Source organism: Anolis sagrei, chromosome 5 (genome assembly GCF_037176765.1).
Source record: "Anolis sagrei isolate rAnoSag1 chromosome 5, rAnoSag1.mat, whole genome shotgun sequence".
Lineage (NCBI taxonomy): Eukaryota > Metazoa > Chordata > Lepidosauria > Squamata > Dactyloidae > Anolis > Anolis sagrei.
In genome coordinates this window covers 13,343,796-13,445,297 of record NC_090025.1, presented here as the reverse complement: position 1 = coordinate 13,445,297, position 101,502 = coordinate 13,343,796, and the positions used below count along the sequence as shown (strand labels likewise).

Here is a 101,502-nt window from a genome sequence, read left to right as displayed (position 1 = left end):
GACAAAATCATTTTTTTTTAGTGAAGGACATACATTGAGTTGTTAGGTGTCTTGTGTCCAAATTTGGTGTCAATACAACTGGTGGTTTTTGAGTTCTGTTAATCCCATAAACGAACATTACATTTTTATTTATATAGATTTGTTTATTTTGTATCAAAAGCATTGCATAAATTTGTATAAAACTGGAAAAAAAAATAGGAGTGCAGGCGGCTAAATATCTTTTGACCAAAAACAGGCAACAGCAACTGCATTGTCTGTAGCTCCCAACAGACATGAAAAGAGCCTCCTCGAAGACTGAGTAAATACAGTTGGGCAACGTTTCTTGTAAACGGGTAATCTTTCCGAACCCAAATGCATTGCTTTTAAACATTTGAAACTAAGGGAATGCATTCTATTTACGATATTTATCCCCAGCCCTTCTCACCCCGAAGGGGACTCAGAGCAACTTACAATTGGCAATGATTTGATCCCATATAAACAAGCATGTAAAAACAATAAGCATATATATTAAGCCATAAAAAATAAGGAAAAAATCGATACATTAAAACCAATTGTTAAAAACCACACAAATCCAAAGTCATAGTCCAGGTCCACTCCAATAATAATTGCACTTATTTCATTCTATGCATAGCACTGAATTACTCTGCAAAGGCCTGGCCCCACAGCCAAGTTTTTAATTTCTTTCTAAAGGTCAGGAGGGAGGAAGGGAGCTGACCTGATTTTGCTGGAGAGCGAATTCCATAGCCGAGGGGCCACCACTGAGAAGGCCCTGCCTCTCATCCTAGCCAATTGCACCTGAGTAGGAGGTGGGACTGAAAGTAGGGCCTCCTCAGAAGATCTTAACCTCCGAGGTGGTTCATAGGGGGAGATGCGTTCGGACGGGTAAGCTAGACCAGAACAATTTAGGGCTTTATGGGCTAAAGCCAGCACATTGAATTGTACTCAGTAACATATGGGTAGCCAGTAGAGATGATGTAATAGAAGGGTTGTATGCTCCCTAAATGCTGCTCCAGTGAGGAATCTGGCTGTCACCTGTTCGACCACTTGAAGCTTCCAAACAGCCTTCAAAAGCAACTACACAAAGAGCATGTTGCAGTAGTCTATTCGAGATGTGACAAGAGCACGGATTACCATGACCAAGTCTGGCTTCTCAAGGTACGGGCACAAGGGGTGCACAAATTTTAATTGTGCAAAAGCTCCCCTGGCGACCACCTAGACCTGGGGTCCCAGGCTCAGTGATGAATCCAGGATCGCTACCAAGCTATGAACCTGTGTCTTCAGGGGAAGTGTAACCCAGCACAGAGTGTAACCCTATGCCCTGTTCAGCCTTGCGACTAACCAGGAGTACCTCTAGATAACAGTTTCAATTTGTTCACCCTCATCCAGATTGTCACAACTGCCAAGCACAGTTTCAGGACCCGAACAGCCTCCTTAGCAGCAGGTGGAAAGGACTGAGAGAGTTGGACATCATCTGCATACAGAGAGAAGAGCTTGGCGGGTGGGCTAGACTCTTCTGGTCTGCCACAATTTTGGAATATTAGAGGGTCTCTTATGTAGAAATATTTCTTGCTGCTGTTGTTCCCAAGTGTTAAATGAACGATAAATGTTTATCCAGCCTGAAACATCCCGGTTTAATCTCCGTTCCTGGCAGATGCTGACTCTCCTTAATTGGTGCTGGTAAACACAAGGAGCCTCGTGTTGGCTTCCTTCTTAATGTAAGGAACCTTGAAAACATTTCCTTAACTTAAAGAGCCATTGTCTCCAATAATGTAAACACGTTTTTCACCAAAAATTAAACAGATAATCATTTGTCACTGTTCTCATAAGCAACTTTTAATTTCAGTCCATACATTCTTCTCCTCCTTCTTGTAGTTTTCCAGGCTTCATCTTAGGATGACTGGGATGATGCTTTCTGCATGTACCAAAATGTGTATGATGTATGAGTATTTATACTTCATCCATAATCTTAAAGGACTGCCAGAGCACTTTAAAAATAATTAATGTGAGAGTTTCAGGGCCATTATTCTTACAATCTAAATAAGACACAACACATAAAGAAAAAAGAGAGGCAATGGGGTAAAAGATTAAGTTCAGTTGTGAGTTTTAAATGTAATTTCAAATGTATTTCTTATATTTTTATCTAAATCCCTCATTTCTATTTTATTGGGGGGGGGGGTTGCATTTGCATCATTTTAAACTGTAACCAGACACAGACACAGACACAGACACAGACACACACACACACACACACACACACTATAAAGTGATATAAGAATAAATCATAATTTTGTGCACAAAATCATTGCAAGTATAATATAAAATGACCTTCAGGCTATGTATATAATGTAAATAATGAACATCATTTAATTGTGTGTTTAGATTTGGGTCCCATCTCCAAGCTATCCCATGCAAATAAAGGTACATATTCCAAAATTCAGAAAAGATTCAAAATCTGAAACACATCTGGTCCCAAGCATTTTGGATATGGCATACGCAACCGGGAATAAATAATGCCCCACATGCAAAGTTGTTTTTATAGAACCTGTTGTATCCAACGGCACGAATGACCCCTTGTTTCCAACAACTCTATTTTTCCGTGCCAATCACGCAATTGGGAAGCTGTTTAAACGCCCCTGGGTACGTAAACTGGGTCAATGCAAAGCTCACTTAACCTCAGCGAGAACAGTGTGTGTAAGTAAGCAAGCTGTGACACTTCGGGTGAAATCCTGATCTTATTAAAGCCCATAGCAACACATTTCTTGTTGACTCCAAAATACAGTTTCACCTTCAGCAAGTGATGCAGGCAGAATGGACGTGGCAGCAAGAAATAGACTCTGAATTGCAGGATATAACCTTTGCTTATGGTTAGGGACTAGTTTTGTGCCAAAGAGAAAATGGAAACAATTTTCCTCTCTAAATGATGTTATAGGATCAGGAAGCATCAAACAGTACAGGACTAATAGGGCGAGATCAACCCATGGGTATCCTTTAGATAAACCAAGGATGTTACAGGAATTGAACATGTAGGTAATTACTTATTCAAATAATAATAACAATAATAATAACAATAACAATCTCATCTCAGTTGCAAAAGGCCACCTTGCTCGGATCTACACACATTATTCGACAGTACATCACACAGTCTAGATACTTGGGAAGTTTCCAATGTGTGATCCAATACAACACCCAGCAGAGTGATCTTGTTTGCTGTGGACTAATCTTGTTGTGTTTCTAATGATGTTGATGATGATGATGTCACCTGGGATGCTGCAATCCCAGGCGACAGCAGGATTGAAGAGAAACAACTGGAAAAGCTGACACGATATGAGGATCAAACTGCAAAGGCTCTGGCACAAGTCAGTCAAGGTGGTCCCAGTGGTGATCGGCACACTGGGCGCAGTGCCTAAATCATAGAATCATAGAATCAAAGAGTTGGAAGAGACCTCATGGGCCATCCAGTCCAACCCCCTGCCAAGAAGCAGGAATATTGCATTCAAATCACCCCTGACAGATGGCCATCCAGCCTCTGTTTAAAAGCTTCCAAAGAAGGAGCCTCCACCACACTCCGGAGCAGAGAGTTCCACTGCTGAACGGCTCTCACAGTCAGGAAGTTCTCATGTTCAGATGGAATCTGCTCTGTTGTAGTTTGAAGCCATTGTTCTGCATCCTAGTCTCCAAGGAAGCAGAAAACAAGTTCGCTCCCTCCTCCCTGTGACTTCCTATCACATATTTATACATGGCTAATCATGTCTCCTCTCAGTCTTCTCTTCTTCAGGCTAAACATGCCCAGCTCCTTAAGCCGCTCCTCATTGGGCTTGTTCTCCAGACCCTTGATCATTTTAGTCGCCCTCCTCTGGATACATTCCAGCTTGTCAATATCTCTCTTGAATTGTGGTGCCCAGAATTGGACACAATATTCCAGGTATGGTCTAACCAAAGCAGAATAGAGGGGTAGCATGACTTCCCTAAATCTAGACACTATGCTCCTATTGATGCAGGCCAAAATCCCATTGGCTTTTTTTGCCGCCGCATCACATTGTTGGCTCATGTTTAACTTGTTGTCAACGAGGACTCCTAGATCTTTTTCATACCTACTGCTCTCGAGCCAGGCATTGTCCCCCATTCTGTATATTTGCATAAAGACCTTGGCCTCCACTTAAACACAATTGGCGCTGACAAAATTACCATCTGCCAGCTGCAAAAGGCCACCTTACTGGGATCTGCACGCATTATTTGCCAATACATCACACAGTCCTAGACACTTGGGAAGTTTCCGACGTGTGATCCAATACAACAGCCAGCAGAGTGTCTGCTGTGGACTCATCTTGTTGTGTTTCAAATAATAATAATAATCATCATCATCATCATCATCCCCCCATTGGGTGCCGCCTTGTTGTTGATGGGGGCCTTAACTGCTTGTATGATGTTGTGTTTCAAATAATGATAACAACAACAACAACAACAACAACACCCACTTGTTTTTACCATTCGAGGCAGGGTATAACAGGATTTACCTCTCTTGCTTTCCCACTATTTGCTTATTTTTCTTCCCCATAAGAGGACCAAGGGAGGTAGGAGCCCCTTGGGGAGCCTTATGTACCCCAATCTATGTGTGAACCCCCAACCCATGGGGACCAGGCTTCCAATAGAGATACCCCTGTAACCATTGCTCCTCATGTGTGTATATGTATAATTTTGTTTATGCTTTTGTATCACTTCATAAAATTATTGGAGAGGTTGCCAGCCTAGCCTTGCAATGATCTAGGAAGATCTGCCAACATTGTGCCAGGCTTCATTTGCTTTTAATTGGATTCAATCAGCTGCCTCAGTGTAACCCATAGGACCCAGGTGATGCGGAGGTCAACAGGAGCCATGGGGATCAACTGACGTTTGTGTCACTACATGGACAATACGAGTCATTTGTCATTTTGGTATGGAGTTTGCAATTGGGAAAACCATGCTACTGTCTTTGGAAAGGCCATTTTCCTTTTGTATATTTCCAGCCACCAGACATTTATCCTTCCAAGGATGGACAATACTCTCTGCAGGAACTTGCATGGGAGTCCAGTGCTCGGGCGCTGGGCTTGATCAGGACTGAATACCTAAGGGACAATAAAGGTTTCAGAAGATCCATTAGGGTCTTTGTGTTTGCACATCAGGGATATTTAATCCTATCACAAGTCATTCTCTCACCCTTTGTTCTGAGACCTGCCAACCCCTCTCCAACCATTGGACAGAGGAAATTAACATCAGAGATGGCTGGCACCCTTTCCTTGATTGAGGCACACCGAATTCCCGCCTCTACAAGGAGCCCCCGCTGATATCACCCCGGCTCAGCCAATCACAACGAAACTGGGTGCAGCTGGGGGAGCGGGAATTTTGAACTGGAAAATGTATTAAAATGCATGTTTCACTGTATTATGTATCTCAGCTTATTTTTAGAGGGCTACCAGAAGCTGTCATCACTTCAGCTGACTTTATTAAAATTCTCAGTGACTTCTCTTCAACTTGGTGAGCATTATTTAGTTGGATTGGGCTTCCGTCACTCACCAAGTGCACAAATCCACAAGCTGGCTGAGTTCCAGAGCCACTTGCCATTTATATGTATATCTGTGAAATAATGTCCAGGGTGGGAGAAAGAATTCTTGTCTGTTTAAGGCAAGTGTGAATGTTGCAATTGGCTACCTTGATTAGAATTGAATGGCCTTGTAGCTTCAAATCCTGGTTGCTTCCCGCCTGGGGGAATCCTTTGTTGGAAGGTGTTAGCTGGCCCTCGTTGTTACTTGTCTGTAATTCCCCTGTTTTCTGAGTGTTGTTCTTAGTACTGTCCAGATTTTTGAGTTTTTAAACACTGGTAGCCAGATTTTGTTCATTTTCGTGGTTTCCTCCTTTCTGCTTGTGGACAATTTCAATGGCTCTTCTGTGTAGTCTGATATGGTGGTTGTTAGTGGTCCAGCATTTCTGTGTTCTTAAATAATATGCTGGGTCCGGGTTGGTTCATCAAGTGTTCTGCTTTGATGCTGCAGGCCATTCAATGCTAATCAAGCTGGCCAATGGCAACATTCACACTTACCTCAAACAGTCAATAATAATAATAATAATAATAATAATAATAATAATAATAATACTTTATTTACACCCCGCTACCATCTTCCCAAGGGACTCGGTGCGGCTTACATGAGGCCAAGCCCACAGTACATCAATAAATAAAAGCAATAACAAAACAATCAATACAATAGAAGAGTTTTTCTCCCACCTTGGGCATTCCACAGATACATAAACAACAAATCTACAGATTTATTTATTTATTTATTTTATTTACTGTACTTGTATACCGCTGTTTCTCAGCCTAGCTGGCGACTCAACGCGGTTTACAACAAAATACCAAATACAATAGTCAACAGTATACAATTTAAAACCATAAAAACATAATACACAATATTGGTACATCAATAACAATCCAATGCATCTCCTGACTAAAATCGTGATCCAGTTTCGTCGTCCATATTACCAATCCTTTAATCATCACATTCATTGCACCGAATTAACCAAATGCCTGTCCGAACATCCAGGTTTTTAATCTTCTTCGCAACACCATCAGCGAGGGGGCTGATCTTACCTCCATGGGAAGGGCGTTCCATAGTCAAGGGGCCACCACAGAAAAGGCCCTGTCTCTCGTCCCTGCCAGCCGCACCTGTGAAGCAGGCGGGATAGAGAGCAGGGCCTCCCCAGAAGATCTTAGGGTCCTGGTGAGCTGATAGGCCGAGATACGTTCGGATAGGTAGGTTGGGCCAGAACTGTTTAGGGCTTTAAAGGCCAACGCCAACACTTTGAATTGAGCCCGGTAGCAAATCGGCAGCCAGTGGAGCTGGTGCAGCAGAGGAGTTGTATGCTCCCTGCGCTCCCCTCCTGTTAGTAACATGGCTGCCAACCGTTGGACTAATTGGAGCTTCCGAGCCGTCTTCAAAGGCAACCCCACGTAGAGAGCGTTGCAGTAGTCTAAACGGGATGTAACCAGAGCGTGGACTACTGTGGCCATGCTCTGTCTGATGGTTATTATCTCTTTTTTTAGTCTATTCCCTTTAAATGACATTATGGCATATAGTCACATTTCTACTTTTATATAGAGCTGGGCATGGTTTTGTCACAGAGTGAAAATACTGGCCATATCTTCAGACGACAAGAAGAGAAAACAGCAAATCGACAGGTCTTAATAGGTCACGTTATTCATTTATTGAGGTTTCCTATGAAATATCCAGAATAAAATATTTTAATTTCAAGTACAAGGAATAGAAACAGTCAATCATTATCGAAATCCTGCCTGCAGGCTATACATTCAAGCAATGAGACAATTTGTTGTCGAAAGCTTTCATGGCCGGAATCACTGGGGTGCTGTGAGTTTTCTGGTCTGTATAGCTATGTTCCAGAAGCATTCTCTTCTGACATTTCACCCAGATATATTGCAAGTATCCTCCTAGGTTGTGAGGTCTGCTGGAAACTTGGCAAGTGGGGTTTATATATCTCTGGAATAATGTCCAGGGTGGGAGAAAGAACTCTTGTCTGCCTGAGGCAAGTGTGAATGTTGCAAATGGACAACTTATTAGAATTAAATGGCCTTGCAGCTTCAAAGCCTGGCTGCTTACTGCCTGGGGAATCCTTTGTTGGGAGGTGTTTCTGGCCCTGATTGTTTATTGTATGGAATTCCCCTGTTTTTTTTAGCCTTGCTCTTTATTTACTGTTCTGGCAAGAAACAGACAGGCTTTGAAGCTGCAAGGCTTTGAAGCGGCAAGGCCATTCAATGCTAATCAAACTGGCCAACTGCAACATTCACACTTGCCTCAAGCAGACAAGAGTTCTTTTTCCCACTCTGGACATTGTGCCAGAGATATATAAACCCCACTTGCATAATTTCAAACAGACTTCACAGCTTCTGAAACATAGAATCCAAGAGTTGGAAGAGACCTCATGGGCCATCCAGTCCAACCCCCTACCGAGAAGCAGGAATAGTGCATTCAAATCACCCCTGACAGATGACCACCCAGCCTCTGTTCAAAAGCTTCCAAAGAAGGAGCCTCCACTACACTCCGGGGCAGAGAGTTCCACTGCTGAACGGCTCTCACAGTCAGGAAGTTCTTCCTCATGTTCAGATGGAATCTCCTTTCTTGTAGTTTGAAGCCGTTGTTTCACATCCTAGTCTCCAAGGCGGCAGAAAACAAGCTTGCTCCCTCCTCCCTGTGGCTTCCTCTCACATATTTATACATGGCTATCATATCTCCTCTCAGCCTTCTCTTCTTCAGGCTAAACATGCCCAGCTCCTTAAGCCGCTCTTCATAGGGCTTGTTCTTCAGACCCTTGATCATTTTGGTCGCCCTCCTCTGGACACATTCCAGCTTGTCAATATCTCTCTTCAATTGTGGTGTCCAGAATTCTGAGGATGCCTGCCACAGATGTGGGTGAAATGTCAGGAGAGAATGCTCCTGAAAACTCACAACAACCCAATGAAATATTTTTTTTCAAATTATGGTTACCATTCCTTTGGCAGGACCAAAAATAATCCTCTAAGTGAGAAGATTTTTGTCTTACGTTTTAGACAACCAACAGTGCATTATCTAAGTGCTTTGTACAGTTATGGCTTTTAGGGAAAGGCAATCCAATTGCATCCCCAGTTATTCCCCCTTCTTACCCTGAAAGGGAAGGGATGTGAAAAATAAACGCTTTGCATTGATAATGTTTTTTTAATTCCTATGTATTTTAATAACTGTGCTACAAAAGTTTTGCATCTTTTAAAAGAATTGTGCTGTGAGCTGCTATTGATCTCAATTTTGGGACAAAGGCAAGGCATACATCGGATCAATAAACATAGAGCTGGTTCCAACCAGGTTGGAATCAGATCTTTACTTGTTCAGCTTCATCCCGTATCTCCCCAACATTGGTTGCACCCTACACTGTAGAATTAATGCAGTTTGAAACCACTTTAAACTGCCATGGTTCAATGCTATAGAACCTTAGGAATTGTAGTTTGGTGAGGCACCAGCACTCTTGGGCAGAGAAAGCTAAGGACCTTGAAAAACTACAACTCTCATTGTTCCATCGCATTGAGTCATGCCATTAAAACAGAGTCAAGGGAAATCCCTGTAACTTTCGTTCAGTACCACGAAACACTAAATGTTGCCTCATTTGTGAAATTTCATAAGGCACTTTCACATTGTCAGGGAGTCCTGATTTGCTGAAGGAAAAACTAGGTCGTCAATATCATGTGAAATATCCATATATATCCAAGCTTGTAGCTACTCCACGAACTGCCAAGCTGTTCGTCTGAAGAGTTTCCTTCCTTTTCTGGAAATGAGACAAGAAAAAGAGAAGTGTGAAGAAGGAGGGAATGAACATGATGTATTTCTTTTTTGCATAACAGCTATCAGACTAGGGAAGACAAACTACGAGGGGTATTTTTTTAAGTAAGGTCCGTTTTGTTGTAGACACTAGTAGTTTGCGCGCATACGGCAACGAGTGCGTGCGGCGTGTACCGGCATGCCTCGGGAACAACTGTGCTCAGTTTCCGTTCTGTAGCTAACCTGTATGGTTCTGTTCTGTGCTTTAAAAATGTTTAAGACTATCAACTCACCCTCCGCATGTGAGGTTCGCTCAGTGATACGGTTTTTGTCAGCAAGGAACCTGCCTGCTGCAGAAATTCATCGACAGATTTGTGAAGTGTACAGTGATACTGTTATGAGTGAAAGCAAAGTGCGTAAGTGGGTATGACAATTCAAAGATGGCCATGACAACGTCAGGAAATGCATTTGAGAGACCTGTTATTGTGAAGCGCCTGTTCTCACGAATCCTCGCTTCAACTGAAGCCGCCAAATCATCTGTAATCAAAGAAGGTCGACCGGAGCAGTCCTCATCATGGACGTTGTCACGGCCATCTTTGAATTGTCATACCCACTTACGCACTTTGCTTTCACTCATAACAGTATCACCGTACACTTTACAAATCTGTCGATGAATTTCTGCAGCAGGCAGGTTCCTTGCTGACAAAAACCGTCTCACTGAGCGAACCTCACATGCGGCGGGTGAGTTGATAGTCTTAAACATTGTTAAAGCACAGAACAGAACCGTACAGGTTAGCTACAGAGCGGAAACTGAGCACAGTTGTTCCCGAGGCATGCCGGTACATGACGCACGCGCTTGTTGCTGTATGCGTGCAAACTACTAGTGTCCACAACGAAACTGACCTTACTTAAAAAATACCCTTCGTATATTATAGCAAAAGGCTTCTGTAAACTGTATTCCACTTTATCATATGTCTGCAAGAATATAGACCAAGCCTGGGCAAACTTGGCCCTTCCAAGTGTTTTGGACTTCAACTCCCACAATTCCTAACAGTCTCAGACCCCTTCCTTTTACCCCTCAGCTGCTTAAGCCCTGGTCTTAGGCAACCCCTGTGACAGGGCCGTTCGACCCCCAAAGGGGTCGCAACCCACTGGTTGAGAACCGCTGTGCTAAAGGATAGTGTTAGACCTTGGCAGGTTGATTCTGAATGACACACATAAGACATCGTCTTAAAGCAGTAGTAGTAGTATTTGTTGCAGGAACCATTAAAACACACTGGAAAGAAGTAATCAAGTGGCTGAGGGGGGAAAGAAAAAGGCCTGAGGATGTTAGGCATTGTGGGAGTTGAAGTCCAAAACACCTGAAGGGCACAAGTTTTCCCAGGCTTGATATAGACCATGGGGGTGTCAAACATACACCAAAAGGACAGTCACTAACATAGAATATTACCTTATTGATTACTTCTTTCCAGTTTGTTTTGATGGTTCCTGCAACAAATACTACTACTGCTGCTTTAAGACAATGCCTTATTATATGCGTAGGGCATACACAAGGAGGAAGGGATATGGTGCAGAGAAATATAAAATACCACAATAAGCAGCCTGGAAGTAACAGAAATAATGTGTTTATGTTGATAATTTGTGGTTGTGGAAGCTGATTCCTTGTTTTTCTTTCTTTCTTCTCCTCTTCCCCCTTTTTACTTTTCTGCTTATCTTAACCTCCTATCACTCACACAATCCTACTTTTCTACCCAACCAGGTCTCACTTACCTTCACAGTACAAGGAATCAGCACTACCTGTCGTGTAGTAATATGTAATATTTTATTCATTCCTAGTTGTTTTCGTGGTAATTTTTGTATATGAGTTCAATGTTGTTTATATGTATTGTTATTGTGCATTAATAAAAATCATATATATATGAATAAGCCTGCTAAGGTCTAACACTATCCTTTAGCACAGTGGTTCTCAACCAGTGGGTCGCAACCCCTTTGGGGGTCGAACGGCCCTGTCACAGGGTTGCCTAAAACCATCGAAAAACACATCTTTCTGAAGGTCTTAGGAACCAAGACACCGGTAACTTTTTCCCACCCCCTTCACTTGAAGGCCCTTTCTTCTCTGGAGGGAGGTGGTGACGTCACTCAGCCCTACCCCCATTCAACCCCTCCACCATTTTAGGAGGAAGTGATGGGAGCAATGGAGGTGAGGTTTGCTTTGGAGCCAAGAGAGAAGAGAAAAGAGGAGGAGAAGGGCAGGGAGAAGAGAGAAGGTGAGGGAGAACTGGCCTAGGGAGGGAGGAGATGGGGGTGAGGGCAGGGCTTAGAGAGGGCTAGAGTGGCCCCTCCATGGCTGAATCCCAGGAAGGAAGAGAAGTAACAATGAAAATACATCCTGCATATCAGATATTTACATTAAAATTAATAACAGTAGCAAAATTACAGTTATGAAGTAGCAATGAAAATAATTTTATGTTGGGGGTCACCGCAACATGAGGAATGGTATTAAATGGCCATGACATTAGGAAGGTTGAGAACCACTGCTTTAGCATAAATAGCATTAAGTTTCATGAGCCATACTTGGATCAGGAAGCATACAGTGGTTCTCAGCCTGTGGGTCCCCAGGTGTTTTGGCCTACAACTCCCAGAAATCCCAGCCAGTTTACCAGCTGTTAGGATTTCTGGGAGTTGAAGGCCAAAACATCTGGGGACCCACAGGTTGAGAACCACTTTTCATTGACGATGTTTTCCAAAAATGCAAAATAGTTAGAAAGCATGTGCTACATCCTAAGTTAACCAGATATTTGCATAGGTTTCTCTTGCCAATTGGAATGCAATTTTGTCTTCATACCAGCACTTACATATCTTCACTTCAGGGTCCTGATCCGTGTTGTATATTTGTCTGGGTATGCAGCACTCATTACTGTGGTATAAATTGTGTCCCTGAAGGAAAACCATAAACAAATGTAGCAATTGCACATTCAAGTTCCAAAGACAAGTCAGATACCACTCAATTGAGGCATAAAATGAATTCAGTATGACTTCAGTCTGTGGGGAATACCTTCTTGGTCTTCATGCAGATAGTGAAACCATGGTTAATAGTGAACACTTTAGAGAGGATTGTGAGCTTTCCTGTGGCACAAACTCATGGGTTCTTAAGTCTGTGAAATTAAAATTTGGGAAATGATCGTTCTCTCTGTGAGAAAACCGGCTTGGAAAGTGCAGGACCTCAAGGGCATTCAGGGGAGTCAGAAATAGCAACATCAGATAAAGAATTGAGTGAAGAACTGAGTGATAGGGAGGGTTCCCATGGGAGCCCACCTATAGCTCCGGAGTCTTTGTTTACAAATTAGAGCCTAAAATAGATTGCATTGTTCAGAGAGATTACAAGGGAAAATTATGAAGGAAATTCGTGGGAAATGGAATGATTTCATGGGTGTCTATTAAACAGCAAGTTGTTTACCATAAGGTCAGTTCAGACAACGCTGGGTTAGAGTGAGAAGCTAAGCCTGAGTTCTTTTGTTCCTGGTTCACGACAAGCTTTGATTTTGGATTTAATATATCCTGGAAGTTTTCTATATTCCTGTTCATGTAAACTTGTTCAAGTTTTTCTAGTTATACCTTCTTGATTGTGGGCTTATGCTGTAGCTGTGATTTCTGGATGTTCCTTTGTCATCTCATGAAACATTTAGATTATTGTTTGGTTATCACCTGTTGCTAAACCTTTTTGGATTATATATCTTTCTTTCTTACTCATGATTTTTATATGCTTTTTATGTGTTTTTACAATAATCTGTTTGTTTATATTCCTGGACTCTTGTGTGGTTCAGTGGTCATAGGTGTTTCCAGGCCTGGAGTACAACAGCCACACAGTATGCTAAAATGTTTGAGGCTCTTATGAGATATTCACTGAAAAACTACTGCAAAATGTGCTGCAGGATGTCCCACAAAAAAACCAAGTTTGTTTTGCAGTTTAACAAACTTTTTCCATGTTTTCATGATAGAACCACTTTGGAAATGACATGTATAACCCAGGAACAAAAATTGTGTTAGATAGTGTAATAGATGACCAATGTTTGACAGCAATGAGATACATAGTGAATGTAATTAACATACCATAAATTGAAAAGTAACTTCTGCTGGGACTCAGCCTGTGTTTCACCCTGAATCTGTTATAGTGTTTCCCCCTTCTAATGTTTCTGAGCCTGTCTTGGATGTCAATGAAGTTGAGGTGCAAATTGGAGACACTTTGGACAATAAGGTTACTACAGACTCTGATCGAGAAGGGTCAGGGAAATCATAGAATCATAAAGTTGGAAGAGACCTCATGGGCCACCCAGTCCAACCCCATTCTGCCAAGAAGCAGGAATATTGCATTCAAATCACCCCTGACAAATGGCCATCCACCCTCTGTTTAAAAGCTTCCAAAGAAGGAGCCTCCACCATACTCCGGGGCAGAGAGTCCCACTGCTGAACGGCTCTCACAGTCAGGAAGTTCATCCTCATGTTCAGATGGAATCTCCTCTCTTGTAGTTTGAAGCCATTGTTTCATGTCCTAGTCTCCAGGGAAGCAGAAAACAAGCTTGCTCCCTCCTCCCTATGGCTTCCTTTCACATATTTATACATGGCTATCATATCTCCTCTCAGCCTTCTCTTCTTCAGGCTAAACATTCCCATCTCCTTAAGCCGCTCCTCATAGGGCTTGTTCTCCAGACCCTTGATCATTTTAGTCGCCCTCCTCTGGACACATTCCAGCTTGTCAATATCTCTCTTGAATTGTGGTGCCCAGAATTGGATATTATATTCCAGGTGTGGTCTAACCAAAGCGAAACAGAGGGCTATCATTACTTCCCTAGATCTAGGCACTATGCTCCTATTCATTCAGGCCAAAATCCCATTGGCTTTTTTTTGCCAAGTTCTCATGAGAAAATTCCAGGCTTGAGTTTGAAGGAAAGTTCACTTCCTTCTCCAGTCTGTAAGATAGTTTCACACCTGCAGTTAATGAAGAGATAGATATGACCAGTCGCCGGCTGGAAATTAGCCACAACCGTAGAGAGGCCCAATGTTTACGCAGGTCAGAAAGAATTTGTCAATCAAGGTCAAAGACTGGGGGGAGTAGAAATCAGTTTCTGGGACTTAAATTGAACTCTTAGAGAATTTCGTTCAAACCAGACATTGTTTGGTTTCAAGTCAAGTCTTTTGGATATTCTTGTGGCCTCATCTCCTAGGTTTCCTGGCTTTTTAAGTGGATTAGCAGTGGTTATGTTAATGGTTTTTATAGAAGGCATTTGATATTTCTTTGCATCTGGATTTAAACAGCAAGCTTTTGGATCTTTGATATTATTCCTATGTTTGGACACTGTTTATGTTACTGCTTATTTGGCTTTTTTGCTTTTGGACTTTATATTCATCTCTTTTATTGGCTCCAATTATTCTTCAAATAAAGATGACTCTTTTTTCATCCAAGGTGTGGTGTAATGAATGATTAGAAGGTCCTGTTCCTACTCTGGGGTGCAACAGCTTCCATAATATCAACTGGAACAAATTGTCCTTTGAGATTTTCCAACAAGTCATATAACAAGTTGCCTTATTATTTTTTAAAAGGCTTTCCAAGTTCTGCAGGGAACCTATTTTAAAATGTGCATCTTTTCTTTTACGTATGCCAAAACTAGAATATTACAAAATGCATAAAAAAGCAAAAATACTTACTTGTTTAAGACTGGCTGTTCTGACAATATCTAAAGCAACAAAAGGGGAGAAAGTGACCTTCTTAGGAGGACTTCAAAAGAAAACAACTTTAAAACTTACTTGTCAGGTACTGGGAATTATATTATCTCATTTTCCAACAGAGAATACAATGATGTATCTGTCACACTACTTTCCTGATCTGGCATTCATTTTCTCTATGTCTGTCATACAAGAAAGTAACTACAGTAGAAAGCTCTCACAAGGAACTGACCACTTATATTTTTGATGTTTTTACGGAGCATGATATAAAATAGATGACTTACTTTATAGAGTGACTCAAGGTTAATATTTTCTTGTCCTGTGGCATTCAGTGCTTTGATGGCTGGAGTTCTGTAGTATAAACATAAAAAATGCTTATAGGTGCATATACTGTAACTATTGCATACAAATCAAGATGCCGAAACTTGGGTACATTTACATTTGCTACTTAGGTTGCATCCAGACTGCTATGCACAGGGGCAGCTCAACCCATTATGCAAAGTAAGCAATTGCAGTATAGTTCATTTTGCCGAGGGGTGCTCTTGAGGCGCTCTTGGGGAAAACAGACCTTGACATATGCGAGTTGTAGTTACTGGGATGTATAGTTCACCTAAAATCAAAGAGCATTCTGAACTCCACCAATGATGGAATTGAACCAAAAATGGCACACACAACTCCCATGATGAACAGAAAACATATATCAATTATTGGGGTATAAATAAATTATTGTTATTATTATTATTATTAACAGTAAAAAGACAAGTACACTCCAAACTCTGTCTCTCTCTGTGCTTCTCTCTGCTTCTCTGTGCACATGCATAGCTGAAGCCTGAACAAAAATGTAACAGTATCCAAAAGTCCCAGGCTCAGCCTGCTCCTCGGGCATTGCCCGACCAATCAGCTTCATGCGTCTTATTTTACATTTGACACACACACATTCACTGATTCCTTGCATGCTATGAGATTTGTCTCTATCATAGCACTAAGCCATTACAGTTAAAGTGGTGTCAAACTGCATTAATTTTATAATGTAGATCCACCCTTAGTGTGGTGTTGGGACTTATCCCATGATATTTCTGCCTCTGGTACCAGATTTTTCTGTTGTACAAGTTATAGCCAGGTACTCCTGCATTGTTTTTCTGCCATACTATTGAGACTTTTGTGCACTTGTAAGCATATAGACAGAGAACACCCGGATCTCCAGATATGCTAGAATAGGGTTGTTGAAGGTTTTTTGTGGCTATATGGCCATGTTCTAGAGGCATTCTCTCCTGATGTTTCGCCTGCATCTATGGCAAACATCCTCAGAGGTAGTGAGGATGCTTGCCATAGATGCAGGCGAAATGTCAGGAGAGAATGCCTCTAGAACATGGCCATATAGCCTGAAAAAACCTACAACAACCCAGTGATTCCAGCCATGAAAGCTTTCAGCAATACATTATGCTAGCATATATTCCCATCATATTCATCCAGACGGCCACTAGCAAGGTATTGTGAAAGCGGGCCAGATTTCTGCCACTTCTGCTGCATGTATGTCTTAATTTAAACACACACAGAAATCTTGGCATGATAACCTCCTAGCAAAATATACCTTCGGTCATCAGAAGGAGGAGGGGTTGTCCAGTGGTCATAATTTGTCTCCACCCGGTACCAGCTGCAGACAGAAAATACAAGTTAACACCAATGTCACAACTTCATTTTGGCACAGCATATGTTCAGACTGATTATATGATGTAACAAAATTTGAAAAAATATGTTCCTGGTTTAAAATATTATTTCCTCTTTAATTGTGTGGTATATACTTTGAAAGTATACCTTATTTCTGTGTCTGCCACAAATTATGTTGAAATGGTTGAGTTGGATGAGATATTCTACAAAAATGGTGTACTGCAACTGTGCTGGTACAGCTGTACCAGAAGCTCACACTTTATTTGCCTTGTATTAAGTGTTTGCTTGCAGCCCAAGGCTTGGGATTCTGCAGAAGGGTGGCTTCCTGTTAGAGTTTGCAGTTATAGGGCAGGCCCCCTGTCCATGATCGTTAAGTTTGGTTCCGCCCCCTGTTCAGGACAATTGAGAAGGGAAGGGAGCCATTTTCAGTCAGTCTCAGCAAGGAAAGTCAATGTACAGGATGTGTACAGACTTTCTCCTGTACAAAGGCTTCAACCCTTAAGACCTCCCGGGGGGGGGGGGGGGGGAGTCTTAAGAGCAAAAGGATTCCCAAAGATTCCCAGGGAAACAGCCCTAAAGCCCTGAGGAATTTCAGAGGGAAAAACAGCTTTAAACATCTAAGAACTCCAGCTGAAGTGACTACAGGCCTACTGGTAGGTCCACTTGGTGCTTTGAGACGCAGTTCAACCCGGTAGTGGAGCCCACATCAGTTAGGTTTAGGTTCACAGTCAGCCTGGAAGAAGTTTGGAAAGGGATTTTCCTTTAAAGTAACAGTTAGAAGCCACCAGTTGCACAAAGCCTGGAAGCATTTGTTTAACCTTTTGAAGACAAAAGAAGTTTCTGTTGATTGTTCACCAATAAAAGACTTTGTTATATTTCACAAGCCCTCTAGAGACTGTTTATGGTGAAAATCCTTACGAATTTCTCTTCGGGCCCCCTGGCTTCCCGCTGGGATAAAGTTATACGTCCTGTTTTAAAAGCAATTCATTTCAAACCCAGCGCACGACAGAACAGCAACAACTCTAGGGACCATGTGAGTGTAGATTCATGTTGTAGGATCTCACCCTTGCTGTTGTGTGCCTCCAAGTCCTTTCTGACTTATGGTGACCCTAAAGCAAAGCTATAATTGAAAGGCTGAGCATGTTTGACTCAATCAGGGTCAGTGGGTTTCCATGAACCAACAGGGAATTGAACCTTAGACTCCAGACAAGTAGTCCAATGCTCAAAACATGACTGGGTCTCATAGGCGCTCACCCTACTTACTGCATAAGGTCAGCTTAGCGTATCTTACCCGCCAGACAAAGGGTCCAAGGGCCAAATATCAACTGGACCACTTCTCTTTCTTGTAATCACTGCACCCTCCTTGGGTGTTGTGCCTCCAATGATGTAGTAGACGTTAGCTATAATTGGAGTGTTAGCCAGCATAAGAGCAGCGGCTTCAAAGTCTTCTGCTTCACTCAAAGCCTACAATACAGATGATACAGAGGAGTAAGTTGAATATGATATGCTCAGATCTGAACAGAGGTAAACACCTTGGATCAGCATGCCCACACTATTACCGGATTGTGGCACATCTGGTTGGGGGTCAGCTGCATTAAATCACTACTGGTTGAGAGGTCATGAGTTCGAAGCCAGCCCGGATCGGAGTGAGCTTCCGGCCATTTGTCTAGCTTGCTGTCGACCTTTGCAGTCCGAAAGACAGTTGCATCTGTCAAGTGGAAAATTTAGGCACCGCTTATGTGGAGAGGCTAATTTAACTAATTTAAAGGTAAAGGTTGTCCCCTGACAATAAGTCCAGTCATGTCTGACACTGGGGTGTGGTGCTCATCTCCATTTCTAAGTCGAAGAGCTGACGTTGTCCATAGACACCTCCAAGGTCATGTGGCTGGCATGACTGCATGGAACGCCGTTACATTCCCGCCGGAGCGGTACCTATTGATCTACTCACATTCGCATGTTTTCGAACTGCTAGGTTGGCAGAAGCTAGGGCTGACAGCAGAAGCTCACGCCGCTCCCCGGAATTGAACCTGCGACCTTTCGGTCAACAAGCTCAGCAGCTCAGCACTTTAACCCACTACACCACCAGGGGCTCCTTAATTAATTTACAATGCCATAAAACTCTCCAGCAGTGTCCAAAAGAATGAGGAAGTGCTCCATCGGTGTCACAAGTGGACAGTGAAACAACAGCTCCCCCAGTGGTTGGAATTCATAACAGCAGCAAAATTACAATTATGAAGTAGCAACAAAAATAATATTATGGTTGGAGGATCACACCAGCATGAGGAACTATATTAAGGGGTCATGATATTAGGAGGGTTGAGAAACATTGGTGTAAACTCCTGGCCGAAAAAATAACTTCCCAAATTTCAGAGCTTTCCCTACCAAAATACTATAGTGTAAGAAGAACAGGATGAGATGTGTGGCATCTTAATAGACTGGAAGTTGGCATAAGAATTAGATAGGTGGGACGTAGATAGGTAAGATGGAGGAAAGATGCAGTCCCCAAAGATTTACGCCGAGTAAAACATGTTAGTTTGTCACGAGATTCCCTGGTGCAGCAAAATAAAAAATCTACGTCCTCAAAGCATTGGAAGAAGCCACATGGAATATTGTGTTTAATTTCAAATGTCTCTTAAAGGTAGAGCCATCTACTTAGATGTCCACAGATCCTGTCTATGAATATCTGTGCATTTCAGTCGCTTAAGGAAGGAAAAGGAAGGGACTTGAGGTTGTTAGGAACTGTGGGAGTTGAAGCCCAAAACACCTGGAGGGCCAAAGTTTGCCCATGCCTGCATTAGAAGAAGACACTATAAAAAAGGAGAAAGTTTGCAGCCACTTACAATTCTGATGAGCCAGCTGACGGGAAGGTTTCGATTGAAGAAAGCTGCGATGGCATTCTCCCACCAATTGCCAGCATCTAGGAAAAATAAAAGGTAAAACACAGGAATCAAACAGAGGAGACTATGAATGGTTTCAGTACTTGGCTCTTTCTCACCTGAAAGAGTCAGAGGCTGCATCTACACTGCAGAAATAATGTAGTCTAGGACCACTTTTTGGATCAATGGTAGTTTGACAAAGAGCCGGCATTCTTTGGCAGAGAAGGCCAACGACCTTGTAACGACCTTGCGTTCGGCCATGGCAGTTAAAGTGATGTCAAACTGCATTTATTGTAAGGAGTAGATGCACCCCATGAGGACAGAAGTTTTGAAATGTTAGCAGATAGACTTCTCGATATTCTTTTCTTTGTGTATATCCTTCCTCTAGTCCTCAAGACAAGTGTGTAATATGTACAGCTGTTCTTCGCTGAAAACGTAAGGCTATACACACACACACACACGTATGCAAATTCAGTATGTTTGTGTGTGTGTGTGTATGTGTGTGTGTGTGTATGTATGTATATATATACAAATTCCAAAACTTTTTCAGGAGTTTGTCTTACTGTCTCAACTAGAGGGAGCTCCCCCTTCTCCCCAGATTCGAACCACCAACCTTTTGGTCAGCAAGTTCAGCAGCTCAGTGGTTTAACCCACTGTGCCACCAGGAGCTCAGTGGGTTAAACTGCTGAGCTGCTGAACTTGCTGACCAAAAGGTCAGCGGTTTGAATCTTCTAGTCCTCAAGACATGGAGACAAGTGTGTAATATGTACAGCTGTCCTTTGCTGAAAACGTGAGGCATATATACATATATAATATATATATGCCAATTCTGTGTGTGTGTGTATGCAAATTACAAACTTTTCCAGGAGTTTGTTCTACTGCCTCATGTTTTCAGCAAAGGACAGCTGTACATATTACACACTTGTCTCCATGTCTTGAGGACTAGAGGATTCAAACCGCCGATCTTTTGGTCAGAAAGTTTAGCAGCTCAGCGGTTTAACCCATGGAGCCCCCAGTGGTGAAGTGGGTTAAACTGCTGAGCTGCTGAACTTGCTGACCAAAAGGTTGGTGGTTCGAATCCAGGGAGAGGGGTGAGCTCCTGTTAGTAGCCCCAGCTTCTGCCAACCTAGCAGTTTGAAAACATGCACATGTGAGTAGATCAATAGGCACCACTCCAGCGGGAAGGTAACAGCACTCCATGTAGTCATGCCAGCCCATGACCTTGGATGTGTCTACGGGCAACGCCGGTTCTTCAGCTTAGATATGGAGATGAGCACCAACCCCCAGAGGTGGACACAACTGGAATTGGACTTAATGTCAGGGGAAAACCTTTACCACACACACACAGAGCAAAACTCTCATTGTCTTCTTCCACTAGCTTAAATCATGGTTCACAGCCTCCCTAGTTCCAAATGGTTTCCCAGCCCCCCAAAATGACAAATATTCAGAGTTCATTCTTGTGTTTACAATCCAAATCTCTGCAAAGACAACTAATACATTTCATTCTTGTGTGTTTACAATCCGAATCTCTGCAAAGACAACTAACAGAATTGACGTCAAACTGAACAAATTACTGGAAGCCTTCTATGCTCTGGAATTTCTAAGATCCACATTCGAATGAGGCTCACCTCTCTCATCCCCAGAGATGGTAAACTTGTGTGGACGTTGTCCTGTCCATAAACCAACATAACCCATAAATGTTGTGCCCCTGAACTTGACCTGAAAATTAAAAGGGAGGAATAAGTTATCATAAACCACAATTCTTTTACTATTAAGTATCTCTCAAGATGCCGCCAGGACAGAGATATTTTACATAATGCAAGACACACCCCGATGTGTGTGTGGTTATTCACATCACCTGTCGAATTATGGTGACCTCATGAATTTCATAGGGTTAGCTTTGTATTATATAAATACAAAATCAGTTTGGTGACAACATGGAAGTTATGAATGCCAGAGCAATTCCACCCATCCGATATATGCAATGCATAAAACATAAGGAGACTGTATTGAAAGAAATAACATAGAATATTGGATACTAATAATAACTAAGAAGTAGATGTTTGTAGCATAAACGTTTGTAGACTGGGGGTACATCTACACTGTAGAATTAATGCAGCTTGACTCCATTTTAGCTGGTATGGAATTATGGGATTTGTAGTTGGGTAAGACACCAGCATTCTTTGGGAGAGAAGGCTAAAGATTGTGTAAAACTACAAGTCCTATGTAAAACTGAAAGCCAAAACCAACGTCACAATAACATCAGTTATTGAACTCCAGTATGCTGATGACAACGTCGTCTGTGCGCATTCAGAAGAAGACCTACAAGCCACTCTAAACACCTTTGCAGAAGCATACGAGAAGCTCAGCCTGTCACTGAACATCGAGAAAACTAAAGTACTTTTCAGAAGTCATCAGCCAATCCCTCTGCAATGCCAGAAATACAGCTTAATGGTATAATATTAGAAAATGTTGACCATTTCCTCTACTTTGGCAGCTACCTCTCCACAAAAGTCAACATTGAAATACAACGCCAATTGAGCTCTGTAAGTGCAGCATTTTTCTGAATTAAGCAGAGAGTGTTTGAGGATCAGGACATCCGTAGGGGACCAAGGTGCTTGTTTATAAAGCTATTGTCCTACCAACCCTGCTATATGTCTATGAAACGTGGACTGTCTACAACTCCTGGAACAATTCCATCAGCACTGCCTCTGAAAAATCCTGGAAATCTCTTAGGAAGACAGGAGGACAAAGCCAGTGTGCTGGAAGAAGCAAAGACCACCAGTAGTGAAGCAATGTGTCGACACCATCAGCACCGCTGGAGTGGCCACATTGTCCAAATGCTCGATCACCATCTCCCAAAGCAGTTACTCTACTCCAAACTCAAGAATGGAAAATGGAATATTGGAGGACAGGAAAAGAGATTTAAAGATGTGCTTAAAAACTGTGGCATACACACCAAGAACTGGAAAGCCCTGGCCCTTGAGCACTCTAGTTGGAGGTCAGCTGTGACCAGCAGTGCTGCGGAATTCGAAAAGGCATGAATGGAAGGCAAAAGGGAGAAATGTGCCAAGAGGAAGGTGCGTCAAGCAAACCCTGACCAGGACCGCCTTCCACCCGAAAACCGATGTCCTCACTGTGGAAGAACATGCGGACCAAGAATAGGGCACCACAGCCACCTACGTATCCACTGTCAAGGCACTACACTTGGAAGGCCATCATACTCGGACAACGAGGGATCGTCTAAGTAAGTACAAGACCTATGATTACACATGATTCAGCAATTACCATTAAAGTGGTATCGAACTGCATTAATTTTATGGTGTTTACTTCATCAGATGCATGAATATGCGGACACGATTACTCATACTTGGATGGAAGATTTATAAATGCAACTGCTCAACCTGCAGTTGGTTACTGTCAAATCCTGTTCTTGTACTATCCAAAAATGCAATTGGTGAAATGCACAGCTTTCCTATGCCTCTCAATAGTTTGTAATATTGCCAAACCTTCATTGTACCTGACCATCCTTTAAGAAATTCACATCAATGGTCAAATTGCGTAAAATGTCTACAAAGGCATAATCCATATTCCGACCATGGTATATAGTTCCGTTGCTGTCTTGAGCAATGATGCTGGTGCAAAACCTGCAGGAGAAAAACATGAGACTTGTTGGGGGAAATGCACACACAAAAACATGGCCTTTGCCGTTTTCCTTCTAGAAACAAATGCAAATGCAAAAGCTTTCCCATTTACTTAAGCAGATGTAGCCACTTATTGTAAACATATATGGAGATTCTCTTCCATTGAATGGAATGGGACATCCTGTTTACACAAGAAGCATGTGCAAATCACAGAATGCAAATGGGTTGTTGTAGGTTTTTTTCGGGCTATATGGCCATGTTCTAGAGGCATTCTCTCCTGATGTTTCGCCTGCATCGCAGATTCCTTTTGCACGGTCTGCCAAGGTTTTAATGCTCCAGGCACTTCCAGGCTTTCAAATGCTAATCAATGTGGCCAGTTGAAACATTCACACTTAGCTCCAGCAGACAAGAGTCCTTTGTCCTACCCTGGTTTTTCCACAGATATATGAACCCATTTTCCTAGTTCCAACAGACCTCACTACCTCTGAGGAGGCTTGCCATAGATGCAGGCGAAACGTCAGGAGAGAATGCCTCTAGAACATGGCCATATAGCCCAAAAAAAACTACAACAACCCAGTGATTCCGGCCTTCGACAATAGAATGCAAATGGATCAATAGTTCAGAGAAGTTGAGATGAATGAACAAAACACAAATTATTAAGTTTGGTTGCATCAACTCACCGCAGAGAAGCACATGGGTTATTTGGGGTAGATGACCATTGGGCTTATTTTTTTAATTGTAACTTCCAGAATCTCAGCCAGTGTTGTCAACAGGTTTGATAATTCAGAGAATTCAGGAGTTGTTGTTCCCAAAAATAGCTTTTCCAAGCTCAATTCTGAATCCACATGTCAAGAGTCTACTGTAGAAGAAACTGTTGCCAACGACTATGAGCCAGGACAGCTAATTTGTGTCTCTGTGTTGGAGAAGTATCACTTCATTTACTGGTGAGAACTGGGATGGAGTACATTGCTTAATACAGCACACACAGTAGGCAGACGGGACGTTTTTGTCATTTCTTAACCCCAAGCAGACTGCGCTTGTGGGGTCACAGGTGAGCAGAAGGGACATTTAGTGTAATGCTGGCGACTATATTGAAGGACTGTAAAACTTGGTGGCATGTATCACTTTTGTATTATATGTAAATAAATAGTTGCCACTATTAAAGTTCCAACCATCGTATTTACTCTACATGTTTCCAACAGTGGCTGGACTGTTGTTTATCCTCTCATACCACATTTGCTCAGTGCCCAGCACAGTTCATAGAGCAGTTGTTCTTTGGCAGCTGACATGCCTTTGATGTTGACTGAGATTATTGTCATGGTTGGTCCTGAAAAGATCCGTTGGTTGTTTTGCTTGTTTGCTTGTATGCTAGTCGCTTCTGTGGCAAGAGAATCAGTCGTCTACGAAGACGTTGCCCAGGGGACGCCCGGATGTCTTGCAATCCTGCGAGGAGGCTACTCTCATGTCCCCCCATTACTGCTCATGTCATGCCATTACTGCTCAAGCAGAGAGCTCTGAGATGGTAGAACAGAAGCTCTCCGAAGCTCTAGGTGCCCTTACTGCCTATTACAGGGAAAACCAGCTGATCCCCAACCCATCTAAAACACAGACATGTGCCTTTCACCTTAAGAACAGACAAGCATCCCGAGCTCTGAGGATCACCTGGGAAGGAATCCCACTGGAGCATTGCAATACACCCAAATACCTGGGAGTCACTCTGGACTGTGCTCTTACCTACAAGAAGCACTGCCTGAACAAGCAAAAAGTGGGTGCTAGAAACAATATCAAACGAAAGCTGACTAGCACAACCTGGGGATCACAACCAGACACAGTGAAGACATCTGCCCTTGCGCTATGCTACTCTGTTGCTGAGTACGCATGCCCAGTGTGGAACACATCTCACCACGCTAAAACAGTGGATGTGGCTCTTAATGAGACATGCCGCATTATCCCGGGGGTGTCTGCGCCCTACACCACTGGAGAAATTACACTGCTTGGCCGGTATTGCACCACCTGACATCCGCCGGGAAGTAGCAGCCAATAGTGAAAGGATCAAGGCAGAGACATCTCCAGCTCATCCCCTGTTTGGGTATCAGCCAGCACGTCAACGACTTAAATCTAGAAATAGTTTTCTAAGATCTACAGAGACACTCGCTGGAACACCTCAGCAAGCAAGAGTCCAAAAGCGGCAGGCCCAAACCCAGAACCTCAACCAATGGCTGATACCAAATGAGAGACTCCCCCCTGGGCACACATAAAACTGGCCGACTTGGAAGGCACTGAACAGACTGCGCTTTGGCACCACGAGATGCAGAGCCAACCTCAAGAAATGGGGCTACAAAGTGGAATCCACGACATGCGAGTGTGGAGAGGAGCAAATCACTGACCACCTGCTGCAATGCAGCCTGAGCCCTGCCACATGCACAATGGAGGACCTTCTTGTGGCAACACCAGAGGCACTCCAAGTGGCCAGATACTGGTCAAAGGACATTTAATCAACTACCAAACTCACAAATTTTGTATTTTGTCTGTTTGTTTGCTTTCTTCTGTTAGAAATGTAATATAATTGACTGGTTGCCCTGACACGACAAATAAAATGCTCAGAGCCATTCGGACCATAAAAGAAACGTCATTCAACTTCCTGGTTTTGTTTTGTTTTTGTTTTTTTGCTGACAAATGGAATGAATGACCCTGAGCAAAGGTTGCAACAATAGTCAGGACGGAGTTTCCCTATGACAGAGTTGGTGCAAGTGACTGCTGTGATATAAAAGAGGGAGGACAGTTGTCCTTGTGCAGGCATTTCAAAGGTTTGTCATGCCTTTATCTAATCTGGAATGGATAATATTTTGTATATAGTAGAGCTCTGTGTGTGTGTTGCAGAGTGAAAGAGGAAAGCAAGGTCAAAGTTAAGGAAAGTCCAGAAACTGTATCCCAGAAAAGTGTGTTTCCCACATTTTAGGGATAACATTATATTCACAAGATTTGCAGAAGAGGGACTGGGCCAATGGAAAGTTCAATATCCATCCACGTCCAACCTGCCTTCCCTTTTGTCCTCCAATGTGATAGGTAAATCGAGCCAAGCAAATTGTACCATATAAGCAAACTTTCTAAAGTCAAGGAGGGAGGAGACGTGGGAAGTCTCTTGCAATTCCTTCCATGTAAACTTCAATCCTAGCTGCTACTTGCTAGTGAACTTTGAGCATGGTAATGTTATGCCACATACTTCCTTTTAGGAGATTTTAGCAGGACCCAAAAAGCTTGCCATTCTTAGCAACCAGCAAACATTGGGTTTAGCCTTCTACTGTTTCAGCTTTGCGGCCACTAAATTCCCTGAATTGGACCAAAAACTTACGCGGAGGATTCATAGGCCAGATTGAGCAAAAGGCCATCACCGACGTTCAGGTCCAAAGCTTTGAAAAGCCCCCGAATTTCTCCTGCAAATGGCTGAGGAACACAGGATACGATTTCTTCAGCAATGGGCCGAATGATGGCGTGAACCCACTTGGGGATGCTTTCCCTGGAAAACAAAGGAACAAAACAAGAGACTCGGTTGTATAGTGGACTCGAGCGGAGTGCCATCAGCAGGGTTCTGTCCTGGGCCCAGTCCTGTTCAACATCTTTATTAATGACTTAGATGAAGGGTTAGAAGGCATGATCGTCAAGTTTGCAGACAGGACCAAATTGGGAGGGATAGCCAATACTGTAAAAGACAGGAGCGGAATTCAAAATGATCTTAACAGATTAGAGAGATAATTGGCCAAAACTAACAAAATGAAGTTCAACAGTGACAAATGCAAGATACCCAACTTAGGCAGAAAAAATGAAATGCAAAGACACAGAATGGGGGACGCCTGGCTCAAGAGCAGTCTGTTGAAAAAGATCTTGGAATTCTTGTGGACAACAAGTTAAACATGAGCCAACAATATGATGCTGCAGCCATAAAGGCCAATGAGATTTTGGCCTGCATCAATAGGAACATAGTGTATAGATCTAGGGAAGTAATGCAATAGAGGGGCTATTCCGCCTTGGTTAGACAACACCTGGAATACTGTGTCCAATTCTGAGCACCACAATTGAAGAGAGATGCTGACAAGCTGGAATGTATCCAGAAGATGGTGCCTAAAATGATCAAGGGTCTGGAGAACAAGCTGTATGAGGAGCAGCTTAAAGAGCTGGGCATGTTTAGCCTGCAGAAGAGAAGACTGAGAGGAGACATGGTAACCATCTACAAATATGTGAGGGGAAGTCATAGGGAGGAGGGAGCAAGCTTGTTTACTGCTGCCCTGGAGACTAGGACGTGGAGCAATGGCTTCAAACTATAGAAAAGGAGATTCCGCCTAAACATTAGGAAGAACTTCCTGACTGTGAGAGCTGTTCAGCAGTGGAACTCTCTGCTCCGGAGTGTGATAGAGGCTCCTTCTTTGGAAACTTTTAAACAGAAGCTGGATGGCTATCTCATAGGGCTTGTTCTCCAGACCCTTGAGCATTTGAGTCGCCCTCCTCTGGACACATTCCAGCTGGTCTCCCTTCAATTGAGGTGCCCAGAATAGGACACCGTGTCATTCCAGGTGTGGTCTGACCAAGGCAGAATAGAGTGATGGCATGACTTCCCAGGATCTAGACACTGGAGTTGGAATCCTCCTCCCTAGATAAGGGATAGAGGGAAGATAAATTGACAGGAAACCTTCACAGGTGATGATGGCGATGATGATGATGATGATGATGATGATGATGATGATGATGATGATATTTTTGTATTTCGCCACCATCTCCTCATGAGGCCTCGGGGCGGCTTACATGGGGACCAAGGACATGGTGAGACAAACCTAAGCAAGGAGGCACGTTTGCAGATTAGGGCAGATAGCCAGCTTCATAGATCAACATGGCTTCGTGGGATGCAGAAATTCCCTAGCAGACATAATGACTTCATGTCTGTTTATGAAGAGCTGACGTACACTCTGACTTCAGTTCAGGCAACGTGGTGTCCAAGTTAGAAGCTAGGCCTGAGTTCTGTAGTTCAGGTTTTAAGCCTTGGTTTTAGATTTAAGTATCTTGGGGTTTTTTTTTCCATGTTCCTGTTTCGTATTCCTGTTTCATCTATTCTAAGCATATCTTCTGCTTGTGGGATTTAACTATCTTGGGTTTTTTCTTTCCATGTTCCTGTTTTGTTTATGCTAAGCATATCTTCTGCTTGTAGACTTAAGCTGCCTTTGTGTTTTGGGACTACCTTTGGATTGTGTTACCTTTGGAAACACAAGAGAAAATTGATTTCCTGTTTGGTTATCACCTATTGCTGACCCTTTTGGATTATCTACCTTATTTTCTTATGCTTGATTTTTCCATATACAGTAGAGTCTCGCTTATCCAACATAAATGGGCCGGCAGATCGTTGGATAAGCAAAAATGTTGGATAATAAGGAGGGATTAATAAAAAGCCTATTAAACGTCGAATTACGTTATGATTTTACAAATTAAGCACCAAAACATCATGTTTTACAACAAATCGACAGAAAAAGCAGTTCAATACACAGCAACGTTATGTAGTAATTACTATATTTCTGAATTAAGCACCAAAACATCACAATGTACTGAAACAGCTGTGGATCCGGGTGGGAGGCAGACTGTGTTGGATAATACAGAACGTTGAATGAGCAAAGGTTGGATAAGCGAGACTCTATTGTACCTTTTATGTGTTTTCTGCAGTAACCTGTTTGCTTATATATTGGACTCTTGTGTGGTGCTGTGGTCACTGGTGGCTTTGGGCCTGGGGTGCAACAATTGTTAATATTGTATATTGACATTCCAAGGAGTTTTAACCCAACCTACATTGTTATCCATTTAACAACAGTGTGCTCTGTGGCCATCGTAAAATTGCAAATGTTTAACTTGATGCTATGAAGCAATGAATATGGAAAGGTTTCAGTTGCTTACATTTGCACATGAGTGTCTCTATTTAAAACAGAACAGTGTGAGGTGTGTTTCCTGGACATTTGACTAATGCAGGTTGCGCCATCGGGCAGGAAACCCGCTTCCAAGCAAAACATGTAAACATGTATCTCAACTATCTTTCAGAAATATGTCTCCAAAGATTACTCCAGTAGGCAATACAGTGTTCCCTCACTTATTGCGGGTGTTACGTTCCAGGACCACTCGCGATAAGTAAAAATCTGCAAAGTAGGGATGCTATATTTAATATTTATACATTATTTTAGTAGTTATACACTATTATAAGTCTTCATAAACTTAAAATAAAGTGAAGGAAAGGAAGGAAAGTGTTGGAGCTCAGCCTGTGATTGTGTTTAAGGATCAGGGTGCTTTGGATGTGGGGAGTGATGTCAATGAGTTTCAAGATGTCAATGAGTTTGGCCAATGATATTGATGCAGAGAATGACCAGGAGATCCCTGTTCAAAGTGTAGTTTCCCATGAGAATGTCCTTAAGGTGTGTGCGGATGATGGTGTGCTTTCTGAATTGTTACCAGAGAGTTCCCATGATTGGGAACATGAAAACAACTCGGCACCTGGCCCAGTTGCAGAAATTGAGCAAATAGACGGGAGGAAATCAGTCAAAAGAGGAAAGCTGAACAGTGGCTTTGGCGTTCTGCCAAGCTCTGAGAGAAAAGGATAAGAAATTCTCAGCTAAAGCAAAACCAGTTTCTGAGTGTTAGAGACATAGCTAACGAGGAGATAAAAGTCCCAAGTATAGGATATATAGTCAGATGAAGCATCGTTTGGAATCAAGTCAAGATCTCGTGGTTGTTTCATGGAAGCTCTGCTTGGAAAATTCATGTTTTAAGAGCCTTTTGTTTCATGGTTTTGATTCTTGGATTCTGTCATTTTATATTCACATCTTGGATTCATGTTCCCTGGTTTCTTGGATTTTATTATAGAATCATAAAATTAAAGAGTTGCAAGAGACCTCATGGGCCATCCAGTCCAACCCCCTGCCAAGACGCAGGAATATTGCATTCAAATCACCCCTGACAGATGGCCATCCAGCCTCTGCTTAAAAGCTTCCAAAGAAGGAGCCTCCACCACACTCCGGGGCAGAGAGTTCCACTGCTGAACAGCTCTCACAGTCAGGAAGTTCTTCCTCATGTTCAAATGGAATCTCCTTTCTTATAGTTTGAAGCCATTGTTCCACGTCCTAGTCTCCAAGGAAGCAGAAAACAAGCTTGCTCTCTCCTCCCTGTGGCTTCCTCTCACATATTTATCCATGGCTATCATATCTCCTCTCAGCCTTCTCTTCTTCAGGCTAAACATGCCCAGCTCCTTAAGCCGCTCCTCATAGGGCTTGTTTTCCATTTGATCATTTTAGTCGCAAAGTTTTGTCTTTGCTTTCATGGACTTTGCTGGACTGTTACTCTGGACTATTTTCTTCCTTCTTATCTTCTTACCTAATTGGATTTACCTATTTCTTTAAAGGGCTTTTTTACTTTACTGCTTTTTAATTATGTTCAATAAAAGGACTGTGTTTCCTACTTAACGGTGTTGTGTTTGAGGGCTTTTCCTGTTCTGGAGGGCAACAGAAAGGCCCTTCAAGGCTGGAAGGAGGACTGAGGAGGGAAAGCGAAAGAAAAAACCCGCAAAACAGCGAAAATGCCACGATATATATTTTAAATTAATATTTATCGAAAACCGCGAAACAGCGAATACACAATAAGCAAACTGTGAAGTAGTGAGCAAAACTTATTTTGAGTTATATCACATCAGTGTGCAAGCAAACTAAGTTCAATTAGTTGAGACTCTAGGACTTGCCTGGGCAAACTTGGGCCTTCCCTCCAGGTGTTTTGGACTTCAACTCCCACAATTCCTAACAGCCTACCGGCTGTTAGGAATTGTGGGAGTTGAAGTCCAAAACACCTGGAGGGAAGGCCCAAGTTTGCCCAGGCCTGCTATGGAATGAAAGCAAGGCTATCAAGGCGCATCCACCCTGCAGTGTAGATGCACCCAAGGCAAGCGGGACTCACTGGAGGATGCGCGCAAAGGCGAAGCGGAGGAAAGCCGGGTCGAAGCGCTTCAAAACCGGGTCCCAGCGCTGCTCAGGCGGGCTGTCCAGGCTGACATTGCACGGCCAGGGCTCCGGGTCCAAAGGAGGAGGAGGAGAAGGGTCCCGGGTTTGAGGCTCAGCCTCGCAAGTCAGCAAGAAGGAGAAGATGAAGATGAAGAGCCAGGCGCAGGAGCCCCACCACCGGCTCCCCATCGAAGCAGGCTGCCTTCTTCCCTGGAGCCACACAGGAGCCGGAACCCGAGCAGAGAAGAGAGGGAAGAGGAGGAGGAGGAGGAGGAAGTGATGACCCCGAAGTGGCCGGCACAGCGCTCCAAGTGTTGGCTTCACACGGCCACACAGGAGCCGCCCCCGGGACCGAGATTCAAGCAAGCGCGCATTGGCTAGGACTGCGCCTTGGTGCGCATCTGAAAAGCCCGCCCTCCCTTTTTGCAGGTGTTTCCTCCCCTTGGGGAGTTTGCAAGCTCAATGGCATCTTCATGACTTTCTTTCTCCTTCCTGTCTGCTCTTCTCCCCCCCCCCCCGCTTTCTTCTCCTTCCTCTTTCTTTTCTTCTTTCCTTTCTTTCTGTCCTTCTCTCCTTCGTTCCTTCCTTCCTCTCCTCAAGGAATGGCATCTTCATTCATTTCTTTCTCCTTCCTTTCTGCCTTCTTAAATTTCCTCCTTTCCCCCCTTTCTCTTTCATTTGTTCTTTCCTTCCTTTCTGCCCTTCTCTCCTTCCTTCTTTCCTTCCTCTCCTTAAGTTCAGTGGCATCTTCATTCCTGTCTTTCTCCTTCCATTCTACCCTTTTTACATTTCCTCCTTCCCTCTCTTTCTTATTTTCTTTCCTTCCTTTCCTTTCCTTGAGTCCAATGGCATCTCCCCTTCTTCCTTTCTCCTTCCTTTCTGCTCTCCTCCTTTACCCCTTCCTCTTTCTTTCCTTCTTTCCTTCTTTTCTGTCCTTCTCTCTTTCCTTCCTTCCTTCTTTCCTTTCCTCTCCTCTCCTTTCTTTTCCTTGAGTCCAATGGCATCTCCCCTTCTTCCTTTCTCCTTCCTTTCTGCTCTTCTCTCCTCCTTTACCCCTTCCTCTTTCTTTTCTTCTTTCCTTCTTTTCTGTCCTTCTCTCCTTCCTTCCTCCCTCCCTCCCTTCCTTATTTCTTTCCTCTCTTTTCCTTTCCTCTCCTCTCCTTTCTTTTCCTTGAGTCCAATGGCATCTCCCCTTCTTCCTTTCTCCTTCCTTTCTGCTCTTCTCTCCTCCTTTCCCCCTTCCTCTCTCTTTTCTTCTTTCCTTCTTTTCTGTCCTTCTCTCTTTCCTTCCTTCCTTCCTTCCTTCCTTCCTTCTTTCCTTTCCTCTCCTCTCCTTTCTTTTCCTTGAGTCCAATGGCATCTCCCCTTCTTCCTTTCTCCTTCCTTTCTGCTCTTCTCTCCTCCTTTACCCCTTCCTCTTTCTTTTCTTCTTTCCTTCTTTTCTGTCCTTCCCTCCTTCCTTCCTCCCTTCCTTATTTCTTTCCTCTCCTTTCCTTTCCTCTCCTCTCCTTTCTTTTCCTTAAGTCCAATGGCATCTCCCCTTCTTCCTTTCTCCTTCCTTTCTGTTCTTCTCTCCTCCTTTCCTCCCTTCCTCTTTCTTTTCTCCTTTCCTTCCTTTCTGTCCTTCCTTCCTTCCTTTCTTCTTTCCTTTCCTTTCCTTGAGTCCAATGGCATCTCCCCTTCTTCCTTTCTCCTTCCTTTCTGCTCTTCTCTCCTCCTTTCCCCCTTCCTCTCTCTTTTCTTCTTTCCTTCTTTTCTGTCCTTCTCTCTTTCCTTCCTTCCTTCCTTCCTTCCTTCTTTCCTTTCCTCTCCTCTCCTTTCTTTTCCTTGAGTCCAATGGCATCTCCCCTTCTTCCTTTCTCCTTCCTTTCTGCTCTTCTCTCCTCCTTTACCCCTTCCTCTTTCTTTTCTTCTTTCCTTCTTTTCTGTCCTTCTCTCCTTCCTTCCTCCCTTCCTTATTTCTTTCCTCTCCTTTCCTTTCCTCTCCTCTCCTTTCTTTTCCTTAAGTCCAATGGCATCTCCCCTTCTTCCTTTCTCCTTCCTTTCTGTTCTTCTCTCCTCCTTTCCTCCCTTCCTCTTTCTTTTCTCCTTTCCTTCCTTTCTGTCCTTCCTTCCTTCCTTTCTTCTTTCCTTTCCTTTCCTTGAGTCCAATGGCATCTCCCCTTCTTCCTTTCTCCTTCCTTTCTGCTCTTCTCTCCTCCTTTCCCCCTTCCTCTCTCTTTTCTTCTTTCCTTCTTTTCTGTCCTTCTCTCTTTCCTTCCTTCCTTCCTTCCTTCCTTCTTTCCTTTCCTCTCCTCTCCTTTCTTTTCCTTGAGTCCAATGGCATCTCCCCTTCTTCCTTTCTCCTTCCTTTCTGCTCTTCTCTCCTCCTTTACCCCTTCCTCTTTCTTTTCTTCTTTCCTTCTTTTCTGTCCTTCTCTCCTTCCTTCCTCCCTTCCTTATTTCTTTCCTCTCCTTTCCTTTCCTCTCCTCTCCTTTCTTTTCCTTGAGTCCAATGGCATCTCCCCTTCTTCCTTTCTCCTTCCTTTCTGTTCTTCTCTCCTCCTTTCCTCCCTTCCTCTTTCTTTTCTCCTTTCCTTCCTTTCTGTCCTTCCTTCCTTCCTTCCTTCCTTCTTTCCTTTCCTTTCCTTGAATCCAATGGCATCTCCTTCTTTCTTTCTCCTTCCTTTCTGCTCTTCTCTCCTCCTTTCCTCCTTTCCTCCCTTCCTCTTTCTTTTCTTCTTCTTTCCTTTCCTTGAGTCCAATGGCATCTCCCCTTCTTCCTTTCTCCTTCCTTTCTGCTCTTCCCTCCTCCTTTCCTCCCTTCCTCTTTCTTTTCTCCTTTCCTTCCTTTCCGTCCTTCCTTTCCTTTCCTTTCCTTTCCTTTCCTTTCCTTTCCTTTCCTTTCCTTTCCTTTCCTTGTCCAATGGCATCTCCCCTTCTTCCTTTCTCCTTCCTATCTGCTGTTCTTTCCTCCTTTCCTCTCCTTTTCTTTCTTTTTTTCTTTCCCTCCTTTCTTCCCTTCTCTCCTTCCTTCTTTCCTTCCTCTCCTTAAGTTAAGTGGCATCTTGATTCCTTTCTCCTTCCTTTCTGCTCTTCTCCCCTCCTTTACTCCCTTCCTTTTTCTTTTCTTCTTTCCTTTGTAACTATAAGAAAGAAAGAATATTTTTATAGCTTCATCTATTGACTGTTTGTTTTCAACTGTATGAACTGTGCCAAGTCTTCAAGGACTTTGTGTGAATAAATATTCTTTTTTGATGTTTAAAACCAGTACTAGTCTCAGTTGCTTAGTATCTTCAAGTTTTCAAGATAGACAACTGCAGTTCGCTCAGCTATAGAGAAGCACGTCACAGTCTTATTTTTTATAGCGTCTGGGCGGACGGCACAATTGGTGTGATTTCGTTCATTGGTTCTTTTGTTTTTAAGGTACCCATTATGAACAGAGCATTTATATATATATAGATATAAGAGCAGGCAAGTTGCTTACACAACAAAGTGGGTTGAAACACAAGAAAACAGATCTAAAAATAATATAAAGCCAGCAGTAGAGAGCAACGCAGGACACAAAACAGAGCAGAGCAGCAAGACCAGAGAATGCCAGAGATCCTGAGTATGCAAGTCTGCGCTGGTTCCCAATGGAATATCAATGCAAGCAATAAGGACTTATGTATTATTCAAAGGTCATTCCCACTGAATTCTGATTAAGACACACACATAGAGAGATATTTAGGAGTGTCTGGAGTAGTTTGAATTATGAACTCCAGAAGACCAGGATGCAAATTCTGCCATAGACACTTGCTGGGTGACTTTGGATAAGTCACACTCTCTCGGCCTCAGAGAAAGGCAAGGGCAAAGCTGCTCTGGATAACTCTTGCCATGGAACTCCAGTATAGGGCTAGATAAGCACATATGGTTCTGACTGCCGGTTAGAGTCAACAGAGGCCCATAACAAAAGAGGAATATCGATACTTAATTCAGACCCCACTTTAGTTCTAAATCAATTGCTTAGCCTGGTTCCATCTTGAAAAATGAGGGAAATGATTCAGTATGCTTTACCTGGCAATTCTGAGTATTAAGTGAAGCATATACAGGGGAAAAACCCAAAATGCTGAGCACTATTACTGGGTATAAAAAGAATACTTTTTAAAAAATCATATCAAAAGTGGCTTGAGAAACTGCAAGTCGCTTCTGGTGTGAGAGAATTGGCCGTCTGCAAGGACATTGCCCAGGATACGGCCTGATGTTTTACCATCCTGTGGGAGGTTTCTCTCATGTCCCCATTCAGGAAGCTGGAGCTGACAGATGGGAGCTCACCCTATCTCACAGATTCGAACCGCTGACCTTCAGATCAGCAGTCCTGACAGCACAAGGATTTAACCCAATGGTTTCTCAACCTTCCTAATGCCGCGACTCCTTAATACAGTTCCTCATGTTGTGGCGACCCCCCAGCTATAATGTAAATATTGGATATGCAGGATGTATTTTCATTCACTGGGCCAAATTTGGCACAAATATCCAATACGCCCAAATTTGGGGGGGGGGGGGGAGGAATTGATTTTGTCATTTGGGAGTTGTCATTTGGGAGTTGTCATTTGGGAGTTGTAGTTGCTGGGATTTATAGTTCACCTACAATCAGAGCATTTTGAACTCCACCAAGGATGGAACACAACCAAACTTGGCACACATAACTCCCATGACCAACAGAAAATACTGGGAAGGTTTGGTGGGCATTGACCTTGAGTTTTGGAGTTGTAGTTCACCTACATCCAGAGAGCACTGTGGACTCAAACAATAATGGATCTGGACCAAAATTGGCATGAATACTCAATATGCCCCAATTTGAGCACTGGTGGAGTTTGGGGAAAATAGACCTTAACATTTGGGAGTTGTAGTTGCTGGGATTTCTAGTTCACCTACAATCAAAGAGAGTTCTTAACTCCACCAACAATAGAATTGGGCCAAACTTCCCACACAGAGCTCCCATGAACAACAGAAAATACTGGAAGGGTTTGGTGGATATTGACCTTGAGTTTCGGAGTTGTAGTTCACCTACATTCAGAGAGCACTGAAGACTAAAACAATGATGGATCTGCACCAAACTTGGCACGACTACTCAATATGCCCTAATGGGAACACTGGTGGAGTTTGGGGAAGATAGACATCAACATTTGGGAGTTGTAGTTGCTGGGATTTATAGTTCACCTACAATCAAAGAGCATTCTGAACTCCACCAATGATGGAATAGAACCAAACTTGACACACAGAACTCCCATGACCAAGAGAAAAAAACTGTTTTCTGATGGTCTTTGGAGACCACTCTGGCACCCTCTCACGACCCCCCCATGGGTCCCGACCCCCAGGTTGAGAAATGGTGTTGCAACTCAGGGTTGTTTTCACTTTGCTCCCAAACACCACCACACCAAAGCTGTAGATTTTGTAGTTTATTGAGAAAAAGGCAATATCAAAACATAGTATGAAGAATACAAAAGTTCCATAAGGCTTAGATGCAAAGACACAGTTCCCAAGATCCAAAGGCAAAAACATGAAGCATAATCCTTTAAGCAATGGTCAAACAATAGTCCATGGAAAAACAGTTGAACACAAGACCCAAAAACCCAGACTCAGGAAGCCAGAAGCGTGCTGCCTACGGCCAAGGTTAATCCATGGAAGTTTGCATAGAGAGAGCTACGTTGAACTGACAACCCCCGTTTGTCAGTGAGAAGGCTAAATCCCCTTTGCAGACATGAAGGCATTGCGATGACCCTTGGCACACTTGGCTTCTCGCTTGCTGGCCAAGCGAGAGCTTCTCCGGACCCTTAATTGCAGACGATCTTGCCTGCTCATTAATTCATTACCTTCAAGGCTCTCTAACCCCTTATCTTGGTCCTGCAGCTGGACCGGATCACCGTGGGAAGGTAAAGAAGGCAAAGACATCTCCACCTGGCCGTGTGGGATTTCACTCTTGTTATCAGACTCACTAACATTCCTTTCCCCTGAGAACTGACTTGCTGTTTCCCTTCTGCAGCCCCATCGTCAACCCTGTCTGAAACATGTACAGAAATCTGTAACCCATCCTCCTCCTCATCATCTTGTAGGAACTCTGGCTCAGCTTCAGACTCAGAGTCAAGCTGAGTCACAACAGCTGGTTTAATCCATTGCACCATCGCAGCTCCTAGGAGGATGGCGAGAAACCACCATACATGTCAGAATTAGCTGATGGCGATAGACCTTGAATTCCCATGTTCCTACATAGTCCCCCCAGGGAACCGCTTTGAGTCCCCCCCAGGGGTGAGAAAGGCGGTATATAAGTACTGTAAATAGATAGATAGATAGATAGATAGATAGATAGATAGATATAGACGTCTCCTTACATTTCAGAGACAACCGCTCGATAAATCTCCAGTTAGACTCAGTTAAAATGATCAGTTTAATTTACAATATACTTTATTCAGAATGACATCATTTTTTTTTTGTTACAAGGAATACCGAAAATATATTTTTTACATCAGTACAAAAGTTGCATATACATAAAGGATAGGTAAGTTCATGCAATTCTCAAGTGAGGATTTTATTCATAAGCCAGTCCCCTTCTGTTTTTGTGTATGCAGATTTGGGACATGAATATTCAATAACCCAGACAGTCTTTTAACTGGAGCCACATTTCAATTTTATGAGGTGAAAGACTGTAATTTTCTTATGATCAAAGGTGTAAAAATACTTCCTCCCAACATGTATGTATAAGCAATTTCGCAACGAACAACAGAGTCCAGTTAATATTCATTCATCTTTGTGTGTGTTCAGGAACAAGAGCAAGCTTCCCAGTATCTAGATGAGGCCTGGGCAAAGTTTGGCCCTCCAGGTGTTTTGGACTTCAACTCCCACAATTCCTAACAGCCTACCGGCTGTTAGGAATTGTGGGAGTTGAAGTCCAAAACACCTGGAGGGCCAAAGTTTGCCCAGGCCTCATCTAGATGGTAGAATAAGTTTCTTTTCTCACGCCAGGAGTTATTTCATTAGCCTTTTCTTCTGTTTCAGAAGTGCTTCCTTTAAAGCAACCTGCAATGCCAGAAAAAAAAGGATGTAAACACAGAAAAGAAGAGCTTTCAAAACCAAAACAACTCAATTGCACAATATTGAAAATCCCCTGCAAACTCTACACTTTACATACCAAACACACACAACATTTCCTTTGTTTTATGTGTGTGTTTGGGTATATTTGGAGTATATTCCTTCTTGCAAAGGCAGCCTACCCATCTAAGTGCTAACCAAGGCTGACCCTGCTTAGGTACCATCATCAGACAAACTCTGCTGCCTTGAAGATATTTATGCCCCTGTGTAATCAGTTACATTTGTTGAGCGAGTGGGCTTATTAACAAACGACCCTCCCCAGAAAGTTACAGCAAAGTAACTTATTAGCAGTAGCGTGCCCAGCACCAGTAGCGCAAAGTGATAAAAAGGACAAATGGAGTCTGAATTCGGAAGTCCCGGAATAGTTTGTTATTGTTGTTGTTGTTGTTGTTGTTAGTTTCATCATTTCTTTCACTCATCTCTTTCAACAGGCCTACCCTCAGCATTTTAAATTTACGTCCTATTGCTGTTGTATTTATATGTATGTATGTATGTGTGTGTGTATATATATATATACACACACACACACACACTAGCGGGGACGGGGGGTTGTTGGGCGATACATAACTAAATAACTACATAACTACATAACTAATGTACAGAATGTCATTTAGGGAATATTTACTTTTGGAATAATGTATATTGAAATAAGTCCTGTATGGCAAAATTTTGTTGATTGTTGGGATGTATCAAATAAAAATTAATAAATAATAACAAAAAAAAAAACTAGACATTCCCTGCCACGCGTTGCTGTGGCCCAGTCTGTATATATGTTGTGTGTGTGTATATGTGTATATATTTATATCTATCTATCTATCTATCTATCTATCTATCTATGCAAACACACATATAAACACACATATATACACAAATATATACACAAATATCTATCTATCTATCTATCTATCTATCTATCTATCTATCTATGCAAACACACATATAAACACACATATATACACAAATATCTATCTATCTATCTATCTATCTATCTATCTATCTATCTATGCAAACACACATATAAACACACATATATACTCAAATATATATATAGATGGGTGCATATGTGTGTGTCCATATGTCTGTATATATGTGTGTATATGTGTGTATATTTTTGTGTATTTCTGTGTTTATGTGTGTGTATGTATATTGTGTATATGTGTGTGCTTGTGTATATATGTGTATGTATGTCTATATGTATGTAAATATATGTGTATGTATGCATGTCTATATGTATGTGTATATTTGTGTGTGCTTGTTTACATATGTGTGTGTGTATGTATGTATGTGAATATGTATATGAGTGTATGTGTATATGTATATATAGTTTATTTTGGGGGGTTTTAAGTCCATTCTGCTGGGTTTTTTGTGTGTTTTTAGAGGTGGTGGACACTCACTGGCCTGAGAAGTGTATTGTGTCCAAGTTTGGTGTCAATTCATCCAGTGGTTTTTGAGTTATGTTAATCCCACAAACGGACATTACATATCGTATTAATATATTATTATTATTCCCTGATTTTTCCCTCCAAAAAAGAGTCTTAAAGCGTCTTATTGTAAAACCGATACAATACAATTTTAAACCTGGAAAACATACAAACATCAAAATAGAATTAAATATTAACGGTATTAAAAACAAATAGTTAAAATCCTCAAAACTGAAATTAAATACTTAACGCTGATATAAAATCCTTCCAACTGGTATCAGTCCTTCAAAACCGATATTATATTCATTTTACTGTATGTATTTTATGATGTGTCTTAATTGTGTTGTGTCTTAAGTGAGGAGAGATGGGAAAAGAATACAATGAATTGTTGTTATTGTTATTGTCGTTTTTATGAAAGTTGAGTAAAGGAATCCCTCTGGTCAAATCAATTTCCTCACTGGTTTCCTCACTGGTTGCTGTAATCTTTCCCTTTTTGGCTCTTTCCCCCCACACCTTAAGCGCATGCATTCCTTCATCATCCACTTGCCTGCTTCTCCCGGAAGGAGCGCTTGTTCTTTGTCCGGACGTTGTGGCTGTATCGCATCATCATGAAATTCTTCTGCTTCTTCTTCTCTTTGTTGGTGGTGCTGGCAAAAGGGTTCAGCTTGGCCTTCTTTTTCACAAAGTCTTTCCTATCCGTCCTGCCAGCCTAAAATCAAAAAGAAGAACATATAGCAACTCATCCAAACTGTGTGGTTTCATTTGAAGCACTGCTTTTTAAAATGCATAACTTGGCCAGAGGCTGAGAATATAACACGAAGAGAAACAGGACCAATTTCAATCACCGTAAATGTCTTTACTCTGATCTTTAATTATAGATTTAAGCACTGTCCAACACATATTTTGGTGCCACGAATGTTAGCCCTGTGTCTGGGTATATTTTGTCAGAGTGCGACAGAAGCTTTGCAGCTTCAAAGAATGGACACTTTGAGACTTCAGTAAAAGCAAACATTTAGCTTTACTGAGTAGAGCAAATATACAGCACACATTCGCATTTACATCCAACCAAACAGACAGACAGGAACAAGACAAAAACACACACTGAAGTAAGAAGGACGAACGAAACCTTATCTCTGGATCCTCCCTATGCGTTCCAGGCAAACTCAGGGTCACATCTTCACAGTTCATTAAAGGCTTGACTGTTTAACCCTTCAGTGTCAATATAGGTAAAGGTAAAGGTAGTCCCCTGACATTAAGTCCAGTCATGTCTGACTTTGGGGTGTGGTGCTCATCACCATTTCTAAGCCGAAGAGCCAGCGTTGTCCGTAGACACCTCCAAGGTCATGTGGCCGGCATGACTGCATGGAGCGCCGTTACCTTCCCGCCGGAGCGGTACCTATTGATCTACTCACATTTGCATGTTTTCGAACTCCTAGGTTGGCAGAAGCTAGGGCTGACAGCGGAAGCTCACGCCGCTCCCCGGAATCGAACCTGCGACCTTTCGATCAACAAGCTCAGCAGCTCAGTGCTTTAACCCACTGCGTCACTGGGGGCTCCTGTGTTACATTAAAGTTTGCCTTTATAAAGTTTTGCCTTTATTTGCATGTTTTCGAACTGCTAGGTTAGCAGAAGCTAGGGCTGACAGCGGAAGCTCACGCCGCTCCCCGGACTTGAACCTGCGACCTTTCGATCAATATACTCTCTTGTTAAAGCAATCCGGTTACATTCACAGGCATTGCACAAAATTACATTTAAACATTCACATTACATTAATTTTACATTAACATATTTCACTTGCTGATTACAAAAATGGCACCTGTTTTCCCCTACCAGTTTGAGCTTTTGAGATACACAACATATGTCACTCTTCACCTGCTTCACCATAAAAAAAATCAAGATATTTTAAAGTCGTGTTTACATTAATATTATTTAATGTATTGTTGAAGGCTTTCATGGCCGGAATCACTGGGTTGTTGATGGTCTTTCGGGCTGTATGGCTATGTTCTAGAAGCATTCTCTCCTGATGTTTCACCTGCATCTGTGGCAAGCATCCTCAGAGGTTGTGAGGTTTGCTAGAAACTAATATGCTGTGTCCAGGTTGGTTCATCAGGTGCTCTGCTATGGCTGACTTCTCTGGTTGAAGAGGGATCTTCTCACTTCTGTAGGAATTATCGTGTACTATGCAGCTGTGGACAAGTCTACATAGGGACAACCAAACGCAGCAGCATTGCCCAGACACGAATCAAGGAACATGGAAGGCACTGCAGACTACTTCAACCAGAGAAGTCGGCCATAACAGAGCACCTGATGAACCAACCTGGACACAGCATATTATTTGAGAACACAGAAATGCTGGACCACTCTCACAATCACCATGTCAGACTACACAGAGAAGCCATTGAAATCCATAAGCATGTGGACAATTTCAACAGAAAGGTGAAAACCATGAAAATGAACAAAATCTGGCTACCAGTATTAAAAACTCTAAAATCAGGACAGCAAATAAAGAGCAACACTCAAAAAACAGGGGAATTCCAAACAGGAAACTATCAGGGCCAGCTAACACCTCCAAACAAAGGATCCCCAGGCTGCAACCAGTCAGGTTTTGAAGCTGCAAGGCCATTAAATGCTAATCAAGGTGTCCAATTGCAACAATAGTTCTTTCTCCTACCACAAATATATAAACCTCAATTGTCTGGGTTCCAACAGACCTCAAAACCTCTGAGGATGCCTACCTGACAGAGATGTGGGCAAAAAGTCAGGAGAGAATACTTCTGGAACATGGCCATATAGTTCGGAAAACTCACAGCAACCCAGTGATTCTGACCATGAAAACCTTCAAGGTCAATTAAACCTTTGCCTTTCTCTCATTCATTATACTGCTCTCTACTCATCCTGTTCTACCTTTATTCCCAACACCACAGCAGGGTTGGACTAGATGTCCCATGTGATCTCTTCGAAATCTATTATTATTTGAGAACACAGAAATGCTGGACCACTCTAACAACCACCCTGTCAGGCTACACAGTGAAGCCATTGAAATCCATAAGCATATATACAATTTCAACAGCAAGGAAGAAACCGTGAAAATGAACAAAAGCTGGCTACCAGTACTAAAAAACCTCTAAAATTAGAACAGTAAAAAAAGAACAAAACTCAAACACATGGGAACTCCAGACAAGAAACAATCAGGAACACCTAATCACCTCTCAACAAAGGATTTTCCCAGGCAGTAACAAGCCACACCTAAAAACTGTCAGGCCATCAAATGCTAATCAAGGTGGCCAATTTAAACATTCACACCTACCTCCAACAGACAAAGAGTTCTTTCTCACACCCTGGACCTTCCACAGATATATAAAACCAATTTTCTTAGTTTCCAACAAATCTCACAACCTCCGAGGATGCTTGTCACAGATGCAGGCAAAAGGTCTGGAGATAATGCTTCTAGGCCAGAGGTTTAGCACAGCTGGCAAATCATCAGCAATTATAAGATCTATCAACCAAAAGGTTGCAAGTTCGAAACCCCGGGTTGGCGTGAGCTGCCAACTGTCAGCCTAGCTCAATGTTTACCTAAGCAATTCAAAAACAGCTTTAGCTGTGATTAGAGAAATTAGGTACCGCTAAAACCGGGGGAGGTGTTTTATGGCGCCATAAAGAAAGAAGATCAGAAAATGCTGGGTGACCAAAAGGAAGGAGGAAGTCCTGACGGCTCTTTGTCATAGAGGATAGAGACACAGCACCCCCTGGACTCGAGCCCATGGCACCAAAAACAGCTGAAACGAACCACCTCCTTCTGTTCTGTCTGTCTGTGTATTGTCTATACAAAGCGGCACTGAATGTTTGCCATGTATATGTACTGTGATCCGCCCTGAGTCCCCTTCAGGGTGAGAAGGGTGTAATATAAATAAAGTGTTGTTGTTGTTGTTGTTGTTATACAACCTGAAAAACTTTCAACAACCCAATATCATTTAAGCATGAAGGAAACATGTTAAAAATGATAAGAAAAGAGTATGATATGGAAAATAAACTTATTTCAAACCAAAAGCACAGATTTATGTTGCAAACTTTTATAATTTTTATAAATCAGGCAAAGAGGAAAAGGTTATTTGAACTGGGTTGTTGTAGGTTTTTTTGGGCTCTATGGCTATGGTCTAGAGGCATTCTCTCCTGACGTTTCGCCTGCATCTATGGCAAGCATCCTCAGAGGTAGTGAGGTCTGTTGGAACTAGGAAAAAGGGTTTATATATCTGTGGAATGACCAGGGTGAGACAAAGAACTCTTGTCTGCTGGAGCTAAGTGTGAATGTTTCAACTGACTACCTTGATTAGGTGTGAATGTTTCAACTGTCTCACCCTGGTCATTCCACAGATATATAAACCCTTTTTCCTAGTTCCAACAGACCTCCCTACCTCTGAGGATGCTTGCCATAGATGCAGGCGAAACGTCAGGAGAGAATGCCTCTAGACCATGGCCATATAGCCCGAAAAAACCTACAACAACCCGGTTATTTCAACATGACATATTCATCAGAATTAAAACTTCGCAAAACATCTGGCTACATCTCTCTAGTCTGAAGCAGATTAAAAACAAGAAGGTCTCACCATTGCTGTGGCCAATCTCGTCTCTTTATCTGATTTGGGTTTTTTATGAAGATGTTCAATGTCCCGAAGCGAAAGCAGCTCTCCCCTAGGAGGAAAAAACACAAATCAAAACTCATTATTCTGTGTCATGTCATAATCAAGATGATTGTTCTTTAAGGGCATAGAAGTATTTTATTTTATTATTTTTTATTATTTTATTATTATTTATTATTTTATGTTGCTATTTGGAGAGATAAATTAAGGAAGATAGCAGCAGATCACAGAATCGCTGAGTTGGGAGCGACCTTGTGGGCCATCCAGTCCAACCCCATTCTGCCAAGAAGCAGGAAAATCGCTTAATGGTGTAACATTAGAAAATGTAGACCATTTCTGCTACTTGGCAGCCACCTCTCCACAAAAGTCAACATTGACACTGAAATACAACACCACCTGAGCTCTGCGAGTGCACCATTTTTCCGAATGAAGCAGAGAGTGTTTGAGGACAGGGACATCCATAGGGATACCAAGGTGCTTGTTTATAAAGCCATTGTCCTCCCAACCCTGCTATACGCCTGTGAAACATGGACTGTCTACAGACATCATACGCAACTCTTGGAACGATTCCTTCAGCTCTGCCTCCAAAAACAACCCTGCAAATTTCCTGGGAAGACAGGCAGACAAATGTCCACATGCTGGAAGAAGCAAAGACCACCAGCACTGAAGTGATACTCCTCCGTCATCAACTCCGCTGAACCAGCCACATTGACAAAAGGCCCGACCACCGTCTCCCAAAACAGTTACGCCACTCCGAACTCAAGAACGGAAAACATAAGATTGGTGGGCAGGAAAAGAGGTTTAAAGATGGGCTTAAAACCAACCTCAAAAACTGTGGCATAGACACTGAGAACTGGGAAGCCCTGGCCCTTGAGCACTCTAACTGGAGGTCAGCTGTGACCAGCAGTGGTGCAGAATTCGAAGTGGCACAAATGGAAGGCGAAAGGGAGAAACATGCCCAGAGGAAGGCACGTCAAGCCAACCCTGACCAGGACCGCCTTTCGTCTGGAAACCGATTTCCTCACTGCAGGAGAACATGCGGCTCAAGAAAAGGATTCCACAGCCACCTACAGACCCACTGTCAAGACACTACATCTGGAAGACTATCATCCTCGAACTACGAGGGATCGTCTTAAGTAAAAACAAGCCTGCTCCCTTCTCCCTATGACTTCTCACATCTTGATACATGACCCTCATCATATCTCCTCAGCCTTCTCTTCTGCAGGCTAAACATGCCCAGCTCTTTGAGCCGCTCCTCATAGGGCTTGGTACAGCATGGAACACGTCTACAATTACTACCTTTTCTCCTCATCACTCTCTATGTCGACGTTCTTCCTCTTGGCCCCTTTGCCGGGTGCGGAATTGACCTCTTTGCTCAGCTGGGCAAGGCGTATTTTCTGGAAGTCTTCCTGGGTCAGGAGTCTGCTGGTGCTGACCGCTGCTGCCTTGGCCTTCTGCTCTTCCACAGGCATGCCTTTAAGTTTCTCGGCCTTTAAAGGGGAGGATTCAAGTTAGATCGCCCCTCTCTATATGATGAGAAGTTAACCTTGATTTTCAAGGAACTCAGTAAAAGTGACAGCAATAATCAAAGAAACATCTTACTAGCTCTTTTTGCTCTTCGTCTGAGGAATGATGCACATCAATCCATTCTCCGTCTTCATCGTCTTCCTCTTCGCTTGTGCTGGCCGTCTCCCAACCATCTGCAAATGAGAAAAAAGATGGATAGCAGGAGAATAAAAACCTCTCTCTAGAGGACAACAGAATGTTATGGCTTCATTAAGGAAACAGGCACATCTCTAAAGGCGACAAGCTAGTAGGAATTGGAAATGCAATGCTGATATGTTTGTGCTATTCCTCAGCACAAACTTACTTACGTAGGTGATCCCTCACTGTCCGACTATGATGGCCCTCCAAGTATAGAATCATAGAATCAAAGAGTTGGAAGAGACCTCATAGGCCATCCAGTCCAACCCCCTGCCAAGAAGCAGGAATATTGCATTCAAAGCACACCTGACAGATGGCCATCCAGCCCCTGTTTAAAAGCTTCCAAAGAAGGAGCCTCCACCACACTCCGGGGCAGAGAGTTCCACTGCTGAACGGCTCTCACAGTCAGGAAGTTCTTCCTCATGTTCAGATGGAATCTCCTCTCTTGTAGTTTGAAGCCACTGTTCAGTGTCCTAGTCTCCAGGGAAGCAGAAAACAAGCTTGCTCCCTCCTCCCTGTGGCTTCCTCTCACATATTTATACATGGCTATCATATCTCCTCTCAGCCTTCTCTTCTTCAGGCTAAACATGCCCAGCTCCTTAAGCTGCTCCTCATAGGGCTTGTTCTCCAGACCCTTGATCATTCTAGTCGCCCTCCTCTGAACACATTCCAGCTTGTCAATATCTCTCTTGAATTGTGGTGCCCGGAATTGGACACAATATTCCAGGTGTGATCTTGGCGGTGGATACGTAGGTGACTGTGGAGCCCTATTCCTGATCCGCATGTTTTTCTGCAGTGAGGACATCGGTTTCCAGGTGGAAGGCGGTCCCGGTCAGGATTGACTTGGCACACCTTCCTCTTGACACGTTTCTTCCTTTCACCCTCCATTTGTGCCTTTTTAAATTCCGCAGCACTGCTGGTCATAGCTGACCTCCAGTTAACGTGCTCAAGGGCCAAGGCTTGATGTCTATGCCACAGTTTTTAGAGTTAGCTTTAAGACCATCTTTAAATATATTTTCCTGTCCACCAACCATCCGTTTTCCATTCTTCAGTTGTGTTGCACTCCGGCGCAGAGAACACGACCCCCTTGTAATTAATACACCATGATTTATAGGAGTTGTAGGTACTGGGATGTATAGTTCACCTGCAATCTAAGAGCACTCTAAACTCCACCAATGACTGGTTTAGGAAAAATACAATCCCTTTTGATTGAATGACGAACTTAAAATAGATAGAAGTCCAAAGATAAAGAAGTCAAAATGAAACAGCAAACAGCAATGTCCAGAAAGCTTGCAGAAAATCCAAAGCAGTAAAATCCGGAATACTCTCAATCAAAATCCATGAACAGCCCCTGCTAAATCTCACTTGAAGCTAGAAATTCCCTTGGAGACCAGGCTGCTGGAAACTGGAAAACCCTGGAGCTTTGTACTTGAACTAAACGATGCTTAGTCTGAGGAAATCCCCCTCACGGCCACTCTTAAATCCCAGAAACTGATTCCGGCTAACTCTAAACATTGGTTTCAGCTGTCGAATTCTCTCAGACCTATGTAAACATTGAGTCTCTCTGCGGCTCTGGCTTATCTCTAAACTGCGGCTGTTATCATTGACCCGACTGGGTGTCCAGTTATCTTGCAAGTTTGAGCCAGAAGGAGAAGGGAGTGAATTTTCTTTCTCATGAGAACTTGGCTTTTCCCTTGAAGCCTCTAAATCAAAGCCTGTAGGCTTTTTACTGCCCAAAGTGTCTCCATCTTGAACCTCGTCCTCACTGATCACTTCAGCTTCACTATCCCAACATTTACATCAATATTATGAACATTAGGCAATACAATCAGAGATTCAGGCTCAAGTTCACACACAGGCTGAGTCCCAACAAGTTGGGAGTTTAGTAAATGCTTTGGGAGATGGTGATCAGGCATTCGTAACACAAACATATCAGCACTGACTTCAGTTTTTAACATCCATCACAATCTGTAACTTCTCAAACCAATTTGTGTTCTCTACCACAATCTGTGTCCTAACCAGCTCCACTGGAAGCATCTAAGAGGAAAAAAAGGGCCCAAACTAACCTTCATGCTCTCCATCTTCCTCCTGGATTTCAAGGTCCAGAACTTCTGCTCCTGGAATATAGTCCTTCGCATCCAGTTCCCCGTATTCGTGGATTTTGGCTTCCAAAGTGGCTTCGGTTGGCTTACCCTAAAGAGCAATCCAAACATTTAAATTTTGTTTTTATGCACAACATTGTACTCTACTTATAACTTCATACAATTTGTGCAATTCAACGAAAGGCAAGGGATCTAGTCAGACCTCATCTGAAGTACTGCATTTATTTCAAGAAGAATATGGACAAGTTGGAGTCAGTTCAGAGAAGGACAATGAAGATGGGTTTTGTTTTGTTGGGGTTTTTTTTCATATCAGGAATGACCTGAGAAACTGCAAGTCGCTTCTGGTGTGAAGGAATTGGCCGTATGCAAGGACGTTGCCCAGGGGACACCCGGATATTTGATGTTTTAACATCCTTGTGGGAGGCTTCTCTTATTTCTTTCTTTCTTTCTTTCTTTACAGTATTTATATTCCGCCCTTCTCACCCCGCAGGGGACTCAGGGCGGATTACAATGTACACATATATGGCAAACATTCAATGCCAAAGACACACAACACATATAGACAGACAGTCAGAGGCTATTTAACTTTTCTGGCCGCCAGGGGAGCTGTTGCTTTCATCGTCCATCTGCGACACTGATGAAGTACTTCCGCATTCCTCGCATGCTTTGCTGGAGTCTTTTTTATGGCCTCGTAAATTAGTTAAATTAGCCTCCCCACACATAGGTGGTACCTAATTTTCCTACTTGACAAATGCAACTGTCTTTTGGGGTGCAAAGGTCTACAACAAGCTACACAATTGGTCGGAAGCTCACTCCGACCCGGGCTGGCTTCAAACTCATGACCTTTTGGTCAGAAGTGATCTTAATGCAGCTGACACTCAGCCAGTTGCGCCACAGTCCCAGCCATGTCCCCACATAGGAAACTGGATCTGACAGAGGGAGCTCATCCACGCTCTCCCCAGATTCGAACTTCTAACATATTGGTCAGCAGTCCTGCCAGCACAAGGGTTTAACACACTGCGCTAACAAGGGCTCCAAATAAAGATGGTAAGAACAAGTCTTTGAAAAGGAAACACTGAATATGCTGTTTTTTTAAAAAAATAAAAAAAATAAAGGACAACATTTTGCAACACCAATGTATATAACGGGACTAGAATATTCACAATTTTTGGTATCAGCAGAGATCCTGGAACCAAACCCGAGCAGATACAATACAGTGAGATAGAATACTCACTATATTGGGATTTGAACTCAGGATTTGCTGTGTCTGGGAGAAATTTAACTGAGGCATTTGGCATACAAAGCACAAACTCTGTCACTGAGCTGTGGTCTTTTCTGAACATGACAGGAAAGCATCATTTTACGACATTTTTATGTAGCATTATGTCTATCAATTCAGTAGACGTACAAATACGTGAGAGGAAGCCACAGGGAGGAGGGAGCAAGCTTGTTTTCTGCTGCCCTGGAGACTAGGACACTGAACAATGGCATCAAGCTGCAGGAAAGGAGATTCCATCTGAACATGAGGAAGAACTTCCTGACTGTGAGAGCTGTTAAGCAGTGGAACTCTCTGCCCCGGAGTGTGGTGGAGGCTCCTTCTTTGGAAGCTTTTAAACAGAGGCTGGATGGCCATCTGTTGGGGGTGATTTGAATGCAATTTTCCTGCTTCTTGGCAGGGGGTTGGACTGGATGGCCCATGAGGTCTCTTCCAACTCTACGATTCTATGACTTCCTCAAAAAACTATCACCCAAACTCACAACTTTCCTCTGCATAAACTTCTTCTCACTACATATATCAGCAGATCAAATACCAATTTCCACAGTGACCCCAAACCAACATAATATGGTAGCCCACTCTCTATCTCAGGAAAGATCATATTCCAAAGACTAAAGTTATCAAAAGCTTAGCAAGGCATTTCTTTTGCTAATATAAATATTTAAAGCATATTTTACCCTGAATTTTTTCTGCAACATCTGTGGTTTCAGAGATCGGAACAAGTGTATCAATGTTCTTGCTGACATCATGACATCTGTAACAAAAAACAAACCGAAGATAATGTGTAAAACATAATTATAAAATAGATTTGGTATTTACACCAGTCTTTTCTTCTAGTCATTATTTCCTATTTTCTTAAAAAACAGAAACATGCAAAGCACCCAAATCCTTAAGAATAATAGTATAGAATGGTTAAATAAAGAGATTTTATTGGATTTGGAATGAAATAAATCAACAATTTACAAAGGCCTGTCACGCTGTATACATCAAAACATGAATTTTGCATTTCTTAGTCCTTAGAGCAAGAAAACAGACAGCCTTTAGGTCATTTTTCACATGTGCAAAGTAGTAAACTTACTCTTATTTTTATGAGATCTGTATTGTGCCAGATCTTGAAGCAAGTCTTCTGTCATAGCCAGAGGGCATCGAGCTGATATCTCTTTAATAGCATTAATTCTGCAAAGTTGAAAGAACAGAAACACTGAAATAACAGAATCTGGTAGAATCATAGAATCAGAGTTGGAAGAGACCTCGTGGGACATCCTGTCCAACCCCATTCTGCCAAGAAGCAGGAAAATCGCATTCAAAGCACCCCCGACAGATGGCCATCCAGCCTCTGTTTAAAAGAAGGAGCCTCCACCATACTCCAGGGCAGAGAGTTCCACTGCTGAACAGCTCTCACCCTTAGAAAGTTCTTCCTCATGTTCAGGTGGAATCTCCTTTCCTGTAGTCTGAAGCCATTGCTCCAATTGCGCCCTAGCCTCCAGGGCAGCAGAAAACAAGCCTGCTCCCTCCTCCCTATGACTTCCCCTCACATATTTAAACATGGCCCTCATCATGTCTCCTCTCAGCTTTCTCTTCTGCAGGCTAAACATGCCCAGCTCTTTAAGCTGCTCCTCATTAGGCTTGTTCTCCAGATGCTTGATAATTTTAATCACCCTTGTCTGGACACTTTCCAGCTTGTCAACATCTCCCTTCAATTATGGTGCCCGGAATTGGACACAATGTGATTCCAGGTATGGTCTAACGAAGGCAGAATAGAGGAGTGGCATGGCTTCCCTGGATCTAGACACGAAACTCCTATTTATTATGCAGGCCAAAATCCCATTGGCTTTTTTAGCTGCCACGTGACATTGTTGGCTCATGTTCACCTTCTTCCCCAAGAGGACTCCAAGATTGTTTTCACACATACTGCTCTCAAGCCAGGAATCGTCCCCCATTCTGTATCTTTGCATTTCATTTTTTCTGCCTAAGTGGAGTATCTTGCATTTGTCCCTGTTGAACTTCATTTTGTTAGTTTTGGCCAATCATCTCTCAAATCTGTTAAGACTGTTTTGAATTCTGCTCCTGTCTTCTGGAATATTGGATATCTAAAGGTAAAAGTTGTGTGTTTCCAAGACAGGTGAATGTTTAAGCCATGCTTCCATATCTTCAAGTAAAATCAACCTGAGCTCTCTTATCATGACACTGCATATCTGGGGAGCTTTTGTCCCAAAATCTAGGCATTTGGACTTAACCAGTTGAAAGCAAAGTGCTGTCACTTCTCATTCGTGCCATTTCTCCTCTCTGCATGAACATAGTGAATTTCGACAACAATGGATCATTATGTTTGTGCAGCTCATGAACCCGAGGCTTTATTCCTTTCCTGTAACTCTACAGTGAGAACCATGTCTGTAGCTCATTATTCCCAGAGGGGTCAGACCTTCACCAAGAAGCCTTTGCTTTGTGCTTCTGCCAACTCAATGTCTTGCATGAATGGAGTAACAAAGAAATAGAGGTCCTGTGTCTCACCTACTGTCTTCTGCATCCAAGCCTCTGCTTTGTGCTTCTACCAACTCAAATTCTTGCACAAATGTAGAAACAAAGCAGCAAAAGTTCCTGCCTCTCACTTACTACATCAATATTTATTTATTTTATGACATTTATATGCCGCCCTTCTCACCCCAAAGGGGACTCAGAGCAGCTTACAAGATATATATACATGTTGTTGTTCATTCGTTCAGTCGTTTCCGACTCTTCGTGACCTCATGGACCAGCCCACGCCAGAGCTCCCTGTCGGCCGTCACCTCCCCCAGCTCCTTCAGAGTCAAGCCAGTCACTTCAAGGATGCTATCTGTGGGGCGTAACATTGCACATAACTGAATACGTGATGCCACACCACATATGTAGTTTTCTGTCACCATTTTAATACCTGGGGCGTACTCTGTTTCTGTCCTTTTACAGGTGCTTTCCTTTTGACTCAGTGAGGGGAAAAAGAATTTCCTTTCTCAATCCCTTTACCGCCCTGTACTGCTGCAATTTCCCTTTTAAATTGGCTGGGGCTTTCTTGTGAGCTGATTAACCTTTGTGCTTTATATCACAGGCTTGAGACACTCTGGTAAGCAACGAAGTAACAAAGTTTATTTACAGCTTCTGGTTCCAACACTTTATGGTTACATGTGTGTTTTGTTACTGTCTCGAGTCTTACATTCAGTATCATTCACTTGGTTAACTTTTCCTATGAAACTCTCACTGTTTCACATCAACGAAAATGTTACTTTCTTCATATACTCTTGACTGAACTATATTCTGACTTAGGCCACACTGGCGCCTTTTATTTTTCCTTAAACCTTGAGCTCCGTTTCCCAACTGCTTCTCTCTAACCGAGGTTCCTAACTGCTCCTACCTTCTTTTTTTTTTTTAACTGACAATCTCTAACTGCCTCTTTCAAACTTGACTCCGCCGCCTTAGAATGTTCAGTTCTGTAACTGCCATTCTGGCTCAGCGGCCTTTTCAAATCCTGGCATAATCTCATCTGCATACGACCAATCGGCTTCACATATGCAAATTAATCCTGCCTTCACTGTTGCTACCCTATTTGAGCCAATTCTTCCCTATCAACCATATTGTAACCTAGAGCTACACACCAAAAATAAAACATAGATCATAAAATTCACTACACTATCCATCCATCTTGCTCTTGGTCGACCCCTCTTCCTTTTTCCTTCCATTTTCCCAATCATCATTGTCTTTTCTAAGCTTTCCTGTCTCCTCATGATGTGGCCAAAGTACTTCAACTTTGTCTCTAATATCCTTCCCTGCAATGAGCAGTCAGGCTTTATTTCCTGAAGTTTATATACATACAATATATTATATTATTGGCTTAGTACAAAATCAGTATTATATATTGCTATATTGTACTATATCATTATATTGTAATATTATTAATAATAAAATAGTAATAAAAATACTCAAAACACTTCCCTGATCTCTACTGCCATTACTTACCCAACAGTCATCACTTCCCCTGAGTTTTTGTCAGTGACAAAGTTGTTGGCTATTGTCATCAGTACTGACTGGACAATCTGATGGAAAGGAAACAAAGCTGTAACCAGGCCTAGAATTTGTTAAAACGCTGCTTTAATTACATTCAGTATTTCTTGTGATTGCTTTATATATTAATGTATGAGACTAGAAATTTTATTTGAAAAATGAACAAGGAAACGTGGGTTGATTTATTCATGAGTCAGTGCAAATACTGTAACACAATTTTTATCAAAGCGTATAAAGTGGTAAAAGGCAAGAGATTAGTCCATCCCGGAAGAACCTAAAAGAAGGAACAACTTCCTCTACTCCAGTGTTTCTCAATCTGGGGGTCAGGACTGCAAGGGCGGTGTCAGAGGGGTTGCCAAAGACCATCACAAAACACATATTTCTGATGGTTTAGGAACACAGTGCTCTCTGAAGGTAGGTGAAATACATCTCCCCTAAATGACTGTCAATTCCTCTCAAATCCCTCCAGCATTTTCTGTTGGTCCCAGCAATTACAACTCCCAAATGTCAAGGTCTATTTTCCCCAAACTCCACCAGTGTTCACATTTAGGCATATTGTGTATTTGTGCCAAGTTTGGTTTAATTCCATCATGGGTGGAGTTCTGAATGCTTTTTGATTGTAGGTGAACTATAAATCCCAGCAACTCCCAAATGACAAAATCAATCCTCCCCCCCCCCCCCCACCCCACCAGTACTCAAATTTGGGTGTATCGGTATGAAAATATATCCTGCATATCAGATATTTACGTGATGATTCATAATAGTAAAGTAGTTATGAAGCAGCAACAAAAATAATTTAATGGTTGGGGGGTCACCCCAACATGTGGAACTGTATTAAGCGGTCACGGCATTAGGAATGTTGAGAAACACTGCTCTATTCTCTTGGCTGCAATGCCATTTTTGGCCTTTATGAATGCCTGGATGGAGAAATCGCAATGGTGGCAGCTCTTTAGAACTCCTCCTCAAAGGAGTAATACTGTACCTTATTTTTAATTTACTTATCTAAGGGCCTTTTTAATGCTGGGGAGGGAAAACTGAAGCATTTGTGGCCAGGAGTGGTTGGCCCCCTGAGTCAGAGCTGGCGCTTTCCTCTCTATGTGGATTGACTCACGATTATTTTTTTTCGTGTCAGGAGCGACTTGAGAAACTGCCAAGTCGCTTCTGGCGTGAGAGAATTGGCCATCTGCAAGGACGTTGCCCAGGGGACGCCCGGATGATTTGATGTTTTTATCATCCTTGTGGGACGCTTCTCTCATGTCCCTGCTTGGGGAGCTGGAGCTGACAGAGGGAGCTCATCCGCCTCTCCCCGGATTCGAACTTGCAACCTGTCAGTCTTCAGTCCTGCCGGCACAGGGGTTTAACCCTCTGAGCCATCAGGGGCTCCCAATTAATCCACATATATAAAACTATTTGGTTTTGATCCCAAAAATCTGCCTTTGAATTATACATTACGAGAACTTAAATGTTAAGTTATATACCCAAGGAAACCTAGTGAGGTTATTCTTTAGGAATACGTACAGGTAGCACCAGAGCCACTTTTTTGAAGTCTCAGAGAGCTGGAGGAGTCTTCTTGCACATCCAGTGTACATGTGGACATCATATACTATCCTCATAGCAATTATTCTATTTATGCTTTGCTATTTTCTATTTCCCCAAGACTGGGACTAAATGCAGTTAAATGGGTTATTCAGTATTTACAATATGAAAAGTCTCTCCATCTCAGGACCTAGAGGCCCAGGAGTTATTCCTCACTGTTTACTCTTAGGAAGGTGGACTAGCCAGATTTGGATAAATCCTCACCTCTGGAGGAACAAGCTGATGAGAAGCTTGGGCAGCGAAGAGAAGAATCCTGGTGACCTCTGTTAAAATGAAAAGAAAACAGTAGTCAAAAGACTAAACAGGATGGGACACTGGACACTTTTTTTGTGAAATGAAAAATCACAAAACTATTGCTATTAGGAACAAGGACAGTTGTTTTCTACAGTATTCTTGACCCCTGTGTGAACCTCCATATTTATTTACCAGTATTTATTTATTTGTTTACAGTACTTATATTCCACTCTTCTCACCCTGAAGGGGACTCAGGGTGGATCACAGAATACATATATGGCAAACATTCAACGCCGATGATAGAAGGGCAAAATAGATAACAAATAGAGGAATATTTAGGCCTTTTCTCATCATTTGGCATCTTTTGGAGGTTCTGGCCACAGGGGGTTGTTGTCGCTCAATCTTCATGCCAAAGAGCTTTTTTTGTTCGTAAACCTTCCTCTAAAATGCCTAAAATACCTCCCTGCTTAATGCAATTCCTATTCAGCTACTCACATTGCTGTTTTCAATCTACTAGATGGGCAGGGGAGCTGGGATGAAGGTCAGAAGCTCACCCTGACCCAGCTTCAAACTGTCAATCTTTTTATGATTTATTTATTTTAAACTTTTATATGTTGATCTTCTCTAACCTCCATAGAGGGACTCAGACGGGCTCACAACAGAGTTCAATAATAACAATACAATATAAAAACATCATACAATAACAGCAAATTAAAATACATATAGATTGACGGATTCTCCCCTATGAGCCATCAAGGTTGTTAAGATCTTCTGGAGAGGCCCTGCTCTCAGTCCCACCGCCTTCGCAATCACATTTGGTGGGGACGAGGGACAGGGTCTTTTCGGTGGTGGCCCCTCGGCTTTGGAACTCCCTCCTGATGGAGATTAGATCTGCCTCTTCCCTCCTGACGTTTAGAAAGCTGGTAAAAACATGGCTTTTGGATACTGCATTTGCAGAATGATGACTGAGTCAATAACTGCTGACCTTTCTGGTGGAAGGCGATGAATTTGTGATTCATTCTGACAAACTGATTTTTGCTGTAACTTGTATGAATTGTATTTTAATGTATTTTATATTGATGATTTATAATGCTTTTCTTATTGTATTGAATCTTATGTTGTTAGCCGGCCTGAGTCCCTCCTCAGAGGTCGAGAAGGGTTATAAAAATTTTAAATAAATGAATAAATAAATTAGATTTACAAATATGCCAAATCGCCCAGATAAAATCATGTCCAACTCAGTCCATGTATGTGATTGATAACTTTGTTCTGTAGCCGGTCTCAACCATTACTCTGGGAATGCTTTCTTCCATAGCCAGGATTTCACCAGCCTCCTAAAAGACAGGAGGGGGAGGGGGGGGGCAGATCTGATCTCAATCGGGAGAGAGTTCCATAGCTGAGGGGCCACCACAGAAAAGGCTCCGTCCCTCGTCCCCACCAAACGCGATTGCGAAAGTGGCTGGACGGAGAGCAGGACCCCACCTGAAGATCTTAATTGTCTTGATGGTTCGAACAGGTAAAATGGGGTGGATCTGTATAGGGTTTTGTAGGTTAAGTCCAGCACTTTGAATTGTGCTCGGAAGCTAATTGGCAGCCAGTGGAGCTGGCGCAACATGGGAGTTGTACGCTCTTTGTACTCCGCTCCCGTTAGTAGTCTGGCTGCTGAACTATTGGCAAGATTTACTGCAGCTGCAGGTGGTGATTAACCTGCTGTGCTAAAGCTGGCTGCGCTAAAGGAATCTGGCAGTACATTTGAGACTGAGAAAAAATAAGTTGGTAGTATAAGCTTTCATAGACTTCTGCCTACAACTAGCCCTCTGGATCTGTGGGTTTTGATTATTTGTGGATTTACTTAGTATATCTCACGGAATCTCTAGGTCCTCCAATGCAAACTTATGACCAACTTCTGGCAAAAGATAGGAGGAAGGAAAGATATAAACTGAATGAATGAACTGATATTTTATATCCTGTCCTCCATTTTAAAATGCAAACAGGACAGAGAAAAAGGCCAGGAGAAGGAATTTTACTACCTTCTCCTAAAAGAGAATATTCCTCAGCAGTGAATTAAACTGATTTCAACCATTAACACCAGATCATTCAGAGAAGCAATTTTACTAATAGCCTAAACATAATTATCTCTGAAAAAGAAGTAAGAATATAATGGAAGTGTAAAATGCAATGTCTGGTTACCTCTCTGGTGTGGCTGTAGGTACCGCTGGACAAAAGGGTAAAAGTTGAAGAGGAAGAGCTGGGAAAACACAAGCAATTGCAAAAAGTGACCTACACATCTTCATTTCTCACCAAAAGAGACAGTGACATGTTGGAAAATTCATTAATATTCAACACTGTTCAAACTAATACAATTAGGTAAAGGTAAAGGTAGCCCCCTGACATTAAGTCCAGTCATGTCTGACTCTGGGGTGTGGTGCTCATCTCCATTTCTAAGCCAAAGAGCCAGCGTTGTCCGTAGACACCTCCAAGGTCATGTGGCCAGCATGACTGCATGGAGCGCCGTTACCTTCCCGCCGGAGCGGTACCTATTGATCTACTCACATTTGCATGTTTTCAAACTGCTAGGTTGGCAGAAGCTAGGGCTGACAGCGGAAGCTCACGCCACTCCCCGGAATCGAACCTGCGACCTTTCGATCAACAAGCTCAGCAGCTCAGCAGCTCAGTGCTTTAAACCACTGCGCCACCGGGGGCTCCAGTTATACAATTAGTATGACCTTTTATCAACAAAGCTCATTTTAATAATATCAATGAATTATAATTTTACAGTCTTTGTATATGCTGTATTCAATGAATCATCATTGCAGAGCTTTAAAAATATTTTCTCATTAAGTATACACTCCATCTAACAATTGTCCTGAATGTTTGGGGATTTGAGGTGTTTTGTTTTGCAAGTTAAGACTTTGTTGTCCTCTAAGCCCTTTTAAACCTTCCTTTTAATCCTCATACACATTGGTTGCTGTGACAATTGCTTTATTTTATATCTGCTTTTGATTTTTCATTTTTGTCCCATTTTGGCTATTTGTTTAACACTATATTTTTATTATCTCGCTTGGTCTAGGTACTCATTTAACATCATATCACTGTACTACTGCTGCATTTTAAAATAATTTTTAAAAGAGAATGCAAAGCTATAGTACCCACATCATTTGTGATCGGAAATAATCTTTGGTCTCCAAAGACTATTTCAGGTCACAAAGAGGGATGTACAGGAAATACCCTGGTCGTTCCACAGATATATTAACCCCTTTTCCTAGTTCCAATAGACCTCACTACCTCTGAGGATGCTTGCCATAGATGCAGGCGAAACGTCAAGAGAAAATGCCTCTAGAACACGGCCATATAGCCCGAAAAAACCTACAACAACCCAGGGATTCTGGCCATGAAAGCCTTCGACAGTACAGGAAATAGATTTTACAGCTACCCAAAAACCCTGTTAAATTAATATTTATACCTCATGAATGCCAACAAGCCGAGAAATAAGTTCCATGAGCATCATTTTCACTTCAAATCGTTCCTTTGAGGATTCAAGCTGTTTTAAGAGCTTCTCTGCAAAGTCTGAACCAATATAAAAGAAGGAAAGTATTAGACAAGGGAAAAAGACATATTCTAAAGTCACAGAGGAAATTACTTATCATTCCACAGCTAGAACTACAGCCCCCATGGCAACAGCTCCATCTACTAATCCTTCATTTGACTTTAAAGAATAAAATGCAACTTTTGGCTTAGCAGGAACTCTTCTAACAGGGCTATGAATAGTTCACATTCTTAGCAAAGTAATGTATTTCCCTCTGGGATGCCTGTTCTGCACCTCTTTTTTTCTAATTTCTGTTACTTCTACCGCCATTAATTCTTGGTTAGTGGTCCATTAAAGTGGGCTCCAGGCTTATGGCCATCTTCCAGAAGCATTCTCTCGTGGCGTTTCACCAACATCTATGGCAGGCATCCTCAGAGGTTGAGGTGTCTGGGATTTATATATCTGTGGAATATCCGGGGTGGTAGAAAGAACTCTTGTATGTTTGAGGCAAGTGTGAGTGTTGCAACTGGCCACCTTGATTAGCACTGAATGGCCTTGCAGCTTCAAGGCCTGGCTGGTTGCTGCCTAAGGGATTCTTTGTTGAGTGGTGTTGGATGGTGCTGATGGATTCTTGTCTGGAATTCACTTGTTTTTTCAGTGTTGCTCTTTATTTACTGTCCTGATTTTAGAGTTATAGTAGACTCCTGCAGAAGTAAGAGGATCTCTCTTGTCATTTACTGAATGTAGCATTTGTTGGATTTTCTTAGTGGGTCTGTACATGGTTTGTGGGTTGTGTTTCTTCATCAGCTTCCCTATGCAGTCAGTGGTTCCCTTGATGTATGGTGAGAATACTTTTCCTCTGGGTGGATCTAAATGACTCCGGCCCAGTTTACCTGTCCGAACGGATTCTCCCCTATGAACCATCAATATTGTTAAGATCGTCTGGAGGGGCCTTGCTCTCGGTCCCACCAGCCTTGCAAGCACGCCTGGTGGGGACGAGGGACAGGGGCTTCTCTGTGGTGGCCCCTCGGCTCTGGAACTCCCTCCCACTGGAGATTAGAACTGCCCCTTCTCTCCTGTTTTCTAAAAGACTCCTGACTTTTAGAAAACAGGTAAAAACCTGGCTCTGGAAACTGGCATTTGACGAGTGAGTCAATAACTTGTGGCTATATGGATGGATGGTGATGAACAACAATTTTATTGTGACGACTTGGCCATTGTAATTATATGATTGTATTTTTGGTATTTTAATGTGTTAGTGTATTATGGAATGTGATGTTTTTAAACGATTGCTTGTGATATTATTGTTGGAAACCAGCCTGAGTCCCTCTGCGGAGGTGAGAAGACTGGTATACAAAAGTTCTAAATAAATAAATTATAAATAAATTATAAATGACAGAGCAAAGGTGTTCTTACCATACATCAAATGTTACGTTCAGCAAGGGACAAGAGGGATTCTCTTACCTCTTTAGGACTCAATCATATACCATGCAGCGGGGGACAAGTCTACATAGGGACCACCAAACGCAGCCTTGCCCAGACACGAATCAAGGAACATGAAAGGCACTCCAGACTAATTCAACCAGATAAGTCAGCCATAGCAGACACAGTATATTATTTGAGAACACAGAAATGCTGGACCACTCTAATCACCACTGTGTCAAACTACGCAGAGAAGTCACTGAAATTCATACGCATGTGGACAATTTCAGCAAAATGGAGAAAACCACAAAAATGAACAAAATCCAGCTACCAGTATTAAAAAAACACCTCTAAAATCAGGACAGTAAATAAAGAGCAACACTCAAAAAACAGGGGAATTCGAGACAGGAAACAATCAGGGCCAGCTAACACCTCCAAACAAAGGACCCCTAGGCAGCAACCAGCCAGGCTTTGAAGATGCAAGGCCATTAAATGCTAATCAAGGTGTCCAATTGCAACATTCACACTTGCCTCAAACAGACAATAGTTCTTTCTCCCACCACAGATATTTAAACCATATTTGTCTTCGTTCCAACAGACCTCACAACCTCTGAGGATGCCTACCTGCCATAAATGTGAGCAAAAAGTCAGGAGAGAAAGCTTCTGGAACATGGCCATATAGCTCGGAAAACTCACAGCAACCCAGTGATTCCGACCATGAAAACCTTCGAGGTCAATTAAACCTCTGCCCTTCTCTCATTCATATTATATACTGCTGTCCACCCATCCTGTTCTACCTATACTCCTATACTAGATATCCCATGTGATCTCTTCCAACTCTATTATTCTATGAATCTAAGTCATCTTACTGTATCGTTTAAACCAGGCATGGGTAAACTTCAACTTTAGGTTGTTAGGAATTGTGGAAAACACCTGGAAGGCTGAAGTTTATCCACGCCTGATTTAAACTGAAGCGCAAGTACAGTCTTCAAAGCTTCAGAAAAAAACCTCTGATTCAATAACTTTTCCATTCCTCCACTGACTATATTGGAACTCCACTGTTTGACTCAGTTCTCGGCCTTTTCTGCTTGGCCACCACCACCTTTGAAGAGTATATATGAATGGAGTACTTGCCCTGGGGATCATGGATTAAATGGATCGCTGAGAAGTTGAAAATTTCTGGCTTTTTCTTCTTCTTGTGTTTCTGTGGAAAAGGGGGAGACATGAAATATGTCATTCAAGTTTTGAAATGAGATCAAAACTGAGGTCCCATTCACAATGCTAAATACTGCATTAGTTCAACTGAATTCTATGAACCTACACTGACATATAATGCTATCTAATATAGTCAAAATGCAATATGAAACTACAGTATATGATAGTGTAGATGGGGCCTGAGTTTTACAGATATAGCTTGAAATTAAGCTCTTTTTGGGAAAGATATGCAGTTGAAGATGTGCCACATATTGGCACTATCTGTGATACCCTCAAACCTTCTAGGTGATCATGCCAGTGTCAATAATTGGATAAGAGCTAAAAAGGTGGAATCTTAACAAGCACAAAACTGGGTGGTGCAGCCAGCCTGGAGGTTTCTAGACATATAAATACAGGCCCTTTGCAAACTTTACGAGTAAATATGGAGATCCAGGATGAGTGGAAAAGCCTAGTCAACTGAACAGGGCAACAGCTTGCTATAGGCTTTATGCTGAAAAGTGCTTCAAAAATGTGGCTTTGAGTGAAAACAACAAGTATTCATACAAGCAGGCCCTGAAAATGTTATTTGCTTGAGCCAGAGTTTCCTAGAGAATCCTTCAAAGAGATAGCCATGTTAGGTCTCTTGTAGCATAGAAAGGAGAAGGGAAATAAAAGCACATGGGACATCTAACTGGTTTTATTTTACCATCAGATTTCCAAAGTCAGTTCAAAAGTATCTCTCAGAAGATTCCTTATGTTATATATTTAATAAGGAGGAGTTTTGTATTAATATATGTATTTGTTTTATTATTTACAGTATTTATATTCTGCCCTTCTCACCCCGAAGGGGACTCAGGGCAGATAACAGAACACATACACAGCAAACGTTCAATGCCATTAGACATACAGGACAGACGACAGACAGACAGTGTGTCCGCATTTTTTTTTAATTTCAGTGTCCTGTTGCTCCATCTTCTATACTACAGCCTTTTTGCTAAGAGACTTTCCTTTTGTCCTTTAATCGCCAGCTTTTTATGCTGCCGTAAAATATCTCCCCACTTAAGCAGTGCTTAATTACTCTGCTCACAGCTGTTTTTGTACTACTTAGGTGGACAGTAAGCTAGGCTGAAGGTCAGGTGCCTACCCCAATCTGGGCTCAAACTGCCAGCCTTTTGGTTGGGAAAGATCTATTGCTGCTGGTGATTAACCAGCTGTGCTAAAGCCTGGTCCTGTAGTATCTTAATGGCACACTGAGTGGCCCCAATTTACGCAGTGAGCTTCACAGCTGAGTGGGCAATAGAAGCTGTGGTTGCCATAATGTACGAGAATATCCACCAGAATCTGTCTGTAACACCAATGTTGTTTTCCCTGCTTACCTTTAAGACTTTCATAGCCTTCTCCAGCTTCTTCTTGTTCTTTGTGGTTTTCCTTCCTGTGGAGTATCGCACCTTCAAGTCCCTTGCTGTGGGACCATCGTCCTTGGGGAGGAGAAGAGAACAGTTTTGGAGTAAAATAAAGCTTCACTATAAAAGAAGGCAGGCAATTAAAGTAGAACTTGCTCAGAAAAGAGGGTAATCAACGTGGTAAAAGGTCTAGAAACCAAGTCCTATGAGGAGCTAGGTATGTTCAGCTGCAAGAAGACAACAAAACATTGTGAAGGTCTTTAAGCTGCCAGTCACATCATTTTCAGCTAAAGGAAGGGCTAGGCATGTAAACGCTGATTCCCCCACACTCTGGCAACATGGAAATCACCATATTGAAGGAGTTGAATGGCTTACAAAGTGAGCTGCAAGGTGATGGGCTGGCATTCAAAGATGTAAACTATAAGATATGTCCACATCTCACAATGCAGATCTTGGCCTATGTGTCTGTGATCCCTTTCTGTCAATCTCACTCCACTTGGGTATATAAATACACCCCTTTCCCCCCACAATCCATGCTATACAACAGGAAGCTTCATCACACAGAGTAGGGTATTATTACAAGCCAATGGGATTATATGGAAAGGGATGCAATCTGGAAACAACAAACACATCTTTGTTCCGGTTTATGAGAACTGTAGGCCCCATCTACACTGCCATTTAAAATCCAGATTATCTGATTTAAACTGGATTATATTAGTCTACACTGCCATATAATCCAGTCCAAATCAGATAATCTGGATTTTATATGGCAGTGTAGAAAGTTAGGCTACATCTAGTTGACTCTCCAGAAAAAACAAATTGAAAAGGCCCAGGCAAATAAAAGATCACCTCAAGACGTGCCTCCAAATCATCTTATCAAGATCTTATTCCAGGTTGGGAATGCACTGACCTCTGATTCAGAATCACTGTCCTTTTTTTCATCTTCGTCTTTTCCAAGGAAAAACTTCAAGGCAGCAACTAGTATCTGAATAGATGGGTATACTAATTACTATTAGAAATGCTATAACTTGGCAATATTTTCACTCGCTTGCAAAAAGGCAGGTGTTCCCAGACAGGGAAATTGCTTTCCTTACACCAGTAAAGGAGGCACATCAGAGTTGGATGAAGTCAAATCCAAAACCGACACATTCCTGGTGTGAAACAGCTATTATTTCCAAAGTAAACAGAACTGAAACTGTGTTTGTACTGGAGGGCAAGGCAGGACTGTTCCAAGATCTATTCATTAAGATTTCAAACTCATTTTCTTTCAAATTTTCAAATATCTTAAATTAATCCTTATTCTTGGGGGACATGAGAGAAGCCTCCTCGCAGGATTGCAAGACATCCGGGCGTCCCCTGGGCAACGTCTTCGTAGACGGCCGATTCTCTCAACCCAGAAGCAACCAGAGTATGCATGCCCAGTGGATGTGGCTCTTAATGAGACATGCCGCATTATCACGGGGTGTCTGCGCCCCACACCACTGGAGAAATTACACTGCTTAGCCGGTATTGCACCACCTGACATCCGCCGGGAAGTAGCAGCCAATAGTGAAAGGACAAAGGCATTGACATCTCCAGCTCATCCCCTGTTTGGGTATCAGCCAGCACGTCAAAGACTTAAATCAAGACATAGTTTTCTTAGATCTACAGAGACACTCGCTGGAACACCCCAGCAAGCGAGAGTCCAAAAGTGGCAGGCCCAAACCCAGCACCTCAATTCATGGGTGATACCAGATGAGAGACTCCCCCCTGGGCACTCAGAAGACTGGGCGACTTGGAAGGCGCTGAACAGATTGCGCTCTGGCACCACGAGATGCAGAGCCAATCTTAAGAAATGGGGCTACAGGGTGGAATCCTCGGCATGCGAGTGCGGAGAAGAACAAACCACTGACCACCTGCTGCAATGCACCCTGAGCCCTGCCACATGCACGATGGAGGACCTTCTTGCGGCAACCCCAGAGGCACTCCAAGTGGCCAGATACTGGTCAAAGGACATTTAACCAAATACCAAATTTACAAAACCTGTGTGGTTTTTTTTTCTTTCTTTTTTTTCTTTTTAATCTCTGTGTTTGTTTTGCTCTGTTAGAATTGTAATACAATGGTTGCTGATGACACGATAAATAAATAAATCCTTATTCTTAGAATTCCAACAATAACAAATAAGTAAAGGTAAAGATTTCCCCAACATTAAGTCTAGTCGTGTCCAACTCTGGGGTTTGGTGCTCATCTCCACTTCTAAGCCGAAGAGCCGGTGTTGTCCAGAGACATCTCCAAGGTCATGTGCCCAGCGTGACTGCATGGAGCGTCATTACTTTCCCTATTGATCTAGTCATATTTGCATGTTTTCAAACTGGAACTAATAGCAGGAGTTCATGCCACTCTCCGAATTCGAACTGCCAACCTTCTGGTTAGCAAGTTCAGCAACTCAGTAGTTTAACCCACTGTGCCACCAATAACAAATAGCCAATATAATAATAATAATAATACTTTATTTATACCCCGCCACCATCTCCCCAAAGGACTCGGAGCGGCTTACATGAGGCCAAGCCCAACAACACATCAATAAAAACAACAAGCAATAAGCAAAATAAACAATACAATTAATATAACTCACACATAGACAATAATACAAAATGATTAAAAACCTGGTGATTTTGAAGTCTAAACTGTAGCCAGAAACAAATGTTATGTGTTAACAGAAGATGCCACACAACCTTGTTGTTCCACAATAGACTAACATGATCAGCCACCTCCACTTTGTCAAAAATGCAAATTTGTGTACTATTTTAGTTCCTCACCTTTGTGACTTTGGAAAAGCAAGCTGTAGTGATGACATTCACCGTTTTAGCATCATTCCTGTTTTGAAAAACAAACCAAAATAAAACCCATTAAAACCTTGAAACAGAAGCAAGCTTGAAGGATACTTCATACTTCATTTTCTTTGGCAATTGCTTGTTTTTGCACATTTGGATACTTGGAAATCTGTCTGTGACCTACCAGATATTCCTTCTGTACAGCTCTATCATCACATCTAATGATATTTTGGCTGCAGTTGGGTTACTGTCTTGTAGCATTGTATACATAAAGTTCTGAAGTGTCTGAAAAACAACAAGAAAAGATTACCAAGTGAATAATCATCATCAGTACTGACAAAAAGTCAAACCTGATCCTCCATGCACACAAAAGGAAGACAACTTACTGTGTTCAGTTTATTATTTTTGTGCTTCGCATTGATGTTTTTGATATCGGTCACAATGTGGGTGTACAATGTCTACCAAAAAAGAAAAAAAACAAACATTACTGCATATTAACACTGGGAGAGAAAATGTTGGAAATCCTTAAGTCCCCAAAGTAAATGAACTGCAGTAGGCTTTTTGTAATCTGTAAGATTTGCATCCCAGGATTCAACCAAACACAATTTGAAAATATTAAGGGGAAAAAAAATCCTAAAAGCCAATATTTAAAATGTGGAAGCTTATTGCTATAAATGATAACAGCAGCAAGAATTACCCATGCTAAAAGATGGAACAACTCAATGATTCATTCCCAAGACGATTGCCTTATGGAAAATAAGTGAATTTGTGGAAATGGATAAACTTACTATATTGATTAAAGAGAAATCTCTAACTAACTTTTAAATAGACAGGGGGCAAATGTGTTCCTCCAGCAAAGATAGGGCCAAATCTCCATCACTGTTTTTTTGGACTAGAAGTGCATTATTATGTGGGGAAAGGATGTACCAATGGTTATTTTTCACTAAATGGGTGTACAAAACTGAGAGAATATAACCGTCAGACAAATAATGTAAAGTCCTAAGATTATGTAGATTAGTTTGTTGTTTATTATTTTTATGTTTAGGATGTAGCAGTATTATTCTAGAGAAAGTATTTTTAATCTTTTGTTGTTATGGATATTGTTTTATTTTTTGTATGTTTATATGTAGGTTTTGTTTTAATTTGTCTTAATAAAAAATGATCATAAAAAAGGGAGTGGAAACTTGGCAGAAAATAGAAAACCAATCTATTTTGGAAGGTCTACCCAGTCAATATTTAACTATGAATCACATCACGTCCTCCATCTATTCTATTTTAACATTGGTTCTGTGTATTTTAATATATGAATTCCAATTTTTTTTAATAATATATATATTTTTACTGAATGCTTTATGATGATGTGTTCTTAACTATGCTGTGCCCTGCCTCAAGCTGTGAGGGTTGGTGGGAAAGAAATAAAATTAATAATAATAATAATAACAATAACAATAGTAATAATAACAATAGTAATACCTGATCGTAGTCCATTCTGGAAGAAAATAAATGAAGCACCAATTCTCTCTACTATCTTCACAGTGGCACCGCTTCTGGTTCTTTTTGAATGACTGGTTGGGAAAAAAGTGCTGAGGACCAGGAGCATGTTGCCTCAAGGCAGCGCTGGCACTTTCTCCCCACTGCAGGATGACTCTCGATTTAAACAAGCATATACAGTATCTTCTCTGCTTCCTTTCAAGATATGCCTCTTTCACCAACAAGTGGTCAATTGGCTTCCCTGTCCCTGCACCTCTCTCTTTTGGATGTAGGAGGACATCCACCAACCTCTCAAGCAGCTCTACAATCAAAGAGCATAATAGGCTGCCAAGAAGGTTGTACCCACTACCCTCATCCTCTAGGAATTGGATACTGAGCTGATGGAAATCTTTCAAGAAGGAACTCCATTGCGTTTGTAGAAGACACACACACATCACTTCTTTTCACTGTCTTGTTAAAAACTTCTCCATTACAGCAAAGGAAAGAAAGCAAAGACAAGGATAGTTCTAGGAGGAGGGAATGAAATAAATTTGCCACTTACTTTTCGTAAGAGTTTGTCATGACAGCGAAGGAGTTCAAAGAAAAGCTCCAACAAGCTTGTAGGGTTAATTAAGTTCTTATTCCGCAACAAGATCAAAGCTTTGCAAAAGGTCTGCAAAATGAAGAAAAAAGTGATCAAAGATCGTGAAAAATGCAACAAGACTATGTTATGCCGTAAATGAAATTCAGTCATATTTACAGGGTTGAAAGAGTTTTTAAAAATCTCCCTGTGTTTTCCCAAGTGCTTTGTCAAAGTTACTCCCCATTTAGAAACATTCTCTCCCTGCTCTTCCCTTGTTTTGGCCCTGATGGCTTGCGGATATTGTAGTCAAAAAGGTTTTCCAAGCTCTGCAAATGTTAGCATATGAACATGAGACTCACCATCCGAAGATCAGCATCCAGGACTGTATGATTATAGGAGAGAAGCTCCTTCAGTTGTTGTGGAAAGTCTGCAAGATGTTGAGGGTAGCAATGGCCAACCTGTTTCGAGTTAAAAGAATTGATGATAGAAAGCATCTCCATTTATTGCAGATATTGCATAGCTTTATTTTTAACTGCATAGAACATGAGTAAGAGGTACAAGGATAGGAAGTAACTATTTTAATGTATTGTCGAAGGATTCATGGCCAGAATCACTGGGTTGTTGTAGGTTTTTTCGGGCTATATGGCCATGGTCTAGAGGCATTCTCTCCTGACGTTTCGCCTGCATCAATGGCAAGCATCCTCAGAGGTAGTGAGGTCTGTTGGAACTAGGAAAAAGGGTTTATATATCTGTGGAATGACCAGGGTGGGACAAAGGACTCTTGTCTGCTGGAGCTATGAATGTTTCAACTGACCACCTTGATTAGCATATAATGGCCTGACAGTGCCTAGAGCAAACTTTTGTTGAGAGGTGATTAGATTAACTATTTTAATCTTGAGACTGTTGGTCTTCCGAAAAACTAAGGACACTGACAAGCAGGATCTTTCTTTCACATCTCATAACATCAAATTCAGCTGAAACATCTCTTCTATCAGTTGTCAATCATTTACATGGTCTTGCTATGTAATTCAGTCCAAGATCCTTGATTAGTGTTTCAAATAAACCTGCAAATGTTACCCATTTAGATTACAACTCTCAGAAGCCATCACCCAACATGGCTGGATGACAGTGTTGGCTGGCAGATTGTCAGGATTGTGATTCAATTCCTCTTTGCTAAAATTTGCACTTTCATCCCTATCTATGATATTCATTCTTCCAACTCCTTCCACTCTAGATTTCTTATTTCCTCAACCTTTAAAAAGACCATACCCTTTCTCCAGAAATGCAATAATTTTATGTTGATGTTTTTTTTTTAATAATTTTTTATTCAAATTTTCAACCATATACAGTAAAAACAAAAGAAAATACATTTAGACATCAAGTAAATACTCGATATCCAAACCGAAACATAGGGAAAAGAGAAAAGAAAAAAAAAAAGTGACCTCCATTCATCTTACTTTGTACTGTCCAATAGGCTATATTGTCTTTCACAATCTAGTATATCGTATATCTATATCGTGTATCGTATATCTAGTATCTAGTATATCGTAAATCATCATATTAATATATAAACATATGCTTTGTACATTTTATGTCTTCTAATCTCCTTCTCAGTTTTTGGACCAATTTTCTTTATTTTCTAAATACTCTTGTAATACCGACCAGTCAGTAAAGTTAGTTACCCGACCCTTCCATTGTCTGAGCCAATATGTAAGTTCATCCATGTCCTTGATATCTTTTATTTTAACAATCCAGTCTATTTTAGTCGGTGTATATTCCTGCTTCCACATCTTGGCATAGACCATTCTTGCCGCCGTGGTGAGAAAAGTGAGAAGTTTTTCCTTATTGTCGTCTTTCAGTAGCTTTTATGTTGATGTTTTAGCTCATAATTTTAATTTTAATAAAAGCTGTTGAACTGTTTACATTGTTTGTGAATGTTCTATATATTTACAGGCCTAAATACCCAAAGGGACCAGGTACTGTATGATCATGCAAGCTAAGGAGTTTGGTTGGGAGACTACCAAGTGCTGTAAAATAAATTTCAGATGAAAGACCCTTTGAGTATCCCTTTACTAAGAAAATCCTGTGAAATTCATGAGGGCTCCAAAGACTGACAATGTAAGTTGAAGGCCCATACCATACACATACCCACATATATATACAGGTTTCTGATCATTATATTTTTCTTTTCTGTATCAGACCCAAGCTAATCTGAACAAAACTCCATACATGTACATATACACAAACCACACTGCTTTACCTGTGACAAGAACATCACCAGTTCGGCCAGGTCCTTATTGGGCTTAGCTGGCTGTAGTTTGAAGATCTCCACATTGGACTGGTAATGGCGATATTGCTGAAGAAACTGAAAGAAGCAAAAGGCAAACACTGAGAGAGTGTAAAAGCATTCCTTCCATTCCATTCCATTTTTTCAAGCGTTTTGAAAACATGTATTATTTTATTCCTTTTCAGTTACATCAATAGAAACAGATGGAATGTAAGAAAAGAATCTTCCTTTAACATTAATTGTTGCAAGTCAGTTTTCATGGTCAAGAAGGGATTCAAACCTTGGCCTCCCGAGTCGGAGTGCAATATTCAAGCTTTAGTATGTATATTTTATAGAACTGCATTTTAATATGCGTGTATGTAGATTTTTTATAGTATTTGTGTGTTTTTGATTGTGCTGTAACTTGCCTCGAGCCAAGAGGAGAGTAGAGTAAGAAATAAAATTATTCCCGCACAAGTAGTACCTATTGATCTACTCATGCTTGCACGTTTTCAAATTGCCAGATTGGCAGAAGCTGGGGCTAACAGCGGGAGCTCATCCCACTCCTCAGATTCAAACTGCCCACCTTTTGGCCAGCAAGTTCAGCAGCTCAGCAGTTTAACCCACTGTGCCACCAGGGCCATATAAAATCCACTGCATATACACTGCCATATAAAATCCAGATTATCTGCTCTGAACTGGATTATCTTCTATCCAAATAGGCTGTCTCCTATCCAAATGTTATCCAGGGCTGACGCTGCTTAGGACCTCTTCTACACTGCCCTATAAAATCCAGATTATCTGCCCTGAACTGGATTATCTTCTATCCAAATAGGCTATCTCCTACCCAAATGCTGGAGCCCCCGGTGGCGCAGTGGGTTAAACCCCTGTGCCGGCAGGACTGAAGACCGACAGGTCGCAGGTTCGAATCCTGGAAGAGGCAGATGAGCTCCCTCTATCAACTCCAGCTCCCCATGCAAGAACATGAGAGAAGCCTCCCACAGGGATGATAAAAACATCAAATCATCGTTTCTTTGTCAGTGTTGATATGGAGATGGTCTGGTTTGCCTCCTCTGAAACATGCAACATATAATTGTCCTTCTTCAGGTGTCCCTTTCAAATCTATGATACTATATCTATGTGTGTGTGAATCATATACACCATATCTATCTATATTTATGGCTGGATGGCTCTTTGTCAGGAGGGCTTTGGTTACATTTTCTTGCCCTGGTGAAGGGAGTTGGACTGGATGGCCTTGAGTATTTTCTGTTGGTCATGGGGGTTCTGTGTGGGAAGTCTGCACCAATTCTGTCGTTGGTGGGGTTCAGAATGCTCTTCGATTGTAGGTGAACTGTAAATCCCAACAACTACAACTCCCAAAAATCAAGGTCTATTTTCCCCAAACTCCATTTGTGTTTATATTTGGCAATATGGAGTATTCATGCCAAGTTTGGTCCAGATCCATCATTGTTTGAGTCCACAGTTCTCTCTAGACGTAGGTGAACTACAACTCCAAAACTCAAGGTCAATGCCCACCAAACCTTTCTAGTGTGTTCTGTTGGTCAGGAGAGTCCTGTGTGCCAAGTTTGGCTCAATTCCATTGTTGGTTGAGTTCAGAATGCTCTTTGATTATAGGTGAACTATAAATCCCAGCAACTACAACTCCCAAATGACAAAATCTTAATTTTTTGAGTGATAGTCACTCCTATTTGACGACACCAAATTGGGAGGGATAGCCAATACTACAGAGGACAGGAGAAGGATTCAAAACCATCTTGACAGATTAGAGAGATGGGCCAACTGGGTTCAACAGTGACAAATGCAAGATACTCCATTTTGGCAGGAAAAACAAAATGCAAATATACAAAATGGGGGACAATGCCTGGCTCGAGAGCAGGACGTGTGAAAAAGATCTTAGAGTCCTTGTGGACAACAAGTTAAACATGAGCCAACATTGTGATGTGGGGGCAAAAAAAGCCAATGGGATGTTGGCCTGCATCAATAGGAGCCTAGTGTCTAGATCTAGGGAAGTAATGCTACTCCTCTATTCCGCTTTGGTTAGAACACACCTGGAATATTGTGTCCAATTCTGGGCACCACAACTCAAGAGAGATATTGACAAGCTGGGATGTGTCCAGAGGAGGGCAACTAAAATGATCAGGGGTCTGGAGAACAAGCCCTATGAGGAGTGGCTTAAGGAGCTGGGCATGTTTAGCCTGAAGAAGAGAAGGCTGAGAGGAGATATGATAGCCATGTATAAATATGTGAGGAACCCACAGGGAGGAGGGAGCAAGCTTGTTTTCTGCTTCCTTGGAGACTAGGACGCAGAACAATGGCTTCAAACTACAAGAGAGGAGATTCCATCTGAACATAAGGAAGAACTTCCTGACTGTGAGAGCCGTTCAGCAGTGGAACTCTCTGCCCCAGAGTGTGGTGGAGGCTCCTTATTTGGAAGCTTTTAAACAGAGGCTGGATGGCCATCTGTCAGGGGTGATTTGAATGCAATATTCCTGCTTCTTGGCAGAATGGGGTTGGACTGGATGGCCCATGAGGTCTCTTCCAACTCTTTGATTCTATGATTCTTGTGTAGTGAGACGTTTTGTTGCCGAATTTGGTGTGATTTCGTTCATTGGTTCTCTTGTTTTTAAGGTACTCATTACGCACAGACCATAGATAGATAGATAGATAGATAGATTTAATTTGTTTTAAATAAACAAATTTAATAAACATCCCATGTGAAACAACATTCAATCTACAGCAGGCCTCTTCAAGCTGCAGCCCTCCAGCTGTTTGGGCCTTCAACTCCCAGAATTCCTGACAAATGAACAAGCTAATCAAGGCTTCTGGGAGTGAGAGGCCCAAACAGCTGGAGGGCCCAAACAGTTTGAGGATGCCTGAGCTATAGTACGGATAGGCCTTTCCCCTTTCCATTAGCCTACCTCCTCGGTATACGAAGGCGGATCCCGCTTGATCAAGTTCTGCAGCTGCGGGAGGTTCAGAGGCAACTTATTGTTATTGCGGCCGGCCATAGTTCTCGAATAACCAGCAGCAAGAGCTTCAATTTGCACGGCTGCTTCCTAACCGGAAGAAACACGTGAGCACCTCCTGGGCGCCGCCATCTTGGTTACGGGTAGTGAGAAGGGTCATACATCTTTCAAGCGCAACCGCTTTCCCATCCGATGGAAATAGTACCACCCTCGTTAAGTCAGGCGGCTACGGGTACTGGGAAAGGACAGGCTTCTTCCAAACGCAACCGTTTACATTGTTAGTTGAAAGTACAGCCTTTCTGCTGCAGTTTCTCCAATGCCTTCCCATTGATCACAATAGATTGGACTCCTATTGAACTCTAAAGACTTTCAAAAATGACTAATTATAATCAATGTTTAACTGGATCTTATAGCCTTTTTTTTTTTTTTACAAAAGTAGGTTTTATGATGTTTTTAGTATATCCCATGTTTGAATTATCATATAGCTTTATATGTATGATGTATATGTTGTTGTTGTTCATTCGTTCAGTCGTCTCCTACTCTTCGTGACCTCATGGACCAGCCTACGCCAGAGCTCCCTGTCGGCCGTTACCACCCCCAGCTCCCTCAAGGTCAGTCCAGTCACTTCAAGGATGCCATCCATCCATTTTGCCCTTGGCCGGCCCCTCTTCCTTTTGCCTTCCACTTTCCCCAGCATAATTGTCTTCTCTAGGCTTTGCTGTCTCCTCATGATGTGGCCAAAGGACTTCAACTTTGTCTCTAGTCTCCTTCCTTCCAATGAGCACCCGGGTTTTATTTCCTGGAGGATGGACTGGTTGGATCTTCTCGCTGTCCAAGGCACTCTCAGAACCTTCCTCCAACACCACAGCTCAAAAGCATCTCTCTTCCTTCGCTCAGCCTTCCCTCAGGTCCAGCTCTCACATCCGTAGGTGACTACAGGGAATACCATGGCTTTGACTAGGCGGATCTTTGTTGCCAGTCTGATGTCTCTACTCTTCACTATTTTATCGAGACTGGACATTGCTCTCCTCCCAAGAAGTAAGCGTCTTCTGATTTCCTGGCCACAGTCTGCATCTGCAGTCATCTTTGCACCTAGAAATACAAAGTCTGTCACAGCCTCCACATTTTCTCCCTCTATTTTCCAGTTGTCAATCATTCTTGTTGCCATAATCTTGGTTTTTTTGACGTTTAGCTGCAACCCGGCTTTTGCGCTTTCTTCTTTCACCTTGATTAGAAGGCTCCTCAGCTCCTCCTCGCTTTCGGCCATCAGAGTGGTGTCATCTGCATATCTGAGGTTGTTAATGTTTCTTCCAGCAATTTTCACCCCAGCTTTGCATTCATCGAGCCCCGCACATCGCATGATGTGTTCTGCATACAAGTTAAAAAGGTTGGGTGAGAGGATGCAGCCTTGCCGGACGCCTTTCCCAATCTTGAACCAGTCTGTTGTTCCGTGGTCAGTTCTGACTATTGCGACTTGGTCCTTGTACAGATTCCTCAGGAGAGAGACAAGGTGGCTTGGTATGCCCATCCCACCAAGAACTTGCCACAATTTATTATGATCCACACAGTCAAAGGCTTTAGAGTAGTCAATGAAGCAGAAGTAGATGTTTTTCTGAAACTCCCTGCCTTTCTCCATTATCCAGCGGATATTGGCAGTCTGGTCTCTTGTTCCTCTGCCTTTTCTAAACCCAGCTTGAACATCTGGCAACTCTCGCTCCATGTATTGCTGGAGTCTTCCTTGCAGGATCTTGAGCATTACCTTACTGGCATGAGAAATAAGGGCCACTGTGTTTTTATTTATTTATATTTATATTCAGTTCTTGTGGGTTTTTTCGGGCTATATGGCCATGTTCTAGAGGCATTTCTCCTGACGTTTCGCCTGCATCTATGGCAGGCATCCTCAGAGGGTGAGGTCTGGAGCTGGGAAAAAAGGGGGTTTATATATCTGTGGAAAGACCAGGGTGAGACAAAAGGCTACTGTAAGATGGGCTAGGTGTGAATCTTTTCAATTGACCACCTTGATTAGCATACAATGGGCTGACTGTGCCTGGAGCAAACTCTTAATGAAAGGTGATTAGATGTCCCTGCCTGTTTTTCTCTCTGTTGTTTTAATTTTAGAATTTTTTAAAACTGGTAGCCAAATTTTGTTCATTTTCATGGTTTCTTCCTTTCTGTTGAAATTGTCCACATGTTTGTGGATTTCAATGGCTTCTCTGTGTAGCCTGACATGGTGGTTGTGAGAGTGGTCCAGCATTTTTGTGTTCTCAAATAGAATGCTGTGTCCAGGTTGGTTCATCAGGTGCTCTGCTATGGCTGATTTCTCTGGTTGGAGTAGTCTGCAGTGCCTTTCATGTTCCTTGATGCGTGTCTGGGCGCTGCGTTTGGTGGTCCCTATGTAGACTTGTCCACAGCTGCATGGTACACGGTAGACTCCTGCAGAGGTGAGAGGATCCCTCTTGTCCTTTGCTGAACGTAGCATTTGTTGAATTTTCTTGGTGGGTTTGTAGATTGTTTGTATGTTGTGTTTCCTCATCAGCTTCCCTATGCGGTCAGTGGTTCCCTTGATGTATGGCAGGGACACTTTTCCTCTGGGTGGATCTTCATCTTTATTCTTGTGGCTTGTTCTTGGTCTTGCAGCTCTTCTGATGTCTGAGGTGGAGTCTCCATTGGCCTGGAGAGCCCAGTTGAGGTGGTTCAGTTCATCTTGGAGGAGGTGGGGTTCACAGATTCTTTTTGCACGGTCTGCCAAGGCTTTGATGGTGCTTCTTTTTTGACTTGGGTGATGGTTGGAGTTTTTATGTAGATATCTATCTGTGTGTGTGGGTTTTCTGTAGACGGTGTGACCCAATGGTTGATCTGGTTTGCGGATGACTAGGACATCTAGAAAAGGCAGTCTTCCTTCCTTTTCTATTTCCATAGTGAACTGGATGTTAGGGTGGATGCTGTTAAGATGTTCCAGGAACCTGTTGAGTTCTTCTTCTCCATGGCTCCAAATGGTGAAAGTGTCATCCACATATCTGAACCATATAGTGGGCTTTTTGGTTGCTGTTTCAAGAGCTTGTTTTTCAAATTGTTCCATGTAGAAGTTAGCTATGACTGGGCTGAGAGGGCTCCCCATAGCTACTCCATCTTTCTGTTTGTAGAATTCATTGTCCCACTGAAAATAGCTGGTGGTGAGGCAATGGTGAAACAGCGCCGTGATGTCTTCTGGGAACCTCTGGTTGATGAGTGCCATGGTGTCTGCAACTGGGACCATGGTAAATAGAGACACCACATCGAAGCTGATCAGTTTATCATTTGTATTTAGCTTGAGATTGCTGATTTTTTCAATGAAGTGGGCTGAGTCCTTGATGTAGTGTGTTGTGAGCCCAATGTGGCTTTGTAACTGTGCAGCAAGAAATTTGGCTAAGTCATATGTGGGGGACCCAATGGCACTCACGATTGGTCTGAGTGGGGTGGAGTCCTTATGGATTTTGGGGAGTCCATAAAGCCTGGGTGGAAGGGCTTCCGATTTACATAGCTGCTGTTGTATGTCGAAGTTGATGGACATAAATTACATTTATTTTATATATAATATAATTATATATTTATGTAATATATAGTTAAACATATTATTAAAATATATTATTAAAATATTATTTAAATATATTTAATATATAATTAAATCATTATTTCTATTTTATTTATATCAATAATATATGTATTTTTTATTCATTTATATTGATAAATATAAATTATATTTATATATATTTATGTAATATATAATTAAATCATTATTTCTATTTTATTTATATCAATAATATATGTATTTTTATTTATTTATTTATATTTATATTGATAAATATAAATTATATTTATATTTATTTATTTTATATATAATATAATTATATATTTATGTAACATATAATTAAATATATTATTTAAATATTATTTAAATATATTTAATATATAATTAAATATATTACTTAAATATATTATTTTATATATAATTAAATATTATATATGTATATAATTACTTATACATATAAATATATATTTATATATTACATAAATAATACATATTAATATTTATTTATATGTATAAATACATTATATTTATCAATGTAAAAATATAAATTTAATTTATATATTTTATTATATATAAATAAAATATATAAATGAAATATATTTTATTAATATAAATATATATTGCAGGAAAAGCAAATATATTTCATTTATATATTTTATTTATATAAATATATAAATAAATTATTAATATACACAATAATATTTATAAAAAATATAGACATTAATAATATTAATAAACTGCTGAGCTGCTAAACTTGTTGATCGAAAGGTCGCAGGTTCGAATCCAGGGAGCGGCGTAAGGTCCTGCTGTTAGCCCCAGCTTCTGCTAACCTAGCAGTTCGAAAGCATGCAAATGTGAGTAGATCAATAGGTACCGCTCCGGGAAGGTAGCGGCACTCCATGCAGTCATGCCGGCCACATGACCTTGGAAGTGTCTATGGACAACGCTGGCTTTTCAGCTTAGCAATAGAGATGATCACCAACCCCCAGAGTCAGACATGACTAGATTTAATATCAGGGGAAAACCTTACCTTTACTTTACTATTATTTACATTTTATCAATATAAAAATAAATATTATTTATATTGTTTTTCCTTCATAGTTAAAAACCATTCTAAAATATATTCAGTGCATTTTCAATTCAAAACCAGAGCAGAGCTTTTTGTCCCAAGACAGTGCTGCATCATCAATTATACTTCCCAAAGTCTCCTTCTCTGGAGGTTTTTCAGCAGAGACTGAATGGCAATCTGTCCGGAGTGCTTTGATTGTATTTGCATGCATGGTAAAAGAGGGTTGGACTGGATGGCCTTTGGTTTTCCCTATTTGAATCATGTCATGCCAGCAATTCGATAGGACATGGGAGGGGAATCCCCTGCACACAATAATAGCAAACAAAGACCAAGATCCCTTTTGTAGGAAAACCAATGGCTTCTCATAAAGAGACTTAATTGCTTTCACTTTTTGCGATGATCCATATGTGGTCACAATGCATGAGAAGAATCCAACGTTGCCTAGATTGTGTATAGAGGTCTCAAGAAAATAATAGTGTGGACAATTGCATGATTATTAAAGAGATAATTAAATGCCTTGTTTTTACATAGATGAAAGTGAGAGAGAACATAGAGTTTGTTGTTGAAAGCTTTCATAGCCTGAATCCCTGGATTGCTGTGAGTTTTCTGGGCTGCCTGGCCATGTTCCAGAAGCATTCTCTCCTGATGTTTCGCCCACATCTATGGCAGGCTTCCTCAGAGGTAGTGAGATCTGTTGGAAGCTAGGCAAGTGAGGTTTAGATATCTGTGGAATGTCCAGGTTGGGAGAAAAAACTCTTGTCTGCTTGAGGCTTTGAAGCTGCAAGTCTGTTTGATGCTAATCAATGGCAATATTAGTATTGTTAATATTAGGCAGAGGCTGAATGTCCACCTGTCAGGAGTGCTTTGATTGTGCTTTTCCCTTATGGCAGGAAGGAGGTTGGACTGATGGCCCTTGGAGGTCTTCTCCTGCTCTAGGATCCTCTTATTATTATGAATATTAAGCAGAGGCTGAATGGCCATCTGTGCTTTGATGGTGCATCTGTGCTTTGATGTCCAGAGTGCTTTGATGGTGCATTTCCCTTATGGCAGGAAGGAGGTTGGACTAGATGCCCCTTGGAGGTCTTCTCCTGCTCTAGGATCCTCTTATTATTATGAATATTAAGCAGAGGCTGAATGACCATCTGTGCTTTGATGGTGCATCTGTGCTTTGATGTCCAGAGTGCTTTGATGGTGCATTTCCCTTATGGCAGGAAGGAGGTTGGACTAGATGCCCCTTGGAGGTCTTCTCCTGCTCTAGGATCCTCTTATTATTATGAATATTAAGCAGAGGCTGAATGTCCATCTGTCAGGAGTGCTTTGATGGTGCATTTCCCTTATGGCAGGAAGGAGGTTGGACTGGAGGGCCCTTGGAGGTCTCTTCCAACTCTAGGATCTTCTTCTTCTTCTTCTTCTTCTTATTATTATTATTATTATTATTATTATTAAGCAGAGGTTGAATGGCCATCTGTTGCAGGCACTTTGATTATGCTTTTCCTGCATGAAGGCAGAAGAAGGTGGTTGGACTGGATGGCCTTTGGAGGTTGCTTGCAACTCCAGGATCCTATTACTATTAAATCACTGTGAATTCCTCCCAAACCCCTACAGTATTTTCTGTTGGTCATGGAGATTCAGTGTGCTAAGTTTGGTCCAGAACTGTCATTCGTGGTGGTCTCAACGGTCTATAGAAGTCAGAGCTGAATTGGTTAAAGGTACTGCAAATCCCATCATCCGTTGTCCATACTCCCCCAAACATATTGTTTATGTGATTAATCACTATGCTTTAATTATGTTCAATTTGTAACAATGACAATCCATCCTGCATCTCAGATTTTTGACTTAGGCGATCTCTCGTAGTCCAAGGATGATGCTCCTCCAAGTTTGGTGTTCTGGCGGTGGGTCTGTAGGTGACTGTGGAGCCCTATTCTTGATCTGCATCTTCTCCCACAGTGAGGGCATTGGTTTCCAGGTGAAAGGTGGTCCCGGTCACGGGCTGGCTTGACGCGCCTTTCTCTTGGTACATTTCTCTCTTTCACCTTCCATTCATGCCTCTTCAAATTCTACAGCACTGCTGGTCACAGCTGACCTCCAACTGGAGTGCTCAAGGGCCAGGGCTTCCCAGTTCTCAGTGTCTATGCCAAAGTTTTTAAGACTTGCTTTGAGCCCATCTTTAAATCTCTTTTCCTGTCCTCCAACATTCTGTTTTCCATTCTTGAGTTTGGAATAGAGCAACTGCTTTGGAAGACGGTGGTCGGTCATCCAGACAACATGGCCAATCCAGCGGAGTTGATGGCGGAGGACCATCGCTTCAGTGCTGGTGGTCTTTTCTTCTTCCAGCACACTGACATTTGTCCGCTTGCCTTCCCAAGAGATTTGTAGGATTTTTCGGAGGCAGCGCTGATGGAATCATTCCAAGAGTTGCATGTGACGTCTGTAGACTGTCCACATCTCGCAGGCGTATAGCAGGGTTGGGAGGACAATAGCTTTATAAACAAGCACCTTGGAATTCCTACGGATGTCCTGGTCCTCAAACACTCTCTGCTTCATTTGGAAAAATGCTGCACTTGCAGAGCTCAGGCGGTGTTGAATTTCAGTGTCAGTGTTGACTTTTGTGGAGAGGTGGCTGCCAAGGTAACGGAAATGGTCAACATTTTCTAATGTTACACCATTAAGCTGTATTTTTGGCATTGGAGAGGGATTGGCTGGTGACTGCTGGAAGAGCACTTTGGTTTTCTTGATGTTTAATGACTGGCCGAGCTTCTCATATGCTTCTGAGTGGCTTGTAGGTCTTCTGAATGCGCACAGACGACATTGTCATCAGCATACTGAAGTTCTATAATAGATGTTATTGTAACTTTGGTTTTGGCTTTCAGTCTGCTGAGGTTAAATAGCTTGCCATCTGTCCGATAGATGATTTCCACTCTATAAATACATTACGATTTATAACTGTAGCAAAATTACAGTTAACGAAAATAGTTTTATGGTTGGGGTCGCAACATTAGGAAGGTTGAGAACCACGGAATTAGAGCAATAACACATTGGGCATAATAGCAATATTTTCAGTAAGTTAAAATCTTCCTCCACTTCAAGGCAACACAGAGTAAAACCTATTTTTTTCCAAAGCAGGAACTAAGCTAATTCTATTATTTGCTTGTCTTCTTTATTATTCCATTAAGACATACTGTAATTTCCAAGCAGTTGGCTTCCTTTCTAGATTTGCCTGCCTTTTCTTGACCCTTTATGTTACTGAAACTGAAACTACTCTTCACTTGGTGAGAGACAAGCCTTTTCAAGGAAATGGGAATTACCCCTTGAAATATATATATATGGGTAACGGGCCAATTTCTGGACTTTCCAAACTCCCCAACTGCAGCTGCCTTTCTCCAGCTGGAAATTCTTCTGCAAAGTATTTCTTCCAGGATTGTGAAATACTTTACTTGGCAATTCTTCTGTTTTGGAGGGAATGCAGCCGACCATCTGTATACAAATATTTGTCTATTAATTGCACGTACAATGCATTCGACACAACGAGGGCAAAAGAAGCAAAGGTGGACTGGAGTTCTGTAAAATTAAGAACCAGGGCTGATTCTAGATTTGGAGAGGGAGGAAAAAATCAAAACATACTGTTGAATTCATATACTATTAGCTTTACCCGCCACGCATTGCTGTGGCCAACCTTCTCTCCCTCTTTCTCTCCTTCTTTCAGTCTTTCCTTCATTTCCTTTTTTTCTTTCCTTTCTTCCTTCTCTACCTGTTTGCTTCCTTCCTTAGCTTTTTGCTCCCATCCTTCCTTCTCTTTATTTCTTTCCTTCCCTCCCTCTTTCTCTCCTTTTTTCTCTTCTTCCTTTGCTCCATCTTTCCTCCCTTCCCTTTTTTCTTTCCTTCTCTCCTCCTTCCTTCTCTTCCTCTTTCCTTCCTCCTCCCTTTTTATTTTCCTTCCTCTTTCTCTCCTTTCTTCCCTCTCTATCTCTTTCCTTCCTTCCTTCGCTCTTGACTTCCAGACTTCCTTTTCTTTCTTTCTTTTCTTCCTGCCCTTTCTCTTCTTCCTTTGCTTTTTCCCTCTCTTCCCCTTCCCAAATTCCCCTTCCTTCCTTCCTTCCTTCCTTCCTTCCTTCCTTCCTTTTGACACATTCCCTTCCCCTTCCCTTTCTTCTTTTTTTCTATCTTTCTTTCCTTTCCTCCTTCCTTCCTTTCTCCCTTCTTTCCCATCCTCCTTCTCTCTCTGTATTCTTTCTTTCCTACCTTTCTTCTTTCATATACTTTCTCAACTTCCCTCCCTCCCTCCCTTCCTTCCTTCCTTCCTTCCTTCCTTTCTCCGTTCGCGCAACATCCTGGCCCCCAGCGAGCAGGCCGCGTTCTAGAACTACAGTTCCCAGAGTGCATTGCGTGTGTACTTCCTCCCCTGGGCACTGCACATGCTCAGTTGGTTTTTGTAATTGTTGAAATGTTGTTTGGAATTTTGATTTGTGTTGTGCATACCTTGTGGGTTGAGGTATGTGCACGGCAAATTTGGTGAGTTTTCGTCGGGGGGTTTTCACGTTTTGCTGTCCTGTTGAACACCCTTTCCATTTTTATATATATAGATGTTACGCGATTTTTGTTCCTGGGATATAAATGTCATTTCCTAATTGGATCTGTCATAAAACATGGAAAACATTTATTCAACTTCAAAAACTTTGTAGGACATTCTTCAGCACATTTTGTTAGAGCATGTTTAAAAATCAGTTGGTGAGTGTCTTATGAGTGAAAATGCAAAGCACGAAGCTGACGGTTAGGCTACCCTCAGGAGACTGAAGAAGTGAAGGCTGAGAGGAGACTTTTTTTGTCGTGGCAGGAGTGACTTGAGAAACTGCAAGTCGATTCTGGTGTGAGAGAATTAGCCGTCTGCAAGGATGTTGCCCAGGGGACGCCCGAATGATTTTGATGTTTTTATCATCCTTGTGGGAGGCTTCTCTCATGTCCCCGCATGAAGAGCTGGAGCTGATAGAGGGAGCTCATCCGCCTCTCCCTGGATTCGAACCTGCGACCTGTTGGTCTTCAGTCCTGCCAGCACAGGGGTTTAACCCACTGCGCCACTGGGGGCTCCTGAGAGGGGACATGATAGTGATGTATAAATACATGAGAGGAAGACATATGGAGGAGGGAGCAAGCTTGTTTTCTGCTGCCCTGGAGACTTGGACACAATGGAGCAATGGCTTCAAACGACAAGAAAGGAGATTCCATCTGAACATTAGGAAGAAATTCCTGACTGTGAGAGCCATTCAGCAGTGGAACTCTCTGCCCTGGAGTGTGGTGGAGGCTCCTTCTTTGGAAACTTTTAAACAGAGGCTGGATGGCCATCTGTCAAGGGTGCTTTGAATGCAATTTTCCTGCTTCTTGGCAGGGGGTTGAACTGGATGGCTCATGAGGTCTCTTCCAACTCTATGATTCTATGAGTCTTATGATTCTATGACTAGCTGAGCCTGGGAGTTTTGGCAACAGTTACATTTGTTTGGCTTGAGCTGTGCAGGAGCTAGGAGAGACCGTTTTGAGTTCTTGCTTCATGAGCTGCTGGAAGAGGATCTTCCACATGGACACCTCAAGACTATTTAGCAGTTTGAAGCCGTGAGTCAAGGTGAGCTCCTGCTGTCAGGCCTAGCTTCTGCCAACCTAGCAATTCAAAAGCATGCAATGCGAGTAGATCAAAAGTTACTGCCTCAGCAGGAAGGGAAAAGGGTGCCCCATGCAGATATGCTGGCAACATCTTCTCTGTATTGTTCCAATTTTAGTATATGTGCTGCCGAAGCGAGCACCAGATATGCTGGCAACATGACAACAGACTCCTCAGCATGGAAAAATGGAACAAGAGCACCTCCCCATGGCCAGAGTTGAGCATCAACTTCAGGCGCCAGAGATGGAAGGGGAAGGCCTTTACCTGTGTCTGCATATTGTATGTTATTGTATGTTTGCCTTATATATGTATACTGTAATCCGCTCTGAGTCCCTCCGGGGAGATAAAGCGGAATATAATTAAACATCATCATCATCATCATGATTATTTGAAACACAATAAAATGAGTCCACAGCAGACAAGATCACTCTGCTGGCTGTTGTATTGGATCACACGTCAGACACTTCCCAAGTGTCTAGGACTGTGTGATGTATTGGCGAATAAACCGTGCAGATCCCAGTAGGGTGGCCTTTTGCAGCTGGCAGATGGTAATTTTGTCAGCGCCGATTGTGTTTAAGTGCAAGCCAAGGTCTTTAGGCACTGCCCCCAATGTGCCTATCACCACTGGGATCACCTTGACTGGCTTGTGCCACAGACTTTGCAACTCAATCTTTAAATCCTCATATCGTGTCAGCTTTTTCTGTTGTTTCTCTTCAATCCTACTGTCACCTGGGATTGCAACATTGATAATCCATACTTTGTTTTTTAGCACGGTCATGAGGTCAGGAGTATTGTGCTCCAAAACTCTGTCTGTCTGAATTCGGAAGTCCCAGAGTAGCTTGATGTGTTCATTCCCTGTAACTTTTTCAGGCCTATTATTATTATTATTATTATTATTATTATTATTATTATTATTTCATCCCTTAGAAATGAATGCTATTCATCCAAGAGAAATTAGAGAAAGCACTACAGACTTATTAGAAAACAATTCTTTATTTACATCTGTACATATTGGGCAGGTAACAAACATACATGTACATTACAGTGGTCATGAAACAAAAGTAGTATCCTGAGGTTACATAGCTGATTTTTCCTTCCCTTTGAGCTGACTTTGGCCCCATCTACACTGCCATTATAATGCAGATTGACAGGAATATATGGCAATGTAGTTCAATCTGCATTATATGGCACAGTAGTAGTTTTCAATCTACTTCTTGTTCAGCTACAGTATGGTCTAGACCAGGCATGGGCAAACTTGGGCCCTCCAGGTGTTTTGGACTTCAACTCCCACAATTCCTAACAGCCTACCGGCTGTTAGGAATTGTGGGAGTTGGAGTCCAAAACACCTGGAGGGCCCAAGTTTGCCCATGCCTGGTTTAGCCATAGATGTTGAATCCATGGATATAGAATCAGTGGATATGGAGGGCCAGGGATTCCAATTTAGCCCAGGGATTCCAATTCTCTCTTTGTATAAATACCAATTCCAGAGGGGTCTGTCTTAAAATTGCAGCAGAAAAGGGAAGGGTTAGCTTTCCATGTCAAAAGCAAAGATACATGTAAAAAAAATAAATGCCCATTTTCCCCATTCGTCCTGGGAATGCAGCTTAATTGTAGTTACAGGAGTGGATTCGAAAGGAGAATTTGGACATCTCCACCAGCTTTCTTCACAGTACCTTCTAGATGTGTGGAGCTACAACACAGCCAGCAATTGAGTTTGGGAACGATGGGCATTGTAGTACAACACACCAAGTGGACAAAACAAACAGAGGAAATACCTATTTTCTAACTCTTAATAGCTTACACAAATACTTAGAAAGAAAGATACAAACATGACCTGATGGTGGGACATTATTCTTCCTAAAAATGTCAAAAAAACAGGAAATATAACAACAAAAATAACACGTGTGACATCATTGTCCTTGAGGTCAAACACTTTTCTGTTTCCTTTTACAGTAAGACTAACTCTGATCCGGACGGACGGCGGGATAGCTTTGTTACAGAATCCTTGCAGTTTTATGAGAGCAAGATGTTCGTCAAACAAGGGTGATGGTTTTTAGAGTCCTTCAAGAGTCAGTCCTCAAGGAGATGCCTGAATAATTTAAACCCTGAGACCCAGCTTGAACCGTATTATCAATCTTCCTCTGAAATGAAATGATCACTCCTATTTTCGTACACTTCTCCTTTCTGGTCTTCACTTCCTTTTCTTCAAAATAGCCTGCAAGAGAAGCAGAGGAAAACGTCAATACAGTGTTCCCTCACTTGTTGTGGGTGTTGCGTTCCAGGATTAACTCTGATCCTGACAGTCAGTGGAATAGCTTTGTTACAGAATCCCTGCACCACCACCCGCAAAAAGTGAAAATCCGCAAAGTAGGGTCGCTATATACAGTAGAGTCCCGGTTATCCGACACTCCGTATTATCCGCCGCTGCCGCCCTCACTGCCCTCCCTCACTCGCTCCCTCGCGTTTCCTCCATTGTTTGCTCACTCACCGGGACGAGTCCTGGTTCTGCCGCTGCAATCTATCCTGGTGAGTGAGTGAGCAAGGGAAGGCGGCAGCAGAGGCAGGAGCTTGGAAGAGGCAGCCAGGCTCCTGCTTTTGCATAGAGTCACTATATACAGTAGAGTCCCGGTTAGCTGACACTCCGTATTATCCATCGTTACCGCCCTCACTGCCCTCCCTCACTCGCTCCCTCGCCGTTTCCTCCATTGCTTGCTCACTCAGCAGGCTGAGTCCTGGTTCTACCGCTGCAATCTATCCTGGTGAGTGAGTGAGCAAGGGAAGGCGGCAGCAGAGGCAGGAGCTTGGAAGAGGAAGCCAGGCTCCTGCTTCTGCATAGGGTCGCTATATACAGTAGAGTCCCGGTTATCCGACACTCCGTATTATCCGCCACTGCCGCATTTGCTGCCCTCACTGCCCAACCTCACTCGCTCCCTCGCCATTTCCTACATTGCTTGCTCACTCACCGGGATGAGTCCTGGTTCTGCCACTGCAATCTGTCCTGGTGAGTGAGTGAGCAAGCAAAGTGGCAGCAGCGGCAGAGGCAGGAGCTTGGAAGAGGCAGCCAGACTCCTGCTTCTGCATAGGGTCACTATATACAGTAGAGTCCCAGTTAGCCGACACTCCGTATTATCCACTGTTGCCGCCTTTGCCACCCTCACTCGCTCCCTCGCTGTTTCCTCCATTGCTTGCTCATCAGGCTGAGTCCTGGTTCTGCCGCTGCAATCTGGTGAGTGAGCGAGTGAGGAAAGGCGGCAGCGGTGGCAGAGGCAGGAGCTTGGAAAAGGCAGCCAGGCTCCTGCTTCTGCAGGCGCTGCTGCCTTTGCCACCCTTCTCACTCACTCACTTAACCCCCTTCTTCACTCTCTACTCACCTGGCTGAGTCCTGATTCTGTCACCAGGACCCAGCCCAGTGAGTGAGCAAGCAAAGGAGGGAGAGTGAGTGAGCAAGCCAGGGTAGCAAGGGCAGCAGCGGCAGAAGCAGGAGCCTGGCCACCTCTTCCAGGCTCCTGTTTCTGCCACTGCTTCTGCCTTTGCGGTTCTTCCTTCCTCACTCGCTCACCCGCCTTCCCTCGTTCACTCGGTGGCAGAACCAGGACTTGGCCCGGCTAGTAGCGAGCGAGGGAGGGAGGACGGGTGGGTGGGAGAGCAAGAGAGGGAGGGCCGCAAAGGCGGAAGCAGCGGCGGAAGCAGGAGCCTCGTTCCAACAGACCTCACTACCTCTGAGGATGCTTGCCAAAGATGCAGGCGAAACGTCAGGAGAGAATGCCTCTAGACCATGGCCATACAGCCTGAAAAAACCTACAACAACCCACTGTCCAATTGTCGATGCTGCTCCTTACCTCTTTTATGATCTTTGCCTGCTGTCTAGTCATGTCGAGGCATCCTGTCCTCCCATTCGTTTTGAACACAACTCTGTAAGACAGAAAATGGAAAGCCATTACAAACCAGGCTAGTCATGATTATGATCATTGGATGTAAAAGGTAAAGGTTTTCCCTTGACATTAAGTCTAGTTAATTCCGACTCTGGAGGGTGGTGCTCATCTCAATTTCCAAGCCGGACCAGCGTTGTCCATGGACGCCTCCTAGGACATGTGGCTGGCATGACTGCATGGAGCGCCATTACCTCCCCACAGAAGCGGTACCTATTGATCTATTGATTCTATAGATCGTAGGATGAGGCAATGGCAATTCAAGTGATATCAGGATGCTACAGTTGTGCATTGTGTAAGGGACCTGGTGCACATGCTTTAACTGTGCAAAGGCCCTCCCAGCCACCGCTGACACCTGGGCATCAAGTGCCAGAGCAGAGTCCAGAAGGACCCCCAAGCTGCGGACCTGTGTCCTCAGAGGGAGTGCGACCCCATCGAGCACAGGTAGCCACCCTATACCTAAGGTGGGCTTTGTGTCATTCTCTACTTACACCAACTCGTCCTGAGCACAGCTGGGGCTTGACCGGTGGTATTCCACTTCTGCAACATCCAAGATGTTGACCCGTGCCATGCGCCTTCCTTGACACAGACAGCGTCCCCTGCTGGACGTCGGCATTCCTGTAAGAGATGGCACAATGGGTCTTATGCTGCACATTTCAATTATTATAGGAAAGTAACTTATCTGTGAACCCTTGAAAAGATTGTTTAGACTGGATCTACACTGCTGTTGGAGTTCAGCCTGGGATTGCGTTTCAAAATCAAGCTGCTTTGGATGTGGGGAATGATGTCATCCCCCATGTTTGCTTTGTTCTGTTAGAAATGTAATATAATTGACTGGTTGCTGATGACTCGATAAATAAAAAAATGCTATATAGGGTTATGGATGTTGTACTTTTACAAGGTTGAAGAGTGCTGTTGAGTCCTGGGGCCCCATCACACTGCAACTCCCAGGAATCAACAGTATTAAGCTGGGATAGTAAATTTAAGGGGTATCAAATGTATTAATTCTTCTGTGCAGATGATCTTTAAAATGATCTCCAATAGAGTTTGGAAAAGTTTTGACTTTAGCTCCCCCAATCCCTTCGCTTGGGAAATTTTAGGAGTTGTATAACTCTAAAAGAGGATATAAAATACCTAGGAGTAGTAGTAACTAAGAATCTAAGTGAGACCTGTCTACCTATCTGACCGCATCTCTGCCTATGAACCCACCAGGAGTTTGAGATCTTCCGGGGAGACCCTGCTCTCGATCCCGCCTGCTTCTCAAGCTCGGCTGGTGGGGACGAGAGATAGGGCCTTCTCGGTGGTGGCTCCTCGGCTGTGGAACGCCCTTCCTACGGACATTAGACTAGCACCATCTCTAATGGTATTCCGCAAAAAGGTGAAGACCTGGATGTTTGTGCAGGCGTTTGAGTAATTTAGTGCAATCTGGTAATGGAACATAGGAATGGAACAATGGACGACGAACCTGGACTACGCTTGGATGATGAGAAGATTGGGTACGGTTGTTTTTTGTAATAATTGTGCATTGTAATTGCTTATTGGTAATTTATGGATAATGTGTTAAGTCAATTGTTATATGTTGTATGGAACTACTGCTGTTTCTACTGTTTTTACTGTTTGTGAGTCGCCTTCGGGCTTGAGATACAGCGGTATATAAGCAAAGTAAATAAATAAAATAATAATGGAAAGGAAAAATTTAGTGGTATTAAGGAAAGAAACAGAGAAAAGGTTAGTTGAATATAACAATGCACACCTATCTTGGTTTGGCAGAATAGCCTTATTTAAAATGAAAATCCTGCCCAAAGTAAACTTCATATTTAGAATGATACCCCTCAAAATTTCGGAAATTGAATTGAATAAATGGCAGCAATTAACAAATACATTTTGTAACAACAGGAAAAAGAATAGAATAAACAAATGCTACTGGTACAAACTACAGAAAGAAGGAGGACTAGGACTACCCGAAATCAAAAGTTATTATGAGGCGAACCAATTGAGACATGTGGTGGAAGGGATGCTAAACAAAGCTGACACAGACTGGATGGAAATAAATAATAAAGATATAGAAATGAGATTAGAAAATATATTTTTTTAAGGAATACTCACAAAAGGAAATTAATCAAATGGGAAATGTACCATTGGGAAATATACTATCAATATGGAACAAATATAAGAAAAACCTAATCAAAGGGAATTCTAAAATAATGCCAGTTATAACGGAGGGGAAATTTCCTAAAAATCTGAAAAATGTGATGGATAAGGAGTTGAAAAACAAGAAACTAGATAAAATTGGAAGTTGGATGGAACAAATAAAGGAGAAGAGCATTATTGAGCCAACAATGTGATGTGGCGGCAAAAAAAGCCAATGGGATTTTGGCTTGCATCAATAGGAGCCTAGTGTCTAGATCTAAGGAAGTAATGCTACCCCTCTATTCTGCTTTGGTTAGACCACACCTGGAATATTGTGTCCAATTCTGGGCACCACAATTCAAGAGAGATATTGACAAGCTGGAGTGTGTCCAGAGGAGGGCGACTAAAATGATCAAGGGTCTGGAGAACAAGCCCTATGAGGAGCGGCTTAGGGAACTGGGCATGTTTAGCCTGAAGAAGAGAAGGCTGAGAGGAGATATGATAGCCATGTATAAATATGTGAGAGGAAGCCACAGGGAGGAGGGAGCAAGCTTGTTTTCTGCTTCCTTGGAGACTAGGACGCGGAACAATGGCTTCAAACTACAAGAGAGGAGATTCCATCTGAACATTAGGAAGAACTTCCTGACTGTGAGAGCCGTTCAGCAGTGGAACTCTCTGCCCCGGAGTGTGGTGGAGGCTCCTTCTTTGGAAGCTTTTAAGCAGAGGCTGGATGGCCATCTGTCAGGGGTGATTTGAATGCAATATTCCTGCTTCTTGGCAGGGGGTTGGACTGGATGGCCCATGAGGTCTCTTCCAACTCTTTGATTCTATGATTCTATTAAGGAAATCCTAGGTGAATTAAATATATCATGGCTCCATTGGGTCCAACTAGACCAATGGTTCAAAAAGTGGAAAGGAAAGAGCTTAGGGGAAAGAGAATCAACAAAATTTGAAAATATAATATTAAAAGAACTGGCTAAAGAAGGAAATGAGCATCAAAAAGGGATAACAAGTATTATATACAAAATATTAATAGAGATTAAAGGGGAGAGAAAAGGGATACAAACAAGGGAACTATGGGAAGAAGAACTGGGAATAAAAATAGGAGAAAGGAATTGGGAAAAATTATGGAGAGCAAGACACCTCAAGAATTTATCAATTAGGATAAAAGAAAACTACTATAAGATGGTATGGAAATGGTACCTGACCCCAATAAAGATCCATAATATGGATAAGAGTTGTTCAGAAAAATGTTGGAGGGGTTGCCAAGAAAGGGGTACGTATATCCACATGTGGTGGCAATGCAAATATGTACAGATTTTCTGGGGGAAAGTTATAGTAGAAATAGAAAGTATTATGAAGAAAAAAAATTAATAGAAATCCAGCAACTATATTATTATCTATTTACAATACAGATGAATGGAAGGAAAATGAAAAGAATCTGATAACAATGTTGTTAATGGCTGCAAGGCTACTAATAGCAAAATATTGGAAAGGAGAGGCGGAAATTAAGATAGAAGAATGGTACAAGGAAATTTGGAAATTAGCAATAGATGACAAATTAACATGCAATTTAAAAGTTAAAAAAGGCCTAAGGAAGGATAATGATTTTGAAAATATATGGAAAATATTTATTGAGGAAACATTAAGGAAAGAAGATGGGAGCCAACCCCCACCAGAAGAAATGAGGTTCTGGTGGGAGTATAAAGAAAAGAAGAACTCCGGAGATGGGGAGCACAAGGGGGAGCACAACTGGGGAAAGGGATAAAAAGTAATTCTATGAATTATAGAGATTGTTTTTGTAATGAAAGGAATATAAATGCAATAAAAAATTATTAGATGTTTAGAAAAAAAGAGGAGAACAAATTGAATCGCTGTAAAGAATCTGGCTTAAAGAAAAGAACGAAGTAGTTTTTGTTAAGACTTATACATCTTTATTTCACTATATTGTTCCACCTCTTTTTATGTATATAGCATTTCTTTTGTGGTTAATAAAAATTAATTATGAAAAAAAAAGGAGTTGTAGGCAAAGAAAAGAGTAACAAAAAGTGCTGGGATCAAGACCCTAAAAGTTTTCTCATCTGTTGATGGAGCTAAATGGAAAAAAAGAAGGTGGAAATCAAATTACCTTGCAGGAGAGCTGCACTGAGGATGAGGAGCAGGACTGCGAGAGCGGACTTCATCATTTTTTGCTGCTTCTGGGGCTTCTTTCTGCCTTCTTCTTCTCCTTCTTCTTCCCAAGGAGGCTTCTGGAAGAGGGAGATGCGATGTGAGGAAAGCCAGGAGGGAAGCCCGTATTTATTGGCTGCTTTCACCCACTGGCTCCATCCTCAGGGGAAATTCCCTTTCCCGGCCACTTTCGGTTTCCTTGCATTGTCATTTCACATAAATCATTGTCCATTTCCTATCTCAGTATTACACTCCAAAGAATTGCCAATACAGCACAATAGCTGGAAACTTGGATTTCTAGGTATCATAGAACATTTTCCTTCAAGGTCCACGTTTCCCACTCCTATTCACTCACCGCCTATAGAATAGAGTAGAATAGCTTTATTGTCATTCTACTATTTCGTGGGATGTGGTTCAATGAAACTACAGATATCAGTCCTGTATGTATGTATGTATGTGTATGTATGTATGTATGTATGTATGTATGTATGTAATGTTCGTTTGTGGGATTAACATAACTCAAAAACCACTGGACCAATTGACACCAAATTTGGACAGAATATACCTAACAACTCAATGAGTGACCATCACTCAAAAAATTGATTTTGTCATTTGGGAGTTGTAGTTGCTGGGATTTATAGTTCACTTACAATCAAAGAGCATTCTGAACCCCACTAACAATGGAATTGAAGCAAACTTGGCACACAGGACTTTCAAGACCATCATAAAACAGTATAACAGTTTGGTGGGCATTGACCTTGAGTTTTGGAGTTATAGTTTACCTACACCCAGAGAGCACTGTGGACTCAAACAATGATGGATCTGGACTAAACTTGGCACGAATACTCCATATGCCCAAATATGAACACAGATGGAGTTTGGGGGAAATAGACCTTGACATTTGGGAGTTGTAGATGCTGGGATTTATAGTTCACTTGCAATCAAAGAGCATTCTGAACCCCACCAATGATAGAATTGAACCAAACTTTCTACACAGAACCCCCATGACCATCAGAAAATACTGTGTTGTCCGATGGTTTTGGTGACCACACTGACACCCCTTTATGACCTCCGCAGGGGTCCCAACCCCCAGGTTGAGAAATGGTGCCTTAAGGCCATCCAGTCCAAATCCCTTCACCAGGGCAAGAAAATATAACCAAAACCCTTCTGACAAAGAGCCATCCAGCCATAGGTATAGATAGATAGATATGATTCACACACACGCGCGCGCACACACACACACACACCTGGTGTCACTCCATCTTTGCTCCTCCCGCCTTCAGCAGCATTTACACTCCTTTTCCCAGAAGTTCTAATTTATTCTTGCTCTGTGGGGAATAGCTGAATTGACCACTGGTCCTGACATAATCTCATCTGGGCCAGCGGGGTTACACGCAGGTTGAGAATTCTCTGCTTTCTTCCACTTCCATCTGGAAGAAGGATGGGTAATCCAGTCCGGGTTTTACCCCCAACCTCGAGGCAGCATGCAAACGCTTTGGGTGCCTTCACACCTAAGCAGCCAGGAGGCATGGGTGCGGAGCTGACCCAGTTCAGGTTTTGCCTCCACCACCCTCTTCTCGGAGGTGTAGCCAAAGACTCCCGGGCTGCTCGCTTGTTGAGGGGCATTCAAATCTTAGTGAGGGAAGGAAGGAAGTGAGGAAGGGGCTGCCAGAGGAGAAAGAGAGCGGGATGGGCACGGGATGTCTCAAGAGTGCCCCTCGTGGATGTGTGCTATACGCAAATGCGTATCTTGCCTATTGCTTCAGCTGCCCCTGCATTCACAACAAAATGTTTTTAATGTTTAAATTATTTTTGTACTGTTGTGGGCATTGAATTGTGCCGTTTTGTAAACTGCTACGAGTCGCCCTCAGGCTGAGAATGGTGGTATAGAAGCATAGTAAATAAATAAATAAATAAATAAAAGTTGACTGAACATAATGAATTACATTATAATGTCTGATAAATACCAATATTGTACACCCAAATGTGCATCTGCTATTGTGCAACAGGGAATGTACTAGGGGAGTTCCTGCAAACAAAACGATGGTTGAAACCACTGAGAAACTGTTATGTACTTCTGAGTAATCTCCAATTGCATGGCTCAAATGTTGTTGCTTAGTCCTAAATACAACAGAACTGCCGAGTCCACTCTTAAATGATGAGTCAATATATACTTAGATCCAGTTGATTCGGTAGCTCATTTCTATTCAGGACTAACAATTCAATTTTGGCAAATAATAATAATAATAATAATCTTTGTATTGTCGAAGGCTTTCCTGGCCGGAATCACTGGGTTGTTGTAGGTTTTTTCAGGCTATATGGCCATGATCTAGAGGCATTCTCTCCTGACGTTTTGCCTGCATCTATGGCAAGCATCCTCAGAGATAGTGAGGTCTGTTGGAACTAGGAAAAAGGGTTTATATATCTGTGGAATGTCCAGGGTGGGGCAAAGGACTCTTGTCTGCTGGAGCTAGGTGTGAATGTTTCAACTGACTACCTTGATTAGCATATAATGGCTTGACGGTGCCTGGAGCAAATTTTTGTTGAGAGGTGATTAGATGTCCTTGTTTGTTTCCTCTCTGTTGTTCTGCTGTTGTAATTTTAGAGTTTTTTTTAATACTGGTAGCCAGACTTTGTTCATTTTCATGGTTTCCTCCTTTCTGGGATTGTGGCGGGATTGTGGCGCAGCTGGCTGAGTGTCAGCTGCATTAAGATCACTCTGACCAAAAGGTCATGAGTTCAAAGCCAGCCCGGGCTGGAGTGGGTGTCCAGCCATTGTGTAGCCCGTTGTCGACCTTTGCAACCCGAAAGACAGTTGCATCTGTCAAGTAGGAAAATAAGGTACCACCTTGTGTGGGAGGCTAAATTTAACTAATTTATGAGGCCATAAAGAAAAAAGACTCCGGGGAATGTGGAATGCGGAAGAACTTCATCGATGTCGTTGATGGACGATGAAAAGCAGCAGCTCCCCTGGCAGCCAGAAAAAAGTTAAATAGCCTTGGTGTATTTGTCTGTTAAATGTTGTTTGTCAAACTGGCATTGAATGTTTGCCATATATGTGTTTACTGTAATCCGCCCTGAGTCCCCTGCGGGGTGAGAAGGGCGGAATATAAGAACTGTAAATAAATAAATAATAAATTCTGTTTAAATTGTCCACATGCTTGTGTATTTCAATGGCTTCTCTGTGTAGTCTGACATGGTGGTTGTGAGAGTGATCCAGCATTTCTGTGTTCTCAAATAAGAGAGGAAACAAACAAGGACACCTGATCACCTCAAAACAAAAGTTTGCTCCAGGCACTGTGAGGCCATTATATGCTAATCAAGGTGGTCAGTTGAAACATTCACACCTAGCTACAGCAGACAAGAGTCCTTTGTCCCACCCTGGTCATTCCACAGATATATAAAGCCTTTTTCCTAGTTCCAACAGACCTCACTATCTCTGAGGATGCTTGCCATAGATGCAGGCGAAACATCAGGAGAGAATGCCTCTAGACCATGGCCATATAGCCCCCAAAAAACCCTACAACAACCCAATAATAATATTTATTTCTTACCCCACCACCATCTCCCCAATGGGGACTCGGAGCAGCTTACATGAGGCCAAGCCCAAATGACAATTACTATAAAGAAAACCAAAAACACAAACCGAAAATGCAAACAATAAACAGTAACATCATAGTTAAATAATACACATGAATACGTAACAATATGAAAAATAAAAAATATGCACAGGCACTATAATGGGTGGGCAACATGTAGTAATCAAGGAGACAAACTGATTAAAACTAATCAAAAAGTCAGGCGAGATAAAAGAGAGAAGCAGGTAATTTACGGAAGAGGGCTCATTCCAGCGGGAGTTGTGGAAGCAAACTTTCCCATGAGGGGGACGTATATTCCAATGACAGAACTTTGAGTCAGAGCAATCATGTGGGATTATATACCTATTCATCAAAGGCACAGCGGAAGAGCCAGGTTTTAAGGTTCATGTGAAATGATTGCATTTGTGGAACGCCTCTTACACAGCCATGAACTTACTATTCCCATTGCACAATAGCTAAAGAAAGATAACTGCATACATAAGGGAATTTCCACATGGGCATGACGCCAGTCAAATTCAATCCAATGCATTTAGAAGTTGGTAAAAGAAAACTTAAATAGGGATATTCATTTTATATTTAAGTGCCAGAATGGTGTAATGGTTTGAGTGTTGGACTAACAATTGGGTTAGTATTTGTAGTAAGATTCGGAGGATATTCTCATGACAGTACATTTTCAGCTGTTTGAGCAGTTTGATTTGCCAGGCAGCTGATGTAATTACTTTCTTGGAATCAATTCAAAATAAGACAGGACAGAATTATTGCGAAAGCAGTTGCTACAGGATCACCGGAAGGCAAACCAAAAAAGGGAGGGAAGGAAAGGCCAGTCGTAGGAGGTTGGAGCTGCCCACACATGAAATCTAGAGGCTACACCTGGTTTCTAGTGACTTTACTTCCAAATTCATCTTGGAAAAAACAAAGAAATAAAACTGGGTTGTTGTAGGTTTTTTCAGGCCATGGTCTAGAGGCATTCTCTCCTGATGTTTTGCCTGCCATGAAAATGAACAAAATCTGGCTACCAGTATTAAAAAAACTCTAAAATTACAACAGCAGAACAACAGAGAGGAAACAAACAAGGACATCTAATCACCTCTCAACAAAAGATTGCTCCAGGCACTGTCAGGCCATTATATGCTAATCAAGGTGGTCAGTTGAAACATTCACACCTAGCTCCAGCAGACAAGAGTCCTTTGTCTCACTCTGGTAATTCCACTTTCCTAGTTCCAACAGACCTCACTACCTCTGAGGATGCTTGCCATAGATTCAAGCGAAATGTCAGGAGAGAATGCCTCTAGACCAGTGGTTCTCAACCTGGGGTCCCCATATGTTTTTGGCCTACAACTCCCAGAAATCCCAGCCAGTTTACCAGCTGTTAGGATTTCTGGGAATTGAAGGCCAAAAACATCTGGGGACCCCAGGTTGAGAACCACTGCTCTAGACCATGGCCATATAGCCCAAAAAAACCTACAACAACCCAGTGATTCCGGCCATGAAAGCCTCCGACAATACAAAGAAATAAAAACTCCCTAAAAACTGTATTGTCGAAGGCTTTCATGGCTGGAATCACTGGGTTGTTGTAGGTTTTTCGGGCTATATGGCCATGTTCTAGAAGCATTCTCTCCTGACGTTTCGCCTGCATCTATGGCAAGCATCCTCAGAGGTTGTGAAATGAAAACTCCCTAAAAACTGTTCCTTCCTTATCCACACTCAGCCCTTCAATAGGAGAAATAAGATTTCTATCTGATATAATTTTTTGTAATTTTCTTCACACATATGAAAAAGCCTTCGAAAATTGTAACTGTGAAAGAACATTCACATTTGGTACTCATTTTGCACAAAAGTCACACACAGGGTGTATTATGTTTTCTTTTCTGCACAAAGCAGAAGGTATAATTAATGATTTATTAGGATTGTTGTTGTTATATGTGCCATCTCTCTGCAGGTTGTGCCAACTCATTGTGCAGGCTGTATCTGGCCCCTGGGCCACATGTTGTGCAGGCCTGGTGTAGGTGTACCCAAAAGTTAAATAGTACATCTTAAAATTATTGATTACTTTTCTCACATAATGCCGTGGAGCCCCCGGTGGTGCAGTGGGTTAAACCCCTGTGCCGGCAGGACTGAAAACCGACAGGTCGCAGGTTCGAATCCGGGGAAAGGCGGATGAGCTCCCTCTATCAGCTCCAGCTCCTCATGCGGGGACATGAGAGAAGCCTCCCACAAGGATGAGGCAAATCATCCAGGCGTCCCCTGGGCAACGTCCTTGCAGACGGCCAATTCTCTCACACGAGAAGCGACTTGCAGTTTCTCAAATCGCTCCTGACACGACCAAAACATAAAGCCGTGGCTCAAAGCTATGGAATCCCTTTTACAAAGTCTTTAGCCTTCACTGCCAAAGAGGGCTGGTACTTCACCAAACTACAACTCCATAGCAGGATTCCATAGCACGAAGCCTTGGCAAATAAAATTGTATCAAACTGCATTCATTCAGCAGTGTAGATGCATCCTGAGTTCGATGACACTTCAACACCATGCTCTTATTTTGACCTATTCCCTGTTGCATGCTATAACACAAGATGCAAGGCTGGAGACTTATTAATATTATGCCTGGGCAGAAAGGATCTTCCCAGAGGTTTTCCTTTCCTAGAAAAAAAAAACCACCCCTGTGCCTCCAATATGATAGCGAGACGATGGTGGATATGTGTTATGATGAAGTGAACACTGCTCGTCTTTAAACTTTCTTTTGAATTAAAGCTGCCACCAACCTAAGGTGTTTTAGGATTTAAAAAAAACCATTTGAGGTGAACTTTTCTCACTCCTGCCAACACTGCTTTTATCCTTGGCTCCCAAACAACAGTTTGTTGAGAAGCTTTTCTGTAGTAACAGGGTGTTTAAAATGCTGGAACTATCACAAAGGCTTGACGATGGAATGATGTACAGTAGAGACTTTGTTGAAAACAGACAACTAACCACTCCCGAGAGGTACAAAAAGCATGAGTTGTTACAAAAGTACTTCAGCTTGATTGGTTGCTTGAACAGTTCTCTTCACTTTGTTCCAGACAGAGCTAACCAAACAGAACTAACTGTTGGTAACAAAACCCTCGCTCTCTTTCAGAGAATAGTGATGAGTCTGACTAGCCTATCTAGGTAGCCCCTGGGTTATTAACTAACTCTACCCTAGAGTTCTTCCTGTTAACTAACCCAACCTGGAGAGCCAATCTCTTGTGCTATCTCTCACAAGAGATCAGACTACTGTCTGACCTTTTTCCTGTCAGCTCACAGCACTGTCTAACACAGACACTCTGTCTCCTAGCTCTCTCCCTGAAAACCTAGTTTCAAACTCTACACCTTCACACACCAGCTCCCAGCTCTCAACTCTCACTGAAGCTAACTTCTTTTCCTCCTCAGACTTGGGTCCTCCCAACTGCTCTGGCCAATCCTAGGAGTCTCTAAACTCCTCTCCTCTTCCAACCATCCTCACTCAAGATGGCTGCCTCCCTGGCATTCCCTCCTAAAATAGAGGCCTGCCTTACTGTTATCCAGGCCCCCTTTCCGGCCTACCAGGTAAGATTCACCACACATGCCATTTCCCAAGCTGTTTAAATACAACAAACTACTTTTTATCTTACTCGTTTGCCCTGCAGCATTTTACTGTTCCCATTTTATAGCTTTTGTTTTGATTTGTTTCACTGAAACATAGTGGGATCCTGGAGGAAGGTGGGGAATAAATCAAGTCAATTCATACAGTTAATCTCAATTTTGCATTGGATGGGACTAAGAGACAGTACTTATCTCTTTGAGACAAATGGCTTCCTAGTGAAAAATGACCTCTTTCAAGGTTTATTTTGCCTCCTGGGAAAAGAGATATTTACTCTTTTATAAAATTCCAGAATGCAGCTGCTTGGGTGACCCCCCTGTTCCCCCAAAACACCACTCCCATAAGATATTGGCAAAAAGGATAATAACATCATATCTTCTTTGGCTCCAGCTTCAGGCCGGAAACTTCCCTTAAATGGCAAATTACAATGGTTTTACTTCCAGCACACACTTCCCCATCTGGCTTTTGATAAGAGGTGACGATGCATATCCAAGTAGCACTGAGGGAGATCATGACGCTTGTGGTTAATCAGTAACTTCCATATTTACTGGCCTCTATATTGATAAGGAACTCACAGTAGGGGACTTTCCCAAATTGCAGGCATGGTGTTCGCTTAAATGGTGGTGTTATTAGAAATGAAGGCCAAGGGTCTTTCCCCGTGATTTAATTTTAAAAGGTGTTAATACTTTATTTTACAACACCGTTATGCTCCCGTTTGCCCTCATCCTCTTGATTCATGCAGCACGTCAAGAGCAGTTATATGTACTACAATGTTGTTATTGAGCCACGGTACCCCCCCCCCCCCCAAAAGATATATAGTTCAGCAAGAGAGTACAAATAAATATTTAATTTATCCTTTTTATTAAAAACTTTTTTTGGAGGTCTGAAGTTGCAAAATTACGAAGATTTGGAGGATCAGGAATGCACCTAGTGGCAGCTGTACCCCTCAAACTCTATCATATCTAATATATATAAATAAAAATGTAATGTTCGTTTGTGGTATTCACAGAACTCAAAAACCACTGGGGCAATTGGCACCAAATTTGGACACAAGACACCTAACAACCCAATGCATGTCCTTCACTCAAAAAAAATGATTTTGTCATTTGGGAGTTGTAGTTGCTGGGATTTATAGTTCACCTACAATCAAAGAGCATTCTGAACCCCACCAACGATGGAATTGAACCAAACTTGGCACACAGTTCTCCCATGACCAACAGAAAATACTGAAAGGATTTGGTAGGCAGTGTCCTTTGGTTTTGGAGTTGTAGTTCACCTACATCCAGAGATCACTGTGGACTCCAACAATGATGGATCTGGACCAAACTCTACACAAATACTCAATATGCCCAAATGTGAACAATGGTGGAGTTTGGGGAAAATAGAATCTTGACATTTGGGAGTTGTAGTTGCTGGGATTTGTAGTTCGCCTACAATCACAGAGCATTCTGAACACCACCAATGATAGAATAGGGCCAAACCTCCCACACAAAACCCCCATGTGGGCCACAGCAACGCGTAGCAGGGGGCGGCTTGTCATTTAATAAATTGTATCAATTTAATTATTCCTGTGTAACTTGTTTCTTTATTGCTGTGTACTGTATCAATGTCTTATATGTACTGTATAAACTGTCTCTTATATATATCAAAATGTAACTTGAAGGTAGCCACATCCCTATGACCCTATTTTCATAATCCCTTGGAATCCCTCCAGCAATTTCCCAAGCTATCAGAATCATTGTGTGTATGAAAAGACAGATGATCCTCTTTGCCAGCAAGATAAGCTCAGGATGTTTGTCCACTTAACCTGTGGTTGAGAGTCTGCCACTCCCATGGAAGAGGGGGCTTAGTGTATGTCCATTCATCAACCCTATATACCGACAGCAAAGTCCTTGATTGCTTGAGATCAGCATTTTTGAGCTTTACACCTTTGCTTTGCACAGAACTGGACAACTGAGTTAATCCAGAACTCATCAGCATATCTGTACCATTGTTTCTTCTTGAACTGTGCCCTCCCAGGGGTTGCCACTGCAGTGGATTGGCCACCTACAAACCCACAAAAATAGTCATCAAGGAAGACCATCTTACTCGTCCAACGAGGAATCGCCTAAGTAAGTAAGTAGGATTGGCTCTTTGCATAGACCAATCCCTGGCTGCTATTCTCCTCGCCATGGTACTCCCCACCTGAAGGCTGTGACATCAAGGGATGTCAGTGTGTATTTCATGTATGATGTATGATGTATGTTTAAATGTAATTTTATGTAGAAGAATAGTGATTGTAATAGAATTGTATTGCCAGGATGTATGTTTGCACAGAAGGGTTAAAAACAGCAAAGTAACTAGCTGTGAGAATATGACCCTGTGACCCTGAGTTCTTGCTGTGTGAAACATTAGGGAGTGTCAGAGATAACTCCTTGCCAGCTGCAGTTTGCTTGTGTGCCTATCTCGTTAGTTCTGTGTTCTTCACGTCTGTCTGTTCATGATGAACGTTGTGTTTTTGGAACTGCTCAAGTAAAGCTGAAACCCGTTCTTTACCAGTGACTCTAGAGTCCATTATTCAGTGCTTCCATGATACTTCTGCTAGATCTGACAAGGGAATCATCAGCCAAAACCAGTGTAGATCCTGGCAGGCCTCTTTCTCAGCCAGTTAGAAGGGAGAGCGGTTGGTAAGGACGAGAGAAAGGGCCTTCTCTGTAGCTGCCCCCCACCTCTGGAACTCCTTTCCTAAGGAGTTAAAGATGGCCCCCTCCTTCCCTGCTTTTAAAAAAACAGCTGA

At 42.3% G+C, this 101,502-nt stretch overlaps 3 protein-coding genes across 4 annotated transcripts; all 3 read right to left on the bottom strand.

The window, feature by feature from the left end:
• Nucleotides 1-1,988: 1,988 nt before the first annotated feature.
• Nucleotides 1,989-31,456, bottom strand: NAAA (N-acylethanolamine acid amidase). 2 transcript variants are annotated; one of them, XM_067468565.1, is made up of 11 exons: nucleotides 31,207-31,456; nucleotides 26,591-26,755; nucleotides 23,115-23,241; nucleotides 21,223-21,313; nucleotides 19,559-19,635; nucleotides 18,010-18,182; nucleotides 16,642-16,704; nucleotides 15,335-15,401; nucleotides 15,033-15,061; nucleotides 12,185-12,266; nucleotides 1,989-2,033 (listed from the first exon to the last, which is right to left on the bottom strand). In XM_067468565.1, the coding sequence occupies exons 1-10, from the start codon at nucleotides 31,437-31,439 to the stop codon at nucleotides 12,191-12,193; spliced, it is 1,101 nt and encodes a 366-aa protein (XP_067324666.1). In that variant the 5' UTR covers nucleotides 31,440-31,456; the 3' UTR covers nucleotides 1,989-2,033; nucleotides 12,185-12,190. The 2 variants fall into 2 exon arrangements, with proteins under 2 accessions (XP_067324666.1, XP_060635363.2); XM_060779380.2 differs by lacking the exon at nucleotides 1,989-2,033 and adding an exon at nucleotides 7,898-9,336.
• Nucleotides 31,457-37,653: 6,197 nt separating this feature from the next.
• On the bottom strand, nucleotides 37,654-73,165 carry SDAD1 (SDA1 domain containing 1). Its single transcript, XM_067468564.1, has 23 exons — nucleotides 72,976-73,165; nucleotides 70,031-70,135; nucleotides 68,130-68,228; nucleotides 67,750-67,860; nucleotides 66,104-66,175; nucleotides 65,902-66,002; nucleotides 65,703-65,760; nucleotides 63,815-63,889; nucleotides 62,878-62,979; nucleotides 61,442-61,511; nucleotides 58,823-58,926; nucleotides 57,550-57,607; nucleotides 55,330-55,388; nucleotides 53,485-53,561; nucleotides 50,576-50,673; nucleotides 50,175-50,251; nucleotides 48,186-48,312; nucleotides 46,018-46,115; nucleotides 45,715-45,905; nucleotides 44,383-44,467; nucleotides 40,326-40,487; nucleotides 38,214-38,285; nucleotides 37,654-38,063 (listed from the first exon to the last, which is right to left on the bottom strand). Exons 1-22 carry the CDS (start codon nucleotides 73,063-73,065, stop codon nucleotides 38,235-38,237), a joined length of 2,070 nt encoding a protein of 689 aa, XP_067324665.1. The 5' UTR covers nucleotides 73,066-73,165; the 3' UTR covers nucleotides 37,654-38,063; nucleotides 38,214-38,234.
• Nucleotides 73,166-84,281: 11,116 nt separating this feature from the next.
• CXCL11 (C-X-C motif chemokine ligand 11) lies at nucleotides 84,282-91,659 on the bottom strand. The gene is made up of 4 exons (XM_060776231.2): nucleotides 91,495-91,659; nucleotides 87,728-87,854; nucleotides 87,147-87,219; nucleotides 84,282-85,522 (listed from the first exon to the last, which is right to left on the bottom strand). The coding sequence occupies exons 1-4, from the start codon at nucleotides 91,550-91,552 to the stop codon at nucleotides 85,499-85,501; spliced, it is 282 nt and encodes a 93-aa protein (XP_060632214.2). The 5' UTR covers nucleotides 91,553-91,659; the 3' UTR covers nucleotides 84,282-85,498.
• Between the last annotated feature and the right edge of the window lie 9,843 nt (nucleotides 91,660-101,502).

Bases quoted from the DNA above. Each gene is read 5' to 3' on its own strand.
- CXCL11 (XM_060776231.2), bottom strand. From the start codon at position 91,552: ATGATGAAGTCCGCTCTCGCAGTCCTGCTCCTCATCCTCAGTGCAGCT. The intron at 87,855-91,494 runs GTAATTTGATTT...CATCTCTTACAG, and splicing joins CAGTGCAGCTCTCCTGCAAG to GAATGCCGACGTCCAGCAGG. The intron at 85,523-87,146 runs GTAAGGAGCAGC...CTTCTCTTGCAG, and splicing joins AGGCAAAGATCATAAAAGAG to GCTATTTTGAAGAAAAGGAA.
- NAAA (XM_067468565.1), bottom strand. From the start codon at position 31,439: ATGGGGAGCCGGTGGTGGGGCTCCTGCGCCTGGCTCTTCATCTTCATC. The intron at 23,242-26,590 runs GTAAGTTTTTGG...TTTCTCCTGCAG, and splicing joins CTGGCCTATGAATCCTCCGC to GTTTTGCACCAGCATCATTG. The intron at 15,402-16,641 runs GTATATTTTGCT...TTTATACTACAG, and splicing joins CCTCCTTCTGATGACCGAAG to AACTCCAGCCATCAAAGCAC.
- SDAD1 (XM_067468564.1), bottom strand. From the start codon at position 73,065: ATGGCCGGCCGCAATAACAATAAGTTGCCTCTGAACCTCCCGCAGCTG. The intron at 65,761-65,901 runs GTAGGTCACAGA...TTTTCAAAACAG, and splicing joins CTGTACAGAAGGAATATCTG to GAATGATGCTAAAACGGTGA. The intron at 58,927-61,441 runs GCAAGTACTCCA...ATATTGGTTCAG, and splicing joins TTTAATCCATGATCCCCAGG to ACTTTGCAGAGAAGCTCTTA.